A 144,179-nucleotide genomic window follows, 5' to 3' on the forward strand; every position below is an offset into this window, starting at 1 on the left:
GGAGAAGATCTTTGCTCACTACATAAGTGATACAGGGTTAATCTCCAGAATATACAAAGAACTACAAAACAACCAAACTGCCAAAATAAACAAACCACTCAAGAAATGGACATGGGAAATGAGCAGACATTTCACAAAGGAACAAATCCAAATGGAAAACAAACGTGAAAAAATGCTCAAGTTCACTGGCAATAAGGGAAATCCAAATTAAGACATCAATGAGGTACCACCTAACACCAGTAAAATTGGCCCACATACAGGGAAACCACCAACAACACTTGCTGGTGAGGATGCAGAGAAAAGGGTACCGTTCTTCACTGCTGGTGGAGTTGCAGTTCGGTACAACCTCTATGGAAATCAGTATGGAGAACACTCAAACAACTCAAAATCTGCATAACATATGATCCAGCAATAGCACTCCTAGGAATATATCCAAAATGTTACATAGAAACCAACATGCACCCCCATGTTCAAAGCAGCACAATCAGTAATTGAAAAAACATAGAAGTTACCCAAATGACCTTCTCCAGAAGACTGGATAAGAAAGCTGAGGTTTATTTACTCCAGGAAATACTACTCAGCTATTTAAAAAACGCAAAATGCAATTCTTTGTGGCCAAATGGGGCCAACTGGAAACCATAATGCCAAGGGAAATGAGTCAATCTCAAAGGTCAGATACCACATGTTTGCCTTAATTTAAGATGAAATGATGTCAGTATGTAAAATAGTACGTATAAAACGTAATATTATCTCTACGTTAAACAGCCTATCGCCTATCGCACATGCAATAAGACTTTGGGAAGTCAGACTGCTTATGATCTACATCAAAGAATTGCACAACCTAATATACTTTTTAATACCCTATATTATTTCATAACAGTGCAGGAGAGCGGAGTAATGTTCCATCACCCTACTAGGTGTGAGGGAGACATGAAATATTAGTTACTCCTCACTAGGATATTGAGGATTTCTCTGCATACCTCTGCTGTAATTGTTCTGCACCTAAACTGTTGACAAATGTCTCCTTGGAGTTATTAGCCAGTCTGGAATATTCGAAAAAAATCCCAAGTTCAGCAAAATTATGTCTCAATGCTATAAAAGGCTAAATATTATAATGATTGGCCCGGCAGCATGGCCTAGCTGCTAAAGTCCTCGCCTTGAATGCCCTGTGATAGCATATGGGTGCCGGTTCTAGTCCCAGCAGCTCCACTTCCCATCCAGCTCCCTGCTTGTGGCCTGGGAAAGCAGTCGAGGATGGCCCAAAGCTTTGGGACCCTGAACCCACATGGGAGACCCGGAAGAGGTTCCTGGTTCCCGGCATCGGATCGGCGCCCACTGGCCACTGCGGCTCATTTGGGGAGTGAAACATCAGATGAAAGATCTTCCTTTCTGTCTCTCCTCTCTGTATATCTGACTTTGTAATCAAATAAATAAATCTTAAAAAAATAAAAAATATTGGGCCTGGCGGCGTGGCCTAGCCGCTAAGGTCCTCACCTTGAATGCCCCAGCATCCCATATGGTCACCGGTTCTAGTCCTGTCGGCCCCACTTCCCATCCAGCTCCCTGCTTGTGGCCTGGGAAAGCAGTTGAGGACGGCCCAAGGCTTTGGGATCCTACACCCAGGTGGGACACCCGGAGGTGGTTCCTGGTTCCCTGCATCAGATTGGCGCGCACCGGCCCGTTGCTGCTCACTTGGGGAGTGAATCATCGGACGGAGGATCTTCCTCTCTGTCTCTCCTCCTCTGTGTATTTCTGACTGTAATAAAAAATAAATCTTTAAAAAATAAATAAATAAATATTATAATGAAAACAGACAGAAGACAGCTGAACAATAATCTATAGCTATTTTAAGATGTATAGAACCCAGCTGCATTTAAACTAAGATTGAAATGTCAATGAAATAGTCACAGGATGCGGTTAAGAACTTGCATTTATTTTTAACATATTGGTTGCTCAATACGATGTCAATTAATTCCATAACATTATAAATTATTGCTGATGTTATGTTGGAGCTTCTAATTGATCAGGATTTTACTCAGTTGGCTCTACCTTCAGACCAGACAAGGTCTCCCCAAGAAGCCATTGAACTTGACTGGACAATAAGATGCTGGACTCTATGCTTGGTATATGCTTGCAATGAAGGAATCTCAACTGAACTTGAATTGTGGTTATGCAACAAGAGAGGAATCCATCACGGGGGAAGGTCAGGGGAGGGTTGGGGTGAATCCCAGTGCCTATAAAACTGTGTCACCTAACACAATGCAATTAATAAATTTAAAAAACAGCTAGGGCTTGTTGCATGTCTGCAAGGCCTATATCCCAGGATCTGACAGTGAGTGTCAGAACAGGTGATAGGTCACATTAGGCTGGCCCATGACACAAACCAGCATGCAAGATAATCAGGTTCAGGGGTAGATTCTTTAGGGGATATGTGGGTCTAGCCTTGTGGAATTACAAGTCCCACTGGCTAGTTTAAGAGTTTGGGAGGTGAGGGATTGAGATAGGCATGACCATGGAACCTGCCAACACTGGGGTTCTGTGAATAGGCTCAGGCTAAGCAGGTCCAGACTGCAGCACCCACATGAACACAATAAAAGAGGATGTAGAGCAGACTGGGATACAACATCCCCTAGCTCATACAAGGCTATGGTGAGGGTAGGCCGCCAGATATCTAGGCAAGGGCCTAATACCCTCTGGTATGTGTGAGATGTCTAGGAGCAGGCTAAATGGGAGAACTTGGGAAACTCCATTGGTAGCTCAAAGCATCCACTGGTGAACAGGTGGTCCAGGTCTGGGTTGGGCAGCCTAGGCAAGATAGTTCCATCCACTGGCAAGTTTGTGGGTTGGTTTTGGATGTGGGTGGAATAGGCTGGCTGAGCAAACCTTAGCCCACTGGTGAGTGCAGAAACCAGGCTGGAATGTGACTCATGCTGTGCTAAGGTGTCACACCTACTGCTTTACATGAGCCAGGGATGGGAGCAGACTGAGCAGGGCCAGATTGCAGCACCTGCCTGCAAGTGTCAGGACTGGTTGCAGGCAAGATCAGGCCTGGCTGTGACACCCAAACCCAAAGTCAAAGGCCAAAACAGGTGCGAAGCTATACAAAGCTGGGCCTGGTAGTGGTTATTCTACCTCACTCTGACTAGGCTGCAGCTCCCATTGGTTTGCATGAATGCTAAATGTGTGTGGTGAAAAGGATGTGGCTAAGCTGCAACACACATTAATTTGCTCAGAAGACAGGATTTGAGACAACTGACCCAGCCATTGGCATTAACGCTTTGTGCATAGGTTGATTTGGATGACAGACTGTGCCAGATCCTGTATTGGCAATTGGGTCTGGGATTACCTCAGATAAAGTTTCTTTTGGAATCCCCCCAACTGAAGTGCTGGCTAAAAAGCTCCAAGCATGGAGTAAATTGCAGGTTCCATGGTCTGAACATGGAATGTATGTGTCAGATCTGGGCCTCTTTAGTGGTTTTGAAGGAGCGGTGGACAGTATATTCAGATGCATATGGAGGATATGCCTTACACTGGAGCCTGCAGAGAACAAATGGAAACATAGTAGAGGATGGAAGATTTGCTTCTGGCCATACAGTGCCTGGGGGCAGCTTGGTTTCACCCTTGAATCTCCTAGGCAGCCTTGGGTGACCTGTGGACTAACATGGGAGCTAGAAGAGTCAGCCTGGGATCTTGCTCACATGAACAGGGGAAGGCAGAGTGGAGGGGGTCTGGGGTCTTTCACTCATTCTCACTCTCTTCATTTCAAATTAAACAAAATTTAAAACAATGCCCAAAATGGAAGCAGGAATTCCTTAGGCCAAGAAATTCTGTACAGAAAGCCATGAAAAAGAGACACAGGGAAAAGCCTCAAAGCATTTCTTTAGGACTGATAACAAGCAATAAATCACTTGTACAAGGGACACAAAGTACATTTCTGCGCTGTTTTATCATTGGATTTCCAGTTTGCAGTTGGGTGTCGGCAAACACAGAATCATTGTTGTGCATGCCCTGAGAGGAAAAAAAATTTTATTCAATTCCTTAGGATCCAACAGTACACCAAAAGAAACATAATGCCTGTCCCTAGAACAGGGAACACAAAAAAGTACAGTATATACCAAATGTGCACCTAAGTCAAAGCACATGTTTAAAGATTTTCTGTTACTAATTTGACTTAAAATAAAAAGAGCACATGTGAATTTTGCCTGCTCCTGACTATACATCACAGAGATGTGAGAACAATGCAGCAACAATTCTTATTTTCACTGTCTTCACCACAGTTCCCAACTGTTGCCACCAGAGTGAATGTCTCCTCTTTCCAGTTTGAAGTAATGATGGACTTTATATTCAGAATTGGCTCACTAACAGGTTCACATCTGATGCTTCTCTATGAAAAGACAAATTCACAGGAGAAAAACACACGAAATGCAAGAGGATGTAACATGCAGAATCTATTTAACCATAGTCACCTCTGTGTCCCTGGTCATTGGGAACAGCAATGCTTCATTTTTCAAAATACAAGGGGCACACTCAAGCAGGAGCGTTTTATGATCTGACTCAGGAGAGAATGACTAGGGTAGGGGACACTGACCTTCCTTCTGCTGCTTTCCCAATGCCAAGAGTCTGTACGGTAGAAGTATGTGTCCTGAATAATATCGATATCAACACAATGAGACCAGGAGAGTCCCTCACTGCATTTCTCTGTCTGATCACTGAGTCCACAGAAAGAGAAAAATCATCAAAATGCGTTTAAGGGATAACCCATAACTCTGCCACATGGCACAGAGATTGGGAAAGGAAAGGGACAATTGGGGGGAGAAGATGTCGGGGTAGTTCTTCAGTTCAGAAATACAAGTAGTCAAGAGTGTTGCCATAAAATTCTCTTCTTCACAACTCACAGGGCAACATCTCTGAGGCTGATAATGGGAATGACTGAAACTCAGAAATTTCTCTCCAGAATCCAGCTAGTCACTGTGAGCAGTGAACTCCAGGGATTTGATCTGGAACATTGAACTTACCACATTGTTTATGAAACTTATTGAGCACTCTAGGAAGAAATGATTTGATTTGCACACATCAATGATACATAATAATGAGCCACACTCTGATGTCTCAATACATCTATACAGCATATATTGATCAAGTCAGATTAATTAGCACTGACATTGTACACCACTGCTTTACACTTGGGGCCTTTAATCTCTTCTAGCTCTTTATTAAAAACAAACAAAAAAACTGTTAGTATGAACTGCAGTCACCCAGCAGAATGTGATGTGGAGCATTCACAATTATACCTTCCATTTAGCCATTTTGGGACCTGTTGTCCAATCTTGAAAAACACTAACTCTTCTAATTCTTCTCCACAACTTCACAACAATTTTTATAGATTTTCTTGAAAATAGCCATTATAACTGGCAGGAGATTACTTTCCATTGTAGCTTTGACTTGCATTGCCTGGTGACTTGAAATATTGACAATCTACTCATATTCTTTATTCTATTAATTTCTTAGTTTTTGATCAAGGTACTTGGAGTTTGCTGTTGAGTTCCTTATATGATCTGGAAGATGATGAACAGTGTTTAAATATCCTCTCCCTGTAATATACCTTAAGAATCAATCTGGAATTCCTGAAGTGGCATCACACAGTGTGTTCATGTGGTTGTAAAATGTCAGCCATTGGTTCTCACTGATTCAGTACCATAGATTGCCATTTAAATAGCAAGAATGTATTAGAAGAAAAAAATTTAAAGAAATTGGCATATTTAATGGTTATTCTAGTAAGTACAAGCAAGAAAAAGTACAAATGTCACTACTAGGGTGACCTCATTTATTCAAATCTTTGTTTTCAGTATTATTGGTAAACTACTAAGAATGTTATATTGTGTGATCCAGCTAAGCAAGTGATGAGAAGACTAAAAGAAGAGGAAGAGAGAGGATCAACAAGAACCAGAGTGTTTGAATCTACATATCTGGCACTGATTTAGTCAGCTCCTCTCTATTACACAAAAGAGAGTACTCTGCACATACAGATGGTTGTATGTGCCCATTCCCTGCAATGCTTCCTTGTGTGCCACAGGCTAGCTACAACATTATTTCCAACCATTATTATGAAAATGCATTGAGCTCTCTGGTGGTTTGTGTACATCTTTCATGAACAGCAAAGACGAACTCCACAGATAATCAAGCACAATGTACAGTTCAATTTCTTGACACAATCTTTAGAATAATGGGCTTCTCAGGCTTGAGGATTCCTTGTGTGGTTAATTTAAGGGGCATCTGCAACAATGAAGTAAACATACAAAGGAACAGAAAATTAAACACAATCAATAACAGGAGTAAAACAGAAAAGCTACAAGAATAATGATACTGAAAAATGCTAACATCATTCCTGACCATATGGTTGACACATTTAGAAAAGTCTCATGAAGTTAATTTTTCTATGTTAAAACGTAAATTACTCTTGAGTGGATAACATATTTCAAGTGTATAAATAATTCTGACCTTATGGAAAAGTCAATTGCATTTATTAATGCAAAAGAAAATATGTGCTTTTTGTTTCTAACATTCCCTCTTGTTTTCCAACTGTACTATGAATTGTAAATGCGGGAATTCTGAAGTTCTGAAGAGCTTTCATGAATCCTCTTAACGTCATTCTCAGGGATCCATTCATTTAGTGTGGGAAAGCAGGCAGTAGGTCTCATCTCAGTAAAGACAAGCTGCATCAACTCCTCACAGACATGAGGAAGAGCAGTATGAAGATGACTGGAAGCCTGCGAAGGAGGAGGCATCCCATAGCACGTGTGGCAGAGACCTGCTTTCCCAAGTGATTACTCCATTTCTTCACACACTTAAAAACTTGCACACTGAATTTCAGTTGGTGACCAATTCTACCCTCCTAGGTTCCTCTACAGAAAACATACTGAGGTCAAGGAGATAAATATTAAATGCAACTTAAACTCTAGACATAAGTTCCTTAGGGCCTTCCCTGGTAGGAATTAATGTGCCCATACTCTGTAATGATGCTCTGCCACAGTTGGTCACAGCACCAAATCCAGAGAAAGATGGAAATAGATGAACACTGGACAGCTCCTGACAACCACTGGAACTGGGATTTTTAGCAGCTATTCCACACAATCACATGGTAGTTCAAACCTCTGTTACTGCATTTTCATGGCATTAACAGATGGCATTTGAAGACAGAATCAAGAGGGCTATAAACTGAAACATCCTGGGAGAGGAATTAAAAGCACTAAATCAAAAGTAATTGTAAAAATGATAATATTCACCTGAGGGTTACGAAAGTATGTACTTCAGAACATCAAAATATAACAATTAATTTGCCTTCTAAGGCATAGGCAAAGTCACAGATTAGTTCTCATCTATCTTGATCATCACGTTGAAGTTCTTAAACAAACCTGAACATGTGATGCTGATGATCAAATATAATGAGCTATTGATTCTCACTGATTCTGTTCTATAAATTCTCACATTAATGTACATGAAGGCAGAAGATCATTGTTTACTATGAACATAACAAGTGATTATATTTAAATTTGAAATTCTATTTATACACATCCATTGGAGAAATACAGAGATCTCTTGATAATATTGTTTCAAGTAAATTCCAAATCAAAGTCAAATCATTCTTTAAACATGTTTTTTGCATGCTGTCAGTGGGATGAGCCCCCTAAAACACATTATTGAAGATTTATTCAAGGACAAAAGTGACACTCAAGAGTATAGATTTAGGGAAGCATTCAGAGATGTAGGAATAACCGAACCAAATCTAATGATGTAATGACAAAATATTCTATTCGAACACAACAACATTAGTTTTTTTAGAAAGTTGCCAGAAAAGGATTCTCACTACATGAAGTACACTAACCTGAGTTTCCTCACAAGGCTTGAAGGAGAAGTTCTGTATTAATCTGATGAGAGCAAGTTTTACATTTATGAGAGCAAACCTCATGCCAATGCAACTTCGAGGACCAGCTCCAAAGGGAAGGTATGCATAAGGATTGATTTTGTCCTTGTTTTTCTTATTGAACCTGATTCCACAGCAGAAATGAGCACACATTAGTGATGTGTAGAACCACAAGAATCACTTAGTTTGAGTTATCAATTGGACCTTTGAAATGATTATGGATTGGCCATTCAAATCTTACTGTTACTGAGCTTTAAGAGTTCTAAATTGGACAGCTGTTCCAGTTAGCAATTACCCTCACCACACAGGACTTTTCTGTCTTGTTGGTGAGATAATGTGAGTGCTGTTTAAAAAGACACTTACCTTTGCACCTTACAATTACATTAAAGGTGGTGATGAGCTCACATTTTGGAACACATATGGAAAGTAAGGATGGTGAAAGGAAAAGCAGGTTCCTGCTTCAACTGACAACCAAATGAACATATGTTAACTAAGGAAGAAGATGATGACTCTTAGCATCTAAACAAAACTACCCCCAATTTCTCTCTTCTCCAGCCTCCTTCCCACCTGCTTCCTCCTCATTCTCTTTCACCTTTCACTTCACTCTTTATCTATATACTTAGTTTCTTTCCAAATTCTCCATAAAATACTCTTTGACATTACTCCCCACCAGCATACTCCTTCTCTCTTGCCATAATTGTTTAAGTGAGATACTGACACGACATCTGATGCTATCATACTTTAATGACATCAGTGATATATATCTCTTCAATCGGGCCATAAATTATTTGTATAAAGTTATCATTTATTCATGCAATTCCTGATAGTTGATGGTATTGAGAAGATAATGTTTATATTGGGAAAATGACCATGGAATATTGTTCTTTGATTTTAAAATAGAGCTACAGTTTTGTACAACATTCTTAGATTTCTAGATTTTTTTCTTTTTAAAGATTAACCTATCATTTTTATTGGGAAGTCAGATATACATATAGGAGGAGTGACAGAGAGGAAGATCCCCATCTGCTCTTTCACTCCCAAAGTGGCCACAATTGCTGTAGCTGAGCCAATTCAAAGACAGGAACCAGAAGGCTCCTTTAAGTCTTCCACACGAGTGCAGGTTCACAACGCCCTGGTCCATCCTTGATTGCCTCCCTGGACATTAGCAAGGAGCCAGATAGGAAGCAGGGATTCCAGACATTAACCAGCACTCACATGAAATCCCGGTGCGTGCAAGGCAAAGACTTCAGCTTCTATGCCAATGCACTGGAGCACTATAGGTTGCATTGCTCAAAATATCTTATCAACAGAGGAAGGGCAGTAAATATTTTAGTCGCAATAGCATATCATCAGAGCAATGTAGTGTATGAGAGAGCTGACATAGGTGCTGGGTATTTGTACAAGTATTAGGCCCATGCACTTGCAGTAGAAGTGCCCCCATAGACTTGTATTTCTCTGTTGCATATGGGAATATTTCAAACATTCTCCAGCTTCAACATTGATAACATCCAATGTTCTCATTGTTTGGCCCAAGCACTGACACTTAAAGGTTGGTGACTAATATATAAATAAATTTTAAAAATCTGAAAAAAAAAGAAAAAAAGGGTTGATGACTAAAGCAATCGAAGAGAACCCTACGGACTTATCACTGAACATGAATGAAGCTACAGAAAGTAGAAGTCCTGGCCTCAGGACACAAAGAATTCATGGCTTTGAAAATAAAGGGTTATATGAACACTAATTTACTTGACTTATAATTACCACATGAGCACCCTGTGCCATCAGTAGGGTCAAAATGCCCACAACAAAATTTCTGTCAACAGAAAGCCCATCTGTTGGCGATAAAAATGTCTTCATTCCAAGACTTCTGACTTGCCAGCCAGTGTTCATTTTTCCTTGCCAAAGCAACAATGGTAGCTGAGCAACCATTTCCAAAGTGTACAATGTCCAAAAGCCTGGCCTATATTACTATTCCAAGAATAGCAAACAGCTTTGAGACCCAGTGACTTCACAGTGAAAAAAGGGTTCACTCACTACTAAGTAAGCGTGTGGGTTGCCAGAAGATAGCAAGTAGAACCAGGATCAGGGTACCCAGACTCTCCTGACTTGACTGAATCTTCTGTCCATCCATGATGAGGACTTCTCATTAGCACAGACTGTGGTTTTACAATTGATTTACAGGAAGAGGCCACCAGATTCAAGGTGGAAAGCTTTTCTATAAGTACTGTGACATTTCACAGCCAAAGTAATTAGCATAGGAAAACTGGAAAGAATTTTTTAAAGCCTGTGCACTTAAAATAAACTACAGTTAATAAATTACAGCTAAATGCAAATATTACCCAAATTTGTATCAATAGTCCCTAATAGAAAATTACATAGCATTTTCAGAGCCTCCTGTGTAATTTAAGCTCACCAGATGCAACAACGGTTTGGATTCAAGGATGAAAATTGTACCCTTTCTCCAGTTACCACTTTGGACAATTTTGAAAACAATCATTATTTTTCCATAAGAAAAGCTTCTAAAATAACGGACACAAATGATTCTGTTCTCATGAGTTCCTTGTCTTCACACAAATTTACCACATATGCTTGAGCCAGATTGTTTCAACATAGGTTCCCCTTTCCAGGGATCCTGTACCTTTCAGGGCGGAATTCACAAGGCTCTGTCCAGTACTTCGGATTCCGGTGGAGGACATACATCGGAATTGCCACAATTGTCCCTTTGGGAATGAATATCCCATTTATTTCAATGTCTTTCTTGCATGTCCTCTCAAACCTGCTGCCAACTGGGTATAATCTGAATGATTCATTCACCACCATGTCCAGATATTCCATCTGCATGACAGCATCATATGTGACAAGTGTCTGGGTAGAAAGAAACACATTTTGACAAAATGAGATTTGAAATTAAAACAAATGTGTCCTCCATCCTGTTCAATGAACAGTGCATTCCGATGTGGAAAGTAGTTGTGAACAAGGAGATTTTGAGGACAAACCCCTAACCAGGCCCAGAAAACATACGCATGGCCTTACAACACTCATGCTGCCTCATGTGTATAAAAGAGATAAACATTGGGCATGGTGTGGTTGCCTAATGGCTAAAGAACTCGCCTTGCATGTGCCGGGGTCCTCTATGGGTGCTGGATCTAAATAGGGCAGCCCCACTTCCCATCCAGCTCCCTGCTTGTGGCCTGGGACAGCAGTTGAGGACAGCCCAAGGCCTTGGTACTCTGCACCCGCATGGGAGACCCAAAAGAAGCCCCTGGCTTCAGATTGGCTCATTTCTGGCTGTTGTAGCTACTTGGAGAATCAAGCATCAGATGAAAGATCTTCCCTCTGTCTCTGCTCCTCTCTGTATATCTGACTTTCAATGAAAAAAAAAAACCCAAAAAATGACAAATCATTGTTAAAAAGACAGATGAACAGAGTAGAACACTGTGCTTAAAGAAAATATGCAAAGTAGCAGTCACCTCTCAAAGAGAGTCTACAATACTGCCAACAAACTGGAACATTAAAAGCAAAGAATCCCTTAACCTGCCTCAGAATTTTCTCCTCAAAAATTCTGGTTAGAAACTGCTTTGACCCCATATAAAATATCAGAAAGGGCCAAAATTGGCATGTAGCAGGTGAAGCCACCACTTGCAATGACACCATCCCTCATGAGGGTCAGGAGGTATCTATTCCATTTTCATCCGTCTCACAGATAATGATCTGGAAATGGCAACGCAGTGCATTCCAGGACTTTCTGTCCCGGTCACCATTAAGGGAGATCATAAGCAACTCTGACTCTTGCCTTCATCTTGATGTCACACTTGGCATTGTGGACATAAAAGAGTGGCAAGAACATGAAATCTCTCTCTATCCCTCCTTCTCATTTTTCCTTTCTCTGCATTTGTCTTTCAAAATAAATAAAGAAAGAAAGAGTTTTTCTAAATTGTCCTACTAGGCCCCCATTATTTTTTAATATACACATTAATCTGACAATAAATTCAGGTCAAGTGAGGTTCTACAGAGAAAAGAAAACACTTTCACTCCACATATTATTTCTAGAACAGTCCCTCATGCATAGCTTAAGGCTATGTCTATCTGGCCATCAAACAGCCATGTCACGCTAGATTTCAGGCTCCTTCACAATCGACAGCAAACACTCTGGATCATCTCATGTCTTCTTTAACACTGGTGGTGTGAATGGAGGATGAGAATGGCAGGAAACAGAACACAGTCTTCCGCCCTAGGCCAGTCCTGGACAGCCCAGGCCAGCCTCACTCAGCCAGCAGCCCAACCAGACTAAGTTCAGCCAATGGAAGCAGAGCTAATGACCACAGACTTGAGTAACAAAGACTCCTTCTAGGTGCCATTGTGGATTCTTGTAACTGACATGCAGGACAAACACTGATTTACCAAGTTGTTATAGTTCTGTGAGTAGCACCTTCAGCCCTTTTTCCAAATGAGTTTTTCTCTTTAGATTATTCCTTTACTTGTAAATGAAGTATCTTCACTTCATACTTTGCAAGCAGTCCCCTGAACAGTGCTCTGGAGGCATTCTATCAAGACACTACTCCTGCCCCACAGTGCACCCATCCCAAGTACCACTCATTCACTCACCTTCTTTTTGGAAAAAGCTGCATCAACCTCCTGCTGCAGTTTCTGCTGAACATCAGGGTGAGTGGCCAATAAATACATGATGAAAGAAAGAGTATTGCTAGTGGACTCATAGCCAGCAAAAAGAAAAGTAATTGACTGAGCTACCAATTCTGTATCAGTCAGAGCTAACAAGAGAAGAAAAACATTTTAAGCAAAGTAGGTCATTGTGTATCACCCTATAGTAGATGAAAAAAGCCATATATGAACAGATGTTATTGTACATCAAGTTAAGCTACTGCCTACAGAGACAGCATTGCATTTGACTGCTGGATTCACATCCAGGTTCCTGATTCCAATTCAGCATTGTGGTAGTGATTCTGGAAAGGAATAAATATATGGCTACACTACTTGGCTCCTGAGCATGCACAGGAGATTTCCAGGTTCCTGGATTATCCCTGCCCAGCCCCAGCCATGGCAGCCATGTGTGGAATCAACCAGTGATGGAGGAATACTCACTCTCTGGTTCCCACTTTAATTCTTATTTTAAATAAATAAATACTTAAAGGAACAAAAAGATTACAAAAGTTTCAAAATTCTTGTAGGAAAAAAATGTGTAAGTACCCAGCAGGTTGGCTCAATTGGCTAATGCTTCACCTCCCATTGCCAGCATCACATATGGGTGCCAGGACTTATCCCAGCTTTTCTCCTTCCCATCTAGCTCCCTGCTTACAGCCTGGGAAAGCAACAGAGTAGGATCAAAGGTAAGGGTTATGCAATTGTATGGGAGAGTATGAAAAAGCCCCTGACTCTCATTTTAGGATTGGCTAAACTATTGCCATTGTGGCCCTTAGAGAGTGAATCAGTGGTTCAAGTCTTTTCTGTCTTTCCTTTACTCTGTAAATCTGATTAGCATTTCCAATAGACATTTTTAAAAAGAAAAAAAAAATAAAGAAGAAATTCAATGTCAACAGATGAATGTTATTCACACAGTCAGGAAAAAAATATTTCCTTGAGTTCACTTTATCCCAGCCTATCCCATGCACTGCTATCCTCTCTTTATTACACTATCCTTATCACCAATTCAGTTAGGTGATGTTAGGAGAAAACTTCCCTGTCACACATGCACAGTGCAACCAGTACACCATTTGGATAATATGCGGTAGCATTGTCCTTAAGGAAAATACATTGAATTCTTTTTTTATATATTTTATTTTTTTTTATTCATTGATTACATTGTATTATGTGATACAGTTTCGTTGGAACTGGGAATCACCCCACCCCTCCCCCCGCCCTCCCCCCATGTGGAATATTCCAGCTTGTTGCATATCCACTGATCAAGTACAGTTGAGATTCCCTCTTTGCAAGCATAAACTAAACATAGAGTCCAACACCTTATAGTCCAATCTAGTTCCTCAGCTTCCTGGGGAGACCCTGACCAGTCCGAGGGCAGAACCATCAGATTATCAACCCGATCAATTAAAGGCTCCAACATACCCTCAGCATGTTGCTCGGGGTTTGTGGTCCTCAGCCCCGAGCTGAGTCAGGAGGCTCTATGTCCCAGCCCTAGTGCCAGGCCTTCCCCCTGCAGCTCCCACTCAAAGTCGTTGCCCCACTGGGAGACACACTGCTCCACGCCTCCGTCCGGGTTAGTTGACTCTGCTGAGCTGTGTCTTGCCTCTTGGGCTCAGGGCCTCTGCGCCACCTCAGGCCACAGGTCCGCAAAGTCTTGTCTTGCCTCTTGGGCTGGGGACCTGTGCTGCACACTGTGGGGGTCTCTATCCTGGGCCCTTGCCTCCTGTGGTTTGGAATCTACACCCTAGGCTGGGTTGGAAAGATCCGTCAAGTTCTTCTCCCTGGAATTCCCACTCAAAAGAGTTGTCCCACTGGGAGATGTACTACAGCGACTCCGCTGCCAGGCCAGCAGGCTTTGCTTAGCAGCCTCCAGCTTCTATTGGCTGGGAGAACTTGCCCTAGGGTTCTGCAGAACGGGCTTTAGTTCGGGGTCTCCTGCTGAGCTGAGCACAGCAGGGGATCTACTCGAGTTCACAGTCCTGCCCTGCCCCCTTTTCAAGGCTTTTCTTTTTTCTTTCTCTTTTTTTTTTTTTTTTTTTTTTTTTGCACTTTCTCAAAGGTGTTCCGCCGTTGGGAGCAGAGCCATGGGAGTCATGTAGCCATGCTTTCACCAGCCTGCACCTCTGTCCAGGGAGGTTCTACCAAGTGTTGCCCTGCTCCTAGTGCTCAGGCTGAGCCCAGCAACAGTTTCCACTGGAGTCTCTTGCAGCTAGTCAACCATTTGGAGCTGAGTTGGGGATTACTGTAACCGGGTCCCAGAGCGCAGCTCCAGTCCCCTCTGCAGTCTCTCAAAGCTGCTGACCTGCTGAGAGGCACGTTTCTGGGCAACCCCCCCCACACTTATCTTCATGGGTTGATGCCCCCTTTGTTTAATCCAGTAGCCTCCTTTAGGGTCTCCTGCACTCCAGTGGTCGGTGCCCCTGTCGGTGTGAACGCCTGTCCTTCTAACCACCTTTGTCCTCCCTGGAACGGCTGAGATTCCGCTGCCTTCCCCCTGGCTGGGATCGCTACTCATCAAAATTCTCATGGCGTGCTGTCTCCTCTTGTTTCCTTTTTATGGTTGTCTCTCCACGCTGTGTAGATCTTACTTCAGCGAACTCTAGTGACCTTCCTACACCTATCCCCACAGTTCTGCGTCTTCTGGTTTGTTTCTCTGCTGGATTAATTACCCTCTGTTCCCACTCGGCCCTACACCAGCTCTCTATGGTCGGCCATCTTCCCACACATAGAGAATACATTGAATTCTACTTAAAATATTTGAAAACACTGAGTGTAAAATAATAAGACTTTACTGTATAAAAACTAAAGGATGTTTCACTTACGTATATGTGAGTTAAATTAAGGGGACAAGAAGGGGCTACAGATAAAATTGTGGCATTTAGAATGTAGTCCAATGATGAACTGCACCTAGGAGCTCATGAAAAATTCAGATTTCCAGCAACAATTACACAGGACAACATGGAAATTCTTCAGAATTCTGAAAATAAATCTACCATCTGACACAGCCATTTCTCCCTCTGAGCTTCCCATGCATTCTTGGTTACCTTTGTAGGAATCAACTTCCTTGGAATTCTGGGAGTTAATCAGGAGTTGTAGAAAGTCCACACGGTGCTGAAAGAGAGGTCAAAGACAAGATAACTCTAAGTCAAAGTCCAGCCGGAGCTCAGCACTGTGGCTTCTCTTTGAGGAGACCACACTCAAGTCTAGAGGTCTGCCTGGAGTGGCCTGAGTCATCATCTTAATGCTATATCTCAAAACAATCATATGGCTGAAACCCCAAAACCTGGGGAAAAAAGAACATCCTCATGCAAGTAGCATCAGATTTACCTTTTTGTTATCTTTGAGACGTTCTTCTTTAATCTTTTCAACAAAGGTTTTCAAAAAATCTGTAACATCTCTGGGGTACCTACTGATATTCAATGCTTCACATACTGGAGTAAGGAAAGGAAAGAGTGCTACAGGAGAAAGAAAAACAGAAATTATAATGAAAAGCAAAATTTATGTGACACAATTACAATCTCTGAATCAGGACAGTAAAAGTCCTCAACGTTCTCAATAAGGAAGCATTCCCTCAGCATTTTCTTTAGTTTTCCAGAACAAACACTGAGCAATTGCACAACCACATACAGAGACCATTGCTAGAATGGACCATCAATGACCTTTTCTCCATTTTGCAATGAAAGGGCCTTGGACTGAAACTCACTGGATAGAATGGCACAAGTGACTGCAAACGAAGAACAGGGTACTGAACACATTCCTTAAAATGAACTGTAGACCCATGGTGACGCAACTTAGAAAACAACCAAAGAGAAATCTAATCAGAAGTGCAATGACCAAGAGCAAAAGAAGAGACAGGCACAATGAATATTATAATGCCTCTCCCACAAAAAGAAGTAAAAATTTTTATCAACTGTGAAGTAAACTGAGGAATACATTGAGGAAATGAGGGATAAAGAATTTTAAAACTGACATTCCTTTGCTGAGATGGTGAGGGGATGGGGAGGGGTCTGTAACAGCTCATGGGAGTCTGAGGATATGGGCTTGGTAGGGAGAGGAGGGCATATCACAGCGGGGCACATGAAGGCCTTAGAGTTCACATCTAAGCAGGCAAGCAAACCTGGAGAATTCCTCATGTTCTTGGTGCCAGGTGAGGTGAGGATAGGGGCAGGCAGAGCCACAGGGCAACATGCTGCCCTGGTGAGCTGGCTGACCAGGCCTGGAATACTTCAATAGGCATGAATTATGGGTGGGTAAAGGGGTAAAGCAATAGGCTAGCACATGTACCAGGAGCTTGGGACTTTGGTGGGCAGGTAGAGCTCTGGACCAGCACACCACTCACTACGCTTGCAAAGGTTGAGCTGGAGAACACAGGCACTGATGGACACAATGATTGTGGATTCATTAGGGAAAGGGGTAAAGGGATATGGGGAAGGCAGGACCACTCAGGGAGTTTGTTGCAGTAAGAAATGATTCCTGAAGAACTCCCAGCAACAAGACCATTGTACTTGAGAGCTGACCATATGGAGGGAGAGGCTAGGTCTGGGTCTGACTGATGGACTGCAAAATGGCAGAACTGAGTTGGGCTTGTTAGCATGAAACACTGCTGACCACCACATGCCAGCTCACACAAAAGCAAGGGCTAGGGTCCTTCCTGGCAGGATTAGATCACAGTATCTGTTAGTGCCATCATAGGGGAAGGGTAACATTAGGCTGGCCCGTGACACCAGCACAATAGAGAAGCAGGTCCAGGGGTCGATTCTGTGGGCGATATGTGGGCCTAATCCTGTGGAATCACAAGTACTGCTGGTTAGCCAAAGATTTGCGATAGTGCTGGGCTGAGCTAGGCATGACCATGAAACCTGCCGGCACTCATGGATAGTGGGGGTAGGAACAGACACAGCAGGTTCCAGTTGCAGCACCTGTACATGCACCACAAAACAGGGTATGGGGCAGACCAGGCCAAAACATTAACCAGCTCATGAAAAGGCTAGGATGAAAGGGCAAGCTATGCCAGGTATGGATCTATACCACCTGGCATGTGTGGGGTCTAGGTCTGGAATTGCACAAGGTGAAGAACTTTGGAAACTCCCCTGGTGGGCCATAGTTCTCGCTAGTGAACACATGTCTCAGGTCTGGATAATGGCCATGCTTTGCATGGTAGCTCCACCCAATGACAAGTGTGGAATGGTTTTGAAAGGCTGTGGAACAGGCAGGGCCAAGCAAACCTTAACGAAATGACAAGTGCAAAAACTATGCAGTAGTTTGGGTCATGCCAGGCTTGACTATTATACCTACCAGTTTACATGAGGAAGAGATGGGAATAGACTAAGTAAGGCCTGGATGCAGCACTGCCTACAAAAGTTGTGAGTAGGGCCAGCCAAGTCAGGCTAGGCTATGGCATCTGAAGGCAAAGTACAAGCTGAACCAGAGCAACCAGTGCCATGCACATCATCTGTGCCTGGGAACAAGCCTGGTTGCAGAGTTCAGGGGATGCCCAGGCTGAATAATGTCATAGCTGGTGAGTGTAAGGTTAGAGTGGGGGCTGTAATCTGGTCTGGACATGGCTGTAATGTACCTCAGCAAGGGTGTGGACTACATATGGTGTGTGACAGACTAGATTACAATTCAGAACCCACTGGTGCTCATGAGAACCAGGGTGGATAAAGGACAGCCATGCTTGAACCATGCCTGGGTGTGGACCAGGCTTTGGTGGGCTAAGCACCCAACAATGTGTGAGGTCAGGTCAGGAAAGGCCATTATTCCTGTTAGGATAGGGCATATTTTAAGTTGGCTGGGCATGGAGCCACCTGTATGTGAGAGACCTGGCACTGGAACAGTATCTGAGGGAGGAGCTTAGGGAACTCCTCTGTTGGTACACAGTCCCTGCAGGTAAACACAAGATTCAATGCAGGAAGCAGCCAAGACCAGGCCAGTTTATGGCTCAGGTCTGGGGCAAGCCAGGATGGGCCAATTCATATGACCCTCTGGTGAATCTGAGCACAACAATGCAGTGTGGGTTGGACAAGTTGGACCACAATACCAACCAGTTCACATTATGGCCAGGATGGGAGGAGGAAAGCAAGGCTGAGCCATGGTAGAACACCAACTAGCAAATGCCGATGTGAGGGGCTCATGCTAGACTGTAAAACATTTAAAGCAATAAAGAACAGCACATAGTGATCAAAGAATCCAAACAGCAAGAAGAGATCAACTGACAGGTTTATTAGGAATTTTTTTTATCTCTAAATTTACTTGTTTTTTCTCTTGCTTTTCTTTACTACTCTGGGTAAAACAGTGCTTTGTTCAACTTCTTTTAAAAAATAGCTTTTTCCTGAGAACCAGGACGGGAGGCAGACCTGACTAGACAGGTGCTGATACCCACTGGCAAGAGTGTGGGGTACAGGGTGGAGTCAGCTGAGATGAGTTAGGCTTCAATGGCCAATTATGTGTACAAGAGCTGAAGGGAAGGTAAAACAGACTGGAACAATCCATTGCACATGCTGGCAGACACAGAAACTAGGACTCGGGTCCAGCTCAGTGGAAGTTTTTGGAGGTCACTCTGAGTGGACTGTAGTTCCCAATGGTGTACATGAAGGCTAACTATGTGGAGGACAGGGTTGGAGTGTTCCACAGCACCCATTCTTTTGTGTAAGAAATAGGACTGGAGAAAATCAAGCTGGTGGAATAAGGTTATGACACATTTAAATAGACAAATATTAACCAGGGTCAAGCAGAAAGGACACCTACCAGGAAATAGGAGAGGACAGACTAACATCAGAGGGGCATTTGGAGACTGATAGACATAGTAAAGCAGTGAATACAATGGTGTGGTGCTACAGTGACTGAATACACCAGTAGCATTCAGCAAGTGGTGATCTGAACTGCAGCAGGAGCCAGAAATCCACCAGAAACCAAGTGAGAAGTGGGACTCCTTGAGAACTCAGGAGGTGAACCCAGTCAAAGCATTGCCCAACCTGCTGGTTTGTTTGAGTTGACCAGGAGCAGAGACAGAGCAGCAAATTTCAAATAGGTGGTGCGGGAACAGGGTGGATTTTATAAACTAAGCCCACTAAAGCCAAATCGAGTGCCCTATTGTGTAGGGAGGTAATGGCTACGGGACAGAACTGTGCATGAGCTAAGTTGTAAGTGAACACATTTGTGGCTCAATGAACTACAACAATGTGGCATCCTTCAAGTTTCACCCAAAATGGGTCCAGGTGGCCCCAGACCTAATGGCTAGCAGATGAAGAACTCCACAAGTTTCACATGAGCTGTCATTTGGTACAGTGTGGCAAAAGCTTTGCCACTGTAGGGACAAGAGTGAGCTGCACATATGCTATCATCTTGGGAATTACGTGAACTGAAGCTGGGAGAAGCATTCAACAGACAATGGTGCAAGAATAGTGCAGGGTTACAGGAAAGAGAGAGTGGTGAGCCAGGAGCTGAGATACGCAGACCATGGTAGAAGTCTAACATAAGAGCACAGATATGAGACTAGCTGGAGGAAGTGGTAAAAGTGACTGCAAACGAACAACCATGTACCAACCAGAATAAGTAAACTTGAGTTGCAGACCTGTGGATGACAGAGCTTGGAAATCTGCCCCATAGAGATGAATCTGATAATCAGAAGTAAAATGACCAAAACAAAAGATGACTCAAAAGCACAATTTATATTACTGAAGAATCCCCTGCAGAGGAGCAAAAATCTTTGCCAACTTCAGGAATCACTGAGGAAGACATAGAGAAAATGGGGGATACCAGATTCAAAACACTTGTTATAAAGCTTCTTATCAACAACAAGAAGCACTTAAAGAAGGAGTTCAAGGAGTTTAAGGAATATGTTACACAGGAAATAGCAGGAATGGATCAAATGAAAGCTGATATATTAGAAATTCAGAATAGAGTGGAGCAAATTAAAAGTCCAGTAGAGAATCTCCAAAATGGAATGAAGGAAGCAGAAGAAAGAATTTCAGAATTTGAATATATTTCCTTTCAGCAAGGGGAAGCAAACAAAAAGCTGCAAGCAGAGCTGGGTCAAGCTGAAAAATGTATTAAAAAACTGAGAAACACTATTAAAAGGACAAATATAATTGTTATGAGAGTCCCAGAAGGTACAGAAAGAGAAGCTGGGTTTAAAAAACATATTTAAAGATATAATAAAAGAAATCCTGCATAATCTGCAGAAAGAATTGGGAAACAACATTCTGGAGGGGCACAGAATTCCCAACAGGGTTGAATCAAAGCAATCTTTACCATGACACATGGAAATCAAGCTCTCTTCAATCAAACATAAGGAAAAGTTCCTTAAATATGCTAGTGAAAATAATCAATTGACATACAGAGGAATGGCAATTAAATTGACAGCTGATCTCTCACAGGAAACTCTACATGTCAAAAGAGAATGTTGCAACATATCACAGATTCTAAAAGCTAAGAATTGTCAGCCGAGAATATTACGGAAAGATGGCCGACTGCAGAGAGCTGGTGTAGGGTGGAGTAGGGAAGGAGGGGAGCCGATCCAGCAGAGAAACAGGCCAGGAGGTGCGAAACTGTAGGGAGAAGAACGAGAAGGTCACTGGAGTTCACTAAAGCAAGAAGATCTACACAGCGTGAAGGAACAGCTGCAAAAAGTAGGAAAGAAAATACAGCACGCCGCGAGAAACCTGGTGAGTCACAATCCCAGGCAGGGGGAAGGCGGCGGAGGCTCAACCGCCCCAGGGAAAACAGAGGCGGCTGGAAGGATAGGCGCCCACACCAACAGGGGCACCAGTCCCCTGGAAGGCAGGAGCCCCCAGAGGAGGCTACTGGACTGATCATTGGGTGCATCATCCCTGCAGAAGTGGAGGAAAAGCAGGGGAGATTTCCCAGAGGCTTGCCTACCCGCTGCTCCGCGGCTGAGGGAGAGTGCAGAGGGAACAGGAGCGGCGCTGTGGGACTGGGGCTCAGAGATCCCCGTATCGGCTCTGAGCTGTGGACTGGCTGTGCGAGAGTCAGTGGATCCTGTTGCTGGACTCGCCCTGAGCCCCAGAGGCTGGGCAACACTCGACAGGGCCTCACGTCCTGGGCAGAGGAGCAGACTAGTGGGGGCACATCTCACCTCAAGGGCTCTGTGCCTCTCAGAGATCCGCTTCTACCCTTGAGAGAGTGCAGCTGAGGAAGTGGCTTCTTCAGGGCAGAGTCCCCAGCTGGGCTCAGCTAGAGAGGCCAGATCATAGCGGGCTCAGCTGAACTGGCCGGACAGGTTTTCCCAGCAGGAGCCCACTCGGAAAGACCTGCCTGCGGTGTTGCAGCCCTCAGCAGAGCAGCGCTTCCGAGTTTGGCACTGGAGCCGAGGAGAATTCCAGCCCAGCACAGGCCGGGGTTGGGGATTTTAGACTCCGAGCAGCAGGAGCCCCTGCTGTGCTAACCTCAAGCCCTGAAGGAGAGTCTCGGCTCAGCACTGAGGCAGAGACCCCCGCTGTATTAGCCTTGTGACCCAAAGCCCAGGCGCGGCTCAGCAGAGTGAATCTGTAGGGCACTGCCTTTGAGAGGGAGCCACAGGGGAAGGGGCCTGGCACTAGGGCTGGCCCACAAAGCCTCCTGACCCAGCTCAGGGCTGTGATCTACAGACCCTGAAAGCAGCTGGTGACTCAGGCAGTAAGCCCTGCTGGGCTCAGCCGGAGACCCCAAACCAGAGCCGGCTCAGCTGAATCACCGCTAAAATCTCAAAACAACAAGAAGCAAAAACACAATGAGGAGAAGTATCAGAAAAAGCAATGACCCAGAGGAAAGATCAAGCACTCCCTCCCAATACAACCAAAAACTAATCTCAATATCTGAGATGCAAGATGAAGACATAGAGGAACTATCAGATAAGGACTTTAAGAAGCTAATGATGAAATTCATCAGAGAGAGTGAAAAGCGCTGGGAAGAGTCTAAGGCATTCGAAAACCATATCACTGCAGAAATAAATCAAATCAAAAAGGGAATCCTCGTTATAGAGCACAAAATTGAAAGCCTAACCAACAGAATGAACACAGCAGAGGACAGAATATCAGAATTGGAAGACAATCAGAATGAAAGGCAGCAGCTCATCAAACAGTTGGAGACAAATCTAGAGAAAGCCAATAGGTCCATACAGGAAATGAAAGACAACCTCAAAAAATCAAATATTAGAATAATAGGCCTTCCCGAAGGAGTGGAAAAGGAGACAGGCTTGCAACGGGTGCTCAATGAGATAATACAGGAGAACTTCCAGAATATTGGAAATATAAATCCAGCACAAATCCAGGAAGGGCAAAGAACCCCCAGGAGATACGACCCAAACAAATCGTCTCCCAGACATGTGGTCCTCAAGCTACCTTCAAGTGAATACAAGGAAACCATTCTAAGACAAGTAAGAAAAAAGGATAAGATTACTTTCAGGGGAAGGGAAATCAGGATCACAGCCGACCTATCAGAAGAAACGCTCCAAGCAAGGAGAGAATGGGGTAAAACCTATCAAATCCTGAAACAAAACAACTGCCAACCAAGAATAATGTACCCAGCAAAGCTCTCATTTATATTTGAGAATGAAATCAAATACTTCAACAGTAAAGAGAAACTCGAAGAATACATCAACACGAAACCAGCTCTGGAAAATCTCCTCAGGAAGGTGCTAAACCCAGAAAGAAAAAATACAAACCAAAATCAAAGATGGCAAATGGGAAGACCTCCCCACTAAAATCCATACAAGAAAAGTCAACCAATCAAGAACTCTAATAGTCGCAAATACACACTTGCATACTTACACTCATGGCAGCCCAAAACCAATTCCTTTCAATATTATCTCTAAACACAAATGGCTTAAACTCACCAATCAAAAGGCATAGATTAACGGAATGGATCATCAAACAGCACCCAACTATATGTTGTCTACAAGAGACACATCTAACCAGAAAATCCTGTAAGAAATTTAAAGTGAAAGGATGGAAAAAGACATTTCATGCCAATGGACGAGAAAAAAAGGCTGGCGTAGCTGTTCTAATCTCAGATGACCTAGACTTCAAGCTGACAGACATCAAAAAGGACAGAGAAGGACATTATATATTGGTGAAGGGACTGATCCATCAAGAAGTAATTACAATCGTGAACATATATGCACCTAATTCCAATGCGCCTAGCTTCGTGAAGCAACTACTTACAGACTTAAGGGGAGACATAGATATGCACACAATAATAGTGGGTGATCTTAACACCCCACTAACAACTATAGACAGATCAACAAAACAAAAACTCAACAAAGAAACAACAGAGCTCGTACAAACATTAGAACAACTAGACTTGGTAGACATTTATAGAATTTTTTATCCTAAGACCACAGATTATACATTTTTTTCAGCAGTGCATGGCACCTTCTCCAGGATCGACCACATGATAGGACACAAAGCAAATCTAAATAACTTCAAAAAGATAGGAATCATACCATGTACCCTCTCAGACCACCACGGAATGAAACTGGAAATCAGCAATTCAAAATGTCCCAGGAAATATAGAAACTCTTGGAGGCTGAACAATATGCTATTAAACGAACAATGGGTCAGGGAAGAAATTAAAGATGAGATCAAAAAATTTATGGAAACCAATGAAAACTCTGACACAACATTCCAAAACTTGTGGGACACTGCCAAAGCAGTGCTACGGGGTAAACTCATCGCAATTGGAGCTCATGTCAAGGCCCAAGAGAGTCGCCAAATACAGGAACTAACCACACACCTCCAGGAATTGGAAAAGCAGCAGCAGATGAGCCCCACACACAACAGGAAGCAAGAAATCATCAAAACAAGGGAGGAAATCAACCAGATAGAAATAAAAAAACCATACACAAAATCAACGAATCAAAAAGCTGGTTTTTTGAAAAGATAAACAAGATAGACACCCCGCTGGCCCGTCTGACAAAGAAAAAACAAGAGAAAGCAAGAATTAACAGCATCAAAGATGAAAAAGGCAACATAACAACAGACATTACAACCATTAAGAACATAATCAGAAATTACTACAAAGCACTGTACTCCAACAAATCAGAAGACCACCAAGAAATGGAAAAGTTCTTAGACTCACACAACCTGCCAAAACTTAGCCCAGAGGCAACAATCAACCTGAACAAACCCATAACTGAAGCAGAGATTGAATCAGTGATTAAAGACCTCCCAACAAAGAAAAGCCCAGGCCCAGACGGCTTCACTACAGAATTCTACAAAACATTCCGAACAGAACTAACTCCAATCCTCTACAAACTCTTCAAAACAATAGAAAAGGAAGCAACCCTTCCAAACTCATTCTATGAAGCCAACATTACCTTAATCCCAAAACCGGGCAGAGATCCTACAGAGAAAGAAAACTACAGACCTATCTCTTTGATGAACATTGATGCTAAGATTCTCAACAAAATCCTAGCCAACAGAATTCAAAAACACATCAGACAGATCATTCATCCAGATCAAGTAGGATTCATCCCTGGAATGCAGGGATGGTTCAACATAAGGAAATCCATAAACGTGATACACCACATCCAAAAACTGAAAAACAAGAATCACATGATAGTATCAATAGATGCAGAAAAAGCTTTCGACAAAATTCAGCACAACTTCCTGCTAAAGACCCTAACCAAGGTAGGCATAGATGGAAAAATCCACAACATAATCAAAGCAATATATGAAAAACCCAATGCCAGCATCATACTGAATGGAGAAAAACTGGAACCCTTCCCACTGAGATCTGGAACAAGACAGGGATGTCCGCTTTCTCTGCTGCTATTCAACATATTTCTAGAGGTACTCGCTGAGGCCATAAGACAAGAAAAAGAAATCAAAGGAATCCAAATGGGAAATGAAGAAGTCAAGCTTTCACTATATGCAGATGACATGATTCTTTATATGGAAGAGCCAAAAGGCTCAACACAGAGACTACTAGAACTTATACGAGAGTTCGGTAGAGTGGCAGGGTACAAAATTAATGAACAAAAATCAACAGCCATAGTGTATGCTAACAGCCCCAAGTTGGAAAAAGATCTAACCAGCAAGATACCATTCAAAGTAACAAAGGAAAGCATGAAGTATCTGGGAATTAACCTAACCAAAAATGTAGGAGACCTATTTGATGAAAACTACAAACTACTTAAAAAAGAAATTGAACAAGATCTAGAAAGATGGAGTAACATCCCATGCTCCTGGATAGGTAAAATCAATATCATTAAAATGTCTATACTGCCAAAAGCAATATATACATTCAACGCAATCCCAATCAAATTGCCAAAAACATTCTTCACAGACCTGGAAACAATGATTCAAAGGTTCATCTGGAAACACAAAAAACCACGAATAGCTAGAACCATTCTCAAGAACAGGAAGTTAGCAGGGGGAATCACAGTTCCGGACCTCTGGACATACTATAGGGCAGTGGTTATCAAAACAGCCTGGTACTGGCACAAAAATAGAGAAGAAGATCAATGGAGCAGAATAGAAACACCAGATGGGAACCCACAGAAATACAGCCAAATAATCTTTGACAAAAAGACAAACGACAACCCAGGCAAATGGGAAGGTCTGTTCAATAAATGCTGTTGGGACAACTGGTTGATAGCCTGCAGAAACAAAAAGATAGACCCACATCTTTCACCATATACTAAGATCAAATCCAAATGGATAAAAGATTTAAACCTACATCCAGAAACCTTCAAACTTTTGGAAGAAAATGTTGGAAACACACTGGAACACTTAGGGGTAGTCCCTCACTTCCTAAAAAAGACTCCAAATGCAGTAGAAATCAAGACCAAAATAAACAATTGGGACCTCATCAAACTAAGAAGCTTCTGTACAGCTAGAGAAACAATCAACAAAGTAAAAAGGCAACCCACAGAATGGGAGAAGATCTTTGCACACGACTTAGGTGATAGAGGGCTGATCTCCAGAATATACAAAGAGCTACAAAACAACCAAAATGTCAAAACAAACAAGCCACTCAAGAAATGGGCACGGGAAATGGGCAAACACTTCACAAAGGAACAAACCCAAATGGCAAATAAGCATATGAAAAAATGCTCAAGTTCCCTGGCAATAAGGGAAATCCAAATTAAAACATCAATGAGGTACCACCTAACGCCAGTAAGACTGGCCCACATGAATAAAAGCACCAACAACACTTGTTGGCGAGGTTGCGGGGAAAAAGGAACCCTACTCCACTGCTGGTGGGGCTGCAGGCTGGTACAGCCTCTATGGAAATCAGTATGGAGAACATTCAAACAACTCAAATACAACATACCGTATGACCCGGCAATAGCACTCCTAGGAATATATCCAGAACACTTGTTTTATGAGAAACCAACATGCACTCCTATGCTCATAGCAGCACAATCAGTAATTGCAAAGACATGGAAGCAACCAAAATGCCCATCAACAGAGAATTGGATAAGAAAGCTATGGTTCATCTACTCCATGGAATACTACTCAGCTATTAAACAAAACAAAATGCAGTTCTTTGTGGCCAAATGGGCCAAACTGGAAACTATAATGCTAAGGGAAATGAGCCAATCCCAAAAGGTTAAATACCACATGTTTGCCTTAATTTAAGATGACACGATGTTATGTATAACAAGTTATGTTATGAATGTTATATGTTGTGTATAAACCTAAATTGAAATGTCAATGAGGTGGTCACAGAAGGTGGATAAGAAATCGCATTTACTTTTACCATATTGGTTACTCGTTACTATGTCAATTAATTCCATGGTGATGTAAATTTTTGCTGATGGTATGTTGGAGCTTTTAATTGATCGGGATGATAGTCTGCTGGCTCTGTCTTCAGACCAGAGAGTGTATACCTAAGAAGCCGTTGAACTTATCTGGACAATAAGATGCTGGACTCTATGTTTGGTATATGCTTGCAATGGGGGAATCTCAAGTGAACTTGAACTGTGGTTATGCAACAAGGTGGAGGAATCCACCATGGTGGGAGGGTTTGGGGAGGGGTGGGGAGAATCCCAGTACCTATGAAACTGTGTCACATAATACAATGTAATTAATGAATTTAAAATAAAATTAAAAAAAAAAAAGAAAAGAAAAAAAAAAAAAAAAAAAAAAAAAAAGAATTGTCAGCCGAGGATAATGTTCACAGCAAAGCTGTCCTTTGTCTTTGAAATGAAATAAAAATTCTTCCACAATAAATAAAAGATAAATGAATATTCCTCTTCCAAACCTGCCCTACAAGGGATAGTTACAGATGTTCTCTTGACAGAAAAAAAGGAATAGCCCCATCAAAATGAAAGACAAATGTGAAGAACATTACAGTAAAAAACAACAATAGGCTAAATCAATGAAGAACCATTGCTAAAATGACAGGACCACATTGCCACCTATTTATATTCACCCTGAATGTAAATGGCTTAAACTCATCAATCAAATGTCATAGAGAAGTAGACTGGATTAAAAAGACAAAACCCATCTATTTGTGACCTACAGGAGATACATCTCACCAGCAAAAATCAGCGGAAACTAGATCTCATGGATTTTGATGTTTTAGTTTAATTTCTTCAAAACACGTTTTATTTTTCTCATTAATCTTTACTGAGTCAGGTCATACAGTAGCATTATTTTATTCATAATGGTTTTTATTTCCTTTTTTTATTTCTTCAGCAACACATTAGTCATGCAGTAGCATGCTGCTTAACTACATGGTATTTTTCATTTCTTCTTTTCTTTCTGTTGTTGATTTTGTTTTGTGGCCCTTCACTTTGGGGGATTTACACTGTGTAATGGAGAATAACATGTTCAGATGTGAGGATACCGTGCAGTATGCAACTCTACTTCTGGATCGAGAATGCACTTCCAGTGAAACTGTTGAAAATGTGCCTTAACAATGGGATGCTGTCCATGCCCACAATGATGGATTTGTGACACTCTAGTTTGAACTATGCTGTTGCAGTGCTATGGGAGATCTCAGTGGGTGGGGTGGGGTTAGAGAACGGGATAATGGAAATCCCAGGGTTGATGGAACTGTTTCATAAAATGATGATAATAATAAAAATAAAGCATATAAATAATTAAATAAGACTAAAAAATAAAGGGGGCTCAAGATGGATCTTACCCTATAATTGCAATTATCAGTGTGAACATAGGATGATATGGGAGAAAGAACAATCTGTACGCATGTAAGTGGGTGCACACAGAAGAGTTGGGTCTGAAACCACAGGGGACAAGAGTGCTTCCAGGATCCCAGAGCAAAACTGCTAGACTCATAACTCCAACCATGGAGAGAGTGGCAGTATCAGCAGTCTGTCAATGGAGGTGCATGTGTCCCAATTAGGCCTCCTCAGTGGCTTTGACAGAGCAGTGGACAGCACATCCAGAAGCACATGGAGGATATGCCAGGCCATTGGAGCCTACAGAGGACACCTAGTACCATAGCAAAGAGGTCAGAACAAACTGGACAACTACCCCAATTAAGCATGACAGCACATATCAGAGCCAACTTAGAGGTGGATTGTGCCAACCAATGAACCTTGCAAAGATATCCTCATCCTTGCATCTGTGAGATCAATGTTGAAATCTCTTGAGCAGAACCCTTGAGGCATGCTCCAATTCAAGGATTTTGCAATGACATTGGGTGCCATGACCCATTCCTCGGGTACTGAGGTGTTTTGGAGGCTGGGTGTGGCTTCTCCCTTTACTCTCTCCTTCCCCATATACAGGAAGAAGGAGAGGAAAATGTGGACACAATGGTTTCACCCATTTCCCCCTGATTCTACACGTTTTCTACTTCAATTGACTTATAAACATCACCAAAAAACTTTTAAAAAAATAAAAATAAAAACTGCTCATTCTCGTTGCAATGTGTAGTTTTTTTAGTTTCAATTCATTTCTTTATCATTTTTTATCATTTCCTGCTTCCTGTTCACTTTTTCTATTTTAATAATCCTTGAGATGCATTATCAGGGACTAAGATGGCCGACCACGGAAAGCTGTTATAAGGTGGAGTAGAGAGAGAGGGGGACCGATCCAGCAAAGAAACAAAGCAGGAGACACAGAATTGCAGGGAGAGGAGAGGAATTCACTGGAGTTCACTGAAGTAAGAAGATCTACACAGCGTGGAGGAACAGCCATAAAATGACAAAAAGGAAAGACAGCACGCTGCGTGAATCTTGGTGAGTTGTGGTCCCAGGCAGGGGGAAGGCGGTGGAGTCTCAGCCGACCCAGGGAAGACAAAGCCAGCTAAAAAATAAAAAAAGTGCCCACACCTGCAGGGACACAAGCCACTGGAGTGCTGGAGACCCTAAAGGTAGCTACAGGACTGAAAATAGGGGCCATCAACCCGTGCTGAGGTAAGGGCAAGCAGAGGGGGTTTTCCAGCAATGCGACTCCTAGCAGGTCAGCAACTGTGAGAGAGTGCAGAGGGGATTAGAGCTGCGCTCTGGGGCTGGGTTGCAGCAATCCCCGAATCAGCTCCGAACTGTGGACTAGCTGCTAGAGACTCCAGTGGAATCTTCTGCTGTGCTCAGCCAGAGCCCCAGAGGCTGGGCAACACTCGGCAGAGCCTCCCAACCTGGACAGTAGGGCAGGCCAGCAGGGGCATGGCTACGTGCCTCCCACAGCTCCGCTCCTTTGAGAGAGTGCAACAGGGAGAGAAGCCTCGCATGGGAGCAAGGTGGGGAGTTGTGAACTGGGAGCAACAAACAACTGAAGACTCAGGCAGATTAGCCTGCAGTGTTCAGCTCAAACCCCAGAGGCGGGACTTTGCTCAAAAATCTGCCAACCCCAGCGGGGCAGCACTTTTGAGAGAAAGCTCTGGGGGGAGGAGCAGGGCACTGGGGTCGGATCCGCAGAGCTTTCCTAGCCAGCTCAGGGCTGTAGATACCTAGCAACTGGCAGCTAGAGGCTGGGGCAGAACCCCCTGCTGTGCTCAGTTCAAGCACCAGAGGCAGAACGCTGCTCAGCAGAGTCTGCTAACCTGGACTAGCAGAGACACAATAGCGTGTCCCCCAGCGACTGCAGGTGGCTAGAGGCTGGGGCAGAACCCCCTGCTGTGCTGGATCCAAGCTCCAGAGGCGGAACACTGCTCAGCAGAGTCTGCTAATGTGGACTACTGGAGACACAATAGTGTGTCCCCCAGCAACTGTGGGTGGCTAGAGGCAGGAACAGAGGCCCCTACTGTGCTCGGTTCAAGCTCCAGAGGCAGAACGCTGCTCCACAGAGTCTGCTAACCTGGACTAGTGGAGACACAAAAGTGTGTCTCCTAGCAGTGGCAGGCGGCTAGAGGCTGGGGCAGAACCCCCTGCTGTGCTGGATCCAAGCTCCGGAGGCTGCTCGGCAGAGTCTGCCTATGTGGTCTAGTGGGGACACAATATTGTGTCTCCCAGAAACACAGCGTCTTTGAGTAGGAGTTGCAGGGGAAGGGGCCTGGCACCAGGGCTAGGCCGCAGAGCCTCCCGACCCAGCTTGGGGCTGTGTACTACAGAATCAGAACAACAAGCAGTTGGAGAATCAGGCAGAATCTACGAGTCATTGAATGATCATTCAATGACTCATAGATCATCCAGTAACATTGTTTTCTTCAAGAAGGTTCTTGATTTTCATTTAATCAGCTACATGTTAGTCATTTAGTAGCATGTTATTTAACTTCATGGTGTTAATTTCTTTTTTCTCCCTGATGCTGATTTTGTTTTGTGGCTTTTCATTTAAGGGGATGTATAGTAGCTGTGTAATGGAGACTGTCATGTCTAGTAACATGTCATTTAACTTCATGGCATTGTAAATTTCTATTTTTCTTTCTATTGCTGATTTTGTATTATGACTTTTCATTTAAGGGGATGTATAGTAGCTGTGAAATGAAGACTAACATCCAGATGTGAGGATACAATGTAGTATGCATTTCTACTTCCAGACAAAGATGGACTTCACAATGAAATTGTTCACTATGTCTTGACAATAGGATGCTGGACTCTCTGCCATTGTCCATGCCCACAATGATGGACATACGACTGTGTATGAAGAAGTATATTTTAGTAATGATATAGAGGAACTAGATTGGGGAAAGGGAATTGTGGAGGTGATAAGGGAAATGCCAGGAGCCTATGGAACTGTATCATAAAATGATAATAATAATAATAAAATGTAAAAAACCAAAAAAAAAAAAAAATCAGGCAGAATCCCCTGCTGTGCTCAGCTAGAGCTCCTGAAACAGTGGTGCCACCCAACAGATCTGCTGATCCGGCAAGAAGTACAGACAAGCAGGGCAATAGCAGTGTGCTTCCCAACAGGGGAGCACATTTATGAGGGTATAGTAGGGTAGGAACCGCATGCTCTACATCTGCCCAAAGCAAGGATAAGAAGCCCGTGGTTGCAAAGTCTCTCATCTACACCCTATCCCCACTGGCATACGCAAGACAACACCTAACCAACTAGCTGCAATGGAACCAGATTGCAGAGATATAAACCCAGGCACAAATGAAACAACCCAACACCCACCCCACCATCACCTGCTGTCAACAATAGAGTAAGAAGAATTACGCTTATGCCAATGTTCCATGCAGCAGCAGCTGGATCACACTTCCTATAGGCTACAGCACTGAGGGCAATGATTCTGGACAAGCAAGTCAGAGATTAAAATTCCAAAACGACAAGAAACAACACCACAATGAGGACAATGAGGAGAAGTATCAGAAAAAGTAATGATTCAGAAGAAAGATCAAGCAATCCCCCCCCCAAAAAAAAAACCAAAGACAAATCTCAATATCAGAGATGCAAGATGAAGACATAGAGGAATTACCAGATAAGGAATTGAAGAAATTAGTGATAAAATTCATCAAAGGCAGCGAGAAGCGCTGGGAAGAGTCCAAGGAATTAAAAAACCATGTCACTGCAGAAATAAATCAAGTCAAAAAGGGAATCACTGATCTAGAGCACAAAATTGAGAGCCTAACCAACAGAATGAATACATCAGAGGACAGAATATCAGAATTGGAAGACAATCAGAATGAAAGGCAGCAGCTCATCAAGCAGTTGGAAACAAATCTGGAGAAAGCCAACAGGTCCATACAGGAAATGAAAGACAACCTCAAAAAATCAAATATAAGAATAATAGGCCAGAGACAAAAAATATGGCCTACCTGGGAGGATGGGCATAGAAACGGAAGTGCTGAAAGAGAGACAGGGTGCAGCTGGAGAGAGACCTGAGGACCAAAGAACCACAAGAATGAGTGCCAGAAGCTCCCTGGACATCGAGCATCCAAGAAGAAACACATAACTTGGAAGATATCCAGAGAAGGAATACAGGGAACACAAAGACCCGGTTAAAACGTGGTGAGTCATCCCAGGAAAAGGGTGCATCAGCAGGAAGCCCAGAGGACCCAGGGCGGCTGGAGACAGCGGGACGGGTTGTCTTTTGTGAAGGCCCCCACCAGCAGCAGCAACTCCTCCCCTCCTGGTGGAACACCCAGCAACCAAAGCTGTGAGACTGCTTGGCGCTCTGAGCAACATGGGCCCCTGGAGGCACCTGGCTGGGTGGCTTTGTGGTGCTGGCACTGGTCGAGCCGGGACGCCCAGGAACCCAGAGAAGTGGAGTGCACCAGGGGTGGAAAAACCACTCGATTTTTGCGATTTTTGCTCCCTGAGAGAACCATACTGAGAATGACACTGCTCAGTGCCCTTCTCTCCCCCAGAATTCTCCCAGTCTGAGGATGTGCAAGAACTGAACACTCCAACTTGTGTGGGGGCCAGAGCATAGAGCTCTTACGGGTCCCCCAGTGGTGCAGCGCAGGAGACTTGCGCAGCCTAACTTTCTCTATGGGACATCGCTGGTTGGACCACACAGCACAACAACGTCTGGGGTGCGCACCAGCACAGCTTCTCACTGCTGTATGCCCGTGACACCACAGAGGCGGGTGCCAGTAGTGGGGAGTGCTGCTTCAGTTCCTCTGAGGGATCTCCCTAGGCAAAACCCTCAGCACAACAACGTCTGGGGTGTGCCAGCACAGCTTTTCACTGCTGAACGCCCATGGCCCCGGAGACCAACACAGCTTCTCACTGCTGAATGCCTGTGGCCTGCACAGGCAGGCAACAGCAGCAGGAAGTGCAGCTTCATTTCCTCTGAGGAATCCCTCTGGGCAAACCCCTCAGCACACCAGCATCTGAGTTTCACATCAGGACAGGGTTGGGCAGCTCCACAACTGCAGGCTCTGAAACACTGGCTCAGATATACATAGCTAGAGCCCCTGACAGCCTGACACATACTCCCTCACAGGCCTGAGGGACGCTAGGGGTCTTCCAAATCTACCACAGAACTAGAGACCAGGGGCCCTGAAGCTACAAAGTGCTGCTACTAAGCTCTACCCCTGAAGACGCACACAGGACGTCTAACCAACAGACCTTAGAGAAACCAAGCTACAGAGGGTTATAGACATTCAGGGGTTGATATAGCTATCCCCCCTCACCAAACGTCTCCAATAGAACTCAAAGGAATTCTCCTCTGAAAGTAAACCAAAAGGAAGCAGCGAACTCACACCTACTCCAAACTACTACACAGAGACCAGAAGCTGTAGATAAACAAATCAGAGAATACATCCCCGAAATCAAAAAGAAACAATAACGTAATGAGAAGGAACTTAGGAAAAAGCAATGATTTGGACGAGAGAGCCAGTACCCCACCAAACAAAGATCAAAAGCCAATATCTATTTTGGAGAGCGAGATGAAGACATGGAAGCTCTACCAGACAAGAAATTTTAAAAAATAATGTTAAAAGCTGTCAGATACAATGAGAAGAACTGGGAAGACTTCAAGGAATTCAAGAACCACATAGTTACAAAAATGCAGCAAGTCAAAAACAAATCCTTGACTTAGAGCACAAACTTGAGAGCCTAACTAACAGAATAAATGCAGCAGAAGAGAGGATCTCTGAAACTGAAGACACAAAAAATGAAAGTACCCAGCTCATTAAACAGCTAGAAACAAGCCTGAACAAAACCAATAAGACCATACAGGAGATGAAAGACAACCTAAGAAAATTGAATATCAGAGTTAGAAGACTTTCCAAAGGAGCAGAAAGAGAATCAAGAATGCAAACGGTGCTCAACGAAATTATACAGGAAAACTTCCAAAACACTTGGAACATGAACCCAGGATGGGCAGAGAACTCCCAATAGATATGATCCAAACAGATCCTCACCCAGACATATGGTGCTCAAGTTTCACTCCAACAAAGACAAAGACAGAACCCTGAAACAAGTACAAAGCAAAGAAAAGATCACATAGAGGGGAAAATTAATCAGAATCACTGCTGACTTCTCTGAAGAGACCCTATAAGCAAGGAGAGAATGGACAAAGATCTTCACAATCCTGAATCACAACAACTGTCAACCAAGAATAATGTACCCAGCAAAGATCTCATTTATATTTGAGAACAAAATCAGATACGTCCATAGCAAAGAGAAACTCGAAGAATATGCCAGCACAAAACCAGCTCCACAAAATCTCCTTAGAAATGTGCTAAATCCAGAAAAAAAATGGGGCAAATCATAAGCAAAGATGGAAAACAGGAAGGTTTCCCCACTAAAGTCCACACAAGGAGGGGCAATCAAACAGAAACCAACACCCACAAAAACACATATGTATGGCAGGGCAAAACCGCAACATCTCAATATTAACTCTTAACACAAATGGCCTAAACTCACCAATCAAAAGGCACAGATTAACGGAATGGATCACCAAACAGCACCCAACTATCTGTTGCCTACAAGAGACACATCTAACCAGAAAAGCCTCTAAGAATCTGAAAGTGAAGGGATGGAAAAAGATATTTCACTCCATGTGGATGAAAAAAAAAGGCTGGGGAAGCTGTTCTAATTTCAGATGATATAGACTTTGATGTGACAAACATCAAAAAGGACAGAGAAGGACATTATATATTGGTAAAAGGATTGATCCATCAGGAAGCAATTACCATCGTGAACATATGTGCACCAAATCCCAACGCACCTAGCCATGTGAAGCAATTACTTACAGACTTAAGGGGAGACATAGATATGCACACAATAGTAGTGGGTGATCTTAACACCCCGCTAACAACAATAGACAGATCAACAAAACAAAAACTCAACAACGAAACAACAGAGCTCACACAAACAATAGAACAACTGGACTTGGTAGACATTTATAGATCTTTTTATCATAAGGCCACAGATTATACATTTTTTTTCAGCAGAACATGGCACCTTCTCCAGGATCGACCACATGATAGGACACAAAGCAAATCTAAATAACGTAAACAAGATAGGAATTTTACCATGTACCTTCTCAGGCCATCATGGATTGAATCTGGAAATCAACAATTCAAAATACCCCAGGAAATACAGAAAACCTTGGAGGCTGAATAATATGCTATTTAACTAACAATGGGTCAGAGAAGAAATCAAAGATGAAATTAAAAAATTTATGGAAACCAATAAAAACTCTGACACAACATTCCAAAACTTGTGGGGCCGGCCAAAGCCCCTGCTATGGGGCAAACTCATGGCAATTGGAGCTCATGTCAATACCGAAGAGAGGTGCCAAATACAAGAACCAAACACACACCTCCAGGAATTTGAAAAACAACAGCAGAAGAGCCCCCGACACAACAGGAAACAAGAAATCATCAAAACAAGGGAGGAAATCAACCAGATAGAAATAAAAAAAGCTATACACAAAATCAATGAATCAAAAAGCTGGGTTTTTGAAAAGATAAACAAAATATTCACCCCACTGGCCCAACTGACAAAGAAAAAAACAAGAGAAAGCAAGAATTAACAGCATCAAAGATGAAAAAGGCCACATAACAACAGACACGGCAACCATTAAGAACATAATTAGAAATTACTACAAAGCACTGTACTCCAACAAATCAGAAGACCAACAAGAAATGGAAAAGTTCTTAGCCTCACATCACCTGCAAAATTTGGCCCAGAGGCAACAAAGGAACTGAACAACCCCATAACGGAAGCAGAAATTGAATCAGTGATTAAAGAACTCCCAACAAAGAAAAGCCCAGGACCAGATGGCTTCAGTTCAGAATTTTACAAATAATTATGAACAGAGTTAACCCCAATCCTCTACAAACTCTTCAAAACAATAGAAAAGGAAGCAACCCTTCCAAACTCATTCTATGAAACCAACATTACCTTAATCTCAACACCAGATAGAGAGCCAACAGTGAAAAAAAAAAACTACAGACCTATCTCTCTGATGAACATTGATGCTAAGATACTCATAAAAAATCCTGGCCAATAGAATTCAAAAGATCATCAGACAGCTCATTCATCCGGACCAAGTATGATTCATCCCTGGAATACAGGATGATTCAACATACGGAAATCCACAGATGTGATATACCACATCCAAAAACTGAAAAACGAGAATCAGATAATAGTATCAATAGATGCAGAAAAAACTTTCAACAAAATCCAACACCACTTCTCGCTAAAAACCCAAACTAAGGTATGCATAGAAGGAACAATCCACAGCATAATCAAAGCAATATATGAAAAACCCAATGCCAGCAGCATATGGAATGGAGAAAAACTGGAGCCCTTCCCACTGAGATCTGGAACACGACAGGAATGTCCGCTTTCTCCACTGCTATTCAACATAGTCCTAGAGGTACTCGCTGAGGCCGTAAGACAAGACAAGGAAATCAGAGGAATCCAAATGGGAAACAAAGAAGTCAAGCTTTCACTAAATGCAAGTGACATGATACTTTATATAAAAGAGCCAAGAGGTTCAATACAGAACCTGCTAGAACTTATGCGAGAGTTTGGTAGAGTGGTAGGGTACAAAATTAATGAACAAACATCAACAGCCAAAGTATATACAAACAGTCCCAAGATGGAAAAAGATCTAACCAGCAAGATACCATTCAAAATAACAGAGAAAAGTATGAAGTATCTACAAATTAATCTAAGCAAAAATGTAGGAGACCTATTTGAGGAAAACTACAAACTACTTTAAAAAGAAATTGAACAAGACCTCAAAAGATGGAGTAGCATCCCATGCTCCTGGATAGGTAAAATCAATATCATTAAAATGTCTATACTGCCAAAAGCAATATATACATTCTACGCAATTCCAATCAAATTGCCAAAAACATTCTTCATGGAACTGGAAACAATGATCCAAAGGTTCATCTGGAAACACAAAAAACCACAAATAGCCAGAACCATCCTGAAGAACATGAAGTTAGCAGGGGGAATCACAGTTCCAGACCTCTGGACATACTATAGAGCAGTGGTTATCAAAACAGCCTGATACTGGCACAAAGATAGAGAAGAACATCAATGGAGCAGAAAAGAATCAACAGATGGGAACCCACACAGATACAGCCAAATAATCTTTCACAAAAGGACAAACGACAATCCAGGGAAAAGGGAAGGTCTGTTCAATAAATGCTGTTGGGACAACTGGTTGATAGCCTGCAGAAATAAAAAGACCCACATCTCTCACCATACACTAAGATCAAATCTAAATGGATAAAAGATCTAAACCTGCATCCAGAAATCTTCAAACATTTGGAAGAAAATGTAGGAAATACTCTGCAAGATCTAGGGGTAGGTCCCGACTTCCTGAAAAGGACTCCAAAAGCAATAGAAATCAAGACCAGAATAAACAAATGGGACCTCATCAAACTAAGAAGCTTCTGTACAGCAAAGGAAACAATCAATAAAGTAAAAAAGGAGCCAACAGAATGGGAGAAGATCTTTGCGCACGACATAGGTGACAGAGGGTTAATCTCCAGAATATAGAAAGAACTACGAAACAGCCAAAACACCAAAACAAACAAGCCACTCAAGAAATGGGCACGGGAAATGGGCAGACACTTCACAAAGGAACAAACCCAAATGGCAAATAAACATATGAAAAAATGCTCAAGTTCCCTGGCAATAAGGGAAATACAAATTAAAACATCAATGAGGTACCACGTAATGCCAATAAGACCGGCCCACATGAATAAAAGCACCAACAACACTTGTTGGTGAGGTGGCGGGGAAAAGGGAACCCTACTCCACTGCTGGTGGGGCTGCAGTTCGGTACAGACTCTATGGCAATCAGTATGTAGAACATTCGAACAACTCAAAATCAACATACCGTATGATCCAGTAATAGCACTCCTTGGAATATATCCAGAACAATTGTTTTATGAGAAACCAACATGCACTCCTATGTTCATAGCAGCACAATCAGTAATTGCAAAAACATGGAAGCAACCAAAATGCCCATCAGCAGAGGATTGGATAAGAAAGCTATGGCTCATCTACTGCATGGAATACTACTCAGCTCTTAAAAAAACCAAAATGCAGTTCTTTGTGGCCAAATGGGCCAAACTGGAAACCATAATGCTAAGGGAAATGAGCCAATCCCAAAAGGTTAAATACCACATGTTTGCCTTAATTTGAGACAATATGATGTTATGTATAACATGTTATGTTATGTATGTTATATGTTGTGTATAAACTAAATTTGAAATGTCAATGAGGTGATCTCAGAATGTGGTTAAGAACTCGAATTTACTTTTAATATATTGATTACTCATTACTATGTCAATTAATTCTATAATGATGTAAATTTTTGCTGATGATATGTTGGAGCTTTTAATTGATTGGGATGATACTCTGTTGGCTCAGTCTTCAAACCAGAGAAGGTATACTAAGAAGTCGTTGCACTTGACTGGACAATAAGTTGCTGGACTCTATGTGTGGTATAAGCTTGCAATTGGGGAATCTGAACTGAATTTGAACTGTGGTTATGCAACAAGGTTGAGGAATCCACCATGGTGAGAGTGTTTGGGGAGGGTTGGGGAAAATCCCAGTACCTATGAAACTGTGTCACATAATACAATGTAATTAATGAATTAAAAATAATAAATAAATAAAAAAGAACACCAAAAGCAATACAAATCAAGGACAAAACAAACAAATGGGATCTCATCAAACTAAGAAGCTTCTGTACAGCAAAGAAAACAATGAACAAAGTAAAAAAGCAACCCACAGAATGGGAGATCTTCGCCCACTACGTAGGTTTTAGAGGGTTAATCTCCAGAATATACAAAAAACTACAAAATAACCAAAACACCAAAACAAACTAGCCACTCAAGAAATGGGCACGGGAAATGGGCAGACACTTCACAAAGGAACAAATCCACATGGCAAATAAACATATGAAAAAATGCTCAAGTTCCCTGGCAATAAGGGAAATACAAATTAAAACATCAATGAGGTACCACCTGATGCCAATAAGACTGGCCCACATGAATTAAAGCACCAATAACACTTGTTGGCAAGGTTGTGGGGAAAAGGGAACCCTACTCCACTGCTGGTGGGGCTGCAGATTGGTACAACCTCTATGGAAAACACTATGAAGAATATTCGAACAACTCAAAATCGACATACCACATGATCCAGCAACAGCACTCCTAGGAATATATCCACAATGTCTGTTTTACGAGAAACCAACATGCACTCCTATGTTCATAGCAGCACAATCAGTAATTGCAAAAACATGGAAACAGCCAAAATGCCCATCAGCAGAGGATTGGATAAGAAAGCTATGGCTCATCTACTCCATGGAATACTACTCAGCTCTTAAAAAAAACAAAATGCACTTCTTTGTGGCCAAATGGGCCAAACTGGAAACCATAATGCTAAGGGAAATGAGCCAATCCCAAAAGGTTAGATACCACATGTTTGCCTTAATTTAAGAGGATATGATGTTATGCATAACATGTTATGTTATGGATGTTATGTCATATATCGTATATAAACTATAATTGAAATGTGAATGGGGTGGTCACAGAATGTGGTTAAGAAATCACATTTATTTTTAACATATTGTTTGCTCAATTCTATGTCAATTAATTCCATAATGATGTCAATTGTTGCTGATGGTATGTTAGTGCTTTTATTTGACTGGGATGATACTCTGCTGGCTCTGCCATCAGACCATAGAGGGTCTCCCCAAGAAGCAGTTGGACTTGCCTGGACTATAAGATGTTGGACTCTATGTTTAGCATATGCTTAGAAAGAGGGAAACTCAACTGAACTCGAACTGTGGTGATGCAACAAGGTGGAGGAACCCACTAAGTGGGGAGGATGTGGGGAGGTGTGGGGAGAATCTCAGTTCCTATGAAATTAGAACACAATGTAATTAATGACTAAATTTAAGAAAATAAAAAAAGAAAAAAAGTGATGCATTATCGGGTCATTTATTTGAGATTTTGATTGCTTTGTAAGCATCTCATGATATAAATGTCCTTTGTTTTGGCCACATATAATGAGTTGTGATATTTTTTATTTTTTTTCCTACAGATTTATTTAGTTACACATAGACCACACAGTAGCATAGCTTCTTCAAGAAAGTTTTTATTTCCTTTTTCATTTCTTCAGTTTCACATTGGTCATTCAGTAGAATGTTATTTAACTTCATGGAGTAAATAATCTCTATTTCTCCTGTTCTTGATTTTTCTATGACTTTTCATTATGGGCATATTTAATGACTATGTCATACATTCTTTCATGCACAGGAGTGAAGATACAAATGCAGCATGCAACTCCACTTTCAACTTACAAATGGTCTTCCAATGAAACTGTTAAATATATCTTAACAATAGGATGATGGCTCTCTGCCATTGTCCATACCTACAATGTCAGGATACACTTAAAAACAGAATGATGGACTGTTTATGATGGAATATACTATTGTAATACTAAAAGTGATACTAATTAAGGGAAGGTGATTTATGAGGTGGGAGGGGAAATCCCAGAAACAATGGAACTGCATCAAAAACTAATACAATTAATTAATTAAAAAATACTTTGAAGAATATAAACTTTCAGATTCATACTATGATACTAATATTACTCTGATAATAACATTAGATATCAAGGCCTGTGCAGTGGCAACCTGACCAATAATCTGTCTGCAGATTAAATGACTCAATCAGGGTCTGGCAGAGTAGCCTAGTGTCTAACATTCTTGCCTTCCATAAGCCAGGATCCCTTATGGGAACCAGTTTGTATTCTTGCTACTCCTCTACCCATTCTTGCTTGTGGCCTGGGAAGGCGGTAGAGGTGGCCCAATGCCTTGGGATCCTGTACCTGCATGGAAATCCAGAGAAGAAGCTCCTGGCTTCTGGCTTTGGATAGACTCAGCTCCTGCTGTTATGCCCGCTTGGGTAGTCAACCAGTGCATGTACAATCTTACTTTCTGTCTCTCCTCCTCTCTGTAAATCTGACTTTCGAATAAATAAATGAATCTCTGCAACAGCCAGAAAAGGATGTTGACTACTGGCTTCAGATTAGCTCAACTCCAAATGTTACGGCTATTAGAGGAAGGAATCAGCAGACGAAAAATCACTCTCTCATAACTCCCAGTTTCAACATACTGAAAGCTAAAAAGAACACAGCAAATGGGGCATGGCCTTCTGTATAGACAGAGATCAAAGTAACGGAAGTTGAGTCCAGAAGTAAACATTATTTCCATTTTTCCAGTGAATAGCGTGAATGATTTATTTCCATATAAGAGATGGGGCTATTCAGTTCAACATTTAGTGTTGGTACAATTGGATAGTGACAGACCAAAAGAAAAGAGTCAGGCCCTTATTTATTATTCTGTACAAAGCTAACTTCAAGGACTGGCACTATGCTGTGAGAAACTAAGTCATTTTCTGCAGCAGAGGCATTTCATATGGGTTCTGGTTCAAGTCCTGCTTAAACCTTGGAAATGCAGCAGAAAATGGCACAAGTTCTCAGGCCCATGCACCATTTAAAGACATTCATGGAGCTCCTACTCCTGGATTTGGCTTTGCCCTGCCCCCAGTACTTGAGGCAATTTAGGAAATAAGCCATATCAGAGATGAAAATTTCTCAATCCCTCGTTCTCACCTCTACACCCAACCTCACTCGCTGTCTCTGTAACTCTGTCATTCAAATCAATGAAAATAGATCTTTAAAACCTTAAATGCATCAACAGCAGATATAAAACTATACAATTCTAGCATAAAAGCCATAAGGGTTGAGTTCATGGTTTCAGACTTGGAAATGGATTTCTAGAATTGATACCCAAATCACAAACAATAAATGGAAACACATAAATTTTACATCACCAAAAGTTAATCATTTGCACTTACCCAGCTACTATCTATACAGCTAAAAGATACCCACAGAACAGGAAAAAGTAGGATGCTGCACCCTTTGCCATTTCTATACCTGCAGGATCAAGGTATGTCTAAATAGCACAATGAGTGACATATGATTGCTTATTAATCAACATACTATTGCAATAATATAGGGGAAATCAGAGGAATGAGGATTTGAAGAAGGGTAAAAGAAATTCAAGGGTCTATGGAATTGTATTATAAGATAATATTGAGAAATTAATAAAACTGGAAAAAACAAAAATGATTCACACTTACACAGAAACTGTCAAGAGTGGTAAAATATAAAAATCAGGAGAAATATTACAAGCAATTTATCTGTCAGGAGATTTATCTAAAATATAAAGATTTCTTGCAACTCAAAAACACAGAAAAAATAATTCAAGTATTATGACACTGGAAATTGAGTAGACAATTATTGAGAGAAGGCTTAAAAATGGTAAATGTTGGTTAATGTGATTATCAATTTGAGGATGAACATTTAAACCAAAATGGGTTAAGAATTCTATTCACTAGAGAGGCTATATGATGAAAATGATGGAAGAGTCAAGCACTGGCAAGGAAGAGAAAAAGTTGGAACCTTACATACTCTAGGTGAGAAAGCAAAATTATACAGGTTTTATGGAAAATCCTTGAAAGTTACTGAAATAGCTAAATAGAATTATTGCCACAAATTCTACCACTGAACTTACATTCAACAGATTGAAATGGATATAAAATCATGAATTTAACATAAATTTTTAAAGAATGAACACAGTTTTCAAGCCAAAGTAATAAAAATTCAAATGCCCAACAACTAATGAATCCATTGATTAAAAAAAAATGAAAAGTTACATAATGGAATAATGTTACTTGCTGCTACATAGAAATGATGTTATGACACACACACACACATCAACATAGAAAATCATTGAGAACTTAACAATGATTGAAATAAGCCAATCACAAGGGAACATGTATTACACAATTCCATTTGAACACAATTTAACAAATAGTCACTATCTGGAGATAAAATATTAGTGGTACAGGAGCAATGAGTGATGAGGGAAGGAACAGAATTGCTGGAGTGACAAAAATATTCTGGAATTGGCAACAGTGATGACAACTGTACATTTAAAACGGGTACATTGTTGCTTCTGAATTACTTCTCAAGACATTTTAAAAAGACGAAGAAATGGTGCAATACTTACTGACTGAGAAAAGTAAAGGACTAAAGAAATTAAGATTTAATAGCCTCCTGAGATTTTTTAAGAAAGGATCATGTGGGTTTCTAAGGGAATCAATGTTCACTCCAAACGATGTTGCAGTGATCACATCCATGCTGTATGCCTCAAAGATTCTGTGGAGAGAGATACAATGACAATTAAAACCAGCACCTACTTGCCATTCTTGAGCCACACATGTAGCAGGAAGTGCTGAGAAAGCACATGTCAAGCAAAACAGTAGAGAGCCAAACAATTCCTGGACCACATCTGCAGGCACACATTGAGGCTCAGTGGCTGAGGTTTAGTAAGCACAGTCAGAATTCTGTTTCAAATCCAGCCGACCACACTTCTGATCTACCTTCATGCTAACACAACCCGGAATGCAAAAGATGGTGTTTAAGAGCTTGGTTCCCTATCACACATGCAGGACATGCATGCGTTCAAACAACCTAGTCTGGTGAACCAGCAAATGGAAGATAGCTCCCTCTCTACCTCTCTCTCTCTGTCTCATTGAGATAAACATTTTATTTTAAAAAATAGAACTACCACCTAGATCATCAGAATGATCATTACTACTGTCATTCACATTCAAACATATCAAGGGTGGAAGATACAGTTGTCTTTGCCCTGGGTAGCAGGGACTCTAGTAAAATTAGAGATGCATCTAAGCTCAAGCAGAGTTAAAGACCATAATCACACAGGTTACAGAACTCTGTTCTGTATTTAGATGTAAGACCTAAGCTTTAGCAGGATAGCTGGAATAATTCACTCTTCCCTGGAACTCATGAAGATGGCGCTCATCCAGGTCTTCCCTCACCTTAGAAACTGTCTGCAAAGATGATTTTTTCCTAACACATTACTAAATATCAACACTCTGATCTGAATTACAGAACAATCAATCCTTCCCTTCATTCATTGACAAAGCTCTGAAATACACCCTCTTTTCCATCTCCAGAATCTGAGGTGGCCCTGAGGGTAGAATTCCCTTTAAAAGGTATATCCAAGGATGACTGTGGTTAAATATAATAACTCTACATTAAACTTATTAACAAGAAGAATGCATACATAACTGTGTGAAATGCTATCTGCTTCTCCAGGAATTCGTGGTTTACAAAGCAGATACCTGAATAATTCAAAGTTAGTACATTCTGACTGGGAGAGCAAAATTTTCAAAAATTTCAAATGATGCTAATTTTGATGCCATATTCCATATGTTAGTCCTCTGTCCAAATAGCAGCTCCACTAATAAATTCCAGCGAATGCACATTCTTGGAGATACCATGTATTAAGTCAGGCACTTGCGTCATTCCACCCCCAGGTGAGACTAGATTGAATCCCTAGCTCTTGGCTTAAGCTTGGCTAATCCCTAGTTGTTGCAGATATTTAGGATCAGGACACAGAATATATCTCGTTCTAGTTCTTTCATCACACCAAATGAATATACATAATATAAATAAATATCCAAGTTTAGCTAACAAATTATTCTGTTGCTATCCCCAAAGGCTTTTCTGGGCCTTCTCTCTCCACATATTTAAGAAATTTGAAGTAAAAGATATACTTCAGCATTTAGCATTTTTCTAATATAATCAGCAATTCCATGAAGGCATTTTGGTTCTTCCTACACACACACACACACTCTAGGACTCTCCTGGCATAGACCCTGCTTCCCGATTTATACCAAATTCTTCCCTTAGTTCGCAGTCCCAATTCCATACCATCTTAAACAAAACACAACAAAACAAAACAAAAACAAACAAAAAACCTCCATAGAGTCATATTCCTTCTATCTACACATGAATTTTGCCTCTCAAATAGCCAAAGTGACAGCCAAGCTGGTAACTGTATTATGTGCTCTATTCCAAGAAAACCCAGTCTGTCCCCAACTTCCTTTGTGTTGTATGTTATCCTTTCTGGTGGAATCACTGGAGCTGGAACACAACATACGCTCTTTCGTATGTTCACTCTAGGGATTCCCAAAGGGAAATTTCAACTCCATGCCATGTACTGAAAGAGCCCAGAACCCCACAAATACATTCTTACTTACTTGTTCAAATTGACAGGCTTGCCTTTCTCTGCTTCCTGAATCAAATTTTTCACCAACACATCTCCATAATGGGCAATGATGGGTAGCATCTAAGTACACACACACAACACCAGCCACAGTGAGATGCAGAGATCCAGGTCACATAAGGAAATAGTTTTCTAATGAAGCAGGAGTGACAAAATGACTCTATATACACCACTTCATCCACAGTTAAAAGTAAATATTCAAGTCAAAAGGATTGGATTAACAAAGCAGAGGTAGTTCATCAACATTTTTAATGAATGCAATTCTCTTCTAGATTATAAAGAGAAAAGGTCAGTTTAAGGAACATTGGTGCCAATAAACTTTGCACTTCAAATGGACTAGGATTGTCTCTCCATTTTTTTCCCAGACTCAGTTAAGTTTGTAATTAACATATACTAATTTATTACCTCCTTGATTTTTCCACTAGTGAAGGTTGGAGACAACAATGTTCTTATTCTCTTCCATTCTTCATCCTTAGAATCGGTGATGGAGCTTTTCATAAATCCCACTGGTCCAAAAGACTAAAATTCAAATAAAGACATTTTGCCCAGCATAAGTTCTGAAGATCATCACTGTTGTGTTTATTACACGCACATCAGGCATTTCAAACTATTTAGTAGAAGTCTACCACTTGATATGCTAAGATTATGTGCTCATAAATATTATTCTAAATGCCTAGCCTCATAAGAGAGTAGATGTGCTGTGGTCTGAGGCATTTATTTTCCATTTTCCTATAAAAATCAATTTGCCATATATCAGAGAATCTGTCATTCCAGGAGACTAAACAGAAATAGAAACATCCTCTAATATAGAGCACAACAGAAACGAATTGCTGGTGGACCTCCAGATGGCCAAAACAGCCTGTATGTTTCTTTGAAACAATTTTATTTTCCACTCTGCCCTACTCTCTATACACAAAAACATGCACATGAACAACAGCTGATAAAAGAAGAGAACTTTCCTTAAAAAGTAAAAATACATTTCATTTAGGTTTAGATATTCTGCTTTGAGATATTTATTCCCCCACCAAACCATGAAATCATAGTATCAAACAAAGAACTAAACACTGAAATCCTGTTATTCACAGCACAATGGATGGAATGGAAGCTTACTATATTAAAACAAATAAACATTACACAGAAAAGCAAACACCAAACGTTTCTCTCATGTGTAGAATTTTTATAACACATTCTGAACCAAAAGGAGGCTTTGAAGCACTGCAAGAGGAAATAGAGAAGGATGTTGAATGGCAGGCACCATAACACTGTGTCATAATAAGATTCAGCATCTGATACAGAGTGGCGCATCTATACTTCACAACAACTTATTTTTTTATTGAATGAAACACTGAAAGAGAAAAACTCATAAGCCCTAGCATAAAGAAAACTACAAGAAAATACAAGGAACAGTATCAGTGGGACCCCATAACTGCACCTACTGTGCTATTTATAATCCAGATGCCTGCTAATGGCAGAGGAAGGCAAAGGAGAATGACCAAAGTGTTCTGGTTCCTGCATCCATGTGGAAAACCAAGAAGAAGCTCCTGGCTCTGACCTTCATATGGTCCAAACTCTGGCCATTGCAGCAATTTGGGAGTGAACCAATGGATGGACACTCATGCTCTGTCTCACTCTTGCTCTCTTTCACTCTCTGTTTCATTCTTTCTCTCCTGCCACCATCTTTTTCAGTAACAGGCTTCTGGCATATTTAAATGAAAAATCCTTTACAAAATTAAAGTCTAAACATGTTAACATGTAAACATGTTCAGTACCTGATCAGTTGATTCTACTTTTATTGAAACATCATACAGTAATTAAAAAATGTATTATATGCAACCAAAAACATAGTTTTTATGATCACTTTTTAAGGTAGATGATACCTCTGAGACTTCAAACCTATTGTGAGGCCAGTATTTGGCACTGCATGCTAACCTTCACTCATTGCAGTTCTGACATCCTACATCAACCCTTACATGCTAGATCAGCATTCTGATCCAGCTTCCTGCATATACCCTAGAGACACAGCAGTGAACGGTGAAGTCATCTGGTACCTGCACTTACATGGGAGACCCAGAAGAAGCTCCTGGATCTGAGCTTTGAGTAAATTTACTCTGGCCATAGCAGCCATTTATAGAGTGAACCAGTAAATGAGAGACTTCCCTCTCTGTCTCACCTTCTTTCTCTGTAAAGTCTGCCCTTCAATTACAAAATAAATAAATCTTTAAAAAAATAAACTTATTTGCTATTCTGAAGAAATATGAGATTGCATGGAAGTCCATTTGTCTCACACCACAAAGCGAAAAGGAACAGGATAATTATATCAACAATCCTCAGACTGGCCTAGCAATTCAAAATTCTAGGAAACATTTTCCAACTTGTAAAACTATACTTTGTTTTTTTTGTTTTTTGCTTTTTGTTTTTTTTAAAGATTTATTCATTTTATTACAGCCAGATATACACAGAGGAGGAGAGACAGAGAGGAAGATCTTCCGTCCGATGATTCACTCTCCAAGTGAGCCGCAACGGGCCGGTGCGCGCCGAACCGATGCCAGGAACCGGGAACCTCTTCCGGGTCTCCCACGCGGGTGCAGGGTCCCAATGCACTGGGCCGTCTTTGACTGCTTTCCCAGGCCACAAGCAGGGAGCTGGAGGGGAAGTGGAGCTGCCGGGATTAGAACCGGCGCCCATATGTGATCCCGGGGCTTTCAAGGCGAGGACTTTAGCTGCTAGGCCACGCCACCGGGCCCAACTATACTTTGTTTTAAAATGAACATTTCCAATACTTGTGCATAAAAAACCTAAATGCAGAAATACAGCAAATTTCTTCAACTTAATTAAGAAAAAAAAACATGCTATTATACAAAAAGAACAGAAGAAAAGACTTTCAGTCAGTACACAACGTAATGGGGAAACTCAATATTTCCCATTCCCATCAGACACAAGACCAATGCACAGAAATTACCTTCATGTAAAAGCTTATGAAGCCATCATACAAATACAATTTCAGTCACTTCTGATAAAAATAAACAATTTAAGTATAAAGTTTAACAGATATAGATATAGATGCTGATATATATATAGAGAGATGATAGGTAGATAGATAGAATATATATATATATACTGATAGCAATATGTTAATGAAAGGAATCCAAGAAACCTAACACAATGGAGAGGCATGCTATGGTCATAGATTGACAGACTCACAACTCTAAGGACACAGATTCTAACACAGTTCATCTGTGGTTTGTTGTAGATAAAAATGAACTATCCTATTTTTGTATGGAATGAAAAGAGACCAAGAACAGCTAAGCCAGTTCTGAAAAATAAAATGGGAGAATTCACTCTACATGTTAAGGATTATTATAGAGCTACCATTACCAAGACACTATGGCATTATTGAAGGATTAGACAGAGTGATCAGTACAACAGAACAGATGATGAAACCTAGACCCATACAATCACTACTAACTGATTTTCAAAGGTGATAAAGCAATTTGAGGAAGTGAGTGAAGGAGTGTTGAAACAATTGGGTAGCACATAGTCCAAAATTAACACTAGTCTAAACCTCAAACCTGACATAAATATTAGGTCAAAATAGATTATATGCATAAAACATAGCCATAAAATTGGAAAAAAAAAACAGAAGTGCTAGGCAAATAATTTTTAGATTTGATATCAAAAGCACAATGAACAAAAGGCATGCATGAGACTGTCAGTCATTTTGTTGTGAGTTAATTCTTGTATACCAGGGCCCTAATGAAGGACAACAGAACTAGATCTTTGCTATTTATGGGCAGTACAAGCAATAGTGAGAAGAGGGACATTGTCTCCTACATGATTGGGAGACACTCTAGTGGCATGATAATGGACTTGGGAAAATTCATGGAAGACACACATTGTGAGACTGGAGGGGATAAAAGAGGAGAAGGGAGAGAACTTGGAGAAAAGGGAAGAGACTCCAGCGCCAACTAAACTTTATCCAAAAAACAGTTTTAAAAACTACTCAGCTCTTAAAGAAAACAAAATGCAGTTCTTTGTGGCCACATGGGCCAAACTGGAAACCATAATGCTAAGGGAAATGAGCCAATCCCAAAAGGTTACATACCACTTGTTTGCCTTAATTTAAGAGGATATGATGTTATGCATAACATGTTATGTTATGGATGTTATGTCATATATCATATATAAACTATAATTGAAATGTGAATGCTGTGGTCACAGAATGTGGTTAAGAAATCACATTTATTTTTTAACAATACTATGTCAATTAATTCCATAATGATGTCAATTGTTGCTGATGGTATGTTAGTGCTTTTATTTGATCGGGATGATACTCTGCTGGCTCTGCCATCAGACCATAGAGGGCCTCCCCAATAAGTAGTTGGACTTGCCTAGACTATAAGATGTTGGACTCTATGCTCGACATATGCTTAGAAAGAGGGAATCTCAAATGAGCTTGAACTATGATAGCAACAAGGTGGAGGAACCCACCATGTGGGGAGGATGTGGGGAGGGGTGGCCAGAATCCCAGTTCCTATGAAATTACAACACAATGTAATTAATGAAAAAACTTAATAAAAAATTAAAAATTTAAATAAATATTTTTCTTTCAACTTTGAAAAAATAAAATGAACATTAGGCAAAATCTAAGTAAAAAAGTAAAAATTCCTATAAGGAATCTATTAAGGAATCTATTAAAAGTAATGGATGAGATGCATGTTGTGGCTCCAACAAAATAGTAAGAGGGAATCTCTGTAATGAAAGAATTCTCATCTTGTTTGTGCTGCTAGTTACACAAATCTACATATCTGCTCCATGTGGCTAGCTACATACACACACACACACACACACACAGAGAGAGAGAGAGAGAGAGAGAGAAGTTAAACATGAAATCTGATCTGAATAATGTTTGTTTTCTACTTGCCACTGGAGAAATACACCAATTACGAAATGAAATGAAAAACAAAATGAAACACACATGAAACTTCCCTGATAATTTTGGTACTATATAATATTTAAGAATAAAAGCTTAACAATTAATACTTAAACTTGAATAATAAGCATGCCTACCCGTCGGTTTGTGAAGATGGAGTAACATTCTTTCAGCAGCACTGTTTTCAGCATGTCTGGATCAGTGATGACCAGCACAGGCTGCCGACCATCATACAATCTATTATGGGAAAACAGAAATGATTAAACACAGCAAGCCTAACGCAATAGCCACAGCCAAGCCCAGGAACCACACTTGGATCTTGATGTCATGTTTCTCATACTCCTTTTGTATAACACACAGCAATATCCCTTTTTGGTTCAAGTTAGAGTAGGATGTACAGTAAGATTCCAACCACAGAAGACACACTTGTCTTCATAAAGGCAAGATCACTCAAGAAAAGTAAAATAAATTTAGAAACTAAACAGCTCATCATGAAAATCACACATATAGAAATAATACTAGATTGCTGCCATGGTGGCATAGCAATTGAAAATCATCACCGGAAAGGCTGCTCAACATTAAAATCAGCTCACAAGTAGCAGCCTGGGAAAGCAGCAGAAGAAGGCCCATGTGTTTGTGATCCTGACATCCATGTTGAAGATTGAATAAGCCTCCTGGCTCCTGTCTTCCTTGGTCTTATACAAGCTATTTGGCCACACAGGGACTCAAAACCCAAAGGGAAAATATCTCTTTCTCTGTTTCTCTTTGCCGTTATGATTATGAAAACATAATCAACAAATATTTTGAAAGAATTTTAGAGCTTTTCTTTGATCTAGGTTCAAAGAATTTAAAAGATAAGAGAATTTCAAATTTCACTAAGGAAAAGATAAGCTGAATTTGAGGTAAAGTTTCAACTTATGCATAGTTTGTTCATCATACACAATTTCAACAAACCCTTTTGTAATACTATGTATTTCATTATTTTTCAATTTCCCACTTTGTTATTTTATGATACAGTTCCATAAATGCTTAGATTACCCTTCCACTATATTACTATGGTGAAGTCCTTCATAAACAGTCACAAGTCCAACATTCTGCTCTTTAAGTATCCTGATATTATATGTATACATAGTAGCAGAGAGTCCAGCATCCTGTTGTTATGGTATATGTAACACTTTCATTGTGAGTCCATTTGTGATTTTGAACTTGAGATGCATACTACATTGTGTCTTCATGTCTGGATATGATAGTCTCTCTTACACAGCTACCATACATACTTTTACATGAAATCCATAAAACAAGATGAAGAACAGGAAGAAAAATAGAAAATTTACAACAGCATGAAGTCAAATAAGGGAGTGAGCATTTCCCTACTAGTGACGATGGCAGTCAGTCACCACATCCTATACTGCATTGGCTGAGTGCAAATTGAAGATCCAACCCCAGACTCCATATTATGTCAAAGATCCTGAGGTACAGAAGGTGATCACACAGGTGGTTGCTTCCTGTCACCCTCATGGGAGATCTGGATTATGCTCCTGGCTCCTCCCACCTACCACCCCTAGCATTCTTTGGCATTGGTGGCATGAAACAACTAATGGCAGAGATGCTCTTCTTTCTGTATGTCTCGCAATTTTTAAAAAATGGTATTATGCAATTAAAACACAAAGGCAAGTGAATCATTTAAGACTGACAAATACTAAATCCTGCAAGGGGAATTTAGGATTGAGTGAAAAGAGGTCCAGTGCTACATGTTCTTAGAACACTTTTGTACGCCATGTCACCTCAGAAACTCCTGGACCAGCTCTAAGAGTTTGATGAGATAAGATCTGAAATTAAAAAAAAAAATAGGAAGAGGCAAAGCCTTCTCCCATTTGCCCATAGGTTCCAATCCTATCAGTTATACCTCTTTATGAATGCTGAAAATGAAAAGTGTGCCCTGTATGTCATCAAGTTTATCAACCCAAGAGAGGACCAAATAGTTTAAATAAACCCTATGTTTACTCACTAGATTCAGGGGAAAAAAAAGCAAAGCAATTTGTATACTTATCTTTACTAAAACTATTGGTTTAAATTTTTGAAAACCAAAAAAAAAAAAAAAACCATACAATTGCAGAGACTAATACATACATATATGCATATATATTGCATAGATATGATGTATATATACAACATATTTACTTGTACCTATCAGTTATTCTCTCTTTTCTAAAGAATTCAATTCACTCATTCATTTTTTTGAAGGTATATTCCACACCATAAATGCCAGAATTGAACTGAAGCGAATATGTGAACAGGAGATTCTTTCTAGTTTCTCATGTGGGCCAGGGGCCCAGTTTTTGAGTCAGTCTCCACTGCTTTCCCAAGCAGTCAGCAGAGCGTCAGATCAGAAGTGCAGCAGCTGGACACATACTGGAGTTCATATAAAATGCCATGACTAATAGGTGGAGAAATGACCATCTATACCACCATGCCAGCTTGACCAATAATCATTCTTTCAAAATCACATTTTAAATATAATCTTTAGGTAACAGAATTTAGATACTTTGTTAAAAGCAATCAACATATCTGTGGGAAACTTTCCATGGCCTAATCTGGGCTGTTTCTATCATGCTTCTTGCGCTTACCTGTAGGGACTATGTCCTGCCAGAGGAGTTGCCCAGGCTCCTCCATCAAAACCCCTTCCAGTGCCAGATTTTTCACAAATCAGGGGGTCCATGAGCCAGCACTACTCAGTTTACCTCCTGTCCTGTCAGGAACAGTGGCTTTTTTTTTTTTTGGCTGACTTTCAACCCCTTTTGGTTCATGCTGTTGGATGTTACAGCCCAGCCATGGCTCGTCCATACCCACATACGGCTCACAAATGGCTCAGTATGGGTTAAGACCTAGCCTAGTCCATCCCACATCTACCCTGGTCCTCCAGGACACCAGATGGTGTTGGGGTATGGCCTGGCCTGGTGCATCCAGTCCCAGTCCAGACTAGTTGCAAGGGGAACTATGACTGTTGCACTAAAATTTCATGCCCCTGTTCCTGGATAGCACCAGGAATCCTGTCTCACCTACACTAAAGCTGACCCTATTCATGGGTGTCCCCAAGCAGCTACTCCATATCATAAAAACCTCAGAGCTCGCCCAAAGCCAAGGACCCGCCCATCACCTCAGGGCCGTGGCTTTGGCCTGGGTCCCTGGCCGAATTCCACCTCCGAGGGGTGCTTCCTGCAGCTGCCACCCTGAAGAAGTTTCAGGCCGCCCCCCACCCTAAGAATGAAAAGTTTCCCACAGGCATATACTTGGCATGGGTCAGGGGCAGACCAGGCTGAATCAGTTCATGTCATCCACTGGCAAATCTGAACACCAGAACAGAGTGTGGGTCAAGCCAGGTTTGGTGGCGACAAAAGCCAGTGCACAATATGGAATGCCAGGGTGAGGTTGCCTGTACTGGATGTGACTGCAGCACCCAACCAGCACGTGTGAGAACCAGGAAGGGAGGGAGCAGAGCCAGCAAGGGTATTAAGGGGCTGGTTCCCTCCCTGGACAGCTACTCCTACTGGAGAGCGTCAGCTGGGATGGGGACAGACCAGACTAAGCAGGGCTACAACACCTGTGCGCTGCATGTGGACCAGATCAGGGAAAAGCCAGACTGGGCTGATTATTCCTGCTGGTGCAAGCATAAATTAGAGTGGGTGAGGGTTGTTTGGGCTTAGCCGCAGCATCAGCTGGCAGAAGCTGGCACTGGGAACTAATTCTGTCAAGTCAAATCACAGAACCACCTGGAGAGTGCATAAACCGGGACTGAGAGAGAATGGGGAGGGAAATAGTTGGTTCCCCCTCTTGGGTCACTACTCCCGTGGGAGGGCATGAAAAATAGGATGGGGGCTGAGGTGGCTAGACAGAGAGGCACTCAACAACATCCGTGAGGGCTGGATAGTTGAGTTGGTTAGATGGAAGTAAGCTTCAATATCCATTGACATGTACGAGAGCCAAATGGGATGTGGGACAGACTGGACTAGTCTGCTACACATACTGGCAAACCAGGGTAAGGGGCGGGCCTGGTGGGGGTTATTGTGGGTCGCTCCAACTAGGCTGCAGCTCCCACTGGTCTATGTGAGAGCCGAGCATGTGCTGGGCAGAACCACGCTGGACTGCAACATTGATTCCAGTGCAAGTCAGGACTGAAAACAGAACCAACCCAACAACTGCAACCATCAGCTGATTGTGGTGATGGACTGTGCCAGGCCCTATGCTTGCTAGAACAAAAAAGAATCTGGTCTGGGAACACCTCAGACAAAGTTTCTTTGGAAATCTCCCCAGTTGAAATGGCAGACTCAGAACCCTAACCAAGAAAAGAAAGAAGAAAGAACAAGTCAATCAACCACCTCAGCTATATGTTGGCAGCGAAACACTGGGCAAACGGAGTCTCTATGTTGGACTGTGTCAACCAGTAGATTCTTCAACGACCTCATAGTGCTTGGCGTGGTGAGACTGGCAGCGATTCATGACTGGTGAACTATCAAAACCACTTGAGCAAGTATCTTAGAGCATGCCCCACAACCAGGACTTGGGGTTGGTGGGAAACTGGGTGGGGCATCTCCCTCAGTAACCCCCTTTACCTCAGATACATGAAGGAAACAATATGGAAATAGTAGTCTTACCCACTTCCCTGTAGCCCTTGAATCTTTTTACCATAGTTAACTATGTAAAGATTGTCCAAAAGATAATAAATAATAAAATAACCTTCAAAAAAATAAACAAAAGGAATCAACAGACAGAAGAAATGCTATCACGCAGACACAAACGCATATTATGATGTTCTGGAAAAATGTGTTATACTCAATTATTGATCCAAAAGCAACTAAAATAAAAAACAACCATGCCCTGTTCAGATTGGGTTCCGTTGGTCAGCAACAGCTGAAAATGCTGATGACCTACATTTACACCAAATTCAGACACTGACACCTTACAACTTTACCCTGGATAAGTTTATATCAAAAGGCTCTGAGCTAAGGTTGTCCCTTATACAGTGAGTACCTCACCAGAATGAAGAAGCTTTCCAGATACTCACCCCCACGTATTTCCATATTTTTTAAAACATTTCATGTCTAAATCCCACACACCCTGTGAAGGGAAATGAAATGATATGCGATTATTATTGTAAACAGAGTAAACTTGATATCCATTTGAAATAAACTGAACAAAATGCAGTTACAAGTAGCTTAATACTATTATACTTTAATTATTCAGAATCCCAAAATTTGCAGGTACCTGGGAGAAAAAGAGAGAAGACATTTGAAGTGCAGAATTCAAAGGCAATCTTGTGTTTCCCTAAATATTGTGGAAACCCGGTGGCTTAACCTTGTCTACAGATATGACGCAACCCTTGTCACTGTGAAGAATTTTCCTGGGCCTTTGTGGTCTCCATAAATCTCCTAAACCAGCAATTATTTTCCTCCATAAGCACTTGAGGAAACTGAGACTTGAGGAAAGCTGTGAGGTTTGCAGGGATCCATCCACTCACTTCTCTAGAACTCATGAAATTTCTAGACATCTGACAGAATTAAGAAGCTAAAGACATCAGTTAATCTCTTTTGTTGTCAAAAATGTAGGTCACTCTTGGGTATGTTTTTTGAGTAAGAAAATGCATTGGTGAAAGAATGCATGTGAATTCACCTTCCAGTTTTGGATCACAGTATGGGCAAGAGGAGCAAATATCACCTTTACACACAGTACCCAGCATACTATTTTTTAAAGATATATTTGTTCTTATTAAAAAATCAGATATACAGAGAGGAAGAACTTCCATCCAATGATTGACTCCCCAAGTGATCGCATTGGCCTAAGCTGAGCCAGTACGAAGCCAGGAGCCTGGAGCCTCTTCTGGGTCTCCTGCAAGGGTGCAGGGTCCCAAAGATTTGCACCATCTTCTACTGCTTTTGCAGGCCACAAGCAGGGAGTTGAAGGGAAGCAGCACCACCGATATTAGAACTAGTGCCCATATGGGATTCCTGTGCTACAAGGCAAGGTCTTTAACTGCTAGGCTACTTAGTTGTGCCCAGACCCAGGATATTATAATAACTGCATATGGACCTGTATTCCAGCATAGTACTTAAGTCACTTCTCTTATATTTGAGTATCTGTGTCACATATCTGGGCCTGCCTCCTCACTTTAAATTTCCACTGTTACAAATCCTAGGCTGCATGAGGGATGGCTCAACTAACATGGTACCTCCATTCTACTCAGAAGACCTGGATTCAGCTGAACTTCTGAGCTTCTGACCCATTGTAGTCATGGATATTGAAGGCATTTGCAGAGTACACCAGCACATCAAAGCTGAATCTCCTCTCCCCGAACTACTTGTTAACAAATAAATACATAAAATACGTTCAATATTCTGGTCATAAATAGCTACGTGCCTAATAAACTAAAGTTTCAAACCTTTGCATGGAGAAGAGACCAAACATTATTATGACCTCTGCTACAGTCAGGAAAAGTGGAATCTTGAGCATACAGCTTCATGAGTCAACATGGTGTCCACATGCTGCATTGTCCAAACACCAAGCTCTGCTTTATGTTCCTGAGAAAGTGCCAAAGAAAACTGAAAGTTCTCTTCATAACACTCACACAGTGTAAATATCAAGTCACAGCTGAACATCGAGTGTTGATGAAACACAAACATTCCCTATTTAATTATGTATTTATTTTTATTGCAAAGTCAAACAGATAGATAGATAGATAGATAGATAGATAGATAGATAGATAGATAGATAGAAAGATACATAGGAAGAGAGACAGAGATGAAATCTTGTGTCTGATGATTCACTCCCCAAGTGACCACAATGACCAGTTCTTTGCTGAACCAAAACCATGATCCACAAGATCTTCTAGGTCTCCCTTGTGGGTACAGGGTCCCAAAGCTTTGGGCCATGCTCAACTGCTTTCCCAGGCCACAAACACAGTTAGATGGGAAGCAGAGCAGCCGGGATTAGAACCAGAGCCTGTATGGGATCCTGGAGCATTCGAGGTAAAGACTTTAGCTGCATGGCCACCATACCAGACTCCAAAATGCCCTCTTTTACTGAGGTAAATGGGATTTTGAGCCCAGACTAAACTTCTCCATCACCTGGAAGTGATCCAAAAATCTGTCAGTATGTTAGTAAATTAAAACTTGTCAGGATTCCAGGATTCCGGACCTTGGGGCTGGGGATGGCTTGCAATTCCCCACAGTGTGGTGGCTGTGGCAGGATGCCCCTGCCGGGCGGGATCCTATGCCTGGGACTCAGGCCAAGGCCACTGCCGAAAGGCAGTGACTGAGTCCTTGGATTTGGGTGGCCAGTGCATCAACTGGTGCCAGGTTCTGCCTGCTAGTGGCCCAGCAGCAAGCTCTGGGGCTCTTACAATATGGAATAGCTGCTTAGGGACACCCATGAGTAAGGCCAGCTTTAGTATAGGTGAGACATGAATTCTTGGGGATTACCAGTAACATGGTCAGGAAACTTCAGGGCAAGAGTGGGACTGAGACCTGATGATTTCAAGGGGAATATACAAAAAATCTATTTGGGCCAGACTGATTCACCAGCCAAATTAGGAATCCTGAGATGGGTTGTTAGCTTAAAGCATCACTGAATACCACACACCAGTCCACACCAAAGTTGTGGATGGGGGCCTGTCTGGCAGGGCTAGGTACGATTACTTGACTGGGTGGTGGAACAGTGGACTGGTCACATTTGGCAGGGTCAAGACACCAACTAGTGAGTGAGAGAATTTAGTCAAGGGGTAAACTCTATGGGGGAATGGTGGGCCCAATCCTATGGAAATACAGCTTGCTGCTGGGCTTCTAGCAGGCAAAGCCTGGCACCAGAGCAGGCTATCTCGTGAGCTGGGGTGGCAATGGGCTAAGCTAGGAGTGACCATGGCACCTGCCATCACTTATGGGTAAAGAGACTGATGGCAATCTGGCAGGTCAAGGCAGCACCACCCGAAGGTGCATCCTAAAATAGGATGTGGGTGGGCCGAGATGCAACCAGAAGGGTTTGGATGGGGTAGGGTGAAGAAATCTTCAACTCACAGAAAAGAACAGAAACCAGGAAAATAGAGTGGGTGAGGGTTGGTAGGGCTATGCCACATCAGATGGCAGAGGCTGGCACGGAGGGCCAATTCTGTTAAGTTAAATGTTAGAACCACCTGGAGAGTGCATAATCCAGAAGTTAGAGTGGCCTAGTAGACAGAGAGTGGGCACCTCCTTCATGGTTAGCTATTCCCACTGGAGAGCATGAAAACCAGGACAGGGGCAGGGGTGGCTAGACAGAAAGGCACCTGCCAGTATGTGTGTGGGCTGGATAGTAGGTTAGCTGAGTTGAACCAGGCTTCAATGCCCATTGACAAGTACCAGAGCTTAATGGGATGTGGGACAGACTGAACAAGCCTGTGGTACATACTGGCATGCATGGGAACTAGGGAAGGGAGCAGGCCTGGTGGGGGGTTATGGGGAGACGCCCCAACTAGGCTGTAGCTCCCACTGGTTTGCATGAGGATGGAGTAAGAAGTGGGCAGGATTGAGCTGGAACACAATACCCATTGGTTCAAGTGGATGACAGGCCTGGAAACAGTACAGACCCAGAGGAGATTGGTCACATTAGGCAGGGCCATGACATTAACAAACACGCTTGAGAACCATATCAGGGCCCGGTGGGGTGGCCTAGCAGCTAAAGTCCTCGCCTTGAATGTGCAGGGATCCCATATGGGCACCGGTTCTAATCCCGGCAGCTCCACTTCCCATCTAGCTCCCTGCTTGTGGCCTGGGAAAGCAGTGGAGGACAGCCCAATGCATTGAGACACTGCAGCTACATCAGAGACCTGGAGGAGGTTCCTGGTTCCCGGCTTTGGATCGGCGCTCACTGGCCCATTGTGGCTCACTTGGGGAGTGAATCATCAGACAGAAGATCTTCCTCTCTGTCTCTCCTCCTCTCTATATATCTGGCTTTGTAATAAAAATAATAAATCTTCAAAAAAAAAAAAAGAAAGAACCATATCAGGGGGAAGATTCTGTGCGGGATGTGTGGACAAAACCATATGGAAATTCTAACCCCATGGGTTAGTTCAAGAGATGGAGTGGTGATGGACTAAACTAGGTGTGACCAAGGAGCCTGTCATCAATCACAGATTAAAGAACTGACAACAGTCTGGACTGGTCAAGGCAGTAGAACCCGAATGTGCATTCTGAATAGGGTGCGGGGTGGGCTGGGCTGTAATGTTCACCAGCTCATGCAAGGCCAAAAGGAAGGCCAGACTATTCCGGGCACTGGCCTAAAACCCAATGGCATGTATGAGAACTAGGTCTGGGAGGGGATCTAGAGGAGGAACTTGGGAAACTCCCCTGGTGGGTCATAGTTCAACTGGTGAACACGTGGTTCAGATTTGGGGGTCGGACAAGCTGGGCAAAGTCGCTCCAACAACTGGTCAATGTATGAAATGGCAATGGAATGGGCATACTGGGCAAAACTGAGCAAACCTTTACCCATGTGTAAAATCAGAAACCAGGATGGAGCACAAGACATACCGAGCTAGGTTCTTGCACCTACTGATCTACGTGAGCCAATGACACTAAGCCACAGTGTCTAAGGCAAGGGTCGGGACAGGTGAGGGGCAGCGCCAAGCTGAGTCAGAGCAACCATCTATGGCTGGGAACAGGACCAGTTGGGGAGCTAAAGCAACACCCTAGCTGGGTTGAGGTGCCCACCCAGGGGCGCATGGACTGGAAGAGAGGCTGCGTTCTGGTTAGGATACAGTTGCAGTCTCCCTTGGCACAAGTGTGGACTGGATGCAATGGGCCAGGCCAGATTGCAACACCTTCAGATGTTCTGGAAGACCAGGGTAGATGTGGGATGGACTAGGCTGGGTCTCAGCCACTACTGACTCATGTAGGAGCTGTATGGATGATCCGTGGCTGAGCTGAAACATCCAACAGCAAGACCCAGATTGGGTTGAGGGCCAGTCAGGAAAAGCCACTATTCCTACTAGGACAGGAGGTGAACTGAGTGGTGCTGGCTTGTGGACCCACTGGTGTGCACTAAATCTGACATTCTGAGGGGTTCTGATGGAGGAGCCTGGGCAACTCCTCTGGCGGGACACAGACCCTGCAGGTAAGCACAAGACGCATGAAAGGAAACAGCCCAGAATAGGCTATCAAAATTATCCCACTGGCATACATTTGGCAAGGGTTGGGTGCAGATCAGGTTGAATCAGTTCGCGTCATCCACTGGCTAATCCAGACGCCAGAACAGTGTGGGTCAAGCCAGGTTTGGTTGCAACAAAAGCAGTACACAACACAGAAAGCCAAGGTGAGGTTGCCTGTGCCAGATGTGACCACAGCGCTCAACAGCACATGTGACAACCAAGAAGGGAGGGGGCAGAGCCAGCAGGGGAAAAGGGGTGGTTCCCTTGTTGGACAGCTACTCCCACTGGAGAGCGTGAGGTGGGATGGGGCAGACCAGACTAGGCAGGGCTACAACACTTGTGGGTCTCATGTGGACTGGATCAGGGAAAAACCAGGCTGGCTGACTGATCCTACTGGTGTAATCTGCAATTATAGTGGGTGAGGGTTGTTTGGGCTTAGCCACAGCAGTAGCTGACACTGAGGGTTAATTCTGTCAAGTCAAATCACAGAACCACCTGGAGAGTGCATTATCCGGGAGTGGGAGTGGCCAGGGAGGAAAATAGAGGGCTGCTCCCTCTTGGGTTACCACCCCCATGGAAGGGCACACAAAGTAAAACAGGAACTGGGGTGGCTAGACAGAGACAGCCAACAACATGCATGAGGGCTGGATAGTTGAGCTGGTTAGATGGAACTAAGCTGCAAAATCTATTGGCATGTACAATTGCCGAATGGGATGTGGGACAGACTGGACTGGTCTGCTGCACATACTGACAAACTAGGGTAGGGGGTGGGCCTTGTGGGATTTATTGTGGGTCGCTCTGACTAGGCTTCAGGCCACACTGGTCTGTGTGAGGGCCAAGTAGTGCTGGGCAGAACCAGGCTGGACAGCACCCATTGGTTTCAGTGGAAAACAGGGCTGAAAACGGAACCAACCCAGCAGTTGCAACCACCAGCTGATCGTGGCAATGGACTGTGCCCGGCCCTGGACTTGCTAGTACATACAGGAATCTGGTCTGGGAACACCTCAGACAAAGTTTCTTTGGGGATCCCTCCAATCGAACTGCTGGACTCAGAACCCTAACCATGAAAAGATAGAGGGCAGAATAAGTAAACCACCTCAGCTATGTGTTTGCAGTGAAAAACTGGGCAAATGGAGACTCCAAGATGGACTATGTCAGTCAGTGGATTCTTCAACGACTTCATCATGCTTGGAGTGGCAAGATTGGCAGCAATTCATAACTGTTGAACTATCAAAACCACTTGAGAAAGATCCTTGGAGCATGCCCCACATCAGGGACCTGGGGTGAGTGGGAGACTGGGTGGGTCTTCTGCCTTAAAATCCCCTTTTATATCAGATATATGAAGGAAACAATGCGGAGCTAATTGTCTTACCCATCTTCTTGTAGGTTTTGAAGCTTTTTACCCTAGTTATGTAAAGATTGTCAAAAATAAAAACATGTCCCCTGTGGAGAACTTCATTTCATAAACCACAAGAGTCTATGCAAATATGTGAAGAAAAACAACAGTTCAAATGACACTCACCTTGCGGTAACCCATGAGCGTCCCCAGGAAAGGTAGAGGTGTTGGCCCAGGAATTCCCAGCTTCTTAGAAAGGCCATGTGTAGAGGTGCCATATCTGTAAAGTCAAGGAGGAATCACGTCACAGGTGCTTTTTTTGTAGTTGACACCTGCTCAGATACCAGAATAGACAAGCTAGGGAGGTAACACATAGCCAAATGATTAACAGCAGATCTCGTTATCTACTTCCTCATTACAACAACTCCACCAAGAAGTCGTAATGACTTGATAAAGACTCTGAAATCTTCAAAGCCCCAATCCTGGACTGAGTCCCTGAAAATCTCCCCCAAATGACAATGATACTGAGAGGTTCAGTCTGGAATGCCCGCAAGTTATTTCATTCACTCAAACACAGTGAAGATTCCTGTTCTGGGTCCAAACTGGGGAAAATAATTTCTCTTTACTCTGAGTACAAGTTGTTGCATAACTGCCTCCAACAAATATGGGAGTCACTAAGAGTCTCTGATGTCACTATTCTTGCAGTTCGCTTTCAATTTTAGGCTTTGCATTCTGTTTCTATAACCCATAACCTATTTAGGGCATGGTCCTTCTTAAATCTGCCTTCACACCATATATATATATTTTAAATTTTATATAAATAATATATATTACATATTTAATATATAAATTTTTGTTTGAATTCATGTTTGGGGGTACTGCCCTATATGTAAGATATGAACAGGGAGAAAACTACTCAAAATTAATTATTGGTATCCCCATTTCCACAAAATTAAAGTTGTGTTTGCAGGTTTCATTGGCCATAAAAATGTGAGCAGTTTTAGCAATGTATTTTCTTTTCTATTCTTTTTCTAATATTTATTTATTGCATGGATTTACATATACCTTACTAGGTAGGACACAAATGATTAGTTATTCCTCACTAGGGTATTGAAACTTTCTCTGCAAACCTCTCCTAAAACTGTTATGCACCTAAACTGTTGGCATATGCCTTGTTAGAGTTATAAGCCAGTTTTATAACCCTAAAAACTACCAGGTGCAGCAAAATTATGCTTCAACACTATAAACTGCTAAATGCTAAACTGAAAATAGACACAAGATAGCTGAATAGTACCTTATTGCCATAGAAGCTGGTTGTATACAAACTAAAATTGAAATGTCAATGAAGCAGTCACAGGATGTGGTTAAGAACTTGTATTTTTTTAACATATTGGTTACTCAATACCATGTCAATTAATTCCATAATGTTATAAATTGCTGTTGATGTTATGTTGGGGCTTTTAATTGATCAGGATGATGTTCTGCTAGCTCTACCTTAAGATCAGAGATGGTCTCCTGAAGAAACCGATGAATTTATCTGGACAATGAGATGCTGGACTCTATGCTTGGTATAGGCTTGTAACAAAAGAATCCTGACTGAATTTGAACTGTAACACTTCAACAAGGTGGAAGAATCCACCATGGGGGTGGGGGGATGCACGGGTACAGGGGAATCCCAGAGCCTATGAAACTGTGTCACATAATGCAATGTAATTAATTTTAAAAAGTAAAAAAAATAAATAGGTGATTTATTTATTTTATTGGAAAGGCAGATATACAGAGAGGAGGAGAGACAGTGAGGAAGGTCTTCCAATGCTTCACTCCCCAAGTGACCACAACAGCCAATGCTGTGCCGATCCAAAGCCAGGAAACAGGAAACTCCTCCAGGTCTCCCATGTGGGTGCAGAGTTCCATGGTTTTGGGCCGTCCTCAACTGCTTTCCCAGGCCACAAGCAGAGAGTTGGACGGGAAGTGAAGCTGCTGGGATTAGAGCTGGTGCCCATATGGGATCAAGGTGCATTCAAGGTGAGGACCTTAAACTCTATGCTATTATGCCAGGGCCAATGTAAGTATTTTCTTAAGACAATCTAGCTGATCTGAACTTGGGAATACATGACTATGCATATCTTCCCTTAACTAACATTCAAGGATTCATACCCAAGCCATGCCTTCTATCATGAAAACCACAATTACAACTGCTGATACTCACCTTGTAAACAACACCAGGCACATTCACTCTTTTCAAGATGTTCAGTCACAAAGCACCAATTTTCTTTCTTCTGCCTTTCAACCATTTCTGAACCAAAACCATGGAGACCAATGCACTTCAGGCCATACATACCTGTAACCTGGTTTTACTGTCATATATAGACTCCAATATTTGAGGTCCTGGATCCTTGTTAATGCTCACTACAGTGACACTGAGATAGCAGACCAGAGGAAGAGAAGCAGAAGAAGTGGAAACTACTTTAAGGCTGAAGCTGTAAAATCCACATGGATGGCCACATGGTGGGAAATTTAGCAAGTGTTACCAAAGTATAAACTTTTTACAAATGATTTCACATATACAGCCACTCTATTAGCAACAAGTCTTCCACTCTTCTTCACAGTAACAGGTGCATACATTATGGAATACATATGACATGTTTTATATGATGTGAGTTATGATCTAATAGCCTCTTGAGATATTAGTCTTTAGGGCAGGATAGGGTACCAAACTGTCAACTCAGTAGATCTTTTGGGATTTCACAAAACTGAAAAACTGTATGAACACACATGCATTTGATTGCCAGACACCCCAAGCTATTACAATAGGGCATTGCGATCCCTCCAGTAGGACAAGTATTGAAAGTAAGACAACAGGTACCAAATTCTGCAGGGCTGAAGCGCTTTGCTTATTCCCACTCCATTGCATGCTTTATTATTGCCACAATGGCCAATAAATTAATTTTTTTCTACTATGTTCCAGTGCCAGCATTCTATTAAAACATTAGTTCAAGTCTTGGCTTCTCCACTTCCAGTCCAGTTCTATATAATGTGTTTGGAAAAGCAAAGTCATCCAAGTACTTGGGCCCCTGCAACACAAATAGGACACTCAGAAAAGTTCTGGCTTCTGGCGTCAGATCAGCTGTTGAGGCTACTTGTTGAAGCAACAAACAGATGGAAAATCTTTTTCTCATTGAATTCACTCTCTCTGTAATCCTTCATTATTTATGTATAATAAACCTTTTTATTATACATAAAATGTATATAATATATGCATATAATAAACCTCTAATCTTTCTGTCACATAACCTCTCAAATGAAATTGAGAAAATAATTTATTCTGCCACCAGCTCTGTATGGTGACACTATGTCATTCATAAGTTCAGGAGACAGCACAGTTGAGTAGAAGTTTAATCATGAGCCTCTGGAGCCGGCATCCCATATGGGAGCAGTTCATGTAAAGCTTCACTAGTTCAGATCCACCTTTCTGCATGTGACTTGGAAAAGTGGAGGATTTTCAAGTTCTTGCAACCTGCATCAGTATGGGAGACCTACAAGAAGCTCCAGGATCCAGGCTTCAAAACAGCTCAGCTTCAGTCACTATGACCATTTGGGAATGAAAAAGCAGGTGCTAGGAAGCCCTGTACCTCCTTAAAACTGTTGGCTCTGCCTTATAAATAAAAATGAATCTTAAAAAAAGAATAGTAGGTTTACACTAGACAACATAAAATTATAGTGTAGGTTGGGGAATCCTTGGCTTTCTATTGTCAAAAAAAGAAGCAAAAAACAAAACAAACAAACAAGCAAACAAAAAAATAATACTATGTAAACAAAGCAAAACTCTGATATCAGAAAGTTAAGCATTTACCACAAGAATTCCTAAACCTTATTTCAAGTGTCAAGATTTGCAGCTTTTATTTTCACTTCAGTAAGATTCAGCAGTCCCCACAGACGTTTACAAGAAGTAGAGATCAAAGTGACATGAATTATGCCTCTCCCATACTCAATCCTGTTCCTCAACTGCTCTGTGAGACAAGGAATCTTACCATAAAATCCAATTCCTCTCTTGGATGTCCTAGATGGCTTTTAGTCATGCTCTTGTGTGAGAACTGTTTAGGTAGGGGAACACTTGAAAATGGATCCCAACTCTATGCTACTGCATAGGTTGCCTTGTACCTAGGCAAGTGTTACACTACTGAGGAAAAAAAGTATAAGTAGCTTGCACAGATTTGGGCCTGGCTAATGCCAAATCTGCATTACCTATACCGGCATGCCAGGAAAGTTTCTGATTTTTTTTTTTCATGATTAGTGAAGAATACAGAGGATTCCCAGCAGGCATGCATCACTCTAGTTTCTATATGGCAGGCAGCATTGTGGCTGGCCTGGGAAAGAGGAACTGCTGAGTGCATTTTGACAAGGAAGGGATGACTTCTGGGGTCTTCCACCCTCCAGACCACTGAACTTGCAGGTAGGTGAGGGAACCAATATAGAGTGGTTTAGGAGTGGGGAAAACAGTAGGGCACTTCTGCATAAGGCCAAGGCACTGACACACATGGGGGATTCAGGCTGGGTTAAATGACTTTGTCCACCACCTGCTGGCACTCCCAAAAGCTGTGGCTGGGGAATATGACTGGCTAGGCTAGGTCACAGTGCCCATCTGCTTGTAGTGCAGGAGTTACTACGCATCTGGCTCAACTACAGAACACAGCAGAATGCAAGGAAATCAGATCTGGGGATAGATTCCATAGGGAACATATGGGCTCACCTCTGTGGGACTACAGCACCTGCAGCTTGGGGGCAGTGAAGGGCCAAGTCAGGCTGGACCACATAAATCATCTGAAAGGAATCTAAATGACTCTTGTGGGAGCTGGGACTGGGAGATGCTACAAAAAGCCATTCTGCATCACTTACCAGTACATGGAGGGCCAGCACTAAGAGCAGATGATGGCAAGTAGGGCACACATAAGATCTGGAGCTGGGAGCTGGCCTGGGAGTGGAACTTAGGGAATGTTCCTTTTCAACTGCAGATCCCACTTGGGAGCACAGGTGTCAGGGTTGAGGGCAGGCCAGGTCAGGCAAGTCTGCAGCATTTGTCAACATTTGTGTCTGCCTATATCTGGGGAGAGGTCAGGCTGGGCCAGGCCACAGATCCTGCTGCAACACACAGGAGCCAGTACAGAGTATGGGTCATCCAGCTGGGCTGGCTACAACACCTGCCTGTGGGAGCTGAGACCATGGAGGGGCCATGCCTGGCTGAATTGAAGCACCCACAATCTTCGCTAACACAGAAGATCCAGGCCTAGTAGGGTAACTCTCAGGACTACTCATCTGGATTGTAACTCTCAGTGGTAAACATGGCAACCAGGGCTGTGGGTGGACCATGCTGGGCAAGGCCTCATTATCCATCAACATGTACTGACTGGGTTTGGGCATTCTGAACTGGGCTACACTCCATCAGTCATTGATCCTCAGGAGAGACAGAATGGGTATGGGACAGGCAGAGCTAGGCTACAGCACCTGCTGCGTCACATGAAAGCTTGGTTTGGGAGTGGACCAGGCTGCATTAGGCTGTAGTACCCACTACTATGAACCAGAATGGATTCAGGTCCGTTGAGTTAAGCCAAAGTGCCCACTAGTGAGAGCCAGGACTGAGTCTAACCATGCCAGTCTGGGTAGCAACACCTGCCAACATATGAAAGAACTATTGCTAAGAGCAGGCCTGGCAGGGTAACATGGGAAACATCCATGCTGGGCACAGATCCTGCTGGTGAGCACAAGATCTGGTGCTAGAAACAGGCTAGACCAGGATGGGCTGAAGCACAGATTGGCATACATGTGAGCCTGGACAGTGGGTGGCAAGACAGGGTGCAAGCCAAGCTAGGTTGGACTGCAATACCTGCCAGCTCACATGAAGGCTGAGTATGGGCTAGGTTGCTACACTGTCAGTGGGATCTTGGACTGGGGATCGGCAGGCTGAGCCAGGTTGTAGCACTTGCTGGTGAATGCTGAAATTTGGGGCAGGCCATTTCAGACTGGACTACAGCACCTGATGGCACACAAAATTCCAGGGTCTGGGAGCAAGTCCAGTGGGGAAATTCAGGGCCTCCCTTGCTTACCTGCTGCCTCAGCTGGAGAGTGTGAGAACTGGGACTATGGGTGAGCCCATCTGGAATTGGGCTGGGCAGAGTTGGACTGCTACACAAGCTAACATGTGCCTGTACTGTTTATGAGTTGTGTTAGGCTGAACTGCAAAACCTTCTGGATGGCATATGATTCGGTGCTGTGAACATCCCTGGCTTAGGAACTATGGGCACTCACCTGCTAGGCTATATCTATTGCTGGTGAGCACAAGAACCAGGGCTGAAAGTGGGCCAGGCTGGACAAGACAGTGGTGACACTTGGCAGCATGTCAGGGCTGGGTCTTTAAGTGAGGCAGGCTGAACTAAGCCACTGCATCCACAGGTGTTCATGACAACCAGATATGTTGTGGACTGAGCAGGGCTAGGCTGCAGCAGAAGATGGCAAAAATCAGGGCTGGGAGCTGTCCTTGTTGGGGTCTTTGGGGGAACTGATCAAGCAGTTGCATGCACTGCTCTATGTGTTGGTTGCAATAAGCGACATAGCACACCTGACCTTCACTGAAAGTCAAGAATCAAGAATGAGTTACTCCAAGTGAGGTTTCTTAGAGGTCTCCAAAGAAACTACTAGATTCAGAAGCAGGCCTCAAGGAAAATCACAGGATATATGGTGCAAATTTGGGGAGCATGTGTTGTGACTGGGCTGCTTCAGTTGTTGATGCCTGTATGGTTGACAACATGTCCAGATGCATGCCTGTGTCATGACAGTAAGTTGCTCTAGGCCAGTAGTGGATATCAAATGACTCATCTGAGCATGGCAAACAGAACGGGTTGGACAATTCTGGCCAAGCATTGCGACATGTTCCTAGGTTTGTGGATTGAATAGGTGGACCTTGTCAACCATCAGACCTTGGACAGAATTTCCACTGGAGTAAAGAAAGCAACAATTTCTCAAAAGTATCAAAACTACAGAAATAACATCCTTGAGACATTCTTCCCAAATATGGTTCTCTAAGGCATCATCAAAAGACTGATCCCCATTCCTAACATCTCAGGTAGTGACATCAAGGAATAAAACCTGCTGTTCACTCCACTGCAGACTAAGAAAAAAACAAACAAACAAACAAACAAACAACACTGAAGCATATGTCACACACACATTCCTCCATTCCTCAGTCTCTCACCCTAAGCAGAACTCAAATAAATGGACATGGATCCCTCTCAATGTTGAACACTATTAAAAGGAAAATTTAAAAAATGAAAAAGAAAATATAAATTTGATTTGGTGGTGTTCTGGTTTCTTGAGGCTTACTTGGAGAGGAATATCAGAGGGAAAATAAATGTGTATACTAAATGCCAATTTCACAGGAACCATGAGAAAAAGGGAAAGAAAGCTGTGGGGTTACTGGCATGTATGCCCTTCTCTGGAAATCACCATTCACCTAGTGCAAGGCTGAGGATTCAATTCATAGGAGAGAGCTGAGAGGAGGTGAGTTCTGGGGTGGGAGCACTGAGGAGCAGAACAGATTCTGAGCCTCCACTGAAGTCTGAGGCACTAGATTGCTTGGTGTCTAGGATGTCTGTGCAGCGGAAAGGAGAAACAAAAAAGCCAACCAAACACACAGGGAATGATTTTCCACACTCCTCCAGCACTGATGCAGACTCGGAAGGCAAAGCTACTCCAAATCAGTGCAAGTAAACCTCTTCTTTCCTCAGAATCTCTGGAGTGTAGGCCCTGGCTAAGGATCTCATTGCACTTGGCAGCCATGTTTTTATAACCTATCTCAATTGAATTCTAACTAGACAGCATGGGTCAAACTGAGAGTCAATCAGCATCTTTTCTCAGAAACAGATGTCATTAAGCATTCCTACAAACAGAGATGGGGAACTGGATACATTAGCTGTCTCACTGAAATCAGTAATTACCTTTTTATTGCTCTCACTCAGCTTTTGGACAAATTCCTCTCTTATCATCAAAATAGACAAATGCAATGTAAGCCTCATTACCGTTCCAGATGCAAGACTACAGGAGAAATCAGATGGACAGCTACTCACAAATACAGGAGCACCAGGCTTGTAACCACCAGAACCCAGGTTTCTAAGGAAAAGTCTGACATCAGGTCCGTTGCCACTCACTACTGCAGCTCTCTCCTCTGAGTGTTCTCTGCAGCTGTGTGTGCTGCTCTTTGCTGGTCTGTACGTGCACAGCTACCCTGCCCTGTAAGCTGTGATCCAGTCAAGGTGACTGGAATATTTATGTACTGAGAAATTAGGTGTGGCTAGAACTGCAAGAGTAGATGATTTACTTTTGCCCTGCTTGCCATCCGGGCTCGCTCCAATTTGGCAGTTGGCAAAGAATCTTAGAAACCCCTTGGTTATCTCTTAGTCTCATATTCTGTGTGAAATAAATGTTAAAAAAATAAATGCTATTGATTTGCTAGTTACATCAGAAACACAAGTGAAACTATGATAGCAAATCTACTCAAACTACCACTGTCTCTACAGCTTCCCACATTTAAATAATCTGAAATTCACACAAGCAACCTACACCAAGAAGCTTCCTCTGACTAGAATGACCCTCTGCCAAGAGATAGTAGACCCTCTGCTACTCCTCCCTCAAATCCCAAAGCACACAGAAACCCTACTGGTAGCATCTTTCTTCACCAAACTCCTCTAACACACCAAGCACTCTCTCCTCCAGGTATCATCAGTCCCATACATTCATTTGTGTCACTGTCCTTATTGCCCTCCAGCATCACCATCAGCTCCACCTGTGCTTTCATTATCACATCACAAGCAGCTCAAAGCCATGCCCTGGTTCTCAGTCTCTGTTATACCTCTAGTGTCTAGCACAGTGGGTGTCATCAGGTTGGTTGAGTCAGGTAATATTGCTAGACCCTTTATAACCATTCTCAGTGACCCTGTGGAGAACATTGCATCTTTGTGGATTATTACCACAGCAAGAGAAGCTATCATTACTGGACATGGTGGGTGATCCACTAGGATTCTGTTGCCAAAGAGTTCCTGAATTGTGGACCAGATGGAACCTTTGCTGCCTTTGGGCTACATTAATTCAGGCTGTGTTCTGTGCACTCAGAGCCCAGCAATAGATTAATTAGATTTCATTCACTTTGATTCTCTATCTACAGGAAGATCATGTACCCCGAGAATGGGTGTGAAGTAAAAACACAAGAGAACAGGCCAAATATCCACATGGATCTCTACCACCTTGGCCATCAAGGTTGTGGTAGATGTCACCTTAGGTAGCATAGACTACACCCAGAGTTTTAAAAAGACAACTCTGTATTTCTTCTTTGGGACTAAAGGGATAGAAAAACATACCATCTAACTTTCTAGTCAGTAGGAGGCATATTTAATGAATAGTTTCCATACCTTAATCTGGTATGGAAACCAGCCCACAAAGGCTGGGAGAAGGCATAGGATGTCCCTTTTGTCCTCCTTGCACTGCTCTGAAGCTATTGAGCAGAAGTCAAGTAGGACTTTATCATTAGTGCACATGTCTAGCTCCTCCTGCAATGTCTCTATAATATTAGACAACTCTTGCGCCTCTCCACAGCACTGCATGGCTTACAAAATATCTCACACCTTTCTTAATCAATCCTCATGGCAGCCCTAGGAGATAAGCAGTAGTGATAATGTGCTGGTTCCCACCTTTGCGGGAAGTCATGCAATTGTGTCAGATGACATGGGTGTGAAATGAGCATTGCTCTTCAGTTAGCAAGGCTATGAGGGGTTCTTGGCTGCGTGGCAAGACCCGGAAGAATGTGTCTGGTCACCTCATTACTGCCTCACACCATTGTATGGATACTCAATCACCCCTCTGATATTTCATTGAATTCTCCTGAGGCTGGTGTTGTTGTTTTTCTGCAAATTTGAAATGATTCTTGTAACTGCTATAACACCTGAAACTGATCAATCAGATTATGGTAAAAGCGTCTTTAACAACTTAAGTCAATGATACTCAGCTAAAAGCATACAATAATGTAATTGAGCCACAATGTTCCCCAACATCTTGTTACGTGCCAATCTTTGGCCTGGAGCTTGCCGTAATATAAGGATTGTTTTCCTCAAGCAATGTCTTGATGATATCTTGGAACAGATGGCAATAACTGAGGTACAAAGAGTTTGTTTATTTTCAGGTTTCAACTGTTACTACACATGAAATGACACATTTTGCCTTCTCACCACGGAAAGCACAAAGCATATGGTGCATCTTATAAAGGGAGACAAATGTGAAACTTCAAAGAACAATGGTTTAAAAGTTGAAACTTATATTTGTACTTATATATAGGGGAAGAAAACAGTTTAAAAAGATAAAAAGATGTTGCTTATAAAAACCTTCTATTCATAGCAAGGCTTAGTTGCCCTGATCCTTTCCACTGCCGTTTAACAACAACAACAAAAAAAGCAAAACAAAAACAAAAAGCAATTGAACCAGTACTAGGTCAGGTGATTAAAAATTTAATAAAGAATTTGTGATATACATCTTTATAAATTCCTTTCATTTATGAGCTTTCTTTTTAATTTAGTATTTTTGATATTTTAAGTAATATTAGTTTAGGTTTAGTGAAAATTGATTTTGGATATAAGCAAACCACCTGTCACTAAATAACCGCATGTGCTGCGAACCGTGGACTCTCTGGCTTCAGCTGGATGGCTGCAGGTTTAAATGAGTAATAGCTTACTGAAAATATTTTCCCTGAAGCAATACAATAATGATGGTTTTAGGGTTATTTTTGTAATCGTTCTTTTATAATGAAGTAAAAATGAAACAATGGAATATTGTGCAAAAGCTCATGATGATTTGTGTGTAAGTCATGGAGGGAACTTTCTTGAGTTGTCCAATATGAGCATCATGTCGTAGCAGTCCAAGTCGCCACCTCTTCTTGTCTTTTAGCTAATCCATGCATCCTTTGCAAGCTCTGAAGTCAGCTGGAGATGGTCTCTGGCACACTTTGTCATTGTGGAATCAAACAAATAGAAGAGAGACTTTCCCAAGCAGTTAAAACAAGAAGCCATAGAGACACATGCATGCCATCCGCCAAAGAGGTAGCAAGCTAACACCCAGGCTGCTCTGTGTGGTGCCAGAGGCTTGTACACTGGGAATTCTGGCCTGTGGCCTGTGGCAATGGTGGAAGTAGGCAGCTCTGGGAGCTAAGAGCTCTGTGTGAGAGGTCCCAGACAAATCTGAGGATGCCACTTCACCACCCTCAGCCTCTCCCCGTTGGGCTCCATGCTGGGTGCTGAGGCAGGGAAAGGAACTCGCCTTGGGCACCATGAGAGCAGCCTTAGCTTTTTCAACACTGTCCTCCACCTCCGCAAGTCATGGGCCTCCCTCAATGTTAGTAGGCGAATCTGCAGGGGAGCAGTGGAGGCTGCTGCCCTTCAGCCTTGCTCCTACCTAGGGTTTGCACCCACTGTTGCGTTGGAACTCCACTTTTTCTCTATTTCTCTATTTCTTTCTTTCTTGCTTGCCTGCTTGCTTTCTCTTCATGGTTTGCTGGTGGGAGCAGGTATCAGTAAGGGAAGACTTCTGGCACAAGACAGCATCAGCTCCTCTGGCTCCGTCATATCTACAAGAGGACACTTCTGGATTCTGCTGAGGAAATTCAAATTGGTGTCCTGGGGGAGTAGAACATTGGGAAGACATTCTTGATCACCAGATTCATGCATGACATTTTAGACATAATATATCAGGCAATAACTGGCATTGTTTTTTCTTTCTTTTTTTTTTACATCAGAAACAATGTATTTGGAGGATAGAAAAGCCAGGCTAATGTGTGGAATGCTGTGGGTCAGGCACATGTTCATAGCCTCATTCCCAGTGACATCCTTGATTCTTTTGCAGGTACAGTAGTTCACAATATTACAAATGTTAATGGCTTCCAGCAAACTCCAAAATGGGTTGATAATATCAGAACAGAAAGAGGAAATGATGATATCATCATGCTAGCACAAATTAAAACAGATCTTGTTGACAAGAAGCAACAAGAGGAGGGAAAGAGGAAAGCCAATGAGCTAAATGCCATGTTTATTGAAACTAGTGAGAAAGCAAAACAAATGTAAAGAAGCTCTTCTGACTTGTGGCAACAGCTTTGCCTAGAATAGAAAGCACACAGGACAGAATGAGGAAAGATATGATTGACATAAACCTGGAAAAGCCTCAGGACCAGCCAGTCAGCAAATGCTGTTCCTGCTAATGCCGGCCACACCTTCACTTTACCCTGCTCCCAAAGCCCACCAATTTGTCCCACTTTCTCTCATTGGCTGCAATGTGAATATTGGTTTGACCCTCTCTGCTTCAGTAATAACATATGACAGCTCCTCATTGCTACCTGTCTCATGGAGATGATATCTTAGCATCACAGTTACTAAAGTCAGTGTCTTTATTATTTGTATTTTACAAAAAGACAAAAGGTTCAGCATAGTCCAGTGAAAAATTAGATACCTTTTCTTATTTTTTTTCCTTTTTTAATATGATCATGTACTACAAAGCCATGGAAAGTTCAGCAGTAGCATCAGTATGGCTTGTTTAAGAAGCAATATGCTCGGGCTTGGCAGCGTGGCCTAGTGGCTAAGGTCCTCGCCTTGATCCCATATGGCCGCTGGTTCTAATCCCGGCAGCTCTACTTCCTCTCTGTCTCTCCTCCTCTCAGTATATCTGACTTTGTAATAAGAATAAAATAAATCTTTAAAAAAAAAAAAAAAGAAGCAATATGCTCACAGCAGCACTTGGCCTACCTCCTTGAGCTCTTCATGCTTTCCTCACCTTTACTTAGTCATCCCAGCCTGGCCTTATGAAGGCCATCCTCTGGTCAACCTCCAGATAGGGCATGCACTGTGTAATGTCCCTCCTTTGCTTCAGTCCCTGCAATAGCTCACAACACCCACAGTTATATTTTGAATGCATTCAGCATTGCAAGACCACACTTGATCTGTCCAATGACTTACTAGTGTTGTTTCAGTCCACCTAGCCATGTGCAGACCATATTTGAAGCAAATGGCATCTTTGCTTCCTTTCAAGTTGCCCAGAAGTTATAAGCAGATGTTTCCTTGCATGTGTTGGGTTTCGCCAGGCCATAGTGACCCAGTGCATGTACAACACAGTGGATTCCTATCTACATCTAAGGAGTCGACCATGGCATCCTCTCCCTAGGAAATCTTATCAACTACCTCAGTTTATAGATGGAGAGAGGGCCCGACTTGCAAACAATCACAGTTCCAACAGAAAATTCAGTGACTGTCAATCCATGTAACTGAAAGATTAGACTGTACAACAAAGTAACCCCCTACCCACAGAGCCTGCATCCCTCTGGGCTACCTGTTTGAGTTCAGCTATTCCACATCCAATCCATCTCCTTGCTAATGCATCTGGGAAGGCAGCAGAAGATGGTTCAAGTTTACAGGCCCTTGCAACCATGTAGGTAAACTATTTGAAGCTTTTGGCTATGGAGCTTCATCTGCCTCAATCCCAGCTGTTGCAGCCATTTGGAGAGGGAAGCAGACAATGGAAGGTCTCTATTTCGCCCTCTAATTCTACCTTTTAACTAAAAAATTAAAAATACCCAAGCCTGAGTGCACAGAAATATGAGAAAGAAAAGATTACACAGGGAAACGACTCTTAGAAATACACAGGCAATAAGGAAGCAGTCAAAATACAGGCCAGGCTCTGAATCTTGGGTTTTTATACGAAAAACACAGCACTGGGACTGTCAGAAACAGACCCGAATTCTGCAGGACTCACCACGATGTCCCTGCGCTTAGTAGGCACAATATGACATGTCTCATACTTGTAAGCATTTGCATCAGAGATTAGAAACTCTATACAGGTGAAATTCACACACCATAAATCAAACATTTTAAGGGCTAGCATTGTGGTGTAAGAGATTAAGTCACTATTTATAATACTGGCTTCCCACAGAAACACCTGTTCAACTCCCACTGCTACATTTCTGAACAAGCACCCCGGTAAAACACCTGAAAAATACGACACATGTGCTTAGGTCCATGATACACAGATGGGAAACCTGGATGGAATTTCAGGTTCCTGGATTTGGCCAAAGTCTTGGATGCTGAGGTCATTTGGGAAGGGAAAATGGTATATAAAGTTTCTCTCTCTCCCTCTCTCTTTCTCTCTTTCTCACTCCCCTAACTCAATACTTCAAACAAACAAACAAACAAAAAAAAACACAATTTTGAATTAATCATAAAAGTAACAACCACTGGAACTTACAAACCTCACATTTTTGGACAACCAAACTCTCAATCTCATTTCAAATATGCACATCACTCCAAGAGAAAATCCTGTTCCACTAAATGCTTTCCTCGCGTTCCTTCTCTCACCTCCTGGAAAGTAATACTGTGTGCTCTGTTCTGATAAGTCGGCCCATTTTGGACAGTTCACATGAAGACCAAACAACTTGTGGACTAAGATGGCATAATATGTCAATAGTCATGCGTATGAATTGTAATAATGGTTACATGGTGTTACAGATTATGCATATATCATTTATTTTCCTACTCATTAATTTATGAATATTTCAGGTGTCCTAACTTTTGACTGTTTCAAAATTGACTGAGATGAGCCTGAGCATGTTTTTTACAGTTAGACTTTTCCATTCTCTTCAGAATATCACCAAATATAGCATTCCTGGATTACATGATATCTCTAGGCCTAATCATTTGAGAAAATAAAAACTATTTTCACATCAGTTGCTCTTCTTTACATTATCATGGGAAAAATGGACACCATTCAGATCAGATCAGCTCTGGATGTTGCAGTCACTAGGGAACAAACTAGTGCATGCAATTCTGTGTCTGAGAATCAAGATGACAGAATAGGATAAGAAAAGATTTAAACAGATGGTGAAATATTAGAAAGAAGCAGGGGGAGCACATTTCAGGAAATAAGAGAAGACAGACTGATGGTAGAAAGGTACCTGGAGACTGAATGACAAGAGAAAGCAGCAGAGACAATGATGTGCTCACAAAGTGATCAAATACCCTAGCAGCAGTCAGTAAGGACAATCTGAACTTCACAGGCAGCCAGAGCTTCACCAGCAACAAAGTTCCACCCAATCTTATTCTGGAGAGATCCCTGATCTAATAGCCATCAGATGCAGAACTCTACTTGTGGCACAACAGGCAACATTTTGTACACAATGGGAAAAGCTATGAGAGTTGCAAAGACAACATTAAGCTGTGCATGCATTTAGCTGGGAGGGAATACATTGATCTCTGTGCATTGCACTGATTCCACATCAAAAATAACACCGGCTTTGACATCTTATGTTCAAACAAGACCAGCACCAACAACAGCCTAGTTCTTTATGACACCTTGTGACTCCCTATTCCTGGGACATACCCCAAGTGGAAGTGGGAGAAAGGTTGTATAGACAATGGTGCAGCATGAACAGGGGATCATAGAAAGTAGAGTGGTGAGCCTGGAGCGAGGGCTACAGAGACCATGGTGGAAGTCTAACATGAACCCAGATGTGAAACTCACTGGAGGGAGTGGTGCAAGTGACAGGAAACAAAGAAACATAAATCAATTGCAATAAGTGAAACTGAACTTTAGAATAATGAGTGAAACAGCTTAGAATCCTGCCCGAAAAGGAGAAAAATCGGCTAACCAAAATTAAAATGACCAAAAACAAAATATGAAACAAAGGCACAACAAATGTTATTGAAGACTCCCCTACAAAGTGGACAAAGCATTTGCCAAACTCAGAGGTAACTGAGAGGTACATTGAGAAAAATGGGGAAAACAGAATTCACAAAACTCATTACAAAGCTTCTTATCAAAAAGGAAAAGAATACAAAGGAGTTCAAACAATTTAAGGAGTATATCACACATGAAATAGAAACACTGAAACTAAATCAAGCAGAATTATTGAAGATGAAAGATGCAATAGAGCAAATTAAAGATTCACTGGAAATTCTCAATAATAAAATGAAGGATTCAGAACAAGAAATCTTATATTTGGAATTATCTTTTCACAATTGGGAAACAATCAAAAACCTGTAATTAAAGCTGGATCAACTAAAAATTATTCAGAGTTAAAACACACTACTAAAAGGCCAAATCGTCCAGCTGGTCTGTTTGATTTGCATAGGAGAAGGGACAGAGCAGCAGATCTCAGGTGGGCAGTGCAGAAACAGAATATATTTCACAGCCCAGTTAGCCTCCTAGACCAGAATTAGGCACCATTTTGTTTAAGGAGGCATGGGCCATGCACAGTACTGCTCATGCATTGAGCTGTGTGTGAACTCGTTTCTGATGCAATGAACTGCAACAACATGATATCCTATAGGTTTCATCCAAGATAGGTTGAAGTATCCCACAGACTTGATAGCCAGCAGATCAAAAACACTACTAGTGGCAGAACAGGTGCCATTTCTTGCAGGGTGACAAAGAATGTAAGAATGCAGGGGACAGCAATGAATTGTGCATGCACTGAACTTGGCAAGAAATCACTGAGTCCAGTGCATTGCACTGGTCCCACAAAATAATACCATCTATGGCATTATACAGGTCAAAATAGGTCCATGTGGCACTCAGACCAAATGGTCAACAGGTTCTAGCAAGATCAACATCACCAACAACCTCTTTATATAGGACACCACTTGTCTTCATAATCCTGGGACTTGCTCCATCTGGGAGTGGAAGGCACGTTGTTCAGACAAATTTTGCAGCCTCAGCACTGTATCCCAGGAGGGAAGGAGACTGGTGAGCCAGGAGCTAGGGCTACAGAGACCATGGTGGAAATCTAACAAAAGAGTCCAGACCAGGAACTTGCTGGAGGGAGTGGCACAAGTGACTGCAAACAAAGAACCCAAGCACAATAAGTAAAATTGAACTGTAGACTTGTGGATGGAAGAGCTTAGAACCCTGCCCCAAGAATAAGAATCTGCAAAGCAGAAGTACAATGACCAAAAGAAAAGAAGAGACAGAGGCACAATGAATGTTACTGAAGACTTCCCTGCCAAGGAGCAAAAGTTTCTGCCAACCTCAGAGTTAACTGAGGAATACATCAAGAAAATGGGGTATACACAATTCAAAACACTTGTTATAAAACTTCCTATCAACAACGAGAAGCACGTAAACCAGGCATTCAAGTAATTTAAGGGATATTTCACACTGGAAATGAATAAAATGAAAGTTGATTTATTAGAAATGAAGAACAGTGTGGAGCAAATTTAAAGTACAGTGGAGGGCCCGGTGGGGTGGCCTAGTGGCTAAAGTCCTCACCTTGAACGCCCCAGGATCCCATGTGGGCACCGGTTCTAATCCCAGCAGCTCCACTTCCCCTCCAGCTCCCTGCTTGTGGCCTGGGAAAGCAGTCAAGGATGGCCCAAAGCATTGGGACCCTGAACCCACGTGGGAGACCCAGAAGAGGTTCCTGATTCCCGGCTTCGGATTGGCGCGCATCGGTCCGTTGTGGCTCACTTGGGGAGTGAATCATCGGACGGAAGATCTTCCTCTCTATCTCTCCTCCTCTCTATGTATATCTGACTTTGTAATAAAAATACATCTTTAAAAAAAAAGTACAGTGGAGAGTCACCAATATAGAATGAAGAAGGCAGAAGAAAGAATGTCAAAATTAGAAGATATTTCCTTTCACAAGGGGGAAATAAACAACAACAACAAAACCGGAAGCAGAAATGGATCAGGCAAAAAAAAAAAAAAAAAAAAAAAAAAAAAAAAAACCTGTTCAAGAATTGAAAGACACTACTAAAAGACCAAATACAAAAGTAAGGGATTCGCATAAGGTGCAGAAAGAGAAGCTGAGTTTACAAATATATTTAATGATATAATAAGTGAAAATTTCCCAAGTCTAGAGGAAGGATTGGGAAACAATTTCCAGAAGGGGTACAGAACTCCAACATGGTTGACCAAAAGCGATATTCATCAAGACACGTGATAATCAAGCTCTCTTAAATTGAACATAAGGAAAAGAACCTTAAATGTACACGTAAAAAAAATCAACTCACATATAAAGGATTGACAAGTAAACTCACAGACCTCTCACAGGTAGCTCTACAAGCAAGAAGAGAATGGAGCAACATAGTCCAGATTCTACAAACAAAAAATTGTCAGCCCAGGATAACGTATCCAGGAAAGCTTTCTTTTGTCTTTGAAAATGAAATACAATTCTTTTTTAAATTAATTTTTGATCATCTTACTTAGTTGATTAGGGTACAAAGGGTCAAGGGCTACAGGGTGAAAGTGGGTAATACCGTTGTTTCCACACTAATATTATCATTTTTCCCTGTATCTGGGGTTAGGGGAGAAACAAATGGAAAAGCCCCACCCAACCTCCCATCCATCTCAGATCCCCAACAGGCGGTGCGCTCCGAGGGTCCTGCTCAAACAGTTTTGATAGTTCATCGGTTTTGGATTGCTGCCAATCTCGTCATTTCAATCACGATGAAACCTACTCAGAGATCACTGGCTGACAATCTCTTCATGGTTGGGGTTCTAAGATCAGCAGTTCAGTTGGAGGGATCTCCAAAGAAACTTCATCTGAGATGATCCCAGGCCTGATTCTTACGCGAGTTTGCTAGTACAGAGTCCAACACCATCCGTCACACCAATCAGCTTATGCACATGCTGGTTGTTGTGATTGCTGGGTCCGTTCTGTTTCCAGCCCTGTCTCCCTCGTGAACCAACAGGTGTTGTAGTCCATCCCGATCCTGCTCACTTTATACTCGGTCCTCACGCAAATCAGTTGGAGCTGCAAACCAGTTGGGGTGACTCCCCATAACCCCCACCAGTTCTGCCCCCTACCCTGGTTCCCATGCTTGCCAGTATGTACCGCAGGCTTGTCCAGTCTGCTGATATCCCATTTAGCTCTCGCACATATCAATGGGCTTTAAAGCCTCGTTCAACCCAACAAACCTACTATCCAGCCCATGCATCTACTAGCAGGTGCCTTTCTGTCTAGCCACCCCTGCCCCTGTCCTGGTTTTTGTGCTGTCCAGTGAGCATGGTAAACCAAGAGGGAGGTGCCCACTATTTCCCTTCTAGGCCACTCCCACTCCCAGATTGTGCACTCTCCAGGTGGTTCTGGCATTTGACTTGACAGAATTAGCTCCCAGTGCCAGCCTCAGCCAGCTAATGCTGAGGCTAAGCCCAACCAACCCTTATCCATTGTAATTAATGTAATTAATGTACTTAATCCCTGCCTAATGTGACCAGTCTGCTGATCCATTATCGTGTCAGGTAATAGGATATCCTGCTAGACAAGCCCCAACCCTTAGGTTTTGCATGAACTCGTGTTCAGTGGTCAGCATTATTCAGTGATTACAAGTTCTTCAAAGGAAGAGTTACTGTCATTGGGAATCTTTATTCAATACTCATATGTCATACAGTGGAATAATTTTCTTCAAGAAGGTTCTTGATTTTCGTTTTTGTTTCTTCAATGACACATTAATCATTCAGTAACATGTTATTTAGCTTCATGGTGTTGTTAATTTTTTTTTCCGTTATTGATTTTGTTTTGAGACTTTTCATTTAACGGGATGTATAGAAACTATGCAATGGAGACTATCATATCCAGTGACTGGGATACAATGCAGTATGCTTCTCTACTTCCAAAGTTGAACTCCCACTGAAATTGTTTACCATATCTTGACAATAGGATGTTGGACTCTCTGCCATTGTCATGGCTGCAGTGATGTACATATGATTGTGCATGAAGAACTCTGCTCTAGTAATGATATACATTAACTCAGTGAGGGGGAGGGAGTTGGGTAGGGGATAAGGAAAATCCCAGGGCCTATGGAACTGTATCATAAAATGATAATAATAAAAAAAGAAGTAAAAAAAAAAAGAAATATGTATCTAGACACATTTAAAAAAAGATGTGGATAGAAATGAGAAATGCTGCTAAGATCTTTGTACACACCTTTGACAAGAACCAGGGCCAATATTTGGCAGGCTCCTGCACAAGATGCTGTGGGAGTAGCACTGGGGTGGTGCTGGCTTCAAGGTGGTTCATTCAATGCTGTGACCATGGACAACTGCCTGCACAACCTGAAGCTCATGCCTTGGGGCTGGCTGCCCCAAGTCAAGGAGACCTCCAGCAAGTAGAGGCAGCACAGCTTGTTTTGGCTCCTGATTCAGCAGTTTGCTACAGATCCTATAGAAGAGCAGTTCCCCATCCTAAGCGTAACTTTGCACTACAATGCCAATAGGAATGTGGTGGAGGAAGAGGAGAACTCGTTCAACTACTAGGAGCGGCACTATCTGATCTTCACGGTGATTGAGAAACAGCTCCAGGAGTTTAAATTTCTATGGGTGCTACCAATGACCCGCTACTATGAGTCCCATTGCAAGCAGAAGGACTGGCCCGCCCACAGGAAGGGCTGTCAGGAGCAAAATTGCCACTGCCTGCAGGAGCTGGAACCCGAGCAATGACTGGGCTGTGGGGCTACTCTTTGGTGTGCCATGAGATTGGAGCCTGGACTGAAGGCACAGATGAAACATGTGCCAGTCCAGATGCAGGGTTTGGGTACCCCCTGGTGCCCTCATTATTTATATGTTAATATGTTTGCAAATACATGTGCAGTTTTTTGGGGGGGCACGACAGAGGGAAGAGCAGAAGTGACAAATAGAATACTTTACTGAGATCCTCAGATGGCACAGGGCCAGGCATAATTAATTAATTAATTAATTCCCTTTATTCCTTCCTGTTTCTGAGGGAAGCAGGAGATGAAGGGAGAGGTCACACCCAGCCTCCCAGCCATCACAGGGTCCCTGATCGGGGGTAGGCTCTGAGGACACTACTCAGGTGGTTTTGATAGTCCAATAGTCTGAATTGCTGCCAGTCTCGCCACTCAAAACATGATGAAATCACTCCTGAACTCACTGGCTGACAAAGTTCACCTCAAAGTCTCTGTTTGCACCACTATGCACTGCCAATACATGGCTGGGGTAGTTGATCAATGCACTCCATTCTCCATCCTCTGCTATGGTATTGAATATCTTCTGCAGGCTCCAATGTACCACCATATCCTCTATTTGCAACTGGCTATGCTGTCCACTATTTAGTATAATCCACTGAGTTTGCCTGGCACTGACTCAAGCAATCCACAGTCAGACCATGGAACTTGTGATTCTCTCCATGGTTGGGGTTCTGAATCTAGCAGTCAAATAAATGTCTGAGGTGATCCCAAACCTGATTCTTACATCTGGTACAGTTTGTCACCCCAATCACCTTATGAAGAAACACTGATGGTTGCAATTGTTGGATCAGTTCTGTCTCCAGCAATGTTTTCTACGCAAACCAATGGGTACCGCAGCTAAGCTTGGTCCCACCACACACATGGACACATAAACCAGTGAGAGCTGCAGCCTAGTTGGGGCAAACAGCAATGACGCACACCAGATCCACTACCCTGCTCTGGTTCACATGCTTATCAATGTGTACAGCAGACGGTGCATTCTTTCTCACATCCCATTCAACTCTCATACATGTCAACGGGCATTAAATGCTAGTTCAAACCAACCAGCCCCACTATCCAGACCACACACATGATGGCAGGTGCAACTCTCTGTCTAGCCATGCCTGCCGCTAGTCCTGATTCTCAGCCTCACCAATCAGACTGGCAACCCAGAAGAGAGGTACCCATTGTTTCCTTTTGGGATCACTCCTACCCTTGGATATTGCAATCTCCAGGTGGTTCTGCAGTTTAACTAGACAGAATTTGCTCTCTGGGTCAGTGTCTGCAACAAAGCACAGACAATCCACACCCACTCTGGTTTATGCATGTACCATTAAAAACAGTCAACCTAGCATGGCTTTCCCTCAATCCAGTTCACATGAGGCAAAATGGTATTGTAGCTGTCCCCAGACTGGTCTGTCTCCAATCTGGCATTCATGCATACCAGTGGGAGTAGTATCCAGCGGAGGAGCTCCATGCATGTCCTCCCTTACTGTGTCCACTCCCTACCCCTCAAGTGTCACATGTGCGGATTGAGAGCTTTAGCCCATTTCAGCATGACCCACTGCACCTCAGCATTTTCCAGTGAGTGCTGTAGCCTTGTCTGGCTCAGTGCCACCCCCAGTTCCAGCTCATGCTGGTGGGGCATACAGCCTAGCTTAGCCAAGGGAGCCCCCCATCTAGGCCCTAATGTGAACTGCCTGGTATTGTGGTCTGATCTGACTTGTTTCACACCCCATTCTGGTTCTTGGATTTGCCAGTGGGTGATATGAACTGGTCCGGTATGGTTCACCCTGTAACTGAGCTAAATGAATGCTTGTGGTTACCATTCCCTGGCCTGATATGGTCTGCTCCTTCTCTTGGTTGTTGCTCTCACCTGCAGGAACTGTGTCCTGATGGAGAAATTTGGGAAATTTCTCCATCAGATTATGTCTCAATGCTAGATCACATGAACATCAGAGGGTTCATGGCCCAGCCCAGCTTAGTCCACCTTCTATTGTAGCAGGAACAGAGACCTTTCTTGACTGGCACTTACTCTTTCCTGTTCTTACTGTTGGGGGCTACAGCCCATCCTAGCCTTGTCCATATCCAGATACAGCACACTTGTGGCTTTGGAGGGACAGAGACTTAGCCAACCCCACCCTACACCCATTCTGGTTCTCACAAACTCCAGGGAGTGTTGGATTCTAGACCAGTCTGTCACACCCCAGACCCAATTGACAGAAATGCCAAGGGAGACTGCAGCCATATCCAAATCAGATAGCTGCCACCACTCCAGATATCATGCAATGGGAGCCACAACCCTGCCAGGGTTTCCTCTGAGTACCCCAACCAGGATTGTTTCCAGATGTCCAGTCACAGATGTCACACGAGCCAGTGGTTGCTCTGCTCTTGCTTGGTATAGGCCCCATCTGTCTTGGCCTTTGCCTTTGGATGTTGCAGTCTGACCTGTACTCTCACTGGTGAGTGCTACAACCTGTGCCTACTCAGCCTGCTCTCATCCCTGGCTCTTGTGAACTGGAAGAAGGTGTGGTAGCCTAGCCCAGTATGATCAGCACTCCAACTTGGTTTCTGCACTTGCTAATTGGCTAATTTCTGCTTGGCTCTGCCAGATCTGTCCCCGTCCAAAACAAGCCCATGCATTTGTCGACAGATAGATCTACCTTACCCAGCCTTCCCAACACCCAGGCCTGGATCATGTGCTTGCCAGCAGGAGCTATGTACCATTGGGGGAGTTGCCCAGGTACACCCAATTGGCTCACTCTCAAACCCAGATCTCTCACTTTCCAGCATGTTCCAGTCCCCCACCTTGCACAGTCCACCCCATCCTTCCTAGCCTTTGTATGAGCTAGTGGGTGAAACAATCTGGCCTGGCCTACTCTCTTTCGTTTTAGTGTGCTTATGTGAGTGCTTCATCCTGTACCTGCTGAGCCTGTTCTCAAGTCCAGTATCTGTAAATGTTGACAGATTCCATGGTCTCGCCTAGCTCAGCCCCTCACCACCAACTGTTAAACTAACCTGAGGGCCTTGTATCTCCACAAGGATAGGCTCACATACAACCTACAGTATCTGTCTACAGACCTGGTTCTCTTGCGTGATGGTTGGTGTCATGGAGCAGCATAATGAGACTTGTCCACTGTTCTGACACTCACTGATACGTACCGGGATTTAGCCCTGCCAGATAGGCCCCAAGCCCTAACTTTCATGTGGGCAGTGTGTGGTAGTAAGCAAAGACCTATTGTTCAAGTGGAACTCAGAACTCTCATGTGGGATGGAGCATCAGTCTGAACCAAAAAGGTCTTCTTGACCACCTACTTCAAACCACCAGGTCTCAGTCCTCTTGCTTACCTGCATTGACAGTGCTTTTGCCATTTGTAGTCCTTCTGGAGTCATTCCTGGCCTGCATTTACTGCGTTCCCCTCCCCCAGCACACACACACACTGGAATTTCCCACTCCTGTGGAGAACGTGGGATCCAGGTCTGGCCTGAAATTTTCCTTTTCATCAACCTTTCTTAACTGATGAATCATACCTGTTATCAAGAGATTCTCTATTTTCATTCTATCTTTACATGATTTCAGGAAAAAATCTGCAGAAATAAGCAGTGCTTTCAAGGAATCCCTGGTCCCAAACATTTTTTGAAAGTGTTATACTTCTCCAATTGTGGACAATAACCTAGGCTGCATTGTACCTAGGTAAGTCTTGCACTGCTGTGAGAAAGCATTTAATAGCTGGCAGGCATCCTGGGCATGGTTAATGTTAAATCTGTGTTAACCACATCAATGTGCCTATCATATCTTTTTTCTAAAAAATGGGGGTGGGAGGGTAAGGCAACTGCTGATTCCATGTGCACCTGGGGATGGGAAGTCTGTAGGACCCAGGTTCCTGGCCTGAAGCCTCAGGCCCAGCTGTGCAGTAGTTGGTGCCAAGTACATGAGTTTTGGGGGAAGGGGTTAAGGCAGGGAGTCTGGCTCACCTGATCTGGGTCTTTTGGCATACCTGCACAGTAGGTGCCTGGCTCATGAACTCCAGTGTGGGTGTCCAGCAAGGCCTGTGTCAGGAGGTCCAGAGCACCCTACTCAGCGGAAAAGATGGAGCAATGAATGGCAGGCCCAGGCACACACCAAACGTATGGCAACCCTTCAGGGCCTTCACAGGATATCTGGTACCATAGCATAGGGAAGAGGGTACAATAGTTCATACAACTATTCCAACCAACTGATGACAGCAAATGTAAGGGCGAATGGGGACTCTCAGGTTGACTATGTCAGACAACAGACATTGTAAGGATTTCAACAGCCTTAGAGCAGAGACTGACAGCATTTCATAACTACCAAAACCACTTAAGAAGAACCCTTGGAACATTCACCATATTAGAGACTTTGGGTTGATATAGGGTAGCTATTCCCCATTGCTGGGTCCTGATATGGTTGGGAGTCTGGGTAGTGAGACCCCTACATATCCATTTTCCCAGATACAGGAAGAAGAAGAAAAAGAAATTTGGAAAGAAATGGTCTCACCGACTTTCCCCTAACCCTTGCTCCTCCCCACCCTGATCAACTTGCAAGCATCATCAAAAATGAACATTTAAAAAATGTATACTTAATCAAGCTAAGTCCTGTTACTTCTCTCCCGTGTACTCCTTAGGCCTGCATCTCTTTGTTCATGTATCCCAATGAAAATGACCTGGATTGACCTAAAAGAACCAAAGTACTCCTTCTTTCATAAACAACCACTCTTTAGGACTGTCCGCCTCAGATCTCTCTAGGGTTCAAAAATACACACCCACTCCTTGTTTTCCTGATGTTGTGGGCCATACATTCCACCCAGACTAGCATCAAGGGCTACTGAGAAAAAGATTTGGCATCAGCAAAGAAATCAAGCAGCTTGCGGTCAAAAGTACAGACTTCCAGGCTCAGGGTTCCAAGTCCTAGATTGATTATTGATTTCTCAACTAAGATTGCAGGTATTTTAACAATCTCTTTCTCTCTTCCTCCCTCCCTCCTTTCATCCCTTCCTCCATTCGTCCCTCTCTCCCTCCCTCTTTCTCATTATCACTCTCTTTGCTTCCCTCCCACCATTCCTCTCTCTTGCTCATCTTCAGCACCTTCAGTCACATATAAATACAATTTCAATTTATGTACTGTCTGTACTCATCAATTGAACCCCATGAGGTAGGGATTTTTAATAATCAACATTACATAGGTAGTTAAACTTAGCCACAGAAACATTAACTGATGCATCCAAGGAGACACAACTAGTTACCGGCTAAGACAGAAATATATTTCAATACTCCGTCTTCTCAATAGCAGGTAGATCAACTTACACGTAACATGTATCAAAAGAGGGTATACCATGAAAGATTGGTTTTTACTCTGAATTCAAGTGTGATTAACACTTAAAGTACACAAACATGAGATCACATTACAAGACTAAACCAGAAATGTAATATTAACACAATGGTTTCAGATAAGATAGAACTATTCAATTCTTGTTTAAGAAAATAAGGCAAATATTGAGGGATTTTCAGCCTGATTATTTTCATCTACCAAAATGTCAGTAATTTTTTCAGAAGTATGAAAGCATTAACTGCCTGTCAAAATGTATTAAATTATGCATGCCAGTTAACATTGGCAAAAAACTTACCAAAACCGATATGATCCATTATCAAGCATTTCTCAGCTGTTGAAATGTACATGGTGAAACTGATGGAGAACCATTAGCCAGGATGAAGCAGAGGGCACATTCCAGGAAACAGAAGAGAACTGGCCTTTGGCAGAGGGGCACCTGGACTCTCACAAACACTGGGAAGCAGTGAAGATAACAGAGTGATTTTGCAATGACTAGACACCTAAGTGGCAGTCAGCAAGATGTAATCAGAGCTTTACCTGCAGCCAGGTGGCAAGCAGAGTACACCGGGAACCCAGGAGCTGAACCAGGCATCGAACTGCATGTTCTGCTGATTTGTGTAATTCAAAAATGAGCAGAGACAGAGTGGATGTTGAAGGAAAACAGCATTTTACAGACCACATCCAACAGTGCCACACCAGATGCCATTTTGTGTACCGACACAAAAGATGTGGGACTGGAGAGACAAGTCAAGTGTGCATGCACTAAATTGGGAATTAATTCACTTCCAGCTCAGTACATTGAATTGGTACTACAGGAAAAAAAAAAGCCTAAAAGCCTTTCCCACATAGAATCCTACAGATTCCACCCCCCAAAAAACTGAGTGGAACTAGACCTAATGGACAGCAAACCAAGAGCCACAACAGTGCCACATCAGGTGTTTTTTTGTTTGTTTGTTTTTTGTTTTTGTTTTTGTTTTTACTAAGGCAAAGGCTGTGAACCTGGAACCCCTACAAAAAGCTGCATAGGCACAAAACCAAGAGCAAACTCACTTTTAGCTGGGCACATTGCACTGGTCAGATGGAGAAAAAAGTACCAAACTGACATGCCACCAGTTCCACCTAAAATAGGTCCAGGTGGCTCTAAGAACTGAAGTCCAGCATGTTCTGCTAAAACGAGCATCATCAAAAATCCAGACATGTAAGACAGCTGGTATATGTGTAATTCTACAAATTTCTCTAACTGGGAGTGGGAGAAAGGCTATGCAGGCAAAGGTGCTCAGGTGCAAATGAGACAGAGGCAAAATGAATATTATTAATGTTCCCTGCAAAGAAGCACAAGCCTTTGCCAAAATTAGAACTGAAAAAGACATCAAGGTAAGGGGGACACAGAATTCAGATAAACTGTTATAGCTTTTTAGCAATAATGAGGAACACATACATGAGTTCAATAAATTTAAGTAATATGTCACACAGGAAACAGCAACACTGAAACAAAACCAAGCAAAATCTTTAGAAATGAAGGACACAGTGGAGAACATTAGAAATTTATTGAAATGCGGAATAAAGAAGAAGAAAAAAAAAGAATTAACCAGCATGTGCATAAGCTGATTGGCGCGATGGACTATGCCAGACCCTGTACTGGCAAGCACACGCAAGAATCAGGTCTGAGATACTCTCGGGTGAAGTTCCTTTGGAGATTCCCCCAACTGAACTGCTGATCTCAATACCCCAACCATGAAGAGATTATGTAAGCCAGTGGATTCTGAAAAGATTTCATCATGTTTGGAACACCAAGATTGGCAGCAATTCAGTATTGTTGCACTATCAAAACTGCGTAAGAAGGACCCTCAGAGCGTGCCTCACATCAGGGACCTGGGATGGGTGGGATGCTTGGTAGGGCTTCTCCCTTTGTTTCTCCCCTGACCCCCGAAGCAGAGGGTGGGGAAGTGATGGTATTATTGTGGAAACAACGGTCTTACTCGCTTTCCTGTAGCCCTTTACCCTTTGTACCCTAATCAACTAAGTAAAATTATTTTTAAAAATGTAAATCAAAGACGTTGGCAGCTGAAACATGGTTGCAAGCCTGAAAATGTGTCCTCAGTAAAAGAAATGTCTGGGAAAGAGAGAAAGAAAATTTTGGGTGTCTTCTAAAGTATTTTTTTCAACAGGAGAATGGTTACATTACCCTGCAATGGAAAGGGAGTGGTAAAGTCACAGAAGATCTGAGAGGAATTTCTTATGTTGATACACTAATAAATACTTGAATTAGCTGAGGCTTAATTTTGAAATATACTTGCAAAAATGTTCTTGAAATTCAAGTATGTAAGTAGGCTAGCAAATACCTTGGAATAGATATTTTAGGGGAAAAAACCCTAAAATTTCAATCTGATTGGAGGTAAGAGCTTAAAACTTCTGACTTTGGCTGAGGAGAATAGTATCTCCAGGAGTATAGCAGTAGCTGGTATCGCTAAACATGGAAAACAAAACCTTCTACTAACATCCTTTACTTTTGTTTAGCATGATGTCTCTCATTCTCTGTGAAAGGACCATCTTCTGCTGCATTCTCACGCCAATAGGGACCTGGATTGTAAACAGAGAAGATGGGAGTAGAACCTGTGTATGAATATGAGATGCCAGTGTTACGGGTGGCAGCTTATACTACTGAGAAGACAATATGAGACAGACAGAGAGACACATGCAAACTCTATCTCAGACAGTATAAATAAAATGTATCACTCTACATACTGTTTGCCTTAATCAGTTCAACAAACCCCACAAAATAGGTAATGATATTATCTCTACCTCATAGACAATTAAACTAAACTACAGAAAAGTTAACTGATGCCTCCAACGTTGCAAAACTAGTTACAAGCTAAGGCAAGAGCACATTTTAAATTGATACTTAACTGGGGCCTGGCAACATGGCCTAGTGGCTAGAGTCCTCGCCTTGAATGCCCCGGGATCCCATATGGGCGCCAGTTCTGGTCCCAGCAGCTCCACTTCGCATCCAGGTCCCTGCCTGTGGCCTGGGAAAGCAATCAAGGACGGCCCAATGCCTTGGGACGCTGCACCCGCGTGGGAGACCTGAAAGAGGTTCCTGGTTCCCGACTTCAGATCTGCACAACACCGGCTGTTGTGCTCACTTGGGGAGTGAATCATCAGACAGAAGATCTTCCTCTCTGTCTCTCCTCCTCTCTGTATATCTGACTTTGTAATAAAATAAATAAATCTTTTTTTAAAAATTGACATTTAACTAAAAGATTATTTTTTTTAGTTTTTCTCTTATTAATATGAATTGTTATATGAGAAACATACTGCAATTTTACCTACTTCTTCTGACAGGGCACTGATAGACATGCGGAAACTGACATGGAAACAATTCTTACCTTCACTGGCTTCAAAAATACTAAATTGCTGTCACCAGAGCTAAGTGATTCATCACAACAATCTGTGGTCACTGTAGACTTTAGATTCAGGATGTTTCTCACGTCACATCTTGGTTCACATCTAGGCTCCTGTTCCAAAAGGCAAATTACAGTACAAAAACACAAAATTCTACACAAGCTTACAAATAATTAAATGTTTATAATGTGACACAGCTCATGCAAAAGCACTTGAGGATATCCCAAGTACACCAGATAAATGACCCAGAAGAAGCTCCTGGCTCCTGGCTTCAGATTAGCTCAGCACGAGACATCACGGCCAGTTGTGGAGTGGAAACTATTCTAAGACAAGTAAGAAGAAAAGATAAGATTACTTTCAGAGGAAGGCAAACAAAAATCACTGCCAGTCTCTCAGAAAAAGCACTCCAAGCAAGGAGAGAATGGGGTAAAACTGATCAAATCCTGAAACAAAACAACTACCAATCAAGAATAATGTACCCAGCAAAGCTTTCATTTGTATTTGAGAATGAAATTAAATTCTTCCACAGTAAAGAGTAACTCGAAGAATATGCCAGCATGAAGCCAGCTCTAGAAAATCTCCTTATGAAGGTGCTAAACCCAGAAAGAAAAAATGAAAACCAAAATCAAAGATGGCAAATGGGAAGATCTCCCCACTAAAATCCATACGAGGAAAGTCAACCAATCAAAGATACTAATAGACGCAAATACACACTTACACGCTTATACATGCTCCTGGCAGCTCAAAATCACAACCTCTCAATATAATCCCTAAACACAAACGGCCTAACCTCAGCAATCATAAGACATAGATTGACGGAATGGATCAACAAACAGAACCCAACCATATGTTGCCTACAAGAGATACATCTAACCAAAAAAGATGCTAAGAAACTGAAAGTGAAGGGATGGAAAAAGATATTTCACGCCAATAGACAAGAAAAAAAAAGGCTGGAGGAGCTGTTCTAATCTCAGATGACTTAGACATCAACATGACAAACATCAAAAGAGACAGAGATGGACACTTCATGTTGCTGAAGGGAACCTTCCAGCAGGAAATGATTACCATTATAAACTTCTACACACCAAACACAGGTGCACCCAGCTACATGAAGCAATTGCTGATGGACTTAAGAGGGGAAATAGATGCACATGAACTGATTCAGCCTGCTCTGCCCCAACTCATGCCATGTGCATGTCAGTGGGAAACTTTCCATGGCCTATTCTGGGCTGTTTCCTGTCATGCTTCTTGCGCTTACTTGCAGGGACTGTGTCCTGCCAGAGGAGTTGCCCAGGCTCCTCCATCAGAACCCCTCCCAGTGCCAGAACCAGTGCGCAAACCAGTGGGTCCATGAGCCAGCACTACTCAGTTCACCTCCTGTCCTATCAGGAACAGTGGCTTTTCTTGGCTGGCTTTCAGCCCATTCTGGTTCTTGCTGTTGGATGTTTCAGCCCAGCCATGGCTCGTCCATACCCACATATGGCTTACATATGGCTCAGTAGGGGTTGAGACCTAGCCTAGTACGTCCCACATTTATCCTGGTCCTCTAGGACACCAGACGGTGTTGGGGTCTGGCCTGGCTTGGTGCATCCAGCCCCAGTCCACATTAGTGCCAAGGGAGACTATAACTGTTTAATGGTTAGAATGCAGCCCCTATTCCAGCCCATGTGCCCCTTGGTGGGAACCTCAACCCAGTTAGGGTGTCCCCTTAGCTCCCCAAACAGGCCTGTTCCCAGCCATAGATCATGCACATGCCAGTGGTTGCTCTGACTCAGCTTGGCTCAGTCCCTCATTTGTCCTTTCCCCTGCCTTAGACACTGTGGCTTAGTGTCCTTGAATCATGTAGACCAGTAGACCAGTAGGTGCAAGAGCCTAGCTTGGCATGACTTGTGCTCCATCCTGGTTTCTAGTTTTACTTGTGGGCTAAGGTTTGCTCAGTCCTGCCCAGTACATCCGGTTCCATTACCAATTTACACATTAGCCAACTGTTGGAGCTACTTTGCCCAGCTTGTCCGACCCCCTGGTCTAGATCACATGTTCACCAGCAGGAGCTATGACTTGCCAAGGGAAATTTCCCAAGTTTCTCCACTTGATCCCCTCCCAGACCCAGTTCTCACACATGCCAATGGGTTTTAGGCCAATGCCCAGAGCAGTCTGGCCTTCCATTTGGCCTTGTATGAGCTGGTGAACGTTGCAGCCTGGCCCACCCTACACCCTATTCAGGATGCACATTTGGGTGCTGCTACCTTGACCAGTCCAGACTGTTGCGGGTTCCTTTACCTGTGATTGGTGGCAGGCTCCTTGGTCACACCTGGCTTAGTCCATCACCACCCAAACTCTTGAGCTAACCAGTGGGGTTAGAATTTCCACAGGATGTGGCCCACACATCCCCCACAGAATCTACCCAGGATATGGTTCCCGAGTGCTAATTAATGTTATAGCCCTGCCTAATGTGAGCAGTCTGCTGATCCATCATCATGTCAGGTAATAGGATATCCTGCTAGACAAGCCCCAACTCTTAGCTTTTGCATGAACTGGTGTTCAGTGGTCAGCATTGTTCAGTGATTACAAGTTCTTGGGCCCAATGGCGTGGCCGAGTGTTTAAGTCCTCGCCTTGAAAGCCCCGGGATCCCATATGGGCACCGGTTCTAATCCCAGCAGCTCCACTTCCAATCCAGCTCCCTGCTTGTGGCCTGGGAAAGCAGTCGAGGACGGCCCAAAGCTTTGGGACCCTGCACCCGCGTGGGAGACCTGGAAGAGGTTCCTGGTTCCCGTCATTGGATCGGGGTGGCACCGGCCCATTGCGGCTCACTTGGGGAGTGAATCATTGGATGGAAGATCTTCCTCTCTGTCTCTCCTCCTCTCTGTATATCCGGTTTTCCAATAACAATAAAAAATCTTTAAAAAAACAAAACAAAACAAAACAAAACAAAAAAACATGTTCTTCAAAGGAAGAGTTACTGTCATTGGGAGTCTTTAGGATTGACTCAGATCCCAGAAACACAGTGGGATCAAACTGGAACTACCTAAGCAGAGATTCAAAGAACCAAAATCCCAGAGCTCCCCAGCCAGATGGCCAGCAGACAGAGCCTGGTGCCAAATGGTGCACTGGCAGCCTGGAAACAGCTCACCATGTGCACATGGTGGCTGGAGTCGGCATCTGAGCAAGACACCCCATCCTGAGGCCCACCAGCAGCTGGAAAGCTGCTGGAAGTTTAAACCCCCAGACCCAAGGTCGAGCCCCTCCCCAATCCCATTCATCACCCAATGAGGGTGGTGGATGGGCCTCGGAACTACCCAGTCAATGAGAATTAACCCCTCAGTGTACTCACCCTGAAGGAAGCAGCGCCTGAACACAGGCACGCCTTTGGAACAGCTCACCAGGTGAACATGGTGGCTGGAGTCGGGATCTGAGTAAGTCGGCCCATCCTGAGGCCCACCAGCAGCCAGGAAGCTGCTGGAAGTTTAAACCCCTGAATGTGCTTCTGAATGGCAACTTCCAGAAGAAGCATGGGTCTTCCAGTGTCAAAATTCTTCCACTTGGGTCATTAACTTCACATTTCATTGGTGTTACTAGCAGATCTCCTGGAAACCCTTTTTGTCACTCCTCGGCCAATGCACTTTGAGCCCACTGTGATGAAATCAAACCTGTTCAGCAACCACCATAAACAAGGATGTAAATCCTCACTCAATGAGCCAAGTACTCCATGTCCAAAAAGAAGTTCAGTGCCCAAACCATTTTCAGCTACCATTGAACACAACTACTCTGGCAGAACATATGGCTGCATGTGCATGTGACACTTAGGAAACTGAATGTGCTTCTGAATGGCAAGTTTCAGAAGGAGCAACACAATCTTCCAGTGCGAAAAATCTTGCCTTTGACTCATTAACTTATCATTTCATCAGTGTTACTAGCAGATATCTGGGAAAGACTGTTTGGTCATTTCTCGGCCAATGCACCTTGAGCCCAGGATGATGAAATCAAGCATGCTGAGCACCCACACTAAACAAGGATGTACATCCTGACTCAATGAGCTAACAACTCACATCCAGAGAGAAGTACAGCGCCCAAGCCATTTTCTGCAACCACTGAAAACATCTGTTCTGGCAGCACATATGCCTGAATGTGCATGTGACACCTAAGAAACTGAGTTTGCTTCTTAATGACAAATTCCCGAAGGAGCAGCACAGGTATTTGCTGCTGTCCCGCAGCGATGAACTTGGTGCATGGAGCAGATAAAAACACGCATGGACCCTGACTGAGGGTCAAAGTTGAAGTTTATTAGTGGCACCGGATTTTATACACTGAGGGTCATATAGGATAAGGGTGGAGGTATTGAGCTTAGCAACAAAACCCATGAACTGTTTCTGTACTCTTGTTTGGAACTCCTTTTGTCTTGTATATTCCACCAAGTGTTTTCATACACATGCTGTCCACTCAACTGCTCTTATACAAATGATATCCAATCAGGTATACAAAAGGTAGCCATTCGGTTGTTCTCATGCAAATATTATCCCATCAACGGTAATCCTGTGCTCACTGACTTTCTAGGGTCACATTGTCCTGCCACAGGTATTCCAGTGCCAAAACTACTCCACTTGGGTCATTTATTGCACATTTCTACTGCTTTTCTAGCAGACCTCCAGGAAACCCTGTATGAACACTTCTCATTCAATGCCCATTCTGCCCAGTATGATGAAATCAAGCATGTTGAACACCCACACAAAACAAGAATGTACAACTCACTCAATGTGCTAGGAACTCCAAATCCAGAGAGAAGTTCAGCGCCCAAGCCATTTTGAAGCACCATTGAAAGCAAATGCTCTGGCAGAATAAATATCAGAATGTGCATGTGATACGTAGACAACTTCCACATGTAGAACACTTCTTCCAATGCCAAAACTAATCTGCTTGATTCTTAACTTCATATTCCATCAGCATTACTTTTTTTTTATTTAAGAGAATATGGAATTTATTAGATAATCAACACAAGAACCAAACCCATCTAAAATGGGTACCCAGGCAACTCCCTTTATCCATCTAGGTACCTCCACACCTTTCCATCCTGATCTCAATAAAAACATTTTGGGTATAAAGGCAAAGGGTAAAAAGAGGCAAAGCTTCTAAAGATGACAAATGCTTAGCTCGAGGAGGCTCATGATGGGTCAAGTAAGACCATTCATGGAAGAGCCTGTTTGCCTAGTCATAGTAACAGTTCAGGACCCCAGTCTTCACACAGCCCCAACCAACCCCAAGCACATGACTGGATAGAGCCGGAGGCTAGGAAACAGACACATCCGCTGGCATCTTCTTTATCTGTTTCTGTTCCTGAATCTGTTTCTGAATCTGTGATGCATTGTGCAAGCCGGTTTTGGCACTTCTCGTGCAAAGCCCATTATGATGAACTCAAGGATGTAGATCATCACTCCATACTCTAAGTACTCCACTTCCAGAGAGAAGTTTTGCAGCCAAGCCATTTTTAGCTACCATTGAAAGCAACTGTTCTGGCAGCACATATGTTTCAATGTGCATGTGACATCTAGGAAAACTCAGTGTGTTGGTGAATGGTAACTTCTTGAAGGAGCAGCAGAGGTCTTCCAGTGCCAAAACTACTCCACCTGGCTCATTAACTTCATTCGCCATCAGCTGTCCTAGCAGATCTCCTGGAAACCCTGTTTGGTCAATTCTCATCCAATGCCCATTGAGCCCAGAATGATGAAATCAAGCATGTTTAGCACCCACACTAAACAAGGATGTATGTGGGGAGCCATGCATTTCAGTCAGATGGCATGGGTGTATGATGAGCACTGCTCCTCAGTTAGCATGGCTACGAAGAGTTTCTGGCTGTGTGGCAAGGCCCGGCAAAATGTCTCTGGTCACCTCATTGCTGCCTCACCCCATTGTATGGACACTCAATCACCTCTCTGATGTTTCATAGGATTCTCCTGAAGGTATTGTTTTTGTTTCCCTTCTAATGTGAAGTGACTCTTGTAACTGGAATCACACCTCAAATTGATCAATCACAGTATGATATAAACATCTTTAGTGATGTAAGGCTATGACACACAGCTGAAAGTATACAATAGTACAATTGAGTCCACAATGTCTCCAAACATCCTGTTATGTGCTCACTTTGTCCTGGAATTTGCCCTAGGAAAAGTAATGTTTTCCTTAAGAAATGGCTTAATAATGTCTTGGAACTGATGGCAATCATGAAGGTACAAATAGTTTGTTTACCATGTGCCTGTTAAAGGGCAGTGAAAGGGATCAAGGCAGTTCAGCCGATCTACAAACAGAGGGCTTTTACAAGAAACTTCCTTTTATCTTTATAATCTGTTTTCTTTCCCTAAACATTAGTGCCAATATAGGATAAAGATTTTAAGCCATTTTGAGGGGGTTCACATTTGTTTCCCTTTAGAAGATGTCCCATATATTTTTTAAAAATTTTTAAAATTTATTTATTTAATAAGTTCATTGCATTATGTGATACATTTTTTTTTATGCACTGGAATTCCCCCCACCCCTCCTGCCTTCCACGGCGGATTGCTCCACCTTGCTGCATTTCCATAGTTCAAATTAAGTTGAGATTCTTTCATTGGAGGTTTTGACCAATGATAAAGTCCAGCATCTTATTGTCCTGGTAAGTTCAATGGCTTCTTGGTGAGACCATCTCTAGTCTGAAGGTAGAACCAGCAGAGTATCATCCCAATCAAGTAAAAAACCAAACATAATATTTACAACCATTTACAACATCATGGCATTAAATGACGTGGTATTGATTAACCAATATGTTACTAGGGAAATGCAGGTTCTCGACCGAAACCTGTGACTTCCTCATAGACATTTCAATTTTGGTTTATATTCAACCATGTTCCATATACCTTAAAATGGCTATAGATGGCAACTCAGCTGTCTCTTGTCTATTTCAATGTTAGTATTTAGCATTTTATAGCATTGAAGTATGATTTTGCTAAACCTGGTTGTTTTTCGGGTAGTCTAACTCTATAACTTTAACAGGACCAATGTCAACAGTTTAGGTGAACATTTTTGGGAGGGGTGTGCAGAGAAATCCTCAACACCCCAGAGAGGAGTAACTGATCTTTGTGTCCCACCCAGTGAGTTATAAGTGCATCCCAGCTGCCCGCTTCCTGTCTGTTTCTAAGCATTCCTTGTTCTCTGTCTATCTATTCTAGTTTGTTTGTTCATATGTTTGTTTGTTATGAGGGGTTTCTGGAGCAATCCTGATGGTCCTTACAAAAGAGGGTGGGGACCCAAAGTTGGAAGCAGGCAAGGGCCAGAGAAAGCTCCCCTCCCTAGTAACGAAGGAAGTTTACTGTTCTTCTGTTTCTGCGGACCGCCCAGGGATCCTGGTTGTCGTTCTGTGTCAGGAGCCGTGCACTATAGCCACACTAAAGCCATTTTGAATATAGACCTATGGGACAGTGGAAACCCCCAGTTGGCTAGATGCTTGGGAAAGAAGTTATGAAACTAATCACACGCTTAGCTTCAATTGTTCCTAGCAACTGTTTCAGAATGTGATTGATGCTGTACTTACCAACATCTTGTTACTGATTACCTATGCTATTGTCGATATGTTGGTTACTATTGTTGATATGGTGGCTGCTCAAGAACAATCGGTCTTGAGACCATGGCTTGCGTCCCAGCTTCTCTTTCCCTGAGCCTTAGTTACTGAAGAATATAAAAACCCTCAGTTGAAATCAATAAACTGACAGCTTGATCAGACCTACTGTCTTGCTGTCCATTCTTCGTGTCTCTTGTCCCTTCATTCTCTCCTAGGTGACTGCGACCCCGTTGACTGTCCTGCTGGACAGGACAAATTGGCGCCCAACGTGGATGTGTGCAGACCACCGACAGAGAGAACGCCGTGCCATCATTCATGGAGAGGCCTCTCGTGGTGTCGAAAGGAACACCGGTTGAGCAGTTTCACGGTTTACCCGCCGGAAGTCGAGCTCATGGGAAATATTCACGGCGCAAATCTTACGGAGCCAAGGTAAGATGGGACAAGCACTCTCATAACATGACCTTTTCTTGCAAGGTCTTATAGATTCATTCAAGACACGAGGAATTAGGGTGAAAAAGAAAGACCTCAAAACCTTTTTGGATTTTGTTGGTCTGATTTGTTCCTGGCATCCCCAGGACGGTTCTATTGATGAGAAAACTTGGTGTAGAGTAGGTGATTGTTTTAAAGATTATTATGAGGTTTTTGGATCTGAGAAAATTCCTGTTACTGCTTTTAATTATTGGACTTTGATTTATGATATTTTAAAGATTAAGTCTCAACATCCAGATTTACAGAATCTGGCTTTTGAGGGAGAACGATCTCTTAAAAAGAGTCACTCTCGGCTGTCCACACCTATCCCCTCACCTTCCCCAGGTTCTCGACCATCTTCTGTCATTATAGATATGGAGGCAGAGTCCAGTGCCAAGCCCCTTGATCAATCTGCCCCAGAAACTATACGCTCTCAGATTAATAGTCATTCACGACGCCTCTCACCCACCTCCACCTTATGCTTCAGAAGCAGCAGCTCCTTCAGCCCCTGCCTCATTACTAGAAGAGGAACCTATAGTAGAACCCCATAAGAGTGAAGCTTCAGCTCTCCCCAAGAAGAGTGTAATATGCTGCCCTGTTATTCAGACCCCTGCACGAGGTGGTGGACACCACACCACGAACATCAACCACTGCAGTTTAAAGATCTAAAAAATGTTAAGCAAGCAGTGAAAGATTATGGCACTCAGACACCTTTTACCTTTGCCCTTATTGAGTCCTTTTCAGGCATGCATCTCCCACTTCTTTACCCAACCCCTTAGCTGAGAGAGGCAGGGTAAGATAAGCCATTTAAGGTTTATTTAAAAAAAAAAAAAAAAAAAAAGAAAAAGAAGAAGAAAAAAAAAAGAAAAATATGTTCTGTAACTTGACGTAACAAAAGTAATCTGATAAAGAGTGCTCCAAATCCACTGTTAAATTAAAGCATGAGATGAACCTATGTGTGCTTGTTTTATAAAATATCTCCAGGTTAAAGTATTTTGAAGAAGAGTCTGGAAGTTGCAACAGGTTTGAGAGTTATATGTCTCTGTTTCGACATGTTTGGTGTTTGTGCTTATGTTTGTTTTGTCAATATTCTTGGTGTTCTATTATTTTTGTCCGGACAAAACTAAATTTTGTTTTAATATTCTTTCTCCAGTTGTGTCTTTGTCTTGAATTGTTAAGTTGTTGTTCTTGTTCTGAATTGGGTGCGTGTGTGACTGACTGACAGACGAGATGGGACGGATCATGACTAACCCCCTTTCTCTCTCCTGGTAAATAATTTTAGAGAGGTCTAACAAATTTAACAGGACCTGGCCAGACCGGACTCCCCACCTCCACTGGGAAAAAATTCATGTGTAATTTTCTTGCTGTTTGGTCTTCAGCTTATAGTGTTGTCCTGGCATTGATTAAGTCTAACATACAGTATTCAACATGTTCAGTTAAATGCTAAAGGTACTTTTGTTTAACTCATTTAGACCTCTAAATTCTTCAGAGTTTTAAACCAAGTCTCATGACTTTGGGGGTTCCAGTAGGATCCCTGGAACTCTCAAAGGCTGAGACAAAATTTAAATAATGTACTTGTCATTTAAAATAATTTGGATTATAATCTCACAATATTACAAAATTATGCTAAATTTATTGCATCATATATGCTATTAAAATAGAAGAGCATTTATGTTCATTGGTCAAAATGTTTCCTACTCATGAAATCGATCCAGATTGTAAATTACTTGTGTTCTTACTTACAAGGAAATATGTGAAATTTTGCCTTGCAGGAGAACACGAATTCTTTAAAGATGCAGTAAAATGGGTCATAATGTGTATATTTTCTGAATGTTTGCCTTTAAAACAATGGAGTTGAAGTCTGATTCTTTGTGAAAAACAGTGTTTTAACATCTTCTTTTAAGTAATTTTCATTTTATTGATAACCAAACCTGTTAACTAACTTCAGTAAATTCCAAGGTAGTCTCTCAAGACAACAACTAAATTTAAGTTTTTTCAGCTCTCTTGACTTCAATAAAACAGAAGTTTAGGGGAAGCTCCAGGCCTATCAGCCATAAAACAAGGAAGGGACATGCTTGGAGTCTGCCCTTTGAAGAATTTGGGACTTTGACTTTGTCCCTGTTGTGGTGATTCTTATCTGCCTTCATTTTAAAAGGGAAAAATTTCCAAATCAGCTAGAAGAAGACTGAAAAAACTTCTCTTTCCCAGTTTTGAGGAAGATTTGTGCTAAAATGTGTTTCCATGAATTATGAGAAATGATTGAAAATTGCTTAAAGCCATTGTATTTAAAGTTGGTATCCTTTTATTAAGAAAATGTCTTAAGAAAAGTTGAGGAATGAATCTTGTAAGCTTTGCATATAATTGGCTATAATTTTAAAGATACTATTACAACATTGTGTAAGTCTTTAACATTAATACCTAATACATGCTGATGTTAGAATTGATATCTGTGTTCAAAAAAAAAGTTTTTGAAGTGTGCATACATAGCAATGCTAGTAAATACCTAAAAATAAAAATATCTTCAATTGTGAAAACTGTTAAAAAATGTAAGCATTGAAAAAAAAAAAAAAGAAGAAATTGAAGCATTGAACTTTAAATAGCCTCTGTTTAATGGGTAGCTTTGTCAATTGTCTATCCAGCTTCAGTAAGCTCTATTCTTGTTCCAACCTTTGAGTTTGTTACAGTTCTTAAACAGTTAAGAGATGATTTTATGCACTAATTCCCATGTTTAAGGTTATATCTCCCTTTTGGTGACTAAGGAAATATACATTTTGCCTTTTAGTTAGATAATCCCTTGTGTTCTGTATATTGTCTTTGTTAAATTCTCATGATTTAAAAGAACTGTGTTTAAGGGTATTTTCTGGTATGTACTTATTTTAAAATGTTTGGGTGATCATTTATAAGTGATAAAAAAATTTTTTTTTGATGTGTTGCTGTTTGAATCAGTCTGACTAAATAAATGGATATTATAATGAGGAATCTTTGATCAGATACTTTAAGAACTCTTGGCATATTTAATAGGTTTAACTCTTCTGGTTCTGGAATTTCTAAATAGGCCCCTGACAGTCTCAAACTCAGAAGAATGTGTTTCAAAGGTTGTATCTTTCTGCTAATGAAGTTAATTGTGAGACAAATAATTAATTAAATCTAAAAAAAAAAAATTAAATTGGGGGTGAGAGGCAATTGCAGAAAAGACATTGGGAAACCTTGCCGGTGGGGAGCCAGGACAGCTAAGTCTAAAAAGTACAAGAGTGTGTAAAATCCTACAGGTGGTATCAGAGCTAAACATAGATACTTTGTTTTCTAGGATTCTAGCAAGCCTATTGCATCCATTAAAGCTAAAGTTTAATTGTAAACTATAGGTATGGTTTATTCAGATTACTAAGAGCAAAATGTAATTCTAAATAATTGGTAACTTGAACATACTTAACAGAATTCTCAAGTAGCTGTTACAAAAGCTGTTTTGTTTTATGTGTGTTATCTGATATGCATGTACATGTTTATGAATGAAAATTGCCAAGCTAAATCCTTTTTAAAAATTATGTATAGATGCATAATTAAGCTCTTAGAGAGTCATGTCTGTTACTGTTTTCTTAGGACCTACAAGATCTGTTCAGCTTAATAGTTCTACACGATTTTAAATGGACTTACTGCTAGCGTACAGTTTCAAGATTGGCCATGGGAGCCCAAATCCTCATAAGCTAGATGGAAAATATATGAGTATATGTATGCAAGTGTTTAATGATAACTCAGATGTCAGAGAATGTTAAAATGCTCCAACATGGGAAACAGCTCTTACAGCAGACTCATAGACTGTCAATTTTAAGCAGCACTCAGTGGCCTCAGAATCAGCCCAAAAGGCATTCTGATCTGACAGGAGAGCCAGCAAGAGAGCAAGCATATCAGGTGTGGAAAGCCAGGACGCTGCTGCTAAGAGTGTCCCTCCGTGAAGGAACTCAGTGGTCCACGCCCCAGTGCAAAGAAGCAACCACCGAGGATGGTTGTGCTCTTCTCTCAATGGAGGAGAGAACTTCCACTTTGTGTGTTGCCAGGTCTGATGGGGTTGTTGTTGATTCAAGAGGCTTCCACAGCCTAAACATTGCGTGTCTGGAGCCTCAGGTGATAACTGACGTCACATATAAGAGTGCTAATTTGTTAAATCCACTAGAGTCACTGTGTACACTGGCTTCCCATGCAGGACTGTATATTCAGTCATAGTAAAATTAATAGTACACCTTGCTGTATTTTAGTATAAAGATTTATCATCTCAGTTTTTTATTATGTCTGAATATTTAACTCTTTTGCTCTAAGAAGTCAGCTTGCATTTACCTGTTCTGTGATGGTCTTATATCCTGATGCTGTATGCTAATCCTTGCATTGTTACTGTGCCTTCTGATTGATCTAGGTTAGCAATTTTATGCAGCTAAAAGAAGTTTCATGTATTCCATTGAGCTTATTGAATATGTTCCAAAATTTGAGACTTCAAGGAGTTAATTTAGACAGGTGTAAATCTAGTCCACAGTCTTAAATTAAAGTTTACTCTGACAAAGATTGAAAGCTAACAATTCTTTTACATCTAAGTTCTGAAGCTCAAGTATTCAAATTGCTAACCCAACTCACAACCTGCTAAGCTGGGAAAGTTAACTATGTTATGTCTTGTTATTTAGACTTCAAGAAAGAGAAACCTTTCAAGTGCCAGAATGTACATAGAACACCTAATGACTTCTGCCTTCTATCAGGAACCACTAGATGGATCCCCTACAGCTGCTGTTACCCAACGGCGCCCCCCTCTCAGCAGGAAGTAGTTAAGAACAGATGACAGCGTCCCTTTTCCCTAAAAGCAGCTGGGGTCCATTTCTGTGTTTGGAAATGTAGGAGCTAGATGGGATAATGGGCAGTTAGGGTCTCCGGTTCCTGGTAAAACTGTCTTGTGTACATGTAACAATGTTAGTGTTATGAGATTCTTGAATGTTAGTAGTTTCAACAATACTTATATATTGTTAAGTATGTCCTTTTGAATCTCACCAGCCAGCTACTCCCCAATATACCATCATATATGTGTCACTCCAGTAAAAGTCCACAATGTTTTGGCCAGAGTGATAAAAATCAATCAATACCTCCAGGGACAATGGTCTAGTGCCTTCCTAAATTTCACCAGTTAGCCACCAGCATAATTAAAGTAAATGAGACCCGAGTTCCACTCATGTCAGGAGAAGTTATTCTAAATGGCATTAAACTGGCAGCTTGCATGTTCAAGGAATGGAGCAGGATTATGGCCTTAGAAACCTTGATGGTTGCTGCACTAGTAGTTGCCATGCTCTTCCTGTACTGCATGCACAAACAGCAGGCCTGGGAGCAAGTTGTCATCGGACAAGCCATGATGGCACTGGCTGTGGAAAATCCTAGCGCTCAAGTTTGGCTGAGCATGATGTGTTAATAGGTGATCAGAGACGGATAAGATCTGACGGGACTCTCCAAGTGATAACCCCCCACATCATGCCATGCGGCTCCAGTCTTCAAAGAGGCTTATCTAATATAATGGGGCACAGCCTTTGCCGGATAAGTGTTTAGCCAATGACGGGCACCTTTCTGATACCCCGCCAACCTAAGACAGGGAGCCCTGGATGACTGGCAGGGTTGCCCAGAGACAGGTAAGAGCTGAGGGTCCCTCAGAATGAACCTAAGACAGGCAGCGCTTATCTTGCTTCACAAACCTTTCTCTTTTCGCCACTTTCATTGATATATAGAAAAAAGGGGGAGATGTCAGGAGCCGTGCACTATAGCCACACTAAAGCCATTTTGAATATAGACCTATGGGACAGTGGAAACCCCCAGTTGGCTAGATGCTTGGGAAAGAAGTTATGAAACTAATCACACGCTTAGCTTCAATTGTTCCTAGCAACTGTTTCAGAATGTGATTGATGCTGTACTTACCAACATCTTGTTACTGATTACCTATGCTATTGTCGATATGTTGGTTACTATTGTTGATATGGTGGCTGCTCAAGAACAATCGGTCTTGAGACCATGGCTTGCGTCCCAGCTTCTCTTTCCCTGAGCCTTAGTTACTGAAGAATATAAAAACCCTCAGTTGAAATCAATAAACTGACAGCTTGATCAGACCTACTGTCTTGCTGTCCATTCTTCGTGTCTCTTGTCCCTTCATTCTCTCCTAGGTGACTGCGACCCCGTTGACTGTCCTGCTGGACAGGACAGTTCTGATGACCCTGGATCCTGGAAGGCAGGAAATGGGGTTCTTCCATCCCACATTGTAGGTCCAAATGGGGATGGGTGACCTCAGAGTTCCTGGCCTCCGAAGGCACTCTGTTTCCCCTGTGGTCTCCTTGGCAGTAGGGATGTAGTCCTTGGTGGTGTAACTGAAAGTCCTTGGTGAGGCTCCGGGAGTCTTCAGGGTTGGGATACAAGCCTCCTCCTGTCCCCCTGCTCCACTCTGGGGTCCCCCCCCCTGTTCTATGCGTATGACCTCCTGTTAAGAGGTTGTTAGGATTGCTCCTGATTCCCCCCACATGTCTTTGTAGTTTTGCTATTGTCTAATACTGACTCGAGTCTGTCTATGAGTTACCAGTTATGATCCTGCTGGGTTATCCTTCTCCCGTCTTCCTCACATCTACTGGGGTGGTGTAAGATTTCTCTGCTCTCCCTCCCCATTTCCAAGTATCATAGGGTCTTGTAAGCTTATTAGGTTTTACATTTCTTAATGTAGATCATAAGCAATCTGACTCATATCAATTGTTGGTTCATTGGTTACTTCACAATGTCTTATTGCATGAGATACAGGCTGTTTGGGGCTGAAATAATATTACTGTTTTCTGGATTGACATCAGTTCATAACAGCCACATCAATCACAACAACAACAACAACATCAACAACAGAGTATAGCGCCCTAATAAAATAATGCGCCTCTGAGTAACCAACACATGCTTAATTATAAGGAAACACAGAAGTCTTTTGGGAAAAATGATGCCATCGTCTGCTTCATGAGCACGTGATGAATTCTACTAGTGGAAAGAGATTATTTGGGAGCAATCAGACTGACATAAATACATGATCGCAGTCTTGTTCAGTCTGTCCCGCCTCTCATTAAACTCTGAAAATTATTGATGCATTTTGAAGCCCAACTCAACCCGACCAGCCCCCTACCCAGCCCAGATAAATACTGGCATATGCGTTTCTGTTTAGCAATCCCACCTCTATCTTGGTTTCGTGTTCATCAGAGGGGTAGTTACCTAGGAGGAAGATGCCCACTATTTCCCTACTAGGCCACTCGAGCTTCTGGGTCTTGGTTTGGTTGGTAACTCAATCTGGTTCTAATAGTTCTTATGGGTACTCTCATTCAAACCTTCATGTCTCAGTCCCACTCTTGCCCTAGTGTTTATGTTTACTATTGCTGGGAACCACTAGAAATTCATCTCTGAACTACCAAAGGCTGGCCTTATTCAAGAGTGTCCCTGGGCAGCTTTTTCTGATTGTAAAAACTCCGTAGCTCGCTGCCAGGCAGCCAGGAGGCAGAGCCTGGCACCATTTGGTGCACTGGCTGCCCAAAGCCAGGGACCCCCTCACTGCCTTGTGGAGGTGGTCTTGGCATGCTGGGTCCTCGTCCTCGGGTCCGGCCTGGCTGGGCCGCTCCCCCAGCGCAGCCACTGGCCCTGGGGGGCAGCCAGCCATCCCCAGGCCAGCAAGGTTTCAGTCCCTCCCCCACTCGCCCCACCTCTAGCTTATGGCCAAGGGGCAGAGCTAGCCCTCTAGAACGGGTCCGGAGATTCCCTCATGGCGGGCTTACCTGGAGGGAGGTGGTAGCACTTGGGCCTGGGAAATAGCCAGGGATGTCCCATATACTTTTGCTTTCTGTGGTGAGAAACTCAAATGTGTCATATCATGTGTTGTAACAGTTCGAGGCACATGGTTATGTAAAACATGTTACTTTATGTATATTATGTTATATGTTGTGTATAAACTAAAACTGGATTGACAATGAGGTGATCGCAGAAGATGGTTAAGAAATTGCAATTGTTTTTAACATATTGGTTACTCAGTACTATAACTTTTAGTTACACAACGAAGTTAATTGTTGCTGAGGGTATGTTGGAGCCTTTAATTGATCGGGTTGATAATCTGATGGTTCTGCCCTCGGACCGGTCAGGGTCTCCCCAGGAAGCTGAGGAACTAGACTGGACTATAAGATGTTGGACTCTATGTTTAGTTTATGCTTGCAAGGAGGGAATCTCAACTGTACTTGATCAGTGGATATGCAATAAGGTGGAATATTTCACATGGGGGGAGGGCGGGGGGAGGGGAGGGGTGATTCCCAGTTCCAACAAAACTGTATCACCTAATACAATGTAATCAATGAATTAAAAAAAATCTTTTTCCATCTCTTCACTTTCAGTTTCTTAGCATTTTTTCTGGTTAGATACACCTCGTGTAAGCAGCAGATAGTTGGGTCCTATTTGTTGATCCAATCTGTTAGTCTATGTCTTTTGATTGGTGAATTTAGGCCATTTGTGTTAAGGGTTAATATTGAGAGACTGTGATTTTGTCCTGTCATGTGCGTGTGTTTTTCAGGTTATTGGTATCTAATTGTCTTTCCTTGTGTGGGCTTATTGGGGAGGTCTTCCCATTTGCCATTCTTGGTTATGGTTTGTTTCCCTTTTCTGTGGCAGTAGCACATTTCTGAAGAGAATTTGTAGAGCTGGTTTTTTGCTGGCATATTCTTCTAGTTTCTCCTTGTTATGGAAGTATCTAATTTCATTCTCGAGTACAAACGAGATCTTTGCTGGGTACATTATTCTTGGTGGACAGTTGTTCTGTTTCAGGATTTGAAAGCCTTTATTCCATTCCCTTCTTGCTTGGAGCATCTGTTCTGAAAAGTCAGCAGTGATCCTGATGGACCTGCCTCTAAATGTAAGCTTGTCTTTGCTTCATGCTAGCTTCAGCATTCTTTCTTTGTATTCGTTGGAGGGGAGCCTTGATTACGACGTGTCTGGGTGAAGATCTCTTGGGGTCAAGTCTGTGGGGTGTTCTCTGGCCTTCCTGGATTTGGACTGAGTTCATTTTCCAAGTGTTTTGGAAGTTCTCCTGTATAGCACCGGTTGTATGCCTGTCTCCCTTTCCACTCCTTCTGGAAGGCCTATAGTTCTAATGTTGATGTTGTCATTCATCTCCTGGATTGCCTTGCTAACCTTGTTCAATTCTATCTCCAGTTGGTTAATAATCTGCCTGCTTTCATTCTGGGAATCTTCCAATTCAGATGTCCTGTCTTCTGCTGCAATGATTCCGTTGGATAAGCTCTCAACTCTGCTTAAGGTCAATAACCTCCTTTTTGACTAATTTTGTTTCTGTGATTATGTGATTTTTGGATTTCTTAAGTTCCTCCCATCGTTTTTCATTGTCTCTGAAGAGCTTCATAATTATTTTTCTGAACTCCTTATCTGATACATCTTCAATTTCTTCATCTGCGATCTCTGTGATTGGCCAGGCCTTTTGGTGACTTTTTGGGATGGCACTGGCTCCTTCCTCTGACTCATTAATTTCCCTGTGACCTCGCCCCATGTCTATGTGATATAAGGTATTGCTAGCTTCACACTCATGTTCTCTGCTGCCACCTAGTGGGTGGCCTGAGGTCTTGCTGGCCTAGATTTTTTTTTCTTTTTTGTGGTGCCTGGATTCCCCTCCCCCTACTTCTTTAGTGTGCAGTCTTGTTGGTTTTCAACACCAGGCGATATTTATGGTAGCTTTTGAGTGTCTGTTCTGTGGAGTTCTCATGCCCCTGGGACTGGCGCCACCCAGTGCTAGGGAGCTCCAGGTGCCAGCATCAGACTCTTTTTTTTCTGTGCCTAGTTGCCCTCTCTGGCCCATCTACCCAGATTCGTGCCTTCCCCAAACCAAGCTTGCTCAGATCCGAGGCAACACTTCAGGCACCTTTTGTCCTGAGTTCCTCCTGCTAAGGGCGGGCACTTCCCTGTGTTAGCGACCCACCAAGGTTCGCTCCCTGAATTTTGCTCGCCCGATTTTGCTCGAGTCTCTGCATCTCAGGGCTCCCTCTTTGTCCTTCTCAGGTTGCTGATCCCGGTATTTCCTGTGTGTTTTGCTGCCGTGTGTCACTTTTCTCAGTCCTGGCAGGGCTGGGGAGTCTCCCACAGTGTTCCCCATGGTTCTTTTCCTCTCGGGCTAACTTCAGACTACTCCTGTCCCTAGCTTTTAGGACCCTCTGTTACATCAGTCTAACACCGTCGGCCATCTTGACTCTGCAGCGATAATACAAGTCAAAACCTAACTAAACAGAGAGGTCAATTTGTGAAAGCCAGGTACACTGGGACACTGCTGCTAGGCTCTGTTTGCTATCTTCGACTCCTACTCCCACAGGAACTACTAAGGGCACTGTCTCCTTTCTGCTGAAGCAGAAGAAAGCTCAGGAACAACCAGAGACTCACACCATTGACCCCCTGGAACCAACAATCAGCAGTCAATGGACACTGAGATGAAAGTTGTGTCTTTCATTGTGGCACAGCAGGTTAACTCTTCCCTGTGACAACACCCCAGAGTGAAATGCTCACAGTCCCAGCTGCTCTGCTTCCAATCCAGCCCTGCTAATATGCCTGGGAAAGGAGTGCATGACAGACAGCCCAAGTGCTTAGGCCTCTGACATGCATGTAGGACCCAGATGGAGCTCCAGGATCCCGGATTTGGTGTAGCCCATCCCTGGCCACTGTGGCCATCTGTGGAGCAAACTAACAGATGAGAGTCCTGTCACTCTTCCTTTCAAGTAAACAGGTAAATAAATCTTAAGAAAAGAAGGAAAAAAATCGCTCGCCAGGAGGAAAAAATGTGTATAATGCCAAAAGGGTGAAGACTAAAGACTACAAGATTAATCAGTCCACTGAATATGCCTCAGGATTTTCTGAAAATGTTAGGAAATCAGAGGACAAACACCATCTACTGGTCTTACCTTGGCTGGACCAGTCTGGGAACCATAATAAAATCTTCACTCCAGACACAAAGCTGTCCTTCCTCAGAAAGGGAACACAACCATTGATCAGCAGTTCCAGGGTCATTTTTGACATGGGCTTCCCCTGTGAGTTCCAGTCTATCAGGATAGAGAGTTACACACCCTCAATTAAAGCCTGAACGTTTCTCAAACTTCACAAAGATGAAAGCTAGCAGATACCAATCCATATTTTTATCCTCTCCATCTTTCCCATTGGACTTCTCAAGTGTTAATCCCTCAGTGTAATTATAACCACATTTTTTTAAAGGGAGGACCCAACTTTTTGTAACCCTACAGTCACTGCCATTCCCTCTAGGGTACAATGATCCAGTCATCCCTTGGTATGGACAGAGGACTAGTTCTGGACACACTGAAGCTTCCAAAACCACAGATGCCCAAGCCCTTTAGAGAAAATGGTCTGGTGTTTGTATAGCCCACACACACCTGCCTATTGGCTTTAGACCACCTCTAGACTTGTTAACAACTAACATACAATGCAAATGTTACATAAACAGCTGCTATATCTTACTGCTTAGGTGTTGCAGTGGGGAACCTTTTTTTCTGCCAAGTATCATTTGGCTACTCATAATATCATTTGCAGGCCAAAATGATCAACTTAAAAATAGCACTGGGTGCAGCATGGTAGCCTAATAGCTAAAATCCTTGCCTCGAATGCACTGGTATCCCATATGGTGGCAGTTCTAATCCCAGCTTTCCCACTTCCTATCCAGCTCCTTGTTTATCGCCTGGGAAAGCAGTTGAGGGCAGCCCAAAGCCTTGTGAACATGCACCCATGTGGGAGACCTAGAACAAGCTCCTGGATCCTGGCTTCAAATTGGCTCAGCTCCAGCCTTTGGGGGTCATTTGGGAGGGAATCATCCAACAGAAAATCTTTCTCTCTGTCTCTCTTCTTCCCTCTATATCTGACTTTCCAATAAAAACCAATACATACATCTTTTTAAAAATAGCATTCTGATAGATTTGCTGAATTTAGATTCCCAGTAGCAGTTCAATTGGCAGGACTAGGTCAAATTATTTTGCTGGCTTCTTTTTTAAGATTTTATTCATTTTTGTTGGAAAGTCAGATATACAGAGAGGAGGAGAGACAGAGAGGAAAATCTTCCGTCTGATGATTCACTCCCCAAATGACCCCAAAGGCCAGTTCTGCACAGATCCAAAGCCAGGAGCCAGGAGCCAGGAGCCAGGAACTTCCTCCTGGTCTCCAAGGAGGAAGGGTCCCAAGTATTTGTACCATCCTGAATTGCCTTCGCAAGCCACAAGCAGGATGCTAGATGGAGAGTGGGACCAACCGCCGGGATTAGAACAGGTGCCCATATGGGATCCTGACACATTCAAGGCAAGGACTTTAGTTGTTAGGCCACTATGCCAGGCCCCACTTTTTTTAAATATTATTTTTATTTTTGATGATTTTTACACAGTTGATTAGGGTGATAAGGATCCAGAGCTACAGGAAAGTGGGTGAGCTCACCATTTCCACATTCTCCTTTTTTTTTTTTTCTTCCTGTGTTGCCAGCTTCTTACGGCTGTCACACCAGACATGTCCACCTCTGGAATAAAGGCAGGAAAAAGTCCACACATGATCAATTCAGCTGCCAGTTCTTTTTCTCATAGTTTTGATCCACAGTCAGTGGAGTCCATGGAGGTATGACACCCTGCTGTCCTTTCCCATACAATGCTTCATAGCACCAGGCTATAACTTTCTGAACTGTACTTAGCAGGACAAAAGAGTACCACCTTTTTATTTTAATACATTTTATTATTGTTGTTATTATTTTACGATACAGTTTCATATTCCCTTATTCCCTCCCCAGTTCCCTGCCCCGCCCAGTTCCTCTATATCATTACTAAAATATAATTCTTCATACTCAGTCATATGTCCATCATTGTGGGCATGGACAATGGCAGAGAGTTCAGAATCCTATTATCAAGATATACTAGACAGTTTCATTGTATGTCCATCTTTGTCTGGAAAAAGAAATGCATACCATACTACATCCTCACATCTGGATGTTAGTCTCCATTTCACAGCTGCTGTACATCTCCTTAAATAAAAAGTCATGATTCAAAATCAAAAATAGAAAGAAAAGAAATTTACAATATCATGAGGTTAAATGACATGCTACTAGATATGACAGTCTCCATTAAACAACTACTGTACATCCCCTTAAATGAAAAGTCATGATACAAAATCAGCAATAAAAAAAAAATAGAAATTTACAATGCCTGAAGTTAAATGACATGTTACTAGATAAGACAGTCTCCATTACACAGCTACTATACATTCCCAAAATTGAAGAGCCACAAAACAAAATCAACATCAGGGAGAAAAAAGAAAGTAAAACATCAAGAAGTTAAATAACATGCTACTAAATGACTAATGTGTAGCTGATTAAATGAAAATCAAGAACCTTATTGAAGAAAATGATGCCACTGCATGATCTAAAAGTCATTGAATGATTTAATCAGAAGGAAAATTTTTTTTAAACATTACATGTTGTCAACTTACTTTTCGAGTCAGTTGAGGTGATCTTCACTATGCTACTGTTCTTTTTTTTTTTTTAAGATTTTTTTTATTATTATTGGAAAGCTGGATATACATAGAGGAGGAGAGACAGAGAAGAAGATCTTCCATCCAATGATTCACTCCCCAAGTGAGCCACAACGGGCCGGTGTGCACCGATCCAATGACGGGAACCAGGAACCTCTTCCGGGTCACCCATACGGGTGCAGGGTCCCAAGGCTTTGAGCCGTCCTCGACTGCTTTTCCAGGCCACAAGCAGGGAGCTGGATGGAAAGTGGAGCTGCCGGGATTAGAACCGGTGCCCATATGGGATCACAGGGTGATCAAGGCGAGGACTTTAGCTGCTAGGCCACACCGCTGGGCCCCAGAAGAAAATGTTTTGAAGAGATGAAAACAAGAGAAAACAACAAAACCCATGTGACATAGTTTCAGCTGATCTTTGTTGAAGTGTGTCTCCTCCAGCCAATAAGCAGATGGGTTTTGTTTCTTAATCCAGTGTACTAAGCTATGATGTTTGATTGAGCTTAAGTCATTTACATTCAGAGTTTAATATGTATGGGTGGTACTTTGGTCCTGTCATTTTAGGAATGGGTTGTTTATTGGTTTAGTCTTCTGTTGTCATTTTCCTGGAATATTCTTCCCATTTGCCTTTGGTTTTGTAGGTGCTATTACTCTTCTCTGTCAAGAGAACTTCTTGAAGTATTATTTGTAGGGCAGGTTTGGAAGAGGAAAATTCTTTTAGCTTTTCTTTACTGTGGAAGAATTTTATTTCATTTTTCAAAGACAAAAGAAAGTGTCGGGGGGTGAATTCTTCTGAGGGGCGGAAGACCCCGCTCCAGGTTCTATATCTTGAAGCACTTTATTCTTCCAACCAGTCCGTTTCCCAGCCAGTCGACTCGACTTCTCCCTTTTCCTCCCGTTTGTCTCTGCTTCATTCCCCAACCTCCTCATCACCCCTAGTCTTCTTCTGTCCGTCTGTCCGTCCGTCTGTCCCAGTCGTACTCTGTTCTCCGTCTCAGTCCGTCCGTCCATCTCCGTCTCCGTCTTCCTGTCCTGGCCCTTCTTCCTGAAACCCCCACCGCTAAATACAATCCTAGTCCAATCAGCTTAAAGGTCACTGATGCACGCAGCAGGCAGGCCAATCAGCTCTGATCACGCATAGCACACGCACTAAGCATGCAGCTACGGTCCAATCAGAAGGCACTTCCTGAAACCTGTGTACCGCCAAGCTCCGGGGAGAAGGGAGGTCTCAGCACCATCTTAGGGCACACGTGCAGTGCTCCCGACATCTCCCCCTTTTTGTTTTAATAAGCAAAGGACCGTGCCTGTCTTAGGTGTTCCGAGTTAGGGCTCTCGTTACCCGTCATGGGCTAACCGCGTGGCTGTGAATGCGGCGCCTGTCTTGGGTTGGTAAAGCCTTATCGGATACTTACCCGTCTTTGACTACCAGTCCAGCATGCTTAACTGTACTTCCGGGGATTCTCTGTTGTGAAGCACTAGCACTGCCCGAACAAGCAATTACTGCTGTTGTTGTTGGCGTCATGAGCGATTTAGGAGCATGCAGGTACCCAGATCACAATAATAACCAACAATAAACTAAGACCTGCTAGGCCTGCCCACTGGTGTGCAAACGATAAACCCTGAAAAATCCAACTAGTCCACAACCATAGAAACAATAAACATAAATGGGGATTTCACACATACATAAGCAGGATCATGTATAACATTAGCACTACAACTAACTGATACACCCTATTCTCAAACTCCAAAAGCACTACTGCTATAGATACAGTTTCTTATCACAACCTTATCAATAAATGCAAAAGCTGATATAGCAGAGCATCCACTCCTACTGGTGTACAATACCCAAGCATTCCAGGGCTGGTCAGATACAAATTGAACAGGATTATCATCCTGGGAAAGTGGAGTTTGTATAGGTGGAAAACAAATTGGTCACGGCAAAGCCAGGCGCCACCCTCCTGGGAGTCACAGTACTCTAGCAGTCTATCCACTCAGGAGGCCACTTCCAAGGGTCCATACACCTTAGTAATGTCTGTCACACTTCCTTCACAGTGTTGTTGCACTCACTCTATGGGCACAGTCAGGGGACTGATGTGGTCATGACCATAGCAGTCCTGTAGGTTTGATTGCCTCTGAATCTCCCTATAGTCTGATTTGCCAATAGGATGCAGGGTGGAGTTTCATTGTCCGCTGGTGAGGTACGAGTCTGGAAACAAACTGCTCCTGGCAGGTCAATGTTCATGTTCTTAAACCTGGCAGTGGTGTTATCCAGAGGGAATGCAGGCAGTCCAACACCGGCATTGCTGGTAACAAAAAAAATGAAGGCAAAATGGAAGAACTATTGGTCACTGGCGGGGAGGGGGGTTGGCCATGCCTTCACTATCGTCCATAATTGAAGGTTCTGGCTGTGCCCCTTCTGCACCTGCATGATCGTCAGGGTTAGCAGGGTCCACCACATCCAAAGATTTATTTTGATGTGGCTTCTTTGCTGCTCACATCAGGTGTTCAGGCACCCACACTGGTCCGTCCAAATCCTGCGGAATAACACAAACTGCGCCTTGCATCTGCGTAAGAACTGGATGTGGGCCCAACCACTGTTTTGTTATTGCATCTTTCCACATAACCCAATCTTTATAGGGGTCTGCGCTGGTAGCATGATGTTCAGCAGCAGAACAGCCATCCAAATCCAAAATCAAAAAATTAAAAATATATAGGACAAGAGCCAATTGATGCTTAGGGCTATTGGGATATAGAGAGGCCTCTACTCCCCCTTTTTGTTTTAATAACAAGGCTTTAAGAGTCGCATGTGCGCGCTCTACAATAGCCTGGCCTGTAGGATTATATGGAATACCTGTGGAATGATTAATGCCAAATTCTGAACAGAACTTGGAGAAGGCCTTAGCTGTATAGGCAGGTCCATTGTCTGATTTATAGCAGCGGGGAACACCCCAGGCTGCAAATCCTTGCAGACAATGAGAGATCACATCCTGGACCTTTTCTCCTGTATGAGCTGAGGCAAAAATTACACCTGAATAGGTATCAACTGAAACATGTACATATGAAAAGCGACAAAAGCTGGAAACATGGGTGACATTCATTTTCCGTAGTTTTGATTGTGGGTTTTTTTTTTTTTGTTTTTTTTTTTTTTTACCCTTCCACGGCTTTATAGCCTCTAGGCACCATTTCCTATTCATATGCTAACTGCTTTACCAAAGGCATTGCTGACTCCACCTCCCCAAAAATTCTTGAGGTAGTTTGAATAAGTTAGCCACAAAATCCGCATAAGGCTCATTGGCTCCTAGAATAACTTTGGAGAGGCATCTCTGTAGATCCCCAGTGCCTGTCTCTAAATTCCACTGGGGGTTTTCTGCAGCAACATTATGCCACACAGTGTTTGAACAAAACTCTTGGTATGCCACCTTCCAAGAAAAAGCATGGGCAGAAATTGAGCTATTTGTAAAAAAAGTTGCAGACCCCCAACAGCTGGGGTCGCACACCAGATAGTCTGAGAGTCTGGTTTAAGGAGAAACTGCAGGAAATATCAAGACCTAGGTGCTCACAGGAAAGAGAGGTGCGTAACAAAGGTCCAATATACTTGCTTGTCCCGTCAATCTTCCGATTCAAATGCCATCATCTTGGCCAGTACCCAAGCTTTCACAAGACTCTACAGCAGGAGCTTGCCAGACAAGCTTCTCAGGAATCCACTGTGGACCATTTTTGTTTCCTGGGAAAATACAGACTGATCCTCGCCTTTAAATGAGGACGGAATCTGGGAGTGTCTGCAGAATTCAGAGCTCAAGGCAACCTGCTTTTGCTGTTGATATGCAAATTATGTGTCCGGCCTTTGCAGCTGAGGATTCAGATAGCTGATGGGACAGATGCATTAATTTACCTGCTTTTTAAAATATTTCCTACAGAGGGATCGAGGAAGATAGCCGACCGCAGAGAGCTGGTGTAGGTTGGAGTAGGGAAAGAGGGGAACCAATCCAACAGGCTAGCAAACAGAAAATTGTAGGGAGAAGAGTGGAAAGGTCACTGGAGCTCACTAAAGCAAGAAGATCTACACGGCGTGAAGGAACAGCCGCAAAAAGTGGGAAAGAAAATACAGCATGCTGCGAGGAACTTGGTGAGTCACAATCCCAGTCGGGGGAAGGCGGCAGAGACTCAACCGTCCCAAGGACAGAGGCGGCTAGAAGGATAGGTGCCCACACCAACAGGGGCACCAGTCCTCTGGAGAGCAGGAGCCCCGAGAGGAGGCTACTGGACTGCTCATTGGGGTCATCATCCCCTGCAGAAGTGGAGGACAAGCAGGGGAGATTTCCCAGAGGTGCGCCTCTTAGCTGCTCAGCGTTTTTGGGAGAGTGCAGAGGGAACAGGAACAGCGCTGTGGGACTGGGGCTCAGAGATCCCCATATCGGCTCCGAGCTGTGGACTGGCTCCATCCAGTGGATCCTGTTGCTGGGCTCGGACTGAGCTCCAGAGGCTGGGCAATGCTCTGCAGGGACCTCACGTCCTGGGCGGAAAAGCAGACTAGTGGTGGCATGTCTGCATGCCCGTCACAGCTCTGTGCCTCTCAGGAGTCCACTTCCACCCTTGAGAGAGTGCACCTGAGGAAGTGGCTTCTCTGGGGCGGAGTCCCATGCTGGGCACAGCTGGAAAGGCCTGACCTGAGTGGGCTCGATGGAATTAGCTGGAAAGGTTCTCCCACCAGGAGCCAGCTCGGAAAGACCTGCCTGCAGTGTCAGTGGAGCAGCGCCTCTGAGTAGGAATCCTAGAGAGCGCAGTTTGGCACTGGGACCAGTGGAGATTTCTAGCCCAGCCCAGCTCGGAGTTGAGGATTTCAGGCTTCAATCAGCAGGGGCCTCTGCTGTGCTAACCTCAATCCCTGAAAGAGAGTCTCGGATCAGCACTGAGGCAGAAACCTCCCCCCCCCCCCCCCGTGCTAGCCCAGAGACCAAGAGCCGAGGCGCGGCTCGGCAGAGTGAATCTCAGTGTGGCACCGCCTTTGAGAGGGAGCCACAGGGGAAGGGGCCTGGCACTTGGGCTGGCCCACAAAGCCTCCTGACCCAGCCTGGGGCTGTGATCTACAGACCCTGAAAGTAGTTGGTGACTCAGGTAGTACGCCCTGCTGGGCTCACCCAAAGACCCTAAACCAGAGCCAGCTCAGCTGAATCGACGCTAAAATCCCAAAACAACAAGAAGCAAAAACACAATGAGGAGAAGTATCAGAAAAAGCAATGACCCAGAGGAAAGATCAAGCACTCCCTCCCAATGTAACTAAAAACTAATCCCAATATCTGAGATGCAAGATGAAGACATAGAGGAAATACCAAATAAGGAATTTAAGAAACTAGTGATGAAATTCATCAGAGACAGGGAGAAGCACTGGGAAGAGTCCAAGGTATTCAAAAACCATGTCGTTGCAGAAATAAATCAAGTCAAAAAGGGAATCTGCAATATAGAGCACAAAATTGAGAGCCTAACCAACAGAATGAACACAGCAGAAGACAGAATATCGGAATTGGAAGACAATCAGAATGAAAGGCAGCAGCTCATCAAACAGTTGGAGACAAATCTAGAGAAAGCCAATAGGTCCATACAGGAAATGAAAGACAACCTCAAAAAATCAAATATTAGAGTAATAAGCCTTCCCAAAGGAGTGGAAAAGGAGACAGGCTTGCAACGGGTGCTCAATGAGATAATACAGGAGAACTTCCACAACACTGGAAATAAAAGTCCAGCACAAATCCAGGAAGGACAAAGGACCCCCAGTAGATATGATCCAAACAGATCGTCACCCAAACATGTGGTCCTCAAGCTACCCTCAAGTGAACATAAGGAAACTATTCTAAGACAAGTAAGAAAAAAGGATAAGATTACTTTCAGGGGAAGGAAAATCAGAATCACAGCCGACCTATCAGAAGAAATGCTCCAAGCAAGGAGAGAATGGGGTAAAACCTATCAAATCCTGAAACAAAACAACTGCCAGACAAGAATAATGTACCCAGCAAAGCTTTCATTTGTATTTGAGAATGAAATCAAATACTTCAACAGTAAAGAGAAACTCGAAGAATACATCAACACAAAACCAGCTCTGGAAAATCTCCTCAGGAAGGTGCTAAACCCAGAAAGAAAAAATGCAAACCAAAATCAAAGATGGCAAATGGGAAGACCTCCCCACTGAAACCCATACAAGGAAAGTCAACCAGTCAGAAACTCTAATAGTCGCAAATACACACTTGCACACTTACACACACTCATGGCAGCCCCAAATCAAATTCTCTTAATATTATCTCTAAACACAACTGGCCTAAACTCACCAATCAAAAGGCATAGATTAACAGAATGGATCATCAAACAGCACCCAACAATCTGTTGCCTACAAGAGACACATCTAACCAGAAAAGCCTGTAAGAAATTTAAAGTGAAGGGATGGAAAAAGACACTTCATGCCAATGGACGAGAAAAAAAGGCTGGAGTAGCTGTCCTAATCTCAGATGACCTAGACTTCAAGCTGACAGACATCAAAAAGGATAGAGAAGGACATTATATATTGGTGAAGAGTCTGATCCATCAGTAAGTAATTACCATTGTGAACATATGCACCAAATTCCAATGTACCTAGCTACGTGAAGCAATTACTTACAGACTTAAGGGGAGACATAGGTACACACACAATAATAGTGGGCGATCTTAACACTCTGCTAACAACTATAGACAGATCAACAAAACAAAAACTCAACAAAGAAACAACAGAGCTCATACAAACATTAGAACAACTGGACTTAGTAGACATTTATAGAACTTTTTATCCTAAGACCACAGATTATACATTTTTTTCAGCAGTGCATAGCATCTTCTCCAGGATCGACCACATGATAGGACACAAAGCAAACCTAAATAACTTCAAAAAGATAGGAATCATACCATGTACCCTCTCAGACCACAACGGAATGAAACTGGAAATCAACAAATCAAAATGCCCAAGGAAATACAGAAACTCTTGGAGGTTGAACAATATGCTATTGAATGAACAATGGGTCAAAGAAGAAATTAAAGATGAGATAAAAAAATTTATGGAAACCAATGAAAACCCTGACAAAATATTCCAAAACTTGTGGGAAACTGCCAAAGCAGTGCTATGGGGTAAATTCATCGCAATTGGAGCTCATATCAAGGCCCAAGAGAGGAGCCAAAGACAGGAACTAACCACACACCTGTAGGAATTGGAAAAGCCGCAGCAGATGAGCCCCACACACAACAGGAAGCAAGAAATCATCAAAACAAGGAAGGAAATCAAGCAGATAGAAATAAAAAAAGAAAACCATACACAAAATCAATGAATGAAAAAGTTGGTTTTTTGAAATGATAAACAAAATATACACCCCGCTGGTCCGACTGACAGAGAAAAAACAAGAGAAAGCAAGAATTAACAGCATCAAAGATGAAAAAGGCAACATAACAACAGACATTACACCATTTAGAACATAATTAGAAATTACTACAAAGCACTGTACTCCAACAAATCAGAAGACCACCAAGAAATGGAAAAGTTCTTAGACTCACACAACCTGCCAAAACTTAGCCCAGAGGCAACAAATGACGTGAACAAACCCGTAACTGAAGCAGAGATTGAATCAGTGATTAAAGACCTCCCAACAAAGAAAAGCCCAGGCCCAGACGGCGTCACTACAGAATTCTACAAAATATTCCAAACAGAACTAACCCCAATCCTCTACAAGCTCTTCAAAACAACAGAAAAGGAAGCAACCCTTCCAAACTCATTCTATGAAGCCAACATTACCTTCATCCCAAAACCGGACAGAGAACTAACAGAGAAGGAAAACTACAGACCTATCTCTCTGATGAACATTGATGCTAAGATTCTCAACAAAATCCTAGCCAATACAATTCAAAAAATCATCCAACAGATCATTCATCCAGATCAAGTAGGATTCATTCCTGGAATGCTGGGGTGGTTCAACAGTCAGAAATCCATAAATGTGATACACCACATCCAAAAACTGAAAAACAGGAATCACATGATAGTATCAATAGACACAGAAAAAGCTTTCGACAAAATCCAACACAACTTCCTGCTAAAGACCCTAACCAAGGTAGGCATAGACGGAAAAATTCACAACATAATCAAAGCAATATATGAAAAACACAACACCTGCATCATACTGAATGGAGAAAAACTGGAACCCTTCCCACTGAAATCTGGAACAAGACAGGGATGTCTGCTTTATCCACTGCTATTCAACATAGTTCTAGAGGTACTCGCTGAGTACCTCTTGGAATCCAAATGGGAAATGAAGAAGTCAAGCTCTCATTATATGCAGATGACATGATTCTTTATATAGAAGAGCCAAAAGGCTCAATACAGAGACTACTAGAACTTATACGAGAGTTCGGTGGAGTGGCAGGGTACAAAATTAATGAACAAAAATCAACAGCCATAGTGTATGCAAACAGCCCCAAGATGGAAAAAGATCTAACCAGCAAGACACCATTCAAGATAACAGAGAAAAGCATGAAGTATCTGGGAATTAACCTAACCAAAAATGTAGGAGACCTATTTGAGGAAAACTACAAACTACTTAAAAAAGAAATTGAACAAGATCTAGAAAGATGGAGTAACATCCCATGCTCCTGGATAGGTAAAATCAATATCATTAAAATGTCTATATGGCCAAAGACAATATATACATTCAACACAATTCCAATCAAATTGCCAAAAACATTCTTCATGGAACTGGAAACAATGATCCAAAGGTTCATCTGGAAACACAAAAAACCACAAATAGCAAGAAGCATCCTGAAGAACAGGAAGTTAGCAGGGGGAATCACAGTTCCGGACCTCTGGACATTCTACAGTGCAGTGGTTATCAAAACAGCCTGGTACTGGCACAAAGATAGAGAGGAAGATCAGTGGAGCAGAATAGAAACACCAGATGGGAACCCACACAGATACAGCCAAATAATCTTTGATAAAAGGACAAACAATAATCCAGGTAAATTGGAAGGTCTCTTCAATAAATGCTGTTGGGACAACTGGTTGATAGCCTGCAGAAACAAAAAGATAGACCCACATCTCTCACCATATACTAAGATCAAATCTAAATGGATAACAGATCTAAACCTGCATCCAGAAACCTTCAAACTTTTGGAAGAAAATGTTGGAAATACTCTGCAAGAAATAGGGGTAGGTCCCTACTTCCTAAGAAGGACACCAAAAGCAGCAGAAATAGAGACCAAAATAAACAAATGGGATCTCATCAAACTAAGAAGCTTCTGCACAGCAAAGGAAACAATTAACAAAGTAAAAAAGCAGCCCACATAATGGGAGAAGATCTTTGCGCACGACATAGGTGATAAAGGACTAATCTCCAGAGTATACAAAGAATTACAAAACAGCCAAAACACCAAAATAAACAAGCCACTCAAGAAATGGGCATGGGAAATGGGCAGACATTTCACAAAGGAACAATCCCAAATGGCAAATAAACATATGAAAAAATGCTCAAGCTCCCTGGCAATAAGGGAAATCCAAATTAAAACATCAATGAGATTACACCTAACGCCAGTAAGGGTGGCCCAGATGAAAAACACCAACAACACTTGTTGGCGAGGTTGCGGGGAAAAGGGAACCCTACTCCACTGCTGGTGGGGCTGCAGGCTGGTACAGCCTCTATGGCAACCAGTATGGAGAATATTCAAACAACTCAAAATCTACATACCGTATGATCCAGCAATAGCACTCCTAGGAATATGTCCAAAACACCTGTTTTATGAGAAACCAAAGTGCACTCCTATGTTCATAGCAGCACAACCAGTAATTGCAAAAACATGGAAACAGCCAAAATGCCCATCAGCAGAGGCTTGGATAAGAAAGCTATGGTTCATCTACTTCATGGAATACTACTCAGCTATTAAAAAAAACAAAATGCAGTTCTTTGTGGCCAAATGGGCCAAACTGGAAACCATAATGCTAAGGGAAATGAACCAATCCCAAAAGGTTAGATACCACATGTTTGCCTTAATTTAAGAGGATATGATGTTAAGCATATCATGTTATGTTATGGATATTATGTTGTCATTTGTAGTATATAAACTAAAATTGAACTGTGAATGGGGGGGTCACAGAAAGTGGTTAAGAACTCGCATTTATTTTTAACATGTTGGCTGCTCAATATCATGTCAATTAATTCCATAACGATGTTAATTGTTGCAGATGGTATATTAGTGCTTTTGTTTGACCTTGACCATACTCTGCTGACTCTGCCCTAAGACCAGAGAGGGTCTTCCCAATAAGTAGTTGGACTTGTCTGGACTATGGGATGTTGGACTCTATGCTTGGCAAATACGTGCAGGGAGGGAATTTCAACTAAACTTGAGCTGTGGTTATGCAGCGGGGTGGAGGAACCCACCATGAGGGGGCAGGGTGGGGGAGGAGAATCCCAGATTCTATGTAATTACAACACAATGTAATTAATGAATAAATTTAATAAAAAAAATATTTCCTACAGTAAGTTTAAACTTAATTCACAAAAGCTAGAACATTTTCTGACCAACAGACAATAACACATTATAACAATTTTAAACACCTTATACAGAAGACAAACATTAAGCCACACATGTGCGTGCACACACACACACAGACACACACACACTTTTGAAACTTAAAAAATTATTCTCAATCAAACTTAATAGTAGTGATATTCTCCAGAAACCAGTAGCTGAAAAGCCATCAAATAATCTTGAACAAAGACTTTGAGAAGGAAAAATCACCGTTATGAAATCTTTTCATCATTGCAAAAATGTGAATTTCAATCTTCCCAATAATATAGCCATCCTAAAAATACTTGATGAACAACCAGATACAACTGTAAAGCTAAATGATTAAAAAGGTGCATACTAAAATTTAAACCTTCACAACTCTATGGATGTGTACAACATTTTGACACAACAGAAGTTTACTACCTTTGGCAATAATCTTAATCCAATCACCCTGATTAACTGTCTCCACAAAATGGGAGATAAATCCGTTGGCATTCTTGAGGCCTCGTAAGAATACCAAGAGATACTAGAATTGGAAAATTTGGAATTCTTGGATACCTTTTTAAGGATGGCTAAAAATGTCTGGAAAAAGGTTTTTGCTATTATTAATATAACACATTATAGATTAAACTTTGTTATTGACATGAAATCATTACTCAAATACCTTTAAAACAAAACAAAATCTTTGCCAATTTAAAGCAATAAGAAGTTTGATAATCAGCCAAAAACACAAAAATTATTTTAAACTATAAAAATGCTTTATATATAATAAATACCACATTAATTTAACTTATACCTAGAAATAATTTAATAGTGAATTAAAATTTACTTCTATAGCAAATTATTTGTGATAAAATTTCACATTTTTTAAAACATCATAATTGAAATTTCCAAAATCTCAAGAGACTTGTCTTGTATTACCCCCTTGAACTCCAAATTTCCAAAATTGCCATGGGCCATGGATATGCAGATGAAGCTAGCCTGCCAAACATTTATCACAACAAAAGACCTTCCAAAGTACAATCTGCAAGCCCAGAGGACAAGTTCTGCAAAATCTTTTTTTTTGTTTGTTTGACCTTTTCTTTCTGATCATACTATAAAGATACTTAGAAGGTGGAAAACCAGGCAACAGAAAACTTAGGGTCAGGTAATGGAGATCTGGATTAATCAAAAAGCAACCACCTGTCAGCAATATAAGGCCTAACAAAATCAGCATCCCAAGAACTGCTATCAGAGCAAAGCATTTAGCCAAGCTTTTAATGGGTGGAGGATCCTCAGAAGACTCACTTCCAGAGGCCTCTTCTCACTCACTTAACAATCTCTGCCGCAGGTGCTGCATGTGCACCGTGGAGGACAAATTCCCCATGGCTCTAACTTTTTTCTAGTCACTAACCATGAACCTTCTTGTCGCATAACTGTGAGCTTTCTCTCTTGTCGCACACTGCGAGCTTTACGTGCACGTTCCCGCTTTTGCGGCTCCCTGAGAAAAAAATCTCAGTTGAAAATTAATTCCCGCTGTTCAGCGGCTCCCTGAGCGTTCTGCTCAGCTGCTTACCTTTTTCTCGCTTTTGCAGCTTACCGGCTAAATTGGGTCCGAGTCACGGCACCAGTTGTCGGGGTCTTCCTCCCCTCAGAAGAATTCACCCGACACTCCAGGTTCTATATCTTGAGGCACTTTATTCTTCCAACCAGTCCGTTTCCCAGCCAGTCGACTCGACTTCTCCCTTTTTCTCCTGTTTGTCTCTGCTTCATTCCCCAACCTCCTCGTCACCCCTAGTCTTTTCTGTCCGTCTGTCCGTCCGTCTGTCCCAGTCGTACTCTGTCCTCCGTCTCAGTCCGTCCGTCCGTTTCCGTCTCCGTCTTCCTGTCCTGGCCCTTCTTCCTGAAACCCCCACCGCTAAATACAATCCTAGTCCAATCAGCTTAAAGGTCACTGATGCACGCAGCAGGCACGCCAATCAGCTCTGATCACGCATAGCACACGCACTAAGCATGCAGCTACGGGCCAATCAGAAGTCACTTCCTGAAACCTGTGTACCGCCAAGCTCCGGGGAGAAGAGAGGTCTCAGCGCCATCTTAGGGCACATGTGCAGTGCTCCCGACAAGAAAGCTTTGCAGGGTATGTTATCCTAGGCCAACAATTTTTTTTCTTTCAGAATCTAAAATATGTCACTCTATTCTCTTCTTGCCTGTAGAGTTTCCTGTGAGAGGTCTCCTGTGAGTTTAATTGGCATTTCTTTATATGTCAATTGATTTTTTTCACATGCACATTTAAGGATCTTTTCCTTATGTTCAATTGAAGAGAGCTTGATGATTATATGTCGTGGTGAAGATCTCTTTTGGTCAGGCCTGTTGGGAGTTCTGTGCCCCTCCTGGATCTTGTTTCCCAATTCTTTCTCCAGATTAGGGAAATTTTCCTTTATTATTTCATTAAATACATTTGCAAACTCAGCTTCTCTTTCTGCACCTTCTGGGACTCCCATAACTCTTATATTAGGCCTCTTAATAGTGTCCTTCAATTCTTGAATACTTTTTTGGGCCTGATCCAGCTCTGCTTCCAGCTTTTTGTTTGCTTCCCCCTGATGACAGGAAATATCTTCTGAGATTCTTTCTTCTGCTTGCTTCATTCTATTTTGGAGACTCTCCACTGTACTTTTAATTTGTTCTACTGTGGTTTTAATTTCTGATATATCAGCCTTGATTTGCTTTATTGCTTCCTTAAATTCTTCTCATTTTTGATCAGAATCTTTAAAATGAGTTTTATGGATTTTGTGTGCCCCATTTTCTCGATGTCTTCTCAGTTAACTCTGAGGTTGGCACGGATTTTCCTCTTTTGAGGGGAGTTTTCGGTAATATTCGTTATGCCTTTGTCCCTTCCTTTTTCTCTTGATCATTGTGCTTCTGGTTAGCAGATTCTTCTCCTTTGGGCAGATTTCTAAGCTGTGTCACCCACAGGTCTACAGTTTGATTTTCCTTATTGCAGTTGGTTCCCAGCTCTTGGCTTGCAGTCACTTGTGCCACAACCTCCAGCGAGTTCCAGGTCTGGGTTCTTATGTCAGATTTCCACAGTGGTCTCCACAGACCCAGCTCTTGGCTCACCACTCACCACCTCCTGTGATACCATGCTGAGGCTACACCGTTGTCTCTGCAACCTTTCTCCCACTTCTGGTTGGAGCAGGTCCCAGGATTAGAGAGACTCCAAGTGTCCTATATAGTTAAGCTGTTGGTAGTGCAGATATTGCTGGAACCTGTTGGACATTAGGTCTGGGTGCCACGCGGACCTATTTTGACTGGTACGATGCCACATTTGGTGTTATTTTCCTACGGGACCAATGCAATCCATGGAACTCAGCGAGATCTTGCAAGCTCAGCATATGCGCAGCTCACTGTTGTCCCCTGAAATCCTAAAGCTATTACCACAGTATACAAAATGGCGCCTGATGCACCACTACTAGAGTTCTTGGTCTGCTGGCCATCAGGTCTGAGGGCTATCCAGACCTGCCCTGGGTGGAACCCATAGAATGCCATGTCGTTGCAGTTCACTGAGACAGAAATGAGCTCACTCCCACTTCAGTGCATGCTCAGTCCTTTCCTTTGCCCTTTCCTCCTTATGCAAAACGGCACCCAATTCAGCTCTAAGGAGCTGACTGTGCTATGGAATCCACCCTGTTCTCACACTGCCCGTCTGAGATCTGCTGCTCTGTCTCTGCTCCTGATCAAATCAAACATACCAGTAGAACGGACAGTTCTTTGGGTTCACCACCCAAGCTCCCAGTGAAAGTACCATCCCACCTGGTTGCTGGTGGAGTTCCGGATGTTGCTGGAGTTCAGATCGCCGTGCTGCTGGAGTATCAGTCTCTGCGACACCACACCATTGTGTCTGCTGCTTTCCTGTGTCTGTCAGTCTCCAGGTACCCTCTGCTGTTGTTCTGTCCCTTCCAATTCCTGAACTATGTCCTCTGCTTCATCCTGATTAAATGTTTTTCTGTCTGCATAAACGTGTCCTTACCCTATTCCACCATCTTGATTCTCCCCAGAGTACCACCTTTAAAAGCTGTAACAGATTTGCTTTTCTAATGAAGGGTTAATTCCTCATGACAAAAAGCTTCCCAGATCTGAAGGATCTTCAGGCAAGGGACCCGCGCACTTGCAAGCATGGGGGCTAGGATAGTTCAGGCAATGGGATATGGAATGTGTGGGAGGGAAGAATGCCGAAGGAGAACATTACAGGTGAGGAATGCTCTCTGGGGAACTTCCACCAACCAGAAACACCAGGAGGCTATAACAACGTAGTTTTGAGGAAGGAAACTGAAAGACCTTTCTGGGTCACACCAATGCACCTATTCATGTGGGAGACCTAAGCTGGGCTATAGTATTGACAATTGCACATAAAAGCTAGGGCTAGGCAAATGCTGAGGTCAGAAAAACCATACCATACTGGGCTGTAGCACCCACTAACACATGTGAGCCCCAAGAGGAAGATGAGAGCCTAGTGGAGGAACAATGGGGATTCCCCTGCTGCACCACTGCTTCTGCTGGTGAGTGTGAGAGCTGGGACTGGGGCCAGATCAGCCTGGCAGGGCTACAACCCCTGTTGGCCTGCATGTGAACTGGGTTAAGGGGAGAGCCAGGATGGGTTGGCCAACTTTATCCACTAGTTCAAGCATGATCCAGAGTAAAGGCAGGCAGGCAATCCTTGTCACAACATCAGCTGGCAACTACTGGAACTAGAAGCCAGTTCTGTTGAGCGAGACTGCAGAATCACCTGGAGAGTGCATGATCAGGGGTAGGAAGTAGGCCCAGTATAGAAATTGCAATCACTTCTCAAATGGGTGCAACTCCCACTGGTGAGCATGAGAACCAGTACTGAGGATGGGCCTGGCTAGACAGGCAGTGGCACCTGCTGGCATGAATGTGGCCTGGAGGGTGAAATCAGTCGTGTTGAGTTAGGCTCCAATGCCAGGAGCCATGTACTATAGCCACACTGAAGCCATTTTGAATATAGACCTATGGGATAGTGGAAAACCCCCACTTGGCTAGATGCTTGGGAAAGAGGTTATGGAACTAATTACATGCTTAGTTTCAATTGTTTCTAGCAACTGTTTCAGAATATGATTTACGCTGTACCTGCCAACATCTTGTACCTACACTATTATTGATATAGTGGTTACTATTGTTGATACGGTGGCTGCTCAAGAAAAATCGGTCTTGAGACAATGGCTTGCATCCCAGTTTCTCCTTCCCTCCCTCAGCCTTAGTTACTGAAGAATATAAAAACCCTCAGTTGAAATCAGTAAACGGACAGCTTGATCAGACCTACTCTCTTGATGTCCATTCTTTGTGTTTCTTGTCCCTTCATTCTCTCCTAGGTTGGTTGCGACCCCTGTTGACTGTCCTGCTGGACGGGACACTCCAATGCCCAAAGATGTATAGAACTGAATACGATATGGAAAAGACCAGATCAATCAAATGCATGCTAGCAGGCACAGGAATTAGAGCTGGAGTATGATCCAGTGGGGATGCCCCAACATGGACTACTGGAGTCACAACTTCAACCATGAGGAGAGTGGCATGACCTATGATCTGACAGTGGAGTGCATGTGCCAGAACTCATTGGTGGATTGGATGTAGTAGTGGATGGCATATCCAGATGCAAATGGAAGATTTGGCAGTCCATTGGAACCTGCATAGGACATCTGGTAGCACAGCAGAGGAAGGAGGTCAGAACAAGTTGATTATCTACTTCCATGAAGCTTGACAGGGAATTTCTGGGTAGATGGAAACTCTGAAATAGACGGTGTCTGCAATGGATTTGGAAGGATTTCCTCATCCTTAGTTCGGCAAGGTTGACAGAATGTCAGAAACATCAAAATCACTTGAGCAGAACCCTCAGAACATGCTCCATATCAGGGACCATGGGATGACATTGAGTGTCCATTCCCCCATCGCTGGGGCAGTTGGGAGGCTGGGCGTGCTTCTTCCTTTGTCTCACCACTTTCCCATTTACAGGACGAGTAAAAAGAAGGTATGGAAATAATGGTCATACCACTTTCCCCTAATCCTCAACCCTTTTCTGATCAACAATGTAAGTATCATCAAAAATAAACTTAAATTTAAAAATCTAGGGCTGGGGAGCCTGCCTGGCAGGAAACAGTTTGCATTACCTGTTGGGGCAGGGGGTAGCTCATGGTAGGCTGGGCCATGACACTGTCTGGCACACAAGAGGTCAGCGTCTAGGGGTAGCTCATTTGGAGTATTTGTGAGCCCACTCTTATGGATCAGCTACCTACTGGTTTTCTCAAAGGCTGTGGCCAAGCTAGGCATGACCACAGAACTAACCAACACTTAAGGGTTGGGAATAGGCTCTGCTGGTCCAGGCTGCAGCACCCACAGATAACCAAAGAATAGAGTGTGGGATGGACAGGAACATAACATTCACCAGCACACAAAAAGGCCGAGATGAAGGGGGCAGACTATTCTGAGTAGAGGTTTGGAATCCACTGGCATACATGAGGTCTGGGAAAGGACCTCATGGGGTAGTGTGGGGTATTCCCCTACTGGACTGAAACAATTACTGCTGAGCAATTACCTGTACTTGTTGGCAGATATGTGGCCTGCTTTAGGTGGTGGACTGAGCAGGGCCAGGCTAAGCCGTAGCACATTGGCAGGCAGGGGAGACAGGATGTGGTATGGTCCAGGTTGCACCAGGCTACCTCCATTTTGAATGAGAGCCAGAGATGAGGGCAGGCTGTGCAGACCTATGCTACAGCATCCACTGCCAGGAGTTGAGGATGGGAGCGGGCTGGCAGGTCAGGCTTCAGAATCCAATGACAAGGGTGAGAGCAAATCTTGGTAAGTGTAAGTTTGTGGCTTGGAGCAGGCCTGGTAGGGGAGATTAGGGTTCTCCCTGCTAGGCTGCAGTTCCCACTGGTCATTGCAAGAGCTAGGAATAGGGGTGAATTAGGCTGAACCACAGCTATAATATCCCTGAGCATGTGTGTAGGCTGGGTCTGGGATTGTGCCAGACTACACTAGGCTCCAACACTTGCTGGGGTTCATGAGAGCCAGTGTTTGGGTTGGGATGAGCGAATTTGTGGCACCCCTGATCTGCATAACAGCCAGGCCTGTGGGTGGGCCAGGCAGGGATGGTCTGAATTCACATGACAGCCAGAACAGGTGTGTCTGGCAGGGCCGCAATGAATGTTAGGACTATAACTAGGCCACGTCTGGCTAATCCAAACAACAATTGGTGTGCTCGAGATCCAGGACTGGGAGCTGGTCTGACAGAGGAGGTTGGGGAACTCCCCTGTTATGACACAGTCCCAGCTGGTACCCATGAGAACCAAAGCTGTGGGCAGTCCAGGCGAGGCAGAGTTACAGTGTCCACTATCATAAAAGTGGCTCATGGAGCCTCGCAAGATGGCCGACATAGGAGGATGGATGTGAGGAGCTCACAGAGAGAGAGGGATAGAACGCGACAAAAGTGTAAGTGGAGCAGCATAGAGTTGTAGGGAGAGGAGCGTGAAGTTCCCTGGACAGTGTGGAGCCAAAAAAATCCACACAACTTGGAAGAAAAACTAGGAAAAAACTAAACAAAATAAAACAAAAGGCAGGGAAGATGGCGTCCCGCTCCAGACCTGCTGAGTCACGTTTAAGTGCAGCTGCCAGGAGCCGCAGCCGCAGGAGCCGCTCCCGCCGCAGCCGCCCAGAGACACAGCCATACGATAAGGAAGGTTGGAGGGATCAACATTGGCGAAGGTCCTCACCAGTGGCAGAGGCAGACTGCAAGAACCTGAGGTTTGGGTGAGCTGGGTAGGGGCAGCAGTGGGTTGGATGCTCCCGGAGTTCACCCTCCAGGGGCACTCACAGAGCCTGAACATCATTGGTGCTCATCTCCCCACCCCTCCCCCCCTGAGATTCCAGCGTTGGGGGACACAGGGCAAGTGCCTTGAAACTGAAAAAACTGCGTCTTGGAGGTGATGCACAGTGGTATTGTGTGCTGAGGAGAAAGGCAGAAGGTGCACTGAATACTCCCTTGTGCCTCGCGGACTGGCACACAGCTAGGCGGCACTGACCCACAGGAACCCCCGCACGCCTCTGGGCTGTGCAGACTTGGGTGCGCCTCTGGGCTGGGTGGTCCCATACAAGTGCTGGGGTGGGCGGCACCCTGCGAGCACTGGGGGGGGCAGTCCCGCGCTGCTGGGGTGGCTGGACCCATGCAAGAGGCGCTTCCAGAGAGCACCTGGAACACCCCACGCCCTACAGTCCTGTGCTTGGGATACGCACCAGGAGGGCACTGCGGACCCGCATGCAGGAGGTTTTTCCAGAGAGCACCTGGAACCACCACACCCTGCAGTCCCTGGCACTGGGGACACACCAAGAAAGCACCTAGAATCCTCCGTGCCCTGTGATCCCACACACAGGGGGCTCGCACAGAGAGTGTCTTCACTCCCCCACGCCCTGTGGTCGCATACCTGTAGGGGAAGAGCTGAGAGTGCGCCTTGAATCCGCTGGGCCTTGGAAGTGGCGCCCTGAGGTCCAGTGTACTGGAGATGCACCAAAAGTGCCTTGAAAATTCCCGCACCCTGCTACTCCACGCCTGTAGGCTCCGATCTCTGCAGGATAGCACTTGAGGACCCCTCAGCACGCTGGTGCCTGGGTCTCTCGAAAAAGAAACACTAACACAATGGGAAGAAATACCAGAAAAGGTAATGATCCAGATGAGAGAGCCAACACCCTACCAATAAAGGATCAAAAGCCAACGTCTATTTTGGAGATGCGAGATGAAGACATGGAAGATGTACCAGACAAGGAATTCAAAAAAATAATGGTAAAATATGTCAGAGACAATGAGAAGAATTGGGAGGACTTCAAGGAATTCAAGAACCACATAGTCACAGAAATACAACAAATGAAAAGTAAAATCCTTGACTTAGAGTACAAAATTGAGAGCCTAACCAACAGAACAAATACAGCAGAAGAGAGGATCTCTGAAACAGAAGACACACAAAACGAACATACCCAGTTCATTAAACAGCTGGAGACAAGTCTGGACAAAGCCAAAAAGACCATACAAGAAATGAAAGACAACCTCAGAAAATCGAATGTTAGGATTATTGGCCTTCCTGAAGGAGCGGATTAAGAGTCAGGAATGCAAATGCTGCTCAACGAAATTATACAGGAAAACTTCCAAAACACTTGGAACATGAACCCAGCCCAAATCCAGGACGGTCAGAAGACTCCCAGCAGATATGACCCAAAGAGATCTTCACCCAGACATATGGTGCTCAAGTTCCACTCCAACAAAGACAAAGAAAGAATCCTGAGAAAAGTATGAAGCAGAGAAAAGATCACATACTGGGGAAAACCAATCCGAATCACTGCTGACTTCTCTGAAGAGACCTTACAAGCGAGAAGAGAATGGACAAAGATCTTCCAAATCCTGAATCAGAACAACTGTCAACCAAGAAGAATGTACCCAGCAAAGATCTCATTCGTATTTGAGAACGAAATCAGATACTTTCATAGCAAAGAGAAATTAGAAGAATATGCCAGCACAAAACCAGCTCTACAAAATCTCCTTAGAAATGCACTAAATCCAGAAAAAAAGGAGGCGAATCATAAGCAAAGATGGCAAACAGGAAGGTCTCCCCACTAAAGTCCACACAAGCAAGGGCAATTACACAGATATCAACACCCACAAAAACAAGCATAACAGGGCAAAACCACAACCTCTCAATTTTAACTCTTAACACAAATGGCCTGAACTCACCAATCAAAAGGCATAGATTAACAGAATGGATTATCAAATAAGACCCAACAATCTGTTGCCTACAAGAGACATATCTAACCAGAAGAGATTCTAAGAAACTGAAAGTGAAAGGTTGGAAACAGATATTTCATGCCAATGGACGAGAAAAAAAGGCTGGGGTAGCTGTCTTAATGTCAGATGATGTGGACTTCAATCTGACACACATCAAAAAGGACAGGGAAAGACATTATATATTGGTGAAGGGACTGATCCATCAGGAAGTAATTACCATTGTGAACATATATGCACCAAATTCAAACGCACCTAGCTACGTGAAGCAATTACTTACGGACTTAAGGGGAGACATAGATATGCACACAATAATAGTGGGTGATCTTAACACTCTGCTAACAACTATAGACAGATCAACAAAACAAAAACTCAACAAAGAAACAACAGAGCTCATACAAACAATAGATCAACTGGACATGATAGATATTTATAGAATTATTTATCCTAAGGCCACAGATTATACATTTTTTTCAGCAGTGCATGGCATCTTCTCCAGGATCGACCACATGATAGGACACAAAGCAAACCTAAATAACTTCAAAAAGATAGGAATCATACCATGTACCCTCTCAGACCACAACGGAATGAAACTGGAAATCAGCAATTCAAAATGCCCCAGGAAATACAGAAACTCTTGGAGGCTGAACAATATGCTATTAAACGAACAATGGGTCAGGGAAGAAATTAAAGATGAGTTCAAAAAATTTATGGAAACCAATGAAAACTCTGACACAGTTACTGTCAATAGTTTAGAGTGATGACAAATATTATTTTGATTTTTTGTGTGTTATTTAGTTATGAGGAAAGTGTACGGTAAGCAGTCCATTTGGTGGTTTATTAATTTCTTTGTTCTTGAGAAGTCCGAGTTGATTATGTATTTAATTTGATAACAATTTGTGTGCTGTGAATTGCATTAAGAGTTATGTAGGGCAGAGATGATGCTTACTAAATGTACAAAATGGATTGATGAGATTAGCCAGTTAAATCTTTCCTCCAGTAAGGCACTCAACAGCCCATGAGATTTTTATTAAAATGTCAAGTAAATCCTCTTGCTTTTGAATCATAGTGTCAAATAGCAGTAAAATAAACACGTTAAGATCCTTAATCTACTGCTATGTTTCACTATAAAATTTACCTTTGTTAAAATTTGCTTCTGTTCAAATTTGTTGTGATCGCACGTAAAAGTATCCTAATATTACTTTGGCTGGTATTTTCTAATTACTGTGTAATATTTTGGGAATGTAAATTTTATTTGAATGTCAACTACAGTTAAGCATGTGACATTTGTTTTTCTTGCTCAGGTTTGGTAATTTGATCAAATGTTTTTATTATAGTTTAATAAACGATTGCTTTTAAAAAAAATAAAATTAATGAAACCAATGAAAACCCTGACACAACATTCCAAAATTTGTGGGGCACTGCCAAAGCAGTGCTAAGGGGTAAACTAATCGCAATTGGAGCTCATGTCAAGGCCCAAGACAGGCGCCAAATACAGGAACTAAACACACACCTCCAGGAATTGGAAAAACAACAGCAGAAGAGCCCCACACACAATAGGAAGCAAGAAATCATCAAAACAAGGGAGGAAATTAATCAGATAGAAATAAAAAAAAATACACAAAATCAATGAATCAAAAAGCTGGTTCTTTGAGAAGATAAACAAGATAGACACCCCACTGGCCTGACTGACAAAGAAAAAACAAGAGAAGGCAAGAATTAACAGCATCAAAGATGAAAAAGGCAACATAACAACAGACACTGCAGCCATTAAGAACATCACTAAAAATTATTACAAAGCACTGTAATCCAACAAATCAGAAGACCACCAAGAAATGGAAAAGTTCTTAGACTTCTACCACCTGCCAAAACTTAGCCCAGAGGCAGCAAAGGAACTGAACAAACCCATAACTGAAGCAGAGATTGAATCAGTGATTAAAGACCTCCCAACAAAGAAAAGCCAAGGCCCAGACGGCGTCACTACAGAATTATACAAAACATTCTGAAAGAACTAACCCCAATCCTCTACAAACTCTTCAAAACAATAGAAAAAAAAAAGCAACCATTCCAAACTCATTCTATGAAGCCAACATTACCGTAATCCCAAAACTGGACAGAGAACCAACAGAGAAGAAAAACTACAGACCTATCTCTCTGATGAACATTGATGCTAAGATTCTCAACAAAATCCTAGCCAACAGAATTCAAAAACACATCAGAGAGATCATTCATCCAGATCAAGTAGGATTCATCGCGGGAATGCAGGGATGGTTCAACATTCAGAAATCCATAAATGTGATACACCACATCCAAAAACTGAGAAACAAGAATCACATGATAGTATCAATAGATGCAGAAAATGCTTTCGACAAAATCCAACACCACTTCCTACTAAAAACCCTAACCAAGGTAGGCATAGATGGAAAAATCCACAACATAATGAAAGCAATATATGAAAAACCCAATGCCAGCATCATACTGAATGGAGAAAAACTGCAACCCTTCCCACTGAGATCTGGAATAACACAGGGATGTGCACTTTCTCCACTGCTGTTCAACAAAGTCCTAGAGGTACTTGTTGAGGCCATAGACAAGGAAAAGAAATCAGAGGAATCCAAATAGGAAACGAAGAATTCAAGCTTTCACTATTCGCAGACGTTATGATTCTTTATGTAGAACAGACAAGAGACTCAATACAGAGACTACTAGAACTTGTACGAGAGGTTGGTAGAGTGGCAGGGTACAAAATTAATGAACAAAAATCAACAGCCATAGTGTATGCGAACAGCCCCAAGATGAAAAAAAAAGATCTAACCAGCAAGATACCATTCAAAATAACAGAGAAAAGTATGAAATATCTGGGAATAAATCTAACCAAAAATGTAGGAGACTTATTTGAAGAAAACTACAAACTACTTAAAAAAAAATTGAACAAGACCTCAAAAGATGGAGTAACATCCCATGCTACTGGATAGGTAAAATCAATATCATTAAAATGTCTATACTGCCAAAAGCAATATATACATTCAACGCAATCCCAATCAAATTGCCAAAAACATTCATCATGGAAATGGAAACAATGATCCAAAGACTCACCTGGAAACACAGAAAACCACGGATAGCTAGAACCATTCTGAAGAACAGGAAGTTGGCAGGAGGAATCACAGTTCCGGACCTCTGGACATACTATAGGGCAGTAGTTATCAAAACAGCGTGGTACTGGCATAAAGATAGAGAGGAAGATCAATGGAGCAGAATAGAAATACCAGACGGGAACCCAAACAGGTAAAGCCAAAAAATCTTTGACAAAACGACAAACAATAATCCAGGCAAATGGGAAGGTCTGTTCAATAAATGCTGTTGGGACAACTGGTTAATAGCCTGCAGAAACAAAAAGATAGATCCACATCTTTCACCATACACTAAGATCAGATCTAAATGGATAACAGATCTAAACCTGCATCCAGAAACCCTCAAACCTTTGGAAGAAAATGTTGGAAACACACTGCAACACTTAGGGGTAGGCCCTCACTTCCTAAAAAAGACTCCAAAAGCAGTAGAAATTGAGACCAGAATAAACAAATGGGATCTCATCAAACTAAAAAGCTTCTGTACAGCTAGAGAAACAATCAACAAAGTAAAAAGGCAACCCACAGAATGGGAGAAGATCTTCATCAACTACGTAGGTGATAGAGGGCTAATCTCCAGAATATACAAAGATATACGAAACAACCAAAATGTGAAAACAAACAAGCCACTCAAGAAATGGGCACGGGAAATGGGCAAACACTTCACAAAGGAACAAACCCAAATGGCAAACACGCATATGATAAGATGCTCACGTTCCCTGGCAATAAGGAAAATCCATATTAAAACATCAATGAGGTACCACCTAACGCCAGTAAGGCTGGCCCACATGAATAAAAGCATCAACAACACTTGTTGGCAAGGTTGCAGAGAAAAGGGAACCCTACTCCACTGCTGGTGGGGCTGCAGGCTGGTACAGCCTCTACGGAAATCGGTATGGAGAACATTCAAACAACTCAAAATCTACATACCGTATGATCCAGCAATAGCACTCCTAGGAATATGTCCAAAACACCTGTTTTATGAGAAACCAAAGTGCACTCCTATGTTCATAGCAGCACAACCAGTAATTGCAAAAACATGGAAGCAACTAAAATGCCCATCAGCAGAGGCTTGGATAAGAAAGCTATGGTTCATCTACTCCATGGAATACTACTCAGCTATTAAAACAAACAAAATGCAGTTCTTTGTGGCCAAATGGGCCAAACTGGAAACCATAATGCTAAGGGAAATGAGCCAATCCCAAAAGGTTAGATACCACATGTTTGCCTTAATTTAAGATGATATGATATTATGTATAACATGTTATGTTATGAATGTTATATGTTGTGTATTAACTAAAATTGAAATGTGAGGTGGTCACAGAAGGTTCCTAGGAACTCGCATTTACTTTTAACATATTGATTGCTCATTACTATGTCAATTAATTCCATAATGATGTAAATTTTTGCTGATGGTATGTTAGTGCTTTTATTTGATCGGGATGATACTCTGCTGGCTCTGCCTTCAGACCAGAAAGTGTATACCTAAGAAGCCGTTGAACTTGACTGAACAATAAGATGCTGGACTCTATGTTTGGTATACGCTTGCAATGGGGGAATCTCAACTGAACTTGAGCTGTGGTTATGCAACAAGGTGGAGGAACCACCATGGTGGGAAGGTTTGGGGAGGGGGGCAGAACCCAAGTACCTATGAAACTGTGTTACATAATACAATGTAATTAATGAATTAAAAATAATAAATAATAAAAAAACAAATTCCTATGACTCAAAGAATTTTGCCATTTGTCCCCCTCATTGAACAAGTTGTTCATCTAGTATTTTAACATAAAGAAAACTAAATAAATGATAAAAGCAAACTTCTTTGCACTTTACTTGATTTTGGGAGTATTCAAAATATCAATGAGATATTTCAGTGATAGGAGTAAAAGGTAATGAGTTACAAGCGTTCTTAAGCAGCACACTATTTGACAAGGCTTTATATATATTTTTAAATTTCCCTGCTATTTATAGAAGAAGTAATTGTTAATTCCAATTGCAATTTGAAATCTAAATATGTACTAAATCCATGACTTACAAAACTAAATGTCTGTTTTCTTCTAATCAATGGAAATAAGATTAAAAGAAAAGCTAGAATAACTATTTTTTAAGATTTTTGTTGTTGTTGTTGTTGTAAAGTCAGATATATAGAGAGGTACAGAAACAAAGCGGAAGATCTTCTCTCTGTTAATGTACTCCCTAAATGGTTGCAACAGCTGTAGCTGAGCCAATCCAAAGCCAGGAGCCAGGAGCTTCTTCCAGGCCTCCCATGCAATGCAGCAACCCAAGGCTTTGGGCCGTCTTCATCTGCTTCATCACGCCATAAGCAGGGAGCAGGATGGGAAGAGGGGCCCTTGGATATGAGCCGCTGCTGATATCACTTTCCGGCACAAGCAAGGCGAGGGCTTTAGCCAGGAGGCTACTTACCTGGCCCAAATTAACTTTCTTTGAGTCCAACTTGAATGGCATAGTAGATAATGAATTACTAATCATTGGTAATTTGACATTAAACTTGTTAAGTTTAGATTTTGTTTTCAGTTTAAACTAAGTCATTGAGTATTATGAGTGATGCCTGTTTAACATGCTATTTGGTAAACTAATTTTTTATTTAAAGACTTATTTATTTTTATTGGAAAGGCAGATATACGAGAGAAGCAGACAAAGAAAGGAATATCTCACACCCGAGGGTTGACTTCCCAAGTGGCCCAAATGGCCAGAGCTGAGCCATTCCAAAGCCAGGAGCCAGAAACTTCCTCCAGGTCTCCCACATGGGTGCAGGGTCACAAGGCTTTTGGCCTTCCTCTACTGTTTTCCCAGGCCATGAGCAGGGAGCTCGATAGGAAGTGGAGTAGTTGGGAAGTGCAGTAGCAACACCATATGGGATCCCAGCATTTACAAGGCAAGGACTTTCGCCACTACGCTACTGTACTGGGCCCTGATAAACACATTTATGGTGTGTTTTGATGTTGCAGTTTTGTCTGAAACAACACATGAGCACACTAATTCTGTTGGTGCTGTATTAACAGGCTTCACACCAAATAGCTTCAGACCCTTGTTAGTGTAATGAGTGTGACTTAAGGAGTGTGGGAACAGAGAGGCTTCAGGCCATTCTAGCCTAGAGACTACTGTTGGAACCCTCAGAAATTAAGTCATTTTGTGAAGGCTTTGGTAATGCTAACTGGTAATGCAATCAAATGTTGAAGGAATTTCTAGGTGAACAGCTTTGGGATGATGTTTTCAGTCTGGTAGCTATTTCAAGTATATATGCATGTGTATATTATATATATTATATGTATTACATATTACATGTATAATGCAAATATGAATAATTCACTAAAACTCCACTAGTACATAATCTGTGTAAATAAAAACTAAAAGCAGAAAAGAAGCAATAAGTGTATAAAAGAATAATAACGACCCTAGAGGCAGGCATGCTCATCAAAAGATACACATAAAAAATAAAGATGAACACTGAAGCAAATACTTCATAATAAGCTAAAATACTATAAGATAATGATAAAACTATAAAAGTTATACTTGGGACAGCTTGGAAACAGGTGACTAGAACAGAGAAAAAAGAAACAATTCATTTCAGTCACAAAAACTCAAGTTAGGGCCCAGCGGCGTGGTCTAGTAGCTAAAGTCCTCGCACACTGGCCGTTGCGGCTCACTTGGAGAGTGAATCATCGGATGGAAGATCTTCCTCTCTGTCCCTCCTCCTCTCTGTATATCTGACTGTAATAAAATAAATAAATCTTTAAAAAAAATAAGTTAAAAAAATGTTAATACAAAAGTGAATCTACAGTGACATAATACATGAAGAGGATTGCAGAAAGCAAAATCTAAAATCCCCCCCAAAAAATTCAATCTGAGAAAGTGAAATTTATAGGAGATGGACAAATAATATTATTTGTGAAACAAGAAAATTTCAATTGTGAAAAAAGATTTATTTATGTTTATGTTTATTGGAAAGGTAGATTTTTTAAAAAGATTTAATCATTTTTATTACAAAGTCAGATATACAGAGAGGAGGAGAGAAAGAGAGGAAGGTCTTCCATCCGATGATTCACTCCCCAAGTGAGCCGCAATGGCCGGTGCTGTGCCGAACCGAAGATGGGAGCCAGGAACCTCTTACAGGTCTCCCATGTGGGGGCAGGGTCCCAAGGCTTGGGCCATCCTCGACTGCTTTCCCAGGCCAGAAGCAGGGAGCTGGATGGGAAGTGGAGCTTCTGGGAATAGATCCAGCGCCCATATGGGATCCCGGTGTGTTCAAGGTGAGGACTTTAGCCGCCAGGCCATGCCACCGAGCCCGGAAAGGTAGATTTATAGAGCATAGGAGAGACACAGAGGAAGATCTTCCATATGTCAGTTCACCCTCCAAGGGGCCGCAATTCCCAGAGTTGTGCTGATCCAAAGCCAGGAGCCACGAGTCTTTTCCAGGCCTGCCACGCGAGTGCAAGGTTCCAAGGCTTTAGGCAGTCCTCCACTGTTTTCCCAAGCCACAAAATGGGTGGTGGATGGGAAGCAGCGCCGCCAGGATTAGAACCAGCATCCGTATTGGATGCTGGTGCTTGTCAGGCAAGAACTTTTGCCACTAGTCTAGTTTGCGGGGCACAAGAATATGTCTTAAAACACAAAGAAAGGCCTCATCACTGTAGCCTTGCATGCGCTGGGATCCTATATGGGCACTGCTTCACACCTCAGCTGCTTTACTTCCCTTCCAGCTCCCTGCTCATGGCTTGGAAAAGCAGTAGAAGATGGCCCAAAGCCTAGGGACCCTGCACATGTGTCAGAGACCTGGAGGAAGTTCATGGCTCCTGGCTTCAGATTAGCTCAGCTCTGGCCATTGAGCTGCTTGGGGAGTGAACCAGCTGATGGAAGCTCTTCCTCTCTGCCTTTCCTTCTCCCTGTAAAGCTAACTTTCCATTAAAAATAATTAAATCTGTTAAAAAGTAACACTGAGGAAAGGAAGAAAATTTGTAAAACCAATATGACAAAACATTTTATGAAATAAAATATGACTTTGGAATATCAACTGAAAATGATCATGATTCAGAAAGTATTATTTATCTCCAAGGGAACAAATCATCAGGCACCTAGACAAAGAAAGTAACCTACTCCTAAATGCCACCAAAAAATAAGAGAATTTCACTGGATTTGATCAAAAGATATTGTGACAAAAGACAATGAGAAGATGCATTTAAGATTTTCAAGACAAAAATTATTTGAACACAGGTTTTCTTGGTTAAAATCTCCTTGGCAATTTTGAGCCACTGTTTAAATTTATTCACTGAGAAACACATGAGAACAGTGTATCCAGGAACTTTCCCTAGAGACTCTTATGGGATTATGAGTCATCAGTGTAAGAATTTGTGTTCACTACGAAATGTGTATTACTACAATCAAGAGTGAGCACTTGAGGTGTTTATTTCATAACACCGTCTCAAAAGTCTTTTCATTCTTGAGCCCCCACATTTTGAATGTGCTAGTAAGCAGGCAACAGAGCCATGACATAAGGCACACAGTCTAGTATCAATCAGTCTGTTCTCTTTCGAGCTGTGTTACACAATTCTCCAGCTACATAGAATGCCCTGTACACCTTTTCTTTGGTTAGAATCACAACGTACATATTATCACAAAGCCACACCAGGCTGATCATAATTTTAACTATATATTTTAATGGATACTGGAAAGATTGTGAAAATGTACCAAAAATCAGTTTGGGCAACAAAATACCTTGACGGACAAAATATTCACAAAAACGATTACTGGACAGCCCAAACGATATCAGATACAGTGTTCACAGCCACACATTGCTACTTACATTTTCCTGTTCCCAATATTAGTTACAAAATTAACTAGGAGTTTGATCCAATGCAAACTGAGGGATATACAATTGCTTTCTCAGCACCACGATTGTCCCATTTTTGAGTCACCATCTATAGCTTTTTACTTTATTTTATTATATTCATTTGAGAAAATAATAATTCTGATTCTCAGGTTCATTCCCAAATGTCTGCCATGGCCATGGCTGGCCCAGGCTAATGCTGGAAGCCAGGACCTTGATCCAGGTCTCTCATGGGGATAGCACAGGCACAGTCACTCCAGCCATCACAGCCATCACAGGTTTCCTCTCTCAATCTACATTGTAGGAGGAAGCTGGATCAGGGATGAAGCCAGGACCCCACATTGCTGAAATCTGTTGTGTGCACATCATATCCAGCAGCTGAACTGCTGGGCCAAATGCCCACTTCTCTGTATCTGTTCTCTCTGTGTCTCTCCTTTTCTCTCACACATCTCTCCTTCTCCTTTTGCAGTCAGCAAAGTTTTCTAGGCATGTAGCTCATGCCAGGCACTGGCCTTCAAACATCACACATAGGGCGATCCACATGTGGTCACCCACAAAATTGAGCAGTAAAACCTGTAAGAAAAATGTAGAGTGTAGTTTTACATCATCAGTGTTGACAGACCAAATGATTTCATTAAAGTAAAAGGAGTTAACATTTTTCTACTGCTTAAAGGAAGATATCTATGCACTACAAAAACATTTGAGGGAAATGAACATTAAGTTAGCCTAATAGTTAAGAGATCCACACCCACGATTGAGTACCTGAATAGCATTCCTGGCTCCAGATTTTGATTTCAACGTCCTGCCAAATTAGATCCTGGAAGTGACAGGTTTATAATTTGAATACTTCAACCCTGTGGACACCGCAGAATTGTTCCTGGTTCCTTTCAGTCTCCAGCCTAACTCCAGGTAGCATTTGTAAGCAAACTTGTGCATGAAGTCTCTACTTTCCAAATCAGTAAAATTTACAAACCAATAGTCTAAAGCAACATAGTAAAATTTACCAAATTCAACATGGACATGGTCACTTAGTATATAGTATTTCCACTTGGGCAGTGGAAAGTTCCAGAAATAAATCATGATGATGACTGCACAACATTGTAAGTACAGTTACAGCAATGAATTATACAATTAAAAGCAGCTAAAATGGCATAAAAGATACCAACATTTACTTTCTTATGGCAACAATTAATGCAACATTCTTATCGGTAACTAAAATAACTGGAAGTTTTATAACATTCAAAATAAGAATTTTGATGTAACACATATATTTTAACTTAATTATTTGCTACTGGAGTTATTCTGACTGCTACAAGCATGCATTTCTATACTTAGTCTCTAAGTTCATCAAGAATCAGAAATTTTAAAAATTAAGAAGGAAAAAAATATATTACCATGCTTAGAACTTGGTATAACAATAGGGGCTGACTCAATGGCTCCATTGGCT

At 42.6% G+C, this 144,179-nt stretch overlaps 1 protein-coding gene and 2 pseudogenes across 1 annotated transcript; 2 read left to right on the forward strand and 1 right to left on the reverse strand.

Annotated features, from left to right (window-relative positions):
* Positions 1-6,195: 6,195 nt before the first annotated feature.
* LOC131483194 (cytochrome P450 3A6-like) lies at positions 6,196-70,652 on the reverse strand. The gene is made up of 13 exons (XM_058680549.1): positions 70,591-70,652; positions 62,660-62,753; positions 56,029-56,081; positions 51,104-51,203; positions 46,442-46,555; positions 46,011-46,099; positions 43,952-44,100; positions 15,905-16,032; positions 15,622-15,688; positions 12,527-12,690; positions 10,560-10,786; positions 7,883-8,045; positions 6,196-6,273 (listed from the first exon to the last, which is right to left on the reverse strand). Exons 1-13 carry the CDS (start codon positions 70,650-70,652, stop codon positions 6,196-6,198), a joined length of 1,488 nt encoding a protein of 495 aa, XP_058536532.1.
* Positions 70,653-71,977: 1,325 nt separating this feature from the next.
* LOC131483177 (ras-related protein Rab-6A-like) lies at positions 71,978-74,756 on the forward strand (annotated as a pseudogene).
* Positions 74,757-82,434: 7,678 nt separating this feature from the next.
* Positions 82,435-82,978, forward strand: LOC131483178 (zinc finger MYND domain-containing protein 19-like; annotated as a pseudogene).
* The last annotated feature ends 61,201 nt before the right edge of the window (positions 82,979-144,179 follow it).

Source organism: Ochotona princeps, chromosome 24 (genome assembly GCF_030435755.1).
Source record: "Ochotona princeps isolate mOchPri1 chromosome 24, mOchPri1.hap1, whole genome shotgun sequence".
Taxonomy (NCBI): Eukaryota; Metazoa; Chordata; class Mammalia; order Lagomorpha; family Ochotonidae; genus Ochotona; species Ochotona princeps.

Coding starts and splice junctions, on each gene's coding strand:
- LOC131483194 (XM_058680549.1), bottom strand. CDS start 70,652: ATGTCAGACTTTTCCTTAGAAACCTGGGTTCTGGTGGTTACAAGCCTG. Junction 62,754..70,590: donor AGCCTGGTGCTCCTGTATTT/GTGAGTAGCTGT, acceptor TTGACTTTACAG/ATATGGCACCTCTACACATG. Junction 46,100..46,441: donor CTAGTGGAAAAATCAAGGAG/GTAATAAATTAG, acceptor GTGTGTACTTAG/ATGCTACCCATCATTGCCCA.